This window comes from Rhineura floridana, chromosome 1 (genome assembly GCF_030035675.1).
Source record: "Rhineura floridana isolate rRhiFlo1 chromosome 1, rRhiFlo1.hap2, whole genome shotgun sequence".
Taxonomy (NCBI): domain Eukaryota; kingdom Metazoa; phylum Chordata; class Lepidosauria; order Squamata; family Rhineuridae; genus Rhineura; species Rhineura floridana.
In genome coordinates, this window is record NC_084480.1 from 207,707,498 (window position 1) to 207,851,676 (window position 144,179).

General features: G+C 42.3%; 2 protein-coding genes across 10 annotated transcripts; one reads left to right on the top strand and one right to left on the bottom strand.

Moving 5' to 3' along the window:
- The first annotated feature begins 5,451 nt into the window (after positions 1-5,451).
- Positions 5,452-20,695, top strand: LOC133377235 (testis expressed protein 56-like). Its single transcript, XM_061610846.1, has 3 exons — positions 5,452-5,677; positions 15,357-15,540; positions 20,404-20,695. Exons 1-3 carry the CDS (start codon positions 5,452-5,454, stop codon positions 20,693-20,695), a joined length of 702 nt encoding a protein of 233 aa, XP_061466830.1.
- ECI2 (enoyl-CoA delta isomerase 2) lies at positions 18,911-84,023 on the bottom strand. 9 transcript variants are annotated; one of them, XM_061591106.1, is made up of 11 exons: positions 83,917-84,001; positions 73,660-73,963; positions 57,813-57,978; positions 42,775-42,873; positions 37,288-37,470; positions 32,488-32,557; positions 31,049-31,151; positions 29,855-29,975; positions 28,737-28,826; positions 27,671-27,814; positions 18,911-20,976 (listed from the first exon to the last, which is right to left on the bottom strand). In XM_061591106.1, the coding sequence occupies exons 3-11, from the start codon at positions 57,918-57,920 to the stop codon at positions 20,821-20,823; spliced, it is 1,074 nt and encodes a 357-aa protein (XP_061447090.1). In that variant the 5' UTR covers positions 57,921-57,978; positions 73,660-73,963; positions 83,917-84,001; the 3' UTR covers positions 18,911-20,820. The 9 variants fall into 9 exon arrangements, with proteins under 9 accessions (XP_061447090.1, XP_061447122.1, XP_061447125.1 ...); XM_061591138.1 differs by lacking the exon at positions 73,660-73,963 and having other exon boundaries at positions 83,922-84,023; XM_061591141.1 differs by lacking the exon at positions 73,660-73,963 and having other exon boundaries at positions 57,813-57,949; positions 83,917-84,023.
- Between the last annotated feature and the right edge of the window lie 60,156 nt (positions 84,024-144,179).

Consider the following 144,179-nt stretch of genomic DNA (forward strand, 5'->3'; position numbering starts at 1 on the left):
CATTGATAGCCTTATCCTCCATGAATTTGTCTAATTCTTCTTTAAAGCCATCCAAGTTGGTAGCCATAACTGCTTCCTGTGGGAGCAAATTCCATAGTTTAACTATGCACTGTACTTTCTTTTGTCTGTCCTGAATTGTCCACCATTCAGCTTCATTGGATGTCTACGGGTTCTGGTGTTAAGAGAGAGGGAGAAAAAAATTTCTCTATCCACTTTCTCCATGCCATACATAATTTTATACACTTTTATCATGTCTCCTCTTATTCATCTTTTCTTTAAACTAAAAAACCCCAAATGCTGCAACCTTTCCTCATAGGGGAGTTGCTCCATCCCAACCAATAGCCAAAGGTGGGTTGGGGGTTGGCCCCCTAATTTTTTCTACCTCCTATTTTTTTTTTTACAGAAAATAATTAAATGTATTGTAGAAAAAACCCTACTTTTTTGGTGCCCTCCCCCCCCCCCAACTTTTAGTCTGGCTCCATCCCTTGGTCATTTTGGTTGCCCTTTTCTGAACAACAATCTGGCCCAGCTGCAGTTTCCAAACTGCCTTCAAGGACAGCCCTATATACAATGAATTGTCTTCTTTTTGAAGTTCCAAATTCAGTGTAGTAATTTAGAACAGATATTTTATTAAAAAGCAAACACACATACATATTGTTATGAGCATGGGGGTTGGGATAGATGATTCCTGTGGGTCCCCTTCCAACCTCTGAATTGGAATCCTATGCCTTGGGGACAGAAACTCACTCTGCTGGTCAGATGAGTCTCTCCTTTGTTAACCAAATAGATTGGCCAGGTAAGATAATGGGCCTATCAGTTGCCCAGCAACGGTGAATGGGCCAGGAAGACCCTTTTGTGATTGAAACACTTCAGAAGAGCATCCCCCCCCGCTTCCTGGAGCCCAGCAGAGGCTTGTAGTTTTGAGTTTTGTCTAGAGAATGTTTGGAGACTGAAGGCAGGCAGAGAGACTGGCTCTCCGCACCATGGCATTTGGGGTGCTTCCTGCAACCCAGATGGAAAAGCTGGATATTGGACTGCTGATACATTGAACCCCTCCATCCTTGAGCTCAGATTAGAACGTGTGTAAATAAATAAACCATATTTCATAAGGACACCACAGTCTCCGCTGACCTTCTTCCCAAAGGAAACCAAATCCTGGAGGAGCGCAGGGACCCCGGAAATCACTGCTCGGAGATTGGGGGAGGCGGACAACACTATATACAACATCAGTCAACTGAACGTAACTTTCTTTGACTGACAAAGCTGACAGACAGGCTTGCTCTTAGGCTTCTATTCATCTTAAAGATATAGTAACATATATAATCACACAGTGCATTACAGTAATCCAATCAAGAGGTTATCAGAGCATAGGTTACTGCAATAAGGCTGTCCTTGTCCAGATAGGGATGTAGCTGGGGCACCAGCAAGTTGGTGGAAGGCACTCTGAACCACTGAGGCCACCTGTATCTTAAGTGACAAAGGAGAACTCCCAAGCTATAAACCTGCTCCTTTGGAGGGAGTGTGGCTTCATCTAGAACAGGTTGAGCACCACTGATCTGGTCAGAAGAACCACACACTAACAGCATCTCAGTCTTATTCAGACTGAGCATCCGTTTATTGCCTCTCATCCAGTCCATTATCGCAACCAGACAGCAGTTATGCAGATCCAATGCCTCACAGAGTTGTGTGTCATCATCATCATCTGTTCCATTCCTGGGCAAGGTCCTTGAACAAGTGGTTGCGGGCCAGCTCCAGGCATTCTTGGATGAGACCAATTATCTGGATCCATTTCAGTCAGGTTTCAGGCCTCGTTTTGGCACAGAAACAGGCTTGGTCGCCCTGTATGATGACCTTTGTCGGGAGAGAGACAAGGGGAGTGTGACTCTGCTGATTCTCCTTGATCTCTCAGCGGCTTTCGATATCATCGACCATGGTATCCTTCTGGGGAGACTGGCTGAGTTGGGAGTGGGAGGTACTGCATTGTGGTGGTTCCTCTCCTACTTGGCAGGTCGCCTCCATAAAGTGGTGCTTGGGGAACATTGCTCGGCACCCTGGACCCTCCAGTATGGGGTTCTGCAGGGGTCAGTTCTGTCCCCCATGCTGTTCAACATCTACATGAAACCGTTGGGTGCGGTCATCCGGAGCTTTGGAGTGCGTTGCCATCAGTATGCTGATGACATGCAGCTCTATTTCTCCTTTTCATCCTCTTCAGGTGAGGCTGTCAATGTGCTGAACTGGTGCCTGGCTGCGACAATGGACTGGATGAGGGCTAATAAACTGAGGCTCAATCCAGACAAGACTGAGATGCTGCTAGTGGGTGGTTCTTCTGACTGAATGGTAGATGTCCAACCTGTCCTAGATGGGGTTGCACTCCTCCTGAAGGAGCAGGTTCATAGCTTAGGGGTTCTCCTAGAATCATCTCTGTCACTTGAGGCTCAGGTAGCCTCGGTGGCATGGAGTGCCTTGGTTGGTGGCCCAACTACGTCCCTATCTGGACAGGGATAACCTGGCTTCAGTTGTCCATGCTGTGGTAACCTCCAAATTAGATTACTGCAATGCACTCTACGTGGGACTGCCTTTGAAGACGGTTCAGAAACTGCAGCTTGTGCAAAATGCAGTGGACAGATTGGTAACAGGGACCAGATGGTCCGAACGTATAAAACTGATTCTGGCCCGCTTGCACTGGCTGCCTGTATGTTTCCGAGCTCGATTCAAGGTGCTGGTTTTGACCTATAAAGCCTTACACAGCTTGGGACCACAATACCTGATGCAACGCCTCTCCCGATACAAACCCACCGGTACACTACATTCAAGATCAAAGGCCCTCCTCCGGGTGCCCACTCCAAGGGAAGCTCGGAGGGTGGCAACAAGGGAGAGGGCCTTCTCAGTGGTGGCCCCCAAATTATGGAATGATCTCCCTGACGAGGTGCACCTGGAGCCAACACTGTTATCTTTTCGGCACCAGGTCAAGACTTTCCTCTTCTCCCAGGCATTTTAGCATGTGTTTTATATTGCTTAAATTTTTAAATTGTGTTTTAAATCGTTTTTATAAGATCTGTTTTAAATTGTATTTGTTTTAATGTTTTTAGTTACTGTAAACCTCCCAGAGAGCTTCGGCTATGGGGCGGTATACAAGTATAATAAAATAAATAAATAAATATTAATGATACCACATACCAAACCTCCAGATGACCTCACTCAGGACTTTCGCATAGATGTTAACAAGGATGGGAGATTACCTGATCTCTGTGGAACCCAATGTTGGTGCAACATCCTCCCAAGCATCACCTTCTGGAGGTGATGACCACTAAGGTAGGAGCAGAACCACTGAAAAGCAGTGCCTCCAATCCCCAACTCAACCCCAAAGCTATATAATGATTGATTGTATTGGAAGCCACTGAGAGATTAAGGAGAATCAACAGGGTTACACACCCTTGTTTCTTTCCTGGTACAAGTTATTGTACAGGGTGTCCAAGGTTGTTTCTGTGTCAGATCTACACCGAATCCCAATTGAAATAGATCCACCAAATAAATTTCATCCAGAAATGTCTAGATTTGCTCAAAGCTATTGCCTAGGAAGGAGATATCTGCTATCAGTCCAAAGTTTTTAAAATGTTTTGGGCCCAGGACTCCAGGGTAGGTTTCTTAAGTATTGGTCTTACCACCACCTCTTTTAGGTGGCCTGGGACCTCTCCATCCTGTAAAGAAGCATTAATCACTCCCTAGTTCAACCAACAGTCCCTTCTCTGCCAGCTTTAGTGAGCCAACAGGAACATGGGTCCTATACAGAGATGGTTGCAGAAACCTGACCAAACACCTTGCCCACATCCTCAAGCGGAAGCCCATCTAAAAAAACTGGGCAAGACTGTTAATCATTTGATTAACCTGCTACAAAGGCAAAATACAAGTCCTGGTGGATGGAGATGATTTTATCTACAAAATGCCTGGCAAACATGTGACAGTGTAGTTTGGATGGTTCAACCACTTTCCTAGGGCCATCATGTAATAATGCCAGAAAAACGTTCTGTTGGACGGCATATTGATGAAACAATGGAGGTGGAGAAGAAATATTTATTTGGTGCCTTTAGCACCACCACATATGCTTAAAGAACACTGATACCAGTGTTCCATTGCATTCTCTGGGATATTTCATCCACCTGTACTCGAGCTATCTCCCTGCCTACTTAATTGCTTTCAGCTCTGTGCATTCCACAGATCAACCAGGGCTTTGACAGGACAACCAGCTATGTCAACCAGGGGGAAATGCAAGGATTGCTGGAATACACCTGAATCCATTAGGAGGCAGACCATCTTAATAGGTGCCACACCCCAGGAGAGGGGGAAGGGACCAAAGTAAAAACCCATTCCTTCAGGGCACCCTCTCCCAGCCAGTCAGTCAGGCTTGGAGTCCTGAGCTGCCTCAGACAAGGTGGTCTCAGCATGAATGTTGACATCCCCCAAAACCAACAGTCTAGGGGTCCTCAGTATCACATCTGAGACCACCTCCATGAGCTCAGGTAGGGAGACTGTTGGGCAGCTGAGTGGATAGTACTCCTGTAGAATCCCTAATTTGACCTGCTGACCCAACACAAGATATAAACAGTTGGCACTTGGTCGGACAGGGAGCCTGGAGAGTGATTTCTATAGACCATGGTGAGCATCCCTCCCCAGCCCTTAGGTCTACCCTGGTGCTACACCAAGTACCAGACCGGGCAAAGCTAAGAGAAACTAAACACCCCTCCACTTGCTCCCCACCCAGGTTTTGGTTAGACATGCCAGGTTAGCTACCTCATCCATTAATAAATCATGGATGAGAATGGTCTAATTCTTTATTCACCTGGCATTCAAAAGCGGTGAAACAGTGAAGAACAAAAGTGGAATTAAATTAAATGTGGCAGTAGAGCTGGTCCGGACAATCTGATAATGTCAGGCAAATAAGATCTGATACATTCAGAAGAAAGATCACATGTAAAGTGTATGGCCAAAGCTGTCCCAACATAACCATATACTACTAGAACAGGAGTGGGAGAAAGTCTGTATGATTCATCTATGTAACTTTGCTGGTCTTGTACTGAAATAAACAAAGCATCATCATCTATGTAACTAAGCTTATTTTAATTAAAGGAAAATTAGGTGATAGTAATTGTCGGGGTACCAACATTAAGCATACTGCTACAATACAGTTTCTTCTACACAACTCCCTACCACATTCCTGCTTGTGATGTCACATTGTTCTTGTGACATCTAGATTGCATAGTGGCAACTGCAGGAAAGATGGATTTCCACCATCAAGGAAAATAGCCTTTGGCACAGAAAGAGAAACAAATATGTTTGTTGTTCTCCACTGGCGGATATCTACTTTCCTAACAAACCTTTTTGAAAAAGAAAGAAGGAATAATTTCCAGGATGATGCCCCTGAAGAGATCTTTCCTGAATTTGCCACCCCTGGTCATGAATCAGCAAATGATAAAGAAGAGAAGCCTCACTTCAGGCAACAGGTGCATGACAAGATCTAGGTTGAACTTGCCACCTCTGGTCATTTATCAGGAATTAAACAGCTGTGATAAGGAGGATGACATGTATCAGGTGTTCCAAAAGCTCTCTGCACTTCATGACAATTTGCAAGATCCCCTGAAGGAACTGCTGCTTCGGTGTGCTTGTGAAGACCAAGAAAAACGTATGTGCATACATTTAATATGTGTACATTGTTGGGACTAGGTTTGCCAACATTTTTGCTGGTCCTAATGTGTGCATGCAGGCCGCTATTAAGGCAAAAGAGCAAGGGGCAGTTTTAAAGAAGTTGGCAACATTAAAGGGGAATACAAAAATATTTACTGAAGAAAATGGGAGATTTCTGGCATGCATAAAGCTCAATATCAATAATGAATTGTAAAATGGACCACATACTGGCAATGTTTAAATAGTTCTGACACAAGAAAGGTACAGGTGTGCAAGTTAAAAGGTTATGTCTAGCCTTAGAACTAACCAATATTTATTACATAAAGATGACACCTCTAGGTTGAAGGAGATGATCACCATAGGGAAATAGTATTATACCATGTTTTCTCATACTAATATAGTAGTTATGTGGCAAGTTCAGAAAAGAAGAAAAAGAACGCCTTGAGTCACAATTTCTTAGCTGCTATAGCTTGAAAAGTAGTGTCTAATTTTTAACAATGTAGAGGATAATGAAGGCCAGAAACTGCTTTAATAGTACTTTGGAAAAGGTTAAAGAAATGTCTGAAGAGGGATAAAGAAAGGATTATATTTCAATAAAATTAATCCTCCCTAGATAAAGAAAATTTTAACACTGCCCATCTGGAAAAATTTCAATTCATTATTTTGGGAGAAAAGAGCATTTAATTTGCTTGAATCTTTTTTAAAGAGGTGTAATAGTAATATACTGACTAAAACTGTATGAAAGGGGATTGGAAACAAATTCCCACATATGCCTTCATGAATGGACATACAAATGACAAGAGGTACTCAAGTTGTGCAGTTTGATTTGAAGAATCTTGATGGTGCATTGCCATGATAATTTCTTCTCCATTATGATATATGCAAAGTTGAAATATATTTTCCTTTCCTATCCCTCCCCAATATATTATATAGCCTACCTCTAAGAGTGGTACCACATCATCAAATTATTTTGCTACCCTAAGATAATGGCCTTGTCTATTGTATTTCATGTATATTAAACTTGTGCAGGTTGAGTTACAGAAACATTACCAGAAGTAAATTGTATGGACACTATAATCTGGATGACCTCCTGATAATTGTAGACTCAAGCCAATTCTTGCTATTCCTACCAAAGGAAAGGATTTACTAATAGGTGGAGGGAGGGAACCCTTGCAGTTTAAGAACATACCTATAGCCAACATATTTCTATCAAATTTTAAAAAGCAGGGAAATTGGGCAGCTATAGTGAATGCACCAGGGAAGTAGGAGACCTGACTAGGAGGGGAGGGGGAAGGAGGGAAAAGGGGGATGGGAGGGAGAGGGGGTAGGGGAGGGAGAGGGGGTAGGGGAGGGGCAGGACCATTTGAGACAGGCCCATAGTTGCCATGGAGGCCATGAACTCTGGAGCTGGACCTGAGGCAGCCTCAGCATGGATGCTGAAGTCACCGCAAACCACCATTCTGGTCTATGTGAAACTGACAAAGTAGAGGGAGTGGAGGAGATTGGGTAGGTGGGCACTGGGCAGAGGGAAAGCCCCTTTCCTTCCCAAAAGGAAAACATTGTGGACAGTATAACTGGGGGGGGGTGTGACGCCCTTCCCTGGCTCTCCCTGTCAGGTTCCTACCTGCGCGTGGCTACTGCCTGTCACTAGGCACCACCAGGGACTCCACCAGTCCGGACTGTCTTTTTTTATTGTTTCTCTCCCCGCTCTAGCACAGATCTCAACAGATCCCCCTGCTAGGCAACCACCAGTCACGTCCTAATACTAGTATTCCCAGAGACTCTGAATACTGGTATTGTTATTATCTTCACCGCTGCCACCATTTGTTACAGTTTCCCTTCAGCCTTGGTCATTACCTTACCCTCCCTTCTGGTCTGTGAAACCTCAGCCAAGGATCAGGTCTTTGGTAAACCAAATTAAGTATTTATTAAAGATAACAAAGCTAACAAGATTAACAAGATTTCTTCTTAAGGCACATAAGCATATGGTTTTACTCAATACTAATCCGAACTCCACCCCCCTCCTTCTCCACTCTCTCCTGGCAAACCACTCTCTCAAACCCACCAAACAACCCACTCTTTCTCTTCTCCCCCCAGATTCCACTCTCACTCTTCCTTTTATACGTTCAGCCATTTTAAACACTCAGCCAATCATCTCGCATTCTACTGCCCATTCACTCCCCCTCCTCTTTCACTCCACTTACCATGTATCTTCTAAACAACAACACTTACCATATACACATTAATATAGGAACATCACATTCCCCCCCCCTTAAAACAACGGCAGAGTATTATTCCTGTTCCAGGATTTATACGTCGCGTTAACAAATAAAAGTCTCTATGGGGAAAATGTCTTTCTTTGTTCCTCCGTCTGGTCATGTCACTGCAGTCCCAGCCACTTGCCTGGAAAGTCCATCGGCCAGTACATTGTCCTTGCCTTTTATGAACTGGAAGTCCGCTTGATAGTCCTGTAGGGCCCAGGACCACCTCTGCAGCATAGTGTTATGTTTTTTCATAGTCTGCAACCATAACAAGGCCCGATGATCCGTAGTCACTGTGAATCTTCGTCCCCACACGTATGGGCGCAACTTGTTCAGTCCCCACACGACCGCTAGGCACTCCTTCTGGACCGACGAATAGTTTTTCTCCCTCGGCGTCAGCTTGCGACTCAGGTATGCCACTGGATGTCTGGTGCCTTCTCTCTCCTGCAGCAAGACGACTCCCAGCACCAGGTCCGACGCATCCGTAGCCACGATGAATGGTTGCTCATAGTCTGGTGCTATTAATATAAGTCCTTGGCACAAGGCTTGCTTCAGTAGATCAAAAGCCTTCTGACATTCATCCGTCCATACCACACGCTCAGAACACTTCTTCTTTGTTAATTCATGCAAGGGGGTTGCTATTTCCCCAAAATTTCTCACAAACTTCCTATAAAATCCAGCCACACCCAGAAATGCCCTTACTTGTTTTTTGGTTAAGGGGATCGGCCACGCTTGTATTGCCTCCACCTTGCTCCATAAGGGGGTGATTTTCCCACTCCCCACCTTATGTCCTAAATAGATTACTTCCTTTAGTCCAAACTGGCATGTCTTAGCTTTTATTGTGAGGCCTGCTTTTCTTAAGGCCTCCAATACTGTTGTCAGGTGTTGGACATGCTCAGGCACCGACTTGCTAAAAATGGCCACGTCATCGATGTAGGCCACTGCAAAATCTGACATGCCTCGCAACACCGTATTGATTAGCCTCTGAAATGAACTTGGTGAGTTCCTTAGTCCCATGGGTAAGGTCACAAACTCATATAACCCATCTGGTGTACTGAAGGCAGTTTTGGCTCTGGATTGCTCGTCTAGTTCCATTTGCCAAAATCCTTTACAGAGATCTAGTGTAGAGATAATGGTTGCTGCCCCCAATAACTCTAACATTGCGTCTGCCCTAGGCATAGGATACGCATCTGGGACAGTAATTTTATTGATTAGCCGATAATCAATGCAAAACCTTGTCGTTCCATCTTTTTTCGGAACCAGGACAATACTTGAGGCCCAGGGACTGATGGATTCCCTAATCACTCCTAATTCCAGCATATCTTCCACCTCCTTTTTGATCTCATTCAAAACTTTCCCATTCACACGGTACGGAACAGATCTGATTGGGGCATGATCTCCAGTATCAATGGAATGTATAACTATACTGGTTCGGCCAGGTTTGTTGCTAAAGAGATTCCTATAGGTTTTCAAAACTCTCAGAATCTCTTCTTTTACTTCCTCCTTCACCTCCTCTGACCATTCCACTTGATCTACCCCTCCTTTGTCTTTGCTTTCCTGTACCAAATCTGGAAGTTCAGGCCCACTTCCCTCAGGGAATAAGGTAACTTGCAACACCTGTGCATCCCTGGTATGGTAAGGCTTCAACATATTTACATGAACCACTTTGCTTTTGTTTAATTGGTCTGTGGTGATTACATACGTCACTGTGTCAAGCCTTTCTCTGATGGTATATGGTCCTTCCCAGTTAGCCTGTAATTTGTCATGTTTCCTGGGTATGAACGCCATAACCATATCTCCCACATCATACACACGTTCCCTGGCTGTTCTGTCATACCAGTAACTTTGCTTCTGCTGTGCTTGACCCAAATTCTTTTTCACCACCTCCATCATTGATGTTAATTTATTGCGGAATTCCAATACAAAATCTACTACAGATGTTTTGTACTCTCCCAGGGTTCCTTCCCATGAATTTTTTAATAGTTCCAAAGGTCCCCTCACTTTTCTAGTGAACATGAGTTCAAAGGGTGAGAAGCCTGTTGACTCCTGAGGGACTTCTCTGTATGCAAATAAGAAGCATCCCAACCGTTCATCCCAGTCTTGTGGGTGATCTTGAACATAGCTTCTGATCATGCCCTTCAAAACGCCATTGAATCTCTCTGTTAACCCATTAGTGGCGGGATGGTAAGTAGTGGTCTTTAGATGTTTTAGACCACAACATTTCCACATACATTGCATCACTTCTCCCATGAATACACTGCCTTGATCCGTCAGCACTTCATGAGGGAAACCCAGCCTCATAAAGATTTTTAATAAAGCCTCTGCCACTACAGGGGCCTCTACAGATCTTAGTGCTTCTGCGTCTGGGTACCTGGTGGCAAAATCCACCACCACCAATAGATATTTCTTGCCATGCCTTGTGGGTTTGGAAAAAGGGCCCACCAAATCTATTCCCACTCTATAAAAGGGTTGTCCAATTATAGGAAGGGGCTTTAAGGGTGCCTTAGTCTTTACTCCCCTTTTCCCCACCTTTTGGCATATTCCACAAGATAGACAATGTTGTTTTACATCTTTGGAGATGTTTGGCCAATAATAGTGTGCTGCCAATCTCCTCTTGGTCTTTTTTATTCCCAGATGTCCTGCACATGGGACATTGTGGGCTACCTCTAGCAATCTGGTTCTGTATTTGCTAGGTACTATCAATTGCTTCACTGGTTCACATTCATCCTTTCTCTCAGCAGGCATCCCCAGTCTATATAAAATCCCATTCTCACACACAACTTGATTCCTCAGTTTGTCAGTGAAAGGAATCTGTTGGGTCAGAGCTTGTTCCTTTATCTGCTTCAAACTTATATCTTTATGCAGCTCTTCCCTGAATCGCTCTGCTTCTTTCTTATCAGAGACCACTTGATACAGTTTGTCTCCTTCAGCAGGCCTGCTAGTGGCTGCTATGGTGACCTGAGGCGGGTTAACAGATTCCACCCTGTTTGTTTCAGCCCCCCTTAATACGGCTTCTTTTTGTCTGCCAATTTGCTGTCTGGTCACTACATAGATCTTTCCTTGGGCGCCCATTACATCTCTTCCCAGTATTACTGGTTCTTGTTGCTGGGCATTAATGCCTACTTTATATCGGCCCTCTCGGCCTCTCCAAGTCATTTCCACCAGGGCCACAGGCAAACTTTCTGGTTGACCCCTCACTCCTTGGATAGTCACAGTTTCCTGAGGTAATATTACCTCAGATTTTATTAAATCTGGCCTCAGTAATGTCTGAGCGGCACCAGTATCAAGCAATGCCCAATAATTTGCCCCTTGTACACTCACTTCCTCTCTCAGACTTGAATCAAGGTCTGTTACTTCTGTCCAGTTTATCTGGCAGAATTGAACCTTTTTCGCTGTTTCCAAAGCCTTGGGCTCTGTTTTCACTGCCCTTGTCTGAGCAGGATTACTAATGGGGTTGGCAACCTCACATTGAAAACGTAGGTGCCCCGGTCTACCACATTTGTAGCATAATTTCTCCTCACTTTTAGGGTACACAGATCCACTCTGGGGTGTCCTGTGCCCTTCAGATTTTACTGGAGGACTCACTCTCTGTGGTACCACATCCCTTCTGCCAGTGTTATATGGTCTGGGTTTAAAATCTCTTGATGTTTTCCCCAACCAGCCAGTTCTATTAGAGGCGAAGTGATCCGCCATCTCTGCGGCCTCCTGCACCGATGTAGGGGAACGGTCCTTGACAAGGAGCCTTATTTCTGGTGGTAACTGATGGTATAATTGATCCAGTATCATGAGGCTTTTCACCTCCTCCACAGACTGAGCTTTTGCACTTGTCAGCCATTTCCCAAATATGTCCATCAGTTTTGCCCCCAGCTCCACGAAAGACCTCCCTGTCTGTATCTGGCAGTTTCTGAAAAGCTTTCTAAAATAATCAGGCCCCAGTCTGAATCTTTTGTAGACTGCCTCTTTAAACTCAGCATAGGTGACGGGCCTGTCTGAGGGGAAATATTGGTATACCTCAGCCAATTCCCCTTTAATCAGGTTTGATAAATACTGCATGTATTTATCTTCAGGTAGCCCCCACAACTGAGCTGCTTTTTCAAAGGTGCTGAGGTAAATTTGAGGATCTTGACCAGGCTCATAGACAGCAAAGTCCTTTGGAGTAATTTTTATTTTTGCTCCATCTCTGTCCTTTCTTGTTTCATCAGAATGAAACTTCTCTCTTTCAAATTTTAACTTTTCTACTTGTAATTCGGCATCCACTCTCATTCTCTCAAATTCCAACTCCCTCTGTTTTTCCTTCTCTGCACCTTCCATCCTCAATCTCTCAGCTTCCAACTCCCTCTGCTTGTCTTTCCCATCAGCTTCCATCCTCAATCTCTCAGCTTCCAACTCCCTCTGCTTGTCTTTTTCCTCAGCCTCCCATCTTAACTTCTCTCTCAAGTACTCTATATAAGCGGGATTGCTTAAATATCCTTCTGGGGTCTCTTCCCTGACAGGTTGTTTTTGCTGGGCAGTTGCAAATCCTATAAGTGCTACCCTCAATTCATCTACCCCTTTACCCTCGTGAGGTAAATTGAATGTTATGCACTTCTCCACCAGCTCCTCTCTTTTCATTTTTATGTATTCAGCCATGGTGTTTGAGTTCACTCACTCTTTGCCACACACTCTTTGCCAGTCACTCTCACAAGAAATCTTGTTTTGTTATTTCTGTTTGCCACACCACTGTTCTGGATTCTCTAGTATTCGTATCTGGATTCTCTGTTGTTCGTATCCCACCGCTACTGCCACCACGTGTGACGCCCTTCCCTGGCTCTCCCTGTCAGGTTCCTACCTGCGCGTGGCTACTGCCTGTCACTAGGCACCACCAGGGACTCCACCAGTCCGGACTGTCTTTTTTCATTGTTTCTCTCCCCGCTCTAGCACAGATCTCAACAGATCCCCCTGCTAGGCAACCACCAGTCACGTCCTAATACTAGTATTCCCAGAGACTCTGAATACTGGTATTGTTATTCTCTTCACCGCTGCCACCATTTGTTACAGTTCCCCTTCAGCCTTGGTCATTACCTTACCCTCCCTTTTGGTCTGTGAAACCCCAGTCAAGGATCAGGCCTTTGGTAAACCAAATTAAGTATTTATTAAAGATAACAAAGCTAACAAGATTAACAAGATTTCTTCTTAAGGCACATAAGCATATGGTTTTACTCAATACTAATCCGAACTCCACCCCCCTCCTTCTCCACTCTCTCCTGGCAAACCACTCTCTCAAACCCACCAAACAACCCACTCTTTCTCTTCTCCCCCCAGATTCCACTCTCACTCTTCCTTTTATACGTTCAGCCATTTTAAACACTCAGCCAATCATCTCGCATTCTACTGCCCATTCACTCCCCCTCCTCTTTCACTCCACTTACCATGTATCTTCTAAACAACAACACTTACCTTATATACATTAATATAGGAACATCACAGGGGGGTCCCCCACCATTTTATTCAATAGCAGACACATGTAATCTCCCACCCAAATTTAAACTGAAGCTGACCCTGGCCACATCCACACCAGACATTAATTCCAGTTTAAACAGTCATGGTTTCCCTCAAAGAATCCTGGGAAGTGTAGTTTATGAAGGGTGCTGAGAGTTGTTAGGAGATGCCCTACTCACAGAGCTACAATCCCCAGCATTCTCTGGGAAGAGGGGCTGCCTGTTAAATCCCTCTGGCCACTGGAGCTCTGTCAGGGGAATAGGAGTCTCCTGATTAGCCAAGCCAAACAGCTGTTAGGTTTTTAGAACATTGACAGTGGGTCCTTACTGAGCATGCCTGTGCTTATTGACTCCAATGTTAATTTTCTTTAATTAATTAAAAATAGGCCATGACATTTTTTAAACTTTTAAACTGTGGAAGATGAAGGTCAGTATCAGGCAAGGTCAGTAATAGGACTACAGGTCCCCTGTGAACATGGCTGATTTTTAATTAATTTCAAAATATTATGAGACCACTCGACATATTATGAGACCTGTTGGAAAAACGTCCAACAGGGGTCTGGGTCTGTTGTTTTGGACTTTAAACTGACGATTCTGTCTGAGTGTTTTATGTATCACCTTGAAAATGTAAAAGGGTTGTTAAGCATTTCTGAATTCAGGACTATAAGTTTTATAGGAGTTTGTTTTGAAATGAGCGGATGAGAAGCAGCAGAATGGTATGGGGGGTATTTTCAATTTAACATGGCGGAATGCAAAAAATCCATGCTGGCTATAGTATACAGCCACTCTCTAATTCACTTAACTAATTCACATGGCTTTAAAGGTGATGACGATGCAACACCTGACACTCATGCATCTCACCCAACTTCAAGGAACAATGATAGCAGCCATCTGTTTGTTGCCCTGGGCCCTATATAATGCCCATCTTTGACAGTGGATCCTGATCCCTGTGTACCACCTGATTGCCTGGAGGGAGCAAAGATTGGTATATTTGTTACCAGTGGTACTCACATACCTGTTTTAGTGGCTGAACACATCTCACATGAGAGCTGTGTGGAATAAAAAATTGGAACTTTGATTCAGACTGTGTAAGTGCAAAAGGGGTGATGGGAAGGATGGCACTGTCAAAGTACTGGAAGGATGTGTCACAGGATGTTCCGAGAAACTGCTGCTGCTTAACCGCAAGCAGATAAAGATGTTTATGTAATGATAAGTTCTGTTTCTTAATAGGCTAGAAACAGCTGTCTTGTGTTTTTGAAAATCACTATATGTATGTGCTGAAAAGTGCTTGGAGGGAGAGAACTCTTGGACTTTTGTGGTGTCTCCATGTTTGTCTGAATTACTCTCCAAGCAGCTGCTTGCTTTGTTTTAATAAAGTGCCTCTGGCAGATCTGATTCCACAGCTGGCATACCCATGCAGCCACTATACAGGAGTTTGATCATGACAGATGCCAGCCTGACCAGTTGGAGAGCTCACTGCCAATTTAAGATGGTCCAGGGCAACTGGTCACTGGATCAGTTGATTAGAGCTCTGAGCCATCAGATTGATCCTTCTAGCCTTTGCTGATAAGAGAGAGTCTAATAATGTTCTGATGTACACAGTAAATGTGATAGCCAAGGTGCACAAAAACCACCACACAGGCAGAGCTTGGAAAAGTTACTTTTTTGAACTACAACTCTCATCAGCCCTAGGCAACATGGCCACTGGATTAGGCTGATGGGAGCTGTAGTTCAAAAAAGTAACTTTTCCAAGCTCTGCACACAGGCACACATTCCAGCAAACTGCAGTGGGAGACAGACCTATTTTTTGCCTGAGCAGAGATTCATCTAGCCTCCAATGAGGGTGAAATTTTTCACGGCTCCTTAAGAAACCTAGACCTAACACCATCACCAATATACTTAAAATGAACAATTCTTGTTTTCCCCCATTCCTCTGCAGGTTATAAGATCTCCTACTTTAACATATTTATGGCGAATAAAGACCTACCGCAAGAGGCTTCCTGTTCACCACAGCCAGACCACATGCCCCTAATAAAAAGGTTTTTTTCCAACAAGATTGCCAAGGAGCATAAAGCCTTCGGAGTGTACAGACAGGATGCCCCATTGGCAACTGTAATTGCAAGGTAAGGTATTATAAAAAGGTTGTTTTTGTAATTGTGTCTTTTCATTATTTAGGAACACTTGTATCCTGTGCTTTCTCCTTGATTTCTTGGGTACACTCAGAGGGACCCCCCCAAATAGCTAATAATATTCACTAATAGGCAAAAAACCTTTCAGTTTAAGAACGTACCTATAGCCCACAGATATTTCTACCAAACTTTAAAAAGCAAGGAAATTGGGCAGCTATAGTGAATGCACCAGGGAAGTAGGAGACCTGACCTCCTCTCTGAGATATTGTACTGCCCTACTAATTTGTCAAAATGCAAACACCATTTGGGTTGGTTTTTCACAGTCCAATCCACTTCCTGTGTAGCTTGGAAGAATTTGGTAACATGTGCCATGGGGTATTTTCAATTTAACATTGCGGAATGTGAAAAATCCACACTAGCTATAGTATACAGCCACTCTCATGGCTGTATAATACATACAGTCTCTAGCTGGAAACCTATTACAATGTTAGGAAGCTGCCTTATATGGAGCTAGACCAGTGGTCCATCTAGCTCAACACCATCTACACTGACTGGCAGTGGCTCTCCAGGGTTTCAGGCAGGAGTGTCTCCCAGCCATACCTAGAGATACTGGGGACTGAACTTGGAACCTTCTGTATGCAAAGCAGATGCTCTACTTCTGAGCTGCAGCCCTTCCTCATTCCATTACATAGAGAGATGAATTCCCTGCCACCAGATCTTGTGCAGTATTGAGAGAGAGAGAGAGAGAGAGGCACTCAAAGGAAAAGTGGCCTCTTCCAGACCACCCTCTTTCCCTTGGATTGGGTCAATAATGAAGTTATTCCAGAATTATTTTGCTATATGGCCAGTCTATTTTCATTTTGTTTCTTCTCCAGTAATCAAAAGCTATGTAGACACAGAGACTGCAAACGTATTTAAAGTTATTAATATGTGACATGCCAAGAGGTGTTTGTCTTTAGTTTTCTAGAAGAGGTAAGCAACAAGGTGATGAAAACTTGAGTGCTCAGATTTTTATGCTTGTGATATATGGACAAGGAATTTCTGAACTGAAATACTGAAAAATCTGCTGCAAGTATTTGCTGGCCCAAATGATCACTGTTGTAAATGAACACCGCTTACAATGTGGCCCCAATGCAATGGAAAGCATGCAGAGTCCTCAAAAAACAAAAAAGCTAAAGACCACTAGTCAGCTGTTTAGCAGGAAAGGGGGAGCCAAATCTAGCCCCCCTTCCGCTCTTGAACATCTTATCTAGATGCTGAACAAACATGCAGCACTTAATTGCACAGATTATTCTTCAACTAGAACTAGGGATTGTGACACTGCGGACGACAGCACCACCCCACTCCAGTGCCACCACTATATGGTAGCCTAGCAGCAACAGGTGTAGCAATAAGTGTCTCATCCTAGTTCTCTTTCCCTCTCTAATTGACATCAACCATGCGTGTGTCACCTATGGCAAAGGATGCAAGATTCCCACTGCCTTGCGGCAGTCTCCTTAGAAGTAGGGAAACAGCCAGCTGAATTCCAAGTCTCCTGCTCTCCCAGGCACGTTAACAACCAGCAGAGTAGCCCAAACAGTCTAAGCAATGTGCGGGGACATCAAGCCCTTCAGGGTGTCCAGAAACCAGTACAGCGCAGAAATCCAATGCAGCAGTTTACTCGAAAGGAGTATATAAAATAAGGGAAGGGGGAGAAACAGCAAGTATGCCGATTAAAATTGCAAGGGGGAGGGGCACACTATACCAGAATACTCCAACTGGTCAGGCAGTTAGTTAAAATGCCTTTTGCTTAAACTCTGAAAGGTATCTCTACCTGTGAATATTGGAGCCTCCAAAATATGAAAAACTAAATGAATGGCTAGGAAATAATCAGGTCACACTTTATTATGCAATGGCTCTCTGGAACAGAACACCCTGTGCAATTTGTACCTGTTAAAACACTGGAAGCTGCGGAACAAAATAGAATCCCAAATATCAGACTCTAGTGCTTTTTTCTTGTTACACAAAGAAGCTCTTGAAGTGGATATGGAACTGGGAACTACAAATGTAAATCCAAGAACTTTTCCATTAAAAATGTTTTCCCTTTCAATGTGTGGATTATGTATGTGGCCTTGATGGTTTGTTCTCCCCCTGCTATTTTTCTCTTAGATATGCAGAACCTCAGCGCCTCTTTTGATTTCTCCCATCTTTGCACATCAAGCTGGAATTTATCTTCCTTGCCCTAAGAGCTACAAATGCTTGTTTGACTGGAATATGTATGGAACACTTTATGTCTCAGTTTATTAGGCTATGAATAATATTCTTAAGGTTTAAATCCATCTCAAAATGTAGCTTGCATGCACGACAAGGAACTGCATCAAAACAGTGTTCAAAATACCTGTGTAGGTTGCCCCAATATATTCTGCTTATTGTCCTGTAGGATTTGAAAATGGAACTGTTTTAGAGAATATTAACTGAATTAAACACTCCCAATTATATGCAGAATTTATATTCTAAACCAAAATCTGATGCAGATGTTTTTTCAGAGTGGGGTTTGTCATTTTCTCTGCACGTTATTTTTCTTACATAAATCATCACATCGATTTTTGCCCTATATTTTTTGGGAGGTGGCTGGGTAACGACGATATGGGCTCCTGTATCTTTTCCCCCCAAAAAGCAGGTTGGGGGTGTGATTTTGATGGGGGGAAATGACCTAGCTCCAGGCTACAGATGCTTTAGATTTAACACACACCATTCAGAAGACATTCATGTGACTGAACATCGCCGGTGGTTTGACTTTGAAAGCATGTTCATCATGGTGTACTGTAATCCCATGGAAGTGCAGAAAATGTATTGGGTGTAAAATTAAGCCTCATGAGAATCTCAGCGTTCATTTACAAATAAGAACATTTCTAGCCTTTAGGGATGTGAAGATATCCTCCAATGTGTAGGTGGGGAACATGTGACATTCCAGATGTTGTTGGACTCTAAACTTCTATCACCCCCAGCCAGCATGGTCAATGGCCAGGAATGATAGGAGACCAACAACATTTGGAGGGCCACAGGCTCCCCATACCTACTTGCAGGCAATGCTTGGTGACTCTCAGAAGCTGAAGCAATGCTGAATAAAATTGCCCATGGTCAACAGGGCTGGGTTTCAGTACCCCAGCATAACTCTTTGCTCATCCTCATGATCAGTAGAAACAGAAGGAATTAGTAGGAGAAGCAGGGGTCCAGAAGAAATGGGCATGTTTACTACAAGTCAAAAAAGCTTAGCAAAACAGTGACCTTTAAAAAGTTAGCATGATTTTTAGGGATATCTAAATAAATCTACAGATCCCTATAAATATTTCAGATTAATCTAGACAAATTTGTAGATTCAAAGTTGCAATAGGATATATTTAGCATTTATTGAAATCATGTTATGCCCTTGAATACATAACAATGGTTGAAATTGTACACATAGGTGCAAGGCACATGAAGTCCAATTATGCTCTGATATACAGACTGTTGAACACTTGGGATAGGCTTCACTGAAGATTCAGTCATGGACAAATCTTATCTTACAGGTTCCATTCCATATCTATAAAATCCAATTTTTAAATTACCTGTCTCAGTGTTAGTATGAACATGAATCAAATAAGGACTATAAATAATTTTGTAGAATAGAGGCACTATAGAAATTATTATTCATTTTACCGATGTTAACTTTGAATAGATCATAACATGTGCATGAATTGGAAGAATAGCTTTTAGTGTGCAGTGTGGTGAAAAAAATTAGCACAAGGATAAGCAAAACTTACTCCCAGATCTGTAAACACCTACCCTACTAAATTACTGAAACATTATGGCAGAACAGAGAATAATCCAAGTGAAAGATGCAATTAAGTTTACTTATAGCTGGGGTGGAAGAACCTGTGGCCCTTCATGTTGACAACAGCTGCTATCATCCCTGACATTCACCATGCTGCCTGGGGCTGATGGGAGTTTACCAACAATTGTAGCGCCACAGGTTCCCTCCCCACTGTTGGCTTACAACAAAAACTTAGGTAGAACCACATGTGCTATAAGATCAGATTTAGCTAAATGCTAATGACCAAACTAGGTAAGACAGAGATCCATGATTTGATCTCAGGTCTCTTTAACTTTGGGCCAATAGCAGCCATGGAGGTTCCTCCAACAGAGATTGGGACCATGGTTGGTATAGCCTACATACATGTATGTTTTCCCTAGGTACAAATTACAGCGGGCGGGGGGGGGAGGGTTCAGTAGAAAAATGGTGCAGGAAATAGCCAAATGCTAACCCTTCTGCAGCACCATGACCTCCATCTGGATCTCACAAATAGATCTCCATTATCTTGTCTAGCTTGCCCTTAACATCTGCTGAACAAGTTGCAACTCATGCAACGCACATATGATTCGGGGGTGGGTGGGTTGCAGAATGAAACTCTTCAGTAAACCTTCACTGTCTCACACACATCTCCTTTCAGCTTTTATTGTTTAATTTTAAAGCCTTCCATTCATGGTTTCAGACTGTATAGATTCCCAGCTTTATGATGAGATATTTCTATTGATTCTGGAATCAAATATAAAGACCAAAGATACCACAAGTGCCTACCACAGTTTTCAAAAGGACTGTATTAACCCAAGACACTGAGCAAGTGTTGTATACCAAAATACTTTCAAATACTTTTTAAATACTTTTTTTTTAAAAAATTCAAATTTAAAAAAAAAAAGTATTTGAATTAAAAAAAAATACATAAAACTGCTATAAAGTTGTCAAGTATTTGTTGTTACCACAGGCGTTTGTAAACAAAAAATTTTAATTCAATTTTTTTACTAACCCAAATGCTATCTTCTTTTCCCCCTCCACAATAGATGGACACCCAACAGTATGTCAGGCCACTATGACAAGCAATCAGTTATTCAAGAGCTTGCAAAATTTGGTGATATTGAATCAGTGACCCCTTTTGGAAGGCAAACAGTCATCGTCATATTCAAAGAAATCTGCTCTGCATGCAAAGCAGTGAGCGCTTTCCCACCTGATTGTCCAGAGAGAGGTATGCGATGTTTTTGGCATCACAAATTCATGTCCAAGTATAAAAGATCGAAATTCCAAAAAACAAAAAGCTTTGTGACATTAGCAGCAACTGTGTCATCAGTACATTAAACGGATTACACTTGTCAGTATCAAGGCACAATCTGAATATGTATCCAAAATATTAATTTAATTAGATTTTTTTTCTTAAAGTAAAATGTTTTACAGAAATTTTATTTTGCCTGGTTGGCAAGAAATCAGAGCTTTGACTTTTTCTGAAAGAAGCTCGTAATGGCATTCATACACTCATCAGATAGCCATCTTTCTTTGAGACATTCACACTCTTGGGAATTAACTTCATGAAGCTTCTCCTTTTCAATTCCTCGTATTAACTGCTTGGAGATCACCAAAGACTGGAGAGACAGAGAGAGAGAGAGAAAATGAAGAGCCCACAGTTAGTGTGAAACATGCAATTCCAAGTAATATTTGTATAAGGTGAAAACTATAGTCTGGCATGAAGAAATGGCAGAGCAAATTCTCTTCCATTTATATAGGAGCAAAACTACTGCCACATGTGTCCTTGATAAGACATACAAGATGAAAAGCAGGTGGGGAGCAGCAGTGTAAGACACATAATGTTGGTCTCTCCATGCCTTTCTGCTTGTAAGTTTCTGCAGCATAATCCAACAGATTTCACACAGTAGAAAACACTCACCAGAGTTAAATTGCCAAATGTCATTTAGTGTCAATAATAACCTCAGTAAGAAACAAATACCCTGAATCCATAAACAGATGAAAGAACAGATGTTACTGTTAATGGGATTCAAACAGATTGGTCAATGTCTGATTGTTTGTGGATTGGATGGTTGTAGGGTAAAGTATTTAGACAGCAAACCAGGATAATGTCCCCCCAACCCAAAGTTCTAACATGGATACTTGTTAAAACTGACTTTGCTATAAATGGGACAGTTTCAGGCTGCTGTTACTATAATTTGTCTTCTAGAACTCCCAGGCAGAGACAATATACCATGACCTAAGGAAAAAAAGTTTTTTTTATTGGGAAAGAACACATGCTCAGTTTATTTTTATTTATTCTACGCACATGCTCTCTAAATGAACTAAACAACACAAGCATTTCTCACTGCTTGTATACCGTATAATTAATTTAACTACATATTTTTGTAAGCCATCACACTGTCATGCATGAGGGCGAGGCGCAGCATCAGGACTGCAGGCAAACAAGGCAAGGGAGTGAGGGACGCAAGGATGGCAGGCGGGGAGTGGGAGAAGGTGAATGGGCAGCAGCAACAATACAGGAGGCCAGCAAGCTGCCTACAGGGTGGTGGCAGCAGCCTGGGCAGGTGGGAGGCCAGCAAGCTGCATAAATGGGGCAGAGGTGAGTGCCTGGGGGGCACTATGGGAGTTGCCTGGGTGTGTATGTGTGTTTGAGAGTCCCAGGGGGTGGCGTGCAAAGCATGCACGGGCAAAGCCCCTAGTAACTTCGTATTTTGATAGGTTTTTCACTATATGAATCAGAAAATTAAATTAATAAAGCTATAAAAACTCCAATCTGTACCAGGAGAAAGCTGTTAATGACCACTAAAGTTATTTAAGTGATCAAGTCAATCAGTAGATCATAAAAAAGGCAGGTAAAAGTGACAGATGGAACCCAAGTTTAATCATTACTGTTGTATCTCCATTGTCTGGCAGAACCCCCCCCCCCAAAAAAAAAGAATCTGAAAAAGGCCCAAGAGATATGTTTGTGAAAGGACAGTACTGTTATAGCCCTAAATAGCTCGGTCCCCAAATCATCCGAAAACTCTTCCTCCCAACCTTTATGATCCGGGGAAGAGATCCTCCTTAAATTACCCTTGTTAGAAAAGAATGTTCACCCAGGGTTGCGAAGCAGAAGATTCTCTAAAATCATTCAAATGCTGGGAAGAAGGCGGCCAAACAAGAGATGGACTGATTCCATAAAGGAAGCCACAGACCTGAACAGAGTGGATTATAACAGATGCTATTGGAGGTCATTGATTCATAGGGTCGCCATAAGTCGTAATCCACTTGAAGGCACATAACAAGCTGTCTTGTACATTGCCTCAACTAAGCCCAACTGAACCCATGCCTGTGATTTTTTAAAAAAATAAATTTATTAAATGTGTACAACATAGTATGTAAGAGTTAAAAGAATCTAATAACAAATGATATCCATATAAGATGTTAGAAACATCTCGAACTTAAAATATTTTGGGTGAGATCTCCAACACAGAGCAAACAGGCATCTGCTCATGCAGCAGGGCTTCTCCTTCCTCTCCTTCCCCTACAGCCCCCATGCATCCCCAAATTCTGCTCCAGCAGGCTGGGGGACCATCCAGAGCAATTTGGGGGGGGCATTTGGGGGGCTGGAGAAGAGATACTGGAAGTCACATTGCATAAGCAGATTTCAGTGGTGCAATCAGATTACCACAATTGGATCTCAGCCTAGATAACTATGATTCATAAAGATTATGACATATAATTTAACTATTTATCACTTTTCTAAAAAAAACTTTTAATAAAAATAAAGACACAAATCTTCAATTTAAAGGCCAAAAGAGAAACAAACCAACACACACAAAGCCAAAGAGTCAAATCTTACTTTGGAATAACATAGGTTTTTTTTGCAACTTACACAGCCTGGAGGAGGTCACACTTGAATCATGTTATATGTTATTTGTAACTTATTTATTTAAAGTTTTATCCTACCTTCCAGGACATAGCAATGTTGCATCTATCACAGTCATATGTTATAGGCTGGATAGCCACCTAAATTCAATATGAAAGCTGTACAGAGACTAGACTTAAATAAACTCTTTGTGGCTCTCCAAGACCCCTTTCCAGATTAATCAGCTGTGAAGAACCTTTGGCACTCCAGATATTGCTGCACTACAACTCCCAGCACACTTGGCCACTGGCCATGCTGGCTGGGGCTGCTAGGAGTTGTAGTTCAGCAACATCTAGAGGGCCAAAGGTTCCCCAACCCTACTTTAGACCCTTTAGCTTTCCCTGTATATTATACAGCCACAAGAGTGGCTGTATACTATAGCCAGTGTGGATTTTTCACATTCCGCAATGTTAAATTGAAAATACCCCCATGCCATTCTGATGCTTCCCATAAGCTCATTTCAAAACAAAACCTTACAAAAAGTAGAGTCCTGAACTCAGAAACGCTTGCTTAACAACCCTCTCAATTTTCATGGTGATACACAAAACAGTCAGAGAATGGAGAGTTCAAAGTATAAAAGGAGAGAGAAAAACCCCAGAGCCCTTTTGGACTTTTTTCTGTCAAAGTTCTCATAATCTGTTGAAATTCATTAAAACTCAGCCATGTTCACAGAGTACCTGTAATCCTAATACTGATCTTGCCCCATACTCTGACCTTGATCTTCTGCAATTTAAAAGTTAAAGAAATGCCTGGCTGATTTTTAATTAATTTAAGAAATTTTGGCTGGAACCCTATGATAACGTTGGGCATGCTCAGTAAGAACCAACTGTCAGAGTTCTAAAAGCCAGACTCACAGCTTCTGGGCTTGTCTAATCAGGGGGCCACACCCACACCAGAATTCGATTTCGCGTGGGACAGTCATGGCTTCCCTCAGAGAATCCTGGGAAGTGTAGTTAGTAAAGGGTGCTGAGAAAAGACTCCTGTTCCACTGAGAGAACTCCACTGGCCAGACTGGTTTAACAGTCAGCTCCTCTGATTGAAGATCTGTGAGGGGAACAGGGCATCTCCTAGCAACTCTCAGCACCCTTCACTAACTACACTTCCTAGGATTCTTTGAGAGAAGCCATGACTGTCCAAAGTGAAATAAAGGCCTGGTGTGGATGTGGCCAGGGACAGCTTTGGTTTAAATTTGGGTGGGAGACTACATGTGCCTGCTGTAGAATAGAAAGGTGGAGGAAATGCTGAAAAGCAATGATACTGTTCACAATGTTTTCCTTTTGGAAAGGAAAGGGGCTTCCCTTCTGCCCAGCGCCCACCCACCCAATCCCTCCCTGCCCCTCTCCCAGGTAGTGTTGGACTACGACCTGGGAGACCAGGATTTCAATCCCCACACAGCCATGAAGCTCAGTGGGTGACTTTGGGCCAGTCACGGCCTCTCAGCCTCAGAGGAAGTCAATGGTAAAACCCCCTCTGAATACCGTTTACCATGAAAACCCTATTCAAAGGGTCACCATAAGTCCGGTCGACTTGAAGGCAGTCCATTTCCATTTTTAAACATGATTGCACAGAAATAAATCCCACTGAACTCAAAAAGTATGCAAATGATCAAACCCGCCCTCCCTTCTCCTCCCTCCTATCCCCTCCCTCTTGCCCCTTCCCTCCCCTTCGTTTGCCCCTCCGTCCCCATCCCCTTCCAATCCCCTCCTTCCCCTTTCCCCTGCTCCCCATCCCCTTCCTCTTCCCCATGGTCAGTTTTACCTATCTTAAGCATGACTGCACGGAAGTAACTACCATTGAACTCTATAAGCATGCAAATGATCAAACTTGCTCTCCCCTCCCCCTTCCTTTGCCGCCCTCCAATACACCACTCCCCCTCCCACCCCCATGGTCAGTTTTTCCTATCCTAACCATGATTGCATAGGAGTAAATCCCATTGAACTCAATAAGCATGCAAATGATCGGACGTGCTTTTCTCCTCCTTCCCCTCTCCTCTCCCTTCCTCCTCCCCTCCCCTCTTCCTTCTTATTCCTCCCCTGCCCACTCCAGCCCTCCCTCCCCCCCTCGTCAGTTTTACCTATCCTAAGCATGATTGCACGGGACTAAATTGCACTGAATTCAATAAACATGTAAATGATCAAACCTGTCCTCCTCCTCCCCTCCCCCTCCTGCCTGCTCCCATCCCAGTCCTCCCCTCTGCCTTTCCTAACCTTCCTTCTCCTCCTCCTCCCCTCCCTATCCCCTGTGGTCAGTTTCACCTATCCTAAGCATGATTGCAGGGGAGTAAATCCCACTGAACTCAATAAGCATGCAAATTATCAATCCATTCTTAGCAAACTTGCACAGGATCCCATTTCTTACCTCCCAGATTAAAAAGCAGGGAAATGCACTAATAGGCAAAAAACCTTGTGGTTTAAGAACATACCTTTAGCCCACAGATATTTCTATCAAACTTTAAAAATCAGGGAAATTGGGCAGCCATAGTGAATGCACCAGGGGAGCAGGACACCTGACCTCCTCTCTGAGATATTGTACTGCCCTACAAATTTGTCAAAATGCAAACACAATTTGGGTTGGTCTTTCACAGTCCAATCCACATGCTGTGTAGCTTGGAAGAATTTGATAACATGTGCCTCTGAGCATATGGTGAGTGGTGACAATACCTGCAATCAGCCCAAATAATGGAAAGAAGACATGCGCTGTGCTGATTTTGTTTTAGCAGGGAGGAAGCAACATTATTAAGACAGTTGATATCGTTCAGATGGTCACTTTAAATATGTCTGATGTACTTTGCAATTTTAGTGAAGTTTCCTATAGGAAATCATTTTCTTTTGTTTCTATTTCTGTGAATATGTGAAGTATAGCAACACTTTGCAACATTTACACTAAAAAACCTCCAAAAATAATTGTGGAATGATTGCACTGACTATTCTGCAGAATAGTCTCCAGTGGACCTCAGGAGTGTCTTAATTTGTACAAGATAAAACAGTGGGAGGTGAAATATATTGTAGCAAAATGCTAGGTGTGCTCTATGTTTTTAATTGACCATGTCCACCTTGCCTTAAATAAAGTGGTTTAAACATAGCAGGCTGAAAACATGCATCCTCTGTTTTCCATGCATCCTAGAGTATTGCTGAAATAGCAAGATATTGTAATCCGTCTGATTTTACATCAAACTGCAGTTTCAGATCCAACTGTTAATGCACCCAAAATAGAAGTAGAACATAACCTCCAATTTGAAACACAAAAGGCTGTCTTCACCATCATATGACATTGACCAATAAAAAGGTGTTGAAATTCATAAAAATAAATTTGACACAGATTTCTAGGATGAATAATGAGGGAAATAAAATTTTCTAGTTTAGATTCTCTGTAGAAACATTAGTAACACAGGAATGAAGCAAAGTAAGAACACCACCAACAAACATACAAAAATATAATTATCTTTGGAGATGGCAGGTGTTGCCACCACTCACTCAGAGGCACGTGTTACCAAATTCTTCCAAGCTACACAGGAAGTGGATTGGACTGTGAAAGACCAACCCAAATTGTGTTTGCATTCTGACAAATTTGTAGGGCAGTACAATATCTCAGAGAGGAGGTCAGGTCTCCTGCTCCCCTGGTGCATTCACTATAGCTGCCCAATTTCCCTGCTTTTAAAAGTTTGATAGAAATAGCTGTGGACTATAGGTACGTTCTTAAACCACAAGGTTTTTTGCCTATTAGTGAATAATCAGATAGTCTTTATCAAGGAGCAGAGGAAGGCCAACGGTTTCCCACAGCTGATGTAAATAAAGAGGTAGAGCAGACATGCCAGATAAGCCATCACTCAGCCTCAGTTTCCCTGTTTAAAATAGAAACAATACTACCCTATGAGCATGAGAATATTTGGTCACTTCCATGAGCTTAAATGTAGTTTATCTACAAGTAGGACCCTGCAACGAAGTGTTAGTGTGGAGTGCCTTGTTTCAGGATATTCCATTCAGGCCCCTCCCCCCCAAAAAACCCAGCCCCTCGGCAGTCTGGAGCCACTGATACTTTGAGTCCTTTCTTTAGGTTCCCCCCCCAAAGCTTTTTGGTTTTTACTTCTGTAAATGTTGGGGTTCACCCAAGCCTCCTGATGCCACTCTGTTGCACATGGATGGTGCCACCTTAGCTACATATGGACCAGCACTTGGAGAACTGAATTCACTAGCAGTATGGCCAAATGCCAGAAGGAAGCTACGTCTGCATCCACACAGCCAAAATCCTCAAACTACGAAATATATAGATCCACCAGTGGAAATACTTTGGCTCAAACCATTTTAGGAATGGCAGCTCTACTGCAATTGTGAAATGTGCTAGAAGGAGAACGAATGAACTGTATGTTTATAGCTGGGGGAATGAGTTTTTTAAAAAATACTAACATTTCTGGGAAGGCTTGCATAAGCTTTCAGCCGTGTCCACACTTCTTTTTGGAAAGAATGATCAGGGAAGACTTCGGTCACAAGCCCTTGTGAACAGGCTTCTGCAGCAGTCAGCTTCTTGTTGAAAAGCAGCATCTCAGTGGCCTGAAAGAAAACATTACTTGGGAAAAATACTAGTGGTAAACAGAAAAAATAAAATAAAATAGGTCTGACTGATCCCCTTGTCCTTTGCTAAATATTTTGAGAAGGGGCAATAGTTCAGTAGCAGATGACATGCTTTGCGTGGAGGATCGCAGGTTCAATCCTGGCATCTCTAGTAAAAAGGATTAGGTAGCAGGTGATGGGAAAGACCCCTGCCTGAGACCCTGGTGAGCTACTGTCAGCATAAACAATACTGGGCTAGAATGATCTCTGGTCTGACCTGACAGAAGGCTGCTTCCTAAGCTTTTCTTCATTCAGTAGGATTCTCCACTTCTGAGACGGTTGAGAGAATCAGTGCTATCTAGGGAAGCGCTCAGTTGGTGTAGAAGTTATCACAAGCCAACTATTTGGACCATGCCAACAATACATCAGCTATTTCTGACTATAGCTATAATAGTTTTTGGCATTCTATCTGTGCTATCCAGTGTAGACTGGAGTTTATTAAGGTGCAATGGCAGCTAGACCATATGTGCCAAACAAATGTGATCGCACAGTTTGACCCCTTTCTTGAGCCGTATTAGAACTGCGGTCAAGCAAGTCATGTAAGGGCCATGAGGCAGCATGCACCATCCCTGCCACCACCCCACATATCTGTCGGCTCTATTCCCAACCTTCATGTGTTCGGTGGGAAGCTGTGCAGGGGGGTTCCCAGTGTGTCTAACTGAATGTGGTTAGAAGCCCTCTTCAGACCACCAGAAGTGGTGCTGCTGGGGAGTGTGTGTGTGACCCCACAGCCCCTACAGAACTGGTTTGTCCCCACTTCTAATGTTTGAATAGGGCTCAAAGTTTTAACAAATCTATCTGAGCAAAGTCTAGAAGGCACTTCTTTCAAAACAATTATCAAAAGACAAAACATTTATCTTACCTTAGATACGCCCATAATTTTAGGAAATGTGTATGAGGAACATCCTTCTGGACTCTGACCCAGGCTGATAAAGGGTGTGTGAAATGTAGCCTATGAAAATAAAAGACTCTTCATTTAGAATGTTGTCATTTTCAAATGGCATGATACACAGTCTGGCTGTCTGTATAGATACCTCAACTGCACGAGGGCTTCTGTGGCCCTAGCTACAAAAGTCAACATTTCTGTATCGTGTATGCTACAGAAAAGGAACAACAAGGCCTGCCTTTGACTTCTCAGACACAATTGATTGGCGACCCAATTACAGCTGTCATCCAGAATGAGAACAAGGGTGCCTCTCCACATGTACTCTACACACTACAGTTCACAGTCCTGTATGAATGATAAGGGCCAGGCATAATCAGTAACAATACATCTTGTAAACCTGAATCACTCATGGTACTGATGTTTATAAATATGATAGCTTACTTGGATAAGAATTATTCTATATTCTCAAATGTGATGGAATAGAAAATGAGAGAGAATGTTATCAGTAGAGCTGCACTAATTCTACATTTCCAATTGGAACATTGTACAAACACATTTTCTACCCCCATCCCATGTAAATCCCTTTCCCATCTGAAACTGAGCCGCTGGGGGGAAAAACAGAGCAAGAAGAAACTTCACTCTCTCTGCCTAGTTCCAGCCTGCAGTCTCAACAGGGGAGGTTCCAGCTCAGGATCCTCACCCCTTCCCACAACAGCCTCAGCTGCTGGGAGAAGGAAGTGAAGTGGGCAGCTTTTACAGACCAAAAGGAGCTATGGAAAAGCAAGATGCCAGCTCAGAGCCATCTTGGCTACTGACATTCAGATGAACTCAGTGGGGAGGACAGCAAGTTCCAGCAGCCCATCAGGCAGTATTTCTAAATGGTCACCAGATAATACCAACAGGCAGGAAAGCTAAGCCAATTGTAAATTTTACTGTTTGATCCTGGCAGCTGTTTCAAGTCTCCACTTGGAAAAAAAAGGCAGTGCCCAAACCAAATTAATGAGTTTTTTACTCTGAGTAACTTTTATTTTTATGAGGCCCCAATATTGGATATTGGGTGTGTGTGTAGGGGGGGAATCGTGCAGACAACCTACCCTGTTAGTAGCATATATAATGTCAAACAGCCCAAGGACAGTTACAACAATCCCAACAGCTGGCCCATTCACCACGGCGATTAATGGCTTAGGAAAATCAATGAAATGGTTGACAAAGTCTCTGGAAATAGAAAGGAACAGAACAGAATGACTGTAGACAGTGGAACAATCTTCCACACTGTGTCAGCAGCTTTCCCATGTCACAACATACAAGCCAGCTATTATTGGAATGATGCCATATAGTATCATGCAGGATATTTTATGCTCCCTGAACAAAAAAGTGCAAAATGATTCCAAAACATCTAATGGAAATGCCAGTACTTCCTGTCCTTTTATAACCTGCATGGATGTTGTTTCCTTAATGCCCATTCTTAAAATGAACTACAACAACTATGAAAAATGCCATTTTCTTCCACTAAAGGTGTGGAATGTTTCACATGCTATTGCCCAACAATACTTCTCTTTCATCTTCAGCCATTTTGTGTCTTATTTAAAGCCTAAAGGCAGAGATGTCTTTTTCACTGATTGACTTCTATTATGCTGTGATCCCTCATAGTGAATCACACTAACAATACACCCACTTCCCAGAACCTCTCTAAAAGGTCTAAGAAACAGAGTTTAATTTCTTCCGGGATTTTCCCTTTGTTTAACATCATCATTTCATATTACAGTGGGCAAATTGCAATGTAAAATGAACTGTGGGAAGGCGGTCTACATGAAATAAATAAATATACAGAGATAATGTCCATCTCTTAAACTTGAAAGGATTTCCCAATATCATGAAGATGCTACTTGTGTTTTTCAAAACACAGATGAATGCTAAGTCTTGTCCTCCACAATCAGTGTAATATAAGCATCTGTGTGCACAAACTCACTGACTGTGGTACAGCAATCTTTTATTTTAACAAGGCTTTACACTGCCCTAAACTACAGTTTTAATGAATGCTAGATGTGATTAAAATGTTAAATACCCATACTGAAAATTCATCAATAGTTGCAGTTCCATGCATGCTTACTTAGGGGAAAAGCCAATGGACTCAGAGGGACTTATTTCTAAGTAAACATAATCAAGCTACATATTTCAGTTTCTCGTTCTTAAAAAAAATCAGATTTCATTAATGTGCTTTATTCTTCTCCCTCCACTCATTTGCATGTCTATTATACACTTCAACCTGTTGTAAAACCAAGTCTTACTTGAGCTGCTTTGCAGCATTCTCCACTATCTCCTCTAATCCACCTGCTGGGAGATTCACAAAGTTGTTCAGGTCGTTTCCACTACTGTAGTAATCCCCATTACCTATAAACAAGCACATACCAACACTTCTGAAAAGGTGAAACAAGAACAAATGGAAAATAGCCATACTGGGTGGTATTCAACTAAAAAGTTACACTAGCACAACAGTTAGCACTAGATTCCCCCCTCCCCCTGCGTGAGCACTGTACTGTCCCTAAATCTGCTCTGGAGGAATGGGGGAACCCCCCAGAACAGATTTAGGGGGCACATGGGGGGGAAGAGAGGGGAAGATCATTCCACTGCACAAGGAACATTATTTGCTCTGACAGAACAATCTGCTTAGTGCTATGTTGAATACAATCCATTATGTTTACAAAAGGACATTCTCAATTTAATTTTTTGCTTGTTATAGGCATAATACAACAAAATGGTTTTTTATGTCCCATTGATTTCAAATGGAAGACACTAAGCATATGCTGAATTATCCCAGAGAAATCAAAAGAACTTTAAAATCCCATCTTTGCCTGGATTGTACATTCTGTTGCTTGAAAATAACTTGAAGAATAGCAAGTATTTAACCAAGTACAGTAGGGCCCCACTCATACGGCAGGTTACATTCCGGACCCCTGCCGAAAAGCGAAAACCCCCCAAAAGCGAAACTCATTGAATAGAATGGCGCGTGATGCCCGAAAACCACTGTAAAAGCGGAACAAGTGCCATATGAGTGGGGCTTTAGTCTAATTGAGACTGCTGCATTAGCGAAGCGCCATAAAGCGAAGTGCCATAAAGAGGGAGCTTACTGTACTAATCTTCAAGTTGTGGTGCTTAGGTTTACTATTTCTCCTTGATTAGAGTAACTAAAAACACTGTTTTAGTGCCTAAAGAAAATAACCCACCCAATGAATGGCAATCAGCCCTCCAAATTTATAAAAATTATCAAAACCATTGCGTGATATTTAATGCAATGAAGTTAATAGACATTACTAGCTTAAGTTCATTAATTTCAATCGATCTCCTCTGAGTAGGACAGTTCAATACAACCCATTACTTCCAGCCAAATGGGATGCCAGGAGATTAATCAGAGATAAATACATAGGAAGTAGAGCCTAGAATAAAGCTGGAAAATGATCTTGAGAGTATTGTGCTGTGAGGTTTTGGAATTTTCAGTTATATCAAGGAAATAATATGGATATTACTCCCCCCCCCCCCACAAGAGCTTTGTCTTAATAATATGCAGATCAACTACATATCTAGATCATGAACTATATCCGGGGACAAAAACAGCATTTATGCATCTCACACCTCGTAGTATTCACAAGAAAACAAGTATACTGTGATTTAAAAAACATAATCCTAAAGGAAAACAGAATTGATAAAAAAAGGCAGTGAAAGGCAGTACCTGTCAGAACTGTTATTACAGAATCATCCTTTGCTGCTTCCTCAAGTGCTTCAATAATTTCACTATACATCTCCACAGAAAAATGAAAACATAAGTACAATTTGATGCTGTAGGAAGTTAGAGAAAGAATATTTGTTGCTAGTTAGCTAAGTGTATAAGTCCAGCCTTTCCCAAGCTGGTGCCCTCCAGATGATTTGGGCTCCAGCTCCCATCAGCCCCAGTCAGCATGCCCAATGGTCAGGAATGATGGGAGTTGTGGTTCAAAACATCTGGGGGAGGGGTAACATGTTGGGGAAGGCGACCTAAGACTCTTTTACAGGGATAGTCAATATGGTGCCCTCTAGATATCAGTGAATGACGGGACTTCCCGGAAGGATTGCTCCGCCTGTGGCTACCTCTGAGATGAGCTCTGTCTCAGAGGAAGCTTTTTTCAGTTTAAAATCAGTCAAAAGGGAACTTTGACTGGTATAAATGTTCTCCCAGGCAAGGGTGAACCGAAGAGATTATCCACAGAAACTTAGTTGAGCAGTCGGTGGCTGGAATTGATCAGGAATTCCCTGGGAAAAGAAGGCATACCTAGCAGCCGAGGACGGAGTTAGGACTTCCAGCAAGCTGGGCTGAAAAAAGCGAGACGTTTTTTCTTTTAAACGATCCACAACGGGGAGCTTTCTTCTGTCTAATCTTATCATTTGGCTTAAATTACTACAGTAAAAGAGATTTGTTTAAGAATCAGAAATCAAGATACCTGGGTGAGTTACACTTCTCTCTTTTATACAAGGAATTAAGGAGGAGGAAAGAAAATTTAAAAAGCTTATCTTATTTTTTATGGCAAAAAGCTGGCCTGAATTTGGAAACTATAAAGATTAAAACGGATGAGGGGCAACTTACCCGAAGAGAAAATCTGATTTAGATGATTATTTGATTGATATATGTCTGGGACTACTTTTTCTTGGACTACTTTCTTTAGACGAATCTGCTGTTCGTGTATGTTACTAATTGTTCGGCGCTGTGAACCAAATTTGTTTTGCATTCTTGGACGTGCGGGAGATAAGAACTGTGCTGGCCAGATGATGTCAACAGGCCTGGAATATTAACTCCCTTATTGCTGGAAAAAGAAGCAAATTACTCTTTGCTTGGGAATTGTGGCTATATTGGAAATTTGAAGGGTTTTTTCTTCGGCTTTAAGAATGACAATCAAAGAAGTGGCAGAGACCCTGGATGTACCCCTGGAAGGGTTTTCCCCTCTGGATATGTTTCAGAAGATAATGGATGAGATTAAGATAACGAAACAAGAACTGGGACAGAGTAGACAAGAGATGGCAACTGAATTTGGTAAAGTGAAACAGGAGCTGAAAGAAATAAAGGATTATATGAGAAAAAAAGCAGATGGACAAGCAATAGAAGATGAAAAAGAAATTAAAGGGAAGGAGCAAATTCTGGAGACTGGATCAGATATATCAAATGTGGAATTGGAAAAAGATTTGGACTTTATGGCAAAAATTAAAGGGAGGATGCAAGTCCTGGAGATTGGAACAGATATATCAAGTGTGGAACTGGAAAAATATTTGGAGTTTGTGGATCCTGGAGATAAAGATTACTGTTTGGAATTCGGCGTTGTCCCTGGAGAAATTGATGAAGATATCAGAGATAAAGCTGTTAACGTTTCGATGGAATTTCTGGACTGGAATGATTTGATGGAACTTGAAATAGAGAAAATTTATAGAATTAATTCCAGATATGTGACAATGGAAAAACTCTCAAGAGATGTGCTAGTGCATTTCGTAAAAAAGAGGAATAGAGATATGACTTTACAACAATATTCCAGCAACACATTCAGAATTGATGGCAAGGAAATATTTGTGATGAAGGAAATTCCCATCAGACTCTTACTATATGACTATGACAGCAAGATTATTATGGGTGCAAGGATGGAAGTTGGAAGATGGAATTAACACTGATAATGGAAAAATGGCTATTGAAATTACTGGACCTAGCAGACTTGATGAGATGGATTAATTGACATGTTTTTTTTGGAGAAAAATCGATGGATATATTTCTCAAGGAGTGGAAACCTCTCTTTGACTTTTTGCAGAAAGAATAAAGTGATGTTAATGAGATTTGATGATTAATTAAGATAACTACTGGAGGAAAGTGAGTTTGTAATATATTAAGAGACAGGTTTGTTATATATCATAGACCTATAACTGATCTGCGACAAATCGGAAGTCAACATTTTATTTTATTGTTTAATTTGTTTCTTTTTTGTTTTGTTTTGTGTTTGAAAATTTGAATAAAATTAATGATAAAAAAAAATAGATATCAGTGAATGACAATTTCCATCATTCTTGGCCATCAACCAGACTTGCGGTGGCTGGCGGGAGTTGTAGTCCATCAACATCTGGGGGGCACCATGTTCGCTACCCCTGCTCTACTACATCAGCAGATACTAGGCGTACTCCAGAGTCTTAAGAATACAAGAGCCCCTTTTTTCATCTTACAAAAAGAATTGCTCCAAACACACAGAGCTTTTGTAACTAGTAAGAATGGGAAGCCCCTAAACATGCAGCACACTGAATTGTGCTCTTTGTGGTTCAATCCTGCAAAGATATATATGCTTAAAGTTCTTATATGAAAGAAACAGAAACACTTGCAAAGGACAAAGACCTTTGCAAAAGGATTTACCCCAATCGTATCATTACCATGGTGAGCTGTTAGACTTGTAGAAGCTATCCAACTGCTTTCAATGCATTTCCCTTCATCTGTCAGCCAGTGATTTGTGCAGAACATTTGCATCTTGGAGAGGGGGTGTAATCTGCTGCTCTGCCAAAATGTCTTGGGTTGGCCCTGCCGAGGGGCATCCTTTAATCCACTGGATTAGGTCCACTGCTGAATTCGTGCTGAACGTCCATGTGAACATCCAGTTTAATTACATGTTGAAGGTCAAATGTTTAGACATTAAAGTAAACTGCCTATTGAAGTTTCAAGGGCTTTAAGGGGAATCCTCCAATCCCCTTCCCAGTCATATAGTTGGCAATACAGGACATAAAACAATAAGCCTCCCTTTTCCCAGATCACTGACATGTGTTACGTTCTCTGTCTTTAAAATGGTAAATGCCCTACTGTAACTCGACCGATAACTAAGCTTAAGTATATGCAACTGAGAATGATGCATACTGCTTCCCTGTTTACTCTTGCCACCACTTCCCCTTAGTTGAATTCTAGATTGTAAGCTCCTCAGAACAGGGATCTGCCCTCTTGCACTCTGAAAAGCGTCATCATCCATGATGGTGTTGGAACTGGCAACTGCCAGCAAGGGAAGACTACTCCCATTATGGGCTAAGTGAGATCCAGCTGCTCAACCCTACTCCCTTGCTTCAGAGGATTTTGGGGGGAGCTGCTGCCTGGTATGATACCTGGGAAGGACAAGGACAACAGGAGCAGCTGAGCTACCGGCATGTAACACGCATGCTGAGGGAGCTGTTCTGGCTGCCAATATGCTACTGAGCAAAGTTTAATGCTCTGTTGCTTGTATGCAAAGCCCTAAACAACTTGGGACCAGGTTACTTAAGGATTACCTTTCCTCCTATACACCTGTTTGGTTACTACAGGAGAGTAGCTGAACTCCTGAGGTCTGCTCCAGGGTAACTTGGAGCAAGGCCTTTCATGCTGCAACACCTGCCCTGTGGAATTCCCCCCTGCGGACGTTAGCCAGGGGCCGACCGTACTAGATTTCTGATGCCTAGCGAAGGCCTTTTTATTTAGACAAGAGGATTGTTCCCAGCCATGCTTATTGGTAACATACTTGAATTGTAGGAGTGAATTTGTATGCTGTTTCACTGTATTATTTATTTATTTATTTATTATTTGATTTATATTCCACCTTTCCTGCCACCAGGAGCCCAGGGTGGCAAATAGAAACGCTAAAAACACTTTAAAACATCATAAAAAGACCTTAAAATACATTTAAACAAAACGTTAAAAGCACTTTTTAAAAAAGCTTTAAAAACATCTTTTTCTTAAAAAAAAGGGTTAAAAACATATTATTAAAGAAAACATGTTAAAAGCAATATACCAATGTCTTTATACTGAAGCGGATGTTTAATGTTGTGACATCTACCCTTTGGAATGCCCTCCCCTTAAATATTAGACAGGCACTATCGCTGACATCTTTTTGGCAGCTATTGAAGACCTTTCTCTTTCAACAAGCCTTTTAAGTAGAGACCTTATTCCAGTCTGCGTCTGTGTTGGAATTACTTTTTAAATATATTTTTAAAGCTTTTTAAAAAAGATGTTTTTAAAGATGTTTTGTTTTAATATGTTTTTAAACATGTTTTATTTCAATATGTTTGAAAGTCTTTTGTTTTTAAGATGTTTTAGATTGTTTTTAGTGTTTTTGTTTGCCACCCTGGGCTCCTTCTGGGAAGAAGGGTCGGGATATAAATAAATTCTTGCATATCACTTTGAAATGTTATAAATATAAAGCATTTAGTAATTTTTCACTATATATATAAGATAGGTTTTAGCCCATAAATTATATGAGCTAAAACTGAATATTGTTTAGTGTGTACACACACATATATACATTGATTTGCTTATATAAAAACATATAAAAATGGTGGGATGGGGGGAGGGAGAAAGAGAACACAATGTTGATAGTGTAGTAGGGTGGTTAGTCCAAGGGAGAGGAATCAGTCAACTGTGTTGGTAGTTCTACAAAGTTCTGCTGGATGTTTTTTGAAATTTGCCTTTCCTCCCTCTTTTCTCCTAAGTTTCATCAGTTGGGACATCGACCAGCTTTACCTTTTGATTGACAGCATTTTTCACCTTGGGGCGGTTTAACACAATCTTTGTGATGTTGTCTTTAGTAGAAACCTCTAGCGTTTCATAGCCAGGCTTGCTGCCAGGAGGAGTCTCTTGCATCTGAGAAGATTCCGAAGACACCAAACTTGACACAAGCTCAATGTATTTCTGTCTGGCACTGTCCTGGAACAAGAAGCCCACTCCAGTTAATACCAAACAGATGACAGATTATATACAAAACACAAAATGGTGAATACAGCATAAATAGCATCATAGTACAGGATTCCAAGTTCAGAGTATATTGTAATGAGATACTTCCCTATATTTTATCAGAAGCTTTTAAGGTAACAAAAATATAAATCTGCCTGCCTGCTATGTTCTCAAGGAATATCTTTCCTCCTGAAATTCTTTGCTGGTATACGGTGAATACTGCTATTCTTGTAGCTTTTCAGAATCAGGGTACAAATCAGGGTATAATATTCTAAACACAGGCATCTATTCTAACAGTTTCTCATAGAACATTACATACTGAATGGCAGAACTTAAGAAAAATTCCAGAGCAAAAATCACAAGCAGAGGGCACGACCCAACCCAAGTTAATAAGTCCTATTGATTTCAGTGGGGAAGTTAAGCACGTGCCCTTCATCACCATAATCTTATACATTCTTGGTGGTTGTAAAGCTTCTATATAGAATTTATACGCTCTTAGTAATGGCTAAAGAATTGCTTTTCCTTTCTTATTTATTTTTTTAAAATAAAATAAATACAAAGAAAGGAAAGAGAATTCTCTAGCAATGTATAGATTGTTCACATTATTTTATTTAAATAAATAATGCTAAATATAATAAACATATCTAAGCAGTTTACATAAAGACAATAAAAAACAACATTCAATAAAATTGCCTAAAAGCTAGATAAATAACTATAAACAACTAGCTAAATAAATGTCTTTCCCAAACAACACTGAGCAGTGTACAAAGCAAAACATTAAAAATGAAAAGTCAGCCCAATTAAAACAGGAGGTTCAGTTGGGATTGGGAGAATACTTATTTAAGCAGGTGTAGCTTCAAAAGCCGGCGAAATGCCAAAATTGATGGGGCCTCACATTTTCAGCAGGGAGAATGACGTCAGCGAAACCTTGAATCAACACTGGTATCGTGTGTGTAAAGCTGAGTGTCCCACAAGAAGCGGCATTTTGCACTAGTTGCAGTTTCTGAAGCAAGCACAGCAGTAGCCCCGCATGTGGCGCATCACAATAGCCTAATCGTGAGATGACTTTTATAACATATCAGAGCAGTGTACAGAAGACCAACAATGAAATAGAAGATACACACCCAAAGTGATCAGTGGGCTATAAATTAAAAATTGCATTCTGAAAAGACTTGGGTAAATAAAGAAGTCATAAGCATGCATCTAAAACAGTGTATTGTTGGAGCATGCTTTATGAACGCCACAACACTGAAAGCCCTACCCCTGGTACATGCAAGGCAAGTAGTAACAGCTCTTGGTGCCACCAGAAATAGCCATAGCTGGAGGACCAGTCAAAGCTGGTAGAAGGCACTCCTAACCACTGAATCTTCTAGTGCCAAAGATGAACCAGTGAGTACCCTCACACTGCGAACCTGCTCCTTCAACCCCATCCAGGCAAATTGCCAATTTCCCATTCTTGGAAAACATCCACCCACAGGGCCTCTGTCTCGCCAGGATTCAGTCTTAGTTTGTTGGCCCTCATCTAGCCCACCACCGCATCCAGACACTGGCTCAGGACTTGCATATCCACTCCTGATTCAGAAATACCAGAAATAGCGTTTTAGGCTCATGAGCATTCTCAACTTATTTTAATTATTGGTTACGTTTGTAACTGACCCTGAGCCAACTCTGTTTTTGCCGTTATCCTTGCCTGCTGCTTATACGCTGCCACAGAGGGTACACAGCATTACCGATGGTTGCTGCAGCTACACTGGAGTCCAGTCTCACAGTGCAGCCAACTGTGATGCCAAATGGAGGCATCAAGGTGCCCTTATACTGCTGCCAGAATTGTTAATCCTTATGAATTGTTCTTTGTACTATTTTTGTGGTTCTTAATCTATCTTTATATATTTGAGCCTCTATGTCTTTAATAACTGTGTTTCAGGCAGAGCCCTCTTAGCTGGGAGTTTCAGCAACTGTCTCTGCAGCATATCCACATTAAAAACAAATTGGTTTAATGGCAATTTTCCCCCCTCAGGCGACTTTGGGAACTATAGCTCTGCGATGGGGGTGAAAGTAGAATATTCTTGGCATGCACACAGAAACTACAATTCCCAAGATTCTTTGGGAGAAGCTATATCAGTTTGCCTGGTAAGACAGCTATGGTTGTTTCTAGACTAGGACAGCCTGACCACTGTCATCGATGCACTGGTAATCTCCAGGATGGGTAACTGCAATGTGCTCTACATGGGGCTGCCCTTGAGGTTGGCCCAGAAGCTGCAGCTAGTGCAAAATGCAGTGGCTCAACTGCTCCCCAGGGCAGGAAATCACCACCATGTTACACTGCACCTGAAAGAATTGCACTGGCTCCCAATTAGTTACCAGGCTAAGTTCAAGATGCTGGGGTATAAAGTCCTATATAGCTTGGGACCAGAATACCTGAAATATCATCTTACCCCTTTTTCTACTCATTATTGACTCTTATTATTAAATTTATATCCCACTGTAAGAAAGCAGAATTGTTTATATATTTAAAACTGTTTTGAAACTGTGTTTAGGTAAGAAAGTGTTAACAGAATGTTAGTAGGTGCAGGTGAGGTATGACTGACAGATGGGAAGGGGTGTGTGAGTGAGAATTCCAAGAGACGTTTTGAAGAGAAAAGCCACTAGGGTTTGACAGAGTTAGATAGGATTAGGGATTAGGAAAAGATCTAGTTAGAAGGGCTGTGAATTTAGGGGAGGATTTCACTGGGATTGGCAGGGTAGGATAGGGACAATAACAACTTATTCATATATGCTATCACATTTAACATCTTGTATATAAGGACGTTTATTTGATTTAAAATCCCATGTGTCAGCTTGGTCAAGAGGTCCTATTCTGTATACCAATTTTACAGACAGATTATACCAGTAGTCACATTTTGGGGGAAAGGTGGTAGGGCTGAGGCTTGTGGTTCAGAGGTCATATCTGACCCAGGCTGAGGTGGACTTCCTGGGGATTTCCTGATCCAGGCATTTGGGAATCAGGAGGTGGTAATCCCTGAGACACAGGAATGTCACACCCACCCTTCCTCCCAAAAGGTGCTGAGGGTGGGTGATAAATTTAATAAATAATACAAATGATCACTGAGCTCTGCAGGTGAGGGCCTCCTGCAGATATCATCTTATCATGAAGCCCATTCCGAACAATATAGAAATTGGGCCTTTAGTGTTGTGGCACCCATCCTTTGGAATTCCCTTGCCTTAAATATTAGACAGGTACTGTCTCCGTTGCCTTTTCGATACCCACTGAAGATCTTCCTCTTCCAACAAGCCTTTTAAGGACAGATCTTTCCCAGTCTACATCTGTACTGGAATTGTTTTTAGAATTTTTTAGATGTTTTGTTTTATTGTTGGTATGTTTGATGTCCTTGGCTCCTTTGAGAGGAATTTATTTTAATTAATTGATTTTGCAGATATCAACAGAGATGTACATTTGTAGCACAGCTACAGGCACTGATACAGGAGAAGCTACCCCTCCTGAGCATATCCCTCCCACACTGCTATTAAACATACACTTGCATCAAGGCAAGTACTTTTTGATCATGGGATATTTTGGATTCCTAATCCAAATTGACCCATCAACTATACTGAAGATAATTATGAATGCAACAGCTACAGATATAATTAGCAGTTTGTCTGACTTCTTCCAATAACTTGTCATGATGCAAACCATTTTGCTTAAAGCTGAATAAAGGTACATTTATGATGTAACAGTCATTATATATGATGCAACTTTAAAATGAAATAGATTTAGTTCAAGAAAAGCGATATAAAGACAATAATTCACTTGGTAGTGAGGAATCCTCAGGTACTTTTGAAAGCTTTTAAAGTGCACTTTTGATCATACAGAGAGACAGAGAGAAAGAAAGAGATTACAATGGCATAACAAGATCCTTTTTTATTCTCTATTGGTAACTTTCCTATCAAAGTCCCTTTGTAAGTTAAACTCTGGCTTTACCTGGGGTGCCTTTTTATGACTTATTTTTAGAAGAACCACCAATGTGAACTGAAGGGCATTTGCATGTAAATAAATATGACAGAACATATAGGAACTCCTGCTGCTACTGATACAGTCACTTCCCAGTTCAAAATGACTTACCTCTCCATAACCCTTCATTATCAAGTGAAAAGGTACAGTATATGATTTAAAGGGGGGCATTTAAACAAACACACACACACAACTGTAGTAAACACACCTTGGAAGAAGTAATGTTTTTATATATTTGCACCTGCCAAAACCAAATTAAGTATTACCCAAGGAAAGGGGCTCATTTTTTCTTTCACATAATAGTGCCTTTGCAACCCTTATAACATTTATAATCTACATTGCACTGGTGATGATATCTCCCATAATGTTCAGCAGAATTTCTAGAGGTCAGGGGAGGAATTTCAGTGCCATGCATTGCTCTTGCTTCCTTTCCCATGACTAGCAGAATAATTCATGCAAAACAAGTACATAATTTTTACATATTGCAGAATTCAGCTCTTCTTGGAGCAGAATTTTGATTTTTTAAAAGTACAACACAGCTTTACTTATATTCAGCTAACACACAAGCCTTTGACAAAATGAATACAATCACCTCTGCAATTTCCCTCTGTGCAAAACACATACTATGCCTGGCAGGTATATTATGCGCTGGTGTTGTGTTCAATACCATCTTTGTCACTTGGCAATTCCCTGCGCCTGTCACGAGAACAGGCTAGAATGAGCGGTTCTGAACCTCCCAAAAACATCTTGGTAAAGCATCATTAACGGATTATACAGAAAGAAAGACATGGCCTGTTTGAATTATACTGACTCGCACCTTTACACACAGTGAAATTTGGAATCATCCTCAGGTTCACTTGTTTCCTCTCTTGAGGAAGTGATGCCCACACAAGAGATCCTATTGTAGTCCTTCCCCTGGTTTCCCTCTTGTTTCAACAGCTGTGGGATCTCCCAATTTGGTTGTTCCCTTCTACACGCAGTAAGGAGAAACTGGAGAGGAGTGGGATGGAAGCATAACAACTTCTGTGTAGCTGATACAATGCAGTAGCTACACAAGACATCAGTAATATATGGTATTATATAATAATATGGAATTGTGTTATGTTGAAATGATTAAGATATTTTAAAATGACATATATTGTATTTTACTGTTGTATTTTGATGCACAATGTGAACCACCTTGGAAGAACTTCCCTTTTGAAAGATGATATAGAAATTAACTTAAATCAATCCCAAATAAAATAAATTTGCACGTAACGCATACTCACTTGTGTCAAAGTGCCAAGCAATTGCCATGCATCCCATTTGGCTTTGTTGACAAAGTCAAGCATGCTTGGTTTTGGAGTGTTACAGGGCCCCTGAGTAGCCTGTGTGAGGAAGAACAAAATCATAACCCTTCAAATTAGCTGAAACTGATTAACCAATAATAATCATAAAAAAGAACAGAATCAGCCATAGCAATTCAATGGGTTGGCTCACATATCATGCTAAACCATAGGGTGGTATTCAACATTAGTCCTACTCATTGAAGTCTAGCCCTAACCCACTGAAGTCCTAACCCAATGAAGTTAATGGACATGGCCAACTAAGGTTCATTAATTTCAGTGTGTCTCCTCTGAGTGGGACATAGATGAAATAAACCCAGTGCAGTGCTAGGCTAGGCAGACTAGCCTGACTGAGCCCAACCACATGGCTGGACTCTTGTGTTTCCTGCTTCCATGCAGTCAGAATGATGACTTCAGCAGAGTTTCATTTCACTTTCAATGAATCCCAGCTTAGTACTGGCATACAAACCAAGGATCCTGCTGTAAAACAATTTCTGGTTAATTTAACAGGCTAGCTTCATACCCTATGGCTTGAAGTAGGCTTGTTAGAAAACGTAGCAGCGTTTGTTATAAGCCAGAATCCCTGGGTTGAACCCAACGCTAAGCAAGAGATTATTTAAAAATGAAACTAAACTCTCCCAAAGTCCTCCTCTCAGGCACATAAGGGGAAGAGAAGGGAGAGGATGCATGCGAGATTGACACTTCACTTGTGCGCAGTCAGGCTTAGACACATAGCACGAAAACATAGTTTAGCGTTACACGCAAATGAGGCTATTATATATTATTGTTAGATTTGTTAGTTGCTTATTACCCAAAGGTCTCCAAGCAACTTACAACATTGTTGAAACACAAATAAATATATCATAAAATAAAAATCAAAACAATACAACAATAGCAACAATAATCCCCATAACAGCAGGAAGCTTTGGCAGCACACTAATCATAGAATCATAGAATAGTACAGTTGGAAGGGGCCTACAAGGCCATCGAGTCCAACCCCCTGCTCAATGCAGGAATTCAAATCAAAGCATTCCCAACAGATGGCTGTCCAGCTGCCTCTTGAATGCCTCCAGTGTTGGAGAGCCCATTACCTCTCTAGGTAATTGGTTCCATTGTCATATGGCTCTAACAGTGAGGAAGTTTTTCCTGATGTCCAGTCGAAACCTGGCTTCCTGCAACGTGAGCCCATTATTCTGTGTCCCGCACTCTGGGACGATCGAGAAGAGATCTTGGTCCACCTGTGTGTGACAACTTTTCATGTACTTGAAGAGTGCTATCATATCTCCCCTCAGTCTTCTCTTCTCCAGGCTAAATATGCCCAGTTCTTTCAGTCTCTCCTCATAGGGCTTTGTTTTCAGTCCCCTGATCATCCTAGTTGCCCTCTTCTGAACTCGTTCCAGTTTGGCAATTTGCTTTTCAAAAGTTACATTCTCGTCTTCTCCTTGGTTGGGTGGTTGGTAGTAGACTCCAAGCACCACATTCCTTTTTTTACTTGCCCCATTAATTTTAATCCAGATACTCTCAGTGGAGCTACCAAGCTCATCTTCCTGTATTTCTGTGCAGGGATATATATTTTTAACATATAGTGTGACTCCACCTCCCTTTTTATTCATTCTGTTCTTTTTGAACAAGTTATATCCTTCAATTGCTGTATTCCAGTCATGGGAGTCATCCCACCAAGGTTCAGTTATACCTATATCAAGTCGTAATTACTCTCCTGTATTAAGAGTTCAAGTTCGTCCTGCTTGTTTCCCATGCTCTGCACATCAGTATACAGACATCAAAGACCATGTGATTTATGGCTTGGCTTCCTTACTACATTTTTCTGAGGACTGTCACTGGGCCCAATTAGAGCTGATCTCTCTGTTGCCGTTACTGTGCACAAGCCTTCATCAGTCGTTACCACCAAATTTACATCTCCCTCCCCCTTAGGATTCAGTTTAAAGCCCTCCTGATGAACTTCTCCATGTTGTGGCCAAACACATTCTTCCCAGTCCTTGTGAGATGCAACCCATCACTTGCCAGCTGTTCATCTTCCAGGAAGCATAGATCATGGTCCCAGAATCCAAATCTCTGACGTCAGCACCACCTTTGCAGCCATTCATTCACACAGAGTATTTTTCTTTCCTTTTCTACTCCTCTTCTAAGTACTGGATGGATGAAAAAATGATCTGGGCGCCAAAGTCCTTGACTTTCCTTCCCATATATAACAAACAGTATCATTGTAGGCTGCAGTCCAATACACACTTACTTGGCAGTAAGTCCCATTGAACCCAATGGAGCTTACGTCTGAGTAGACATGTATTGGATTGCAGCCTCAGGCTATCAAAAGCCTGGGGGGGGGGAGAGAGAGAAGTCTTTATCTGGAGCTGTAAAGATGTCAACGAAAGTACCAAGCTGACTTCACTGGAGAGTGTATTCCATAGACAGGAAGCCACAACTGAAAAGGACCTTTGCTATTCACTACTTGAATGGCAAGTAGCTTATCAAAATTCTTATGAAAAATCATCAATATTTTTGAGACTTCTGCACTAAACTTTCTTTTTTTTCATCATTAATTTTTATTCAAATTTTCAAAGACAAAAAACAAAACAAAACAAAAACAATTAAACAATAAAATAAAATGTCGACTTCCGATTTGTCGCAGATCAGTTATAGGTCTAGAATATATAACAATCCTATCTCTAAAATTATATTATAAAATCACTTTCCTCCAGTAGTTATCTTAATTAATCATCAAATCTCATAAACATTATTTTATTCTTTCCACAAAAAGTCAAAGAGAGGTTTCAATTCCTTGAAAGATATATCTTTCAATTTTTCTCCAAATAAACATATCGCTTAATCCATCTAATTCAAATCTGTTAGGCCCAATAATTTCAATAGCCATTCTTCCATTATCTATATTAACTCCATCTTCCATCTTCAATAATCCTGTTAAGTCCAGTAATTTCAGTAGCCATTCTTCCGTTATCAATATCCCATAATAATCTTGTTGTCATAGCCATAGTCCAAGTAAACATATCAATTAATCCATCTCGTCAAATCTGTTAAATCCAATAATTTCCATAACCATTCTTCCATTATCAATATTAATTCCATCTTCCATCTTCCATAGTCCTGTTAAATCCAGTGGTTTCAGTATCCATTCGTCCATTATCAGTATCCCATGACGATCTTGCTGTCGTAGCCATAGTCATATAACAAGAGTCTGATGGGAATTTCCCCCATCACAAATATGTCTTTGCCATCAATTCTGAATATGTTGTTGAAATATTGTTGTAAAGTCACATCTCTGCTCTGGGTGCATCTCTGCTCTGTCACATATTTGTAGTTAATTCCATAAATTTTTTCCATGTCAAGCCCCATCACATCATTCCAGTCAAGAATTCTGAATATGTTGCTGAAGTATTGCTGCAAAGTCATATCTCTGTTCTTCTTTTTTACAAAATGCACTGGCTCATCTCTTAAGAGTTTCTCCACTGTCACATATCTGTAGCCAACTCCATAGATTTTTTCTATGTCAAACTACATCACATCATTCCAATCCAGAAAATTATCCAAGACATTGATAACTTTACCACCAAAATCTTCATTAATTTCTTCAGAGACAACGTTGAATTCCAGTCAACTTTATTTCTAACATCCATAAAATCCAAATCTTTTTCAAATTTCACATTTGTTCCAATCTCCAGGGCTTGTACCTTCCCTATCCCATCAAACTCCTCTCTCACAGAATCCACTATTTCTTTAAGCTCCTGCGTCATTTTGTTAAGTTCAATTTTCATCTCCTGGCTACCCTGTCTCAGGGTTTGTTTCGTTATCTCAATCTCACCCATTATTTTCTGAAACATAATTTCTTCCATGGTCTCATTCACGTTCCTGGTTGTCATTCTTAAAACCACAGAGACAAAAAATATTTCAGCCACAATTGGGTTAATATTTCAGGCTTGCTTGTATCAGTGTAGACAATACAGCCTGCCTTATCTCTATGTGTTCAGGAATACAAAACAAACAGTTCCCAACATCAAAACAATTAGTGGCGTCGTGAACAAGCAGATTCGTCAAAATGAAATAGACCAAAAAAAAAATCCCCCCCCCCTCCTCGAAATAGAAATCCCTCTTCCGTTGATATTTTTAGAATGCACCTCCAGGACAGCTTTTTGCGATAAAAACAAAGATAAGCTTTTTCGATTTCTTTCCTCCTTAATTTCGTTAGTGAAAGAGAAAAGCCAAAACTCACCTAGAATTTCTTCACAGCTGATTCATTGACAAATCTCTTTTTTGCTGCACCAATTTAAGCCAAGTGGAAAAAGAAGATAGAAAGAAGGATGCTTATCTGCCTGTTAGAGTCCGTTTTTTCTTTAAAGAAAAGATAAACGTGTCGCTGTAATCAGCTAGAGCTTGATGAAAGTCCGTCTGGCATTGCAGTTTGAACTTTCTCTCATAAATAAATGAAATCCAGTCCTCCCCACAAAAACAGGCTTTGGGGTTGATCTCTACGTTTTTCCCTGCCCAGGAGAAAATCTTTATCAGTCAAAAAGAGCGTTCTGACTAATTTTAAAGCTGAAAAAGCTTCTTCTGAGACGAGAGCTCGCTCAGAGGCAGCACAGGCAAAGCAACCCTTCCCGGAAGTCCTGCACTAAACTTTCTGATGAACTTGATTGAAGGCAAATGCCTTGAGGTGTAACTCTACTTGCTGCATGCATACAGAACAGCATGCAGAGCCGTCTCAAGATGTAGCCCTCCCTTCTTCTTCTGGGCTAACAGGTGCACTTTCATGTGTGCAGCAGCTTTGTCAGTGCATTACTCCAAGGGGGAACACACTCCACTTTCCTGAAGTTCTGATCGCACCACCTGTACCTTCATTCGTTGTGTACAAGTTCCAATCAACAGATGGTGCTCAGGCCAGCAGGTGTAATCTCACCCCCTCAACACACACTTATCTACTTCTACCCTGTTTGACCATCTGGACGAGGCTTCAGTAGTTTGCTTGCTTTTTCTGGAAGAGCGGAAACTGAGAAGAGGGCACCTATTTCCAAGACTGGCATAGTACATTTATTTTTAATACACACGAAAATGGATCACACAGCAGAAAGAAGTTAGAAAGAGAGGTTTGCAATGGTCACAACAAGGCAGGGGCAAGGAACCATTTTTAGCTCAAGGGCCACATTCATTTCTGAGCAACCTTCTGAGGGCCACTGTGATGTTCCTATATATTAGTGTATATATGGTAAGTGCTGGTTGTTTAGAGTATGCATGGTAAGTAGTGAAAGAGGAGGGGGAGTGAATAGGCAATAGAATGCTTGATGATTGGCTGAACGTTTAAAATGGCTGACAGTATAAATGAAAGGATGACAGGTAAATCTGGGGGAATGTGAGGTGGTGAATTGTGGAATCTGGGGGGGGAGAAGAGAAAGAGTGGATTGCTTGGTGGGGTTTGAGAGAGTTGTTTGCCAGGAGAGAGTGAAGAAGGAGGGGGGTGGAGTTCAGATTAGTATTGAGTAAAACCATATGCTTATGTGCCTTAAGAAGAAATCTTGTTAATCTTGTTAGCTTTGTTATCTGTAATAAATACTTAATTTGGTTTACCAAAGGCCTGATCCTTGGCTGGGGTTTCACAGACCAGAAGGGAGGGTAAGGTAATGACCAAGGCTGAAGGGGAACTGTAACAAATGGTGGCAGCGGTGAAGAGAATAACAATACCAGTATTCAGAGTCTCTGGGAATACTAGTATTGGGACGTTACTGGTGGTTGCCTAGCAGGGGGATCTGTTGAGATCTGTGCTAGAGCGGATAGGTAAACCATAAGAGAGTGCGGTCCGGACTGGTGGAGTCCCTGGTGGTGCCTAGAGACGGGCAGTAACCACGAGCAGGTAGGAACCTGACAGGGAGAGCCAGGGAAGGACGCCTCACATGTGGTGGCAGTAGCGGTGGGATACGAACAACAGAGAATCCAGATATGAACCAAAGAGAGTCCCAAAGACACATGGTGACAAAGGAGACTACGTCACAGGTGTTGGCTGTAGCAGTGAGATACGAATACTAGACAATCCCTAATAGTTGTGTGGCAAACAGAAATAACAAAACAAGATTATTTGTGAGAGTGACTGGCAAAGAGTGTGTGGCAAAGAGTGAGTGAACTCAAACACCATGGCTGAATACATAAAAATGAAAAGAGAGGAGCTGGTGGAGAAGTGCATAACATTCAATTTACCTCACGAGGGTAAAGGGGTAGATGAATTGAGGGTAGCACTTATAGGATTTGCAACTGCCCAGCAAAAATAACCTGTCAGAGAAGAGACCCCAGAAGGATATTTAAGCAATCCTGCTTATATAGAGTACTTGAGAGAGAAGTTAAGATGGGAGGCTGATGAGAAAGAAAAGCAGCGGGTCTTTGAGGCTGAGGAAAAAGATAAACAGCGGGAGTTGGAAGCTGAGAGATTGAGGATGGAAGGTGCAGAGAAGGAAAAACAGAGGGAGTTGGAAATTGAGAGAATGAGATTGGGGTTTGAGGAGAGGGAGAAGCAATGAGCATTGGATGCTGAATTACAAGTAGAAAAGTTAAAATTTGATACAGAGAAATTTCACTCTGAGGAGGCAAGGAAAGAGAGAGATGGAGCAAAAATAAAAATTACTCCAAAGGACTTTGCTGTCTATGAGCCTGGTCAAGATCCTCAAATTTACCTCAGCACCTTTGAAAAAGCAGCTCAGTTGTGGGGGCTACCTGAAGATAAATACATGCAGTATTTATCAAACCTGATTAAAGGGGAATTGGCTGAGGTATACCAATATTTCCCCTCAGACAGGCCCGTCACCTATGCTGAATTCAAAGAAGCAGTGTTTAAAAGATTCAGACTGGGGCCTGATTATTTTAGAAAGCTTTTCAGAAACTGCCAGATACAGACAGGGAGGTCTTTTGTGGAACTGGGAGCAAAGTTGATGGATATATTTGGAAAGTGGATGAGTAGTGCCAAAGCTCAGTCAGTGGAAAAGGTGAAAAGCCTCATGATACTGGATCAATTATACCATCAGTTACCACCAGAAATAAGGTTCCTGGTCAAAGACCGTTCCCCTACATCTGTGCAGGAGGCCGCAGAGATGGCGGATCACTTCGCCTCTAATAGAACTGGCTGGTTGGGGAAAACATCAAGAGAGTTTAAACCCAGACCATATAGTGCTGGCAGAAGGGATGTGGTTCCACAGCGAGTGAGTCCTCCATTAAAATCTGAAGGGCACAGGACACCCCAGAGTGGATCTGTGTACCCTAAAAGTGAGGAGAAATTATGCTACAAATGTGGTAGACCAGGGCACCTACGTTTTCAATGTGAGGTTACCAACCCCATTAGTAATCCTGCTCAGACAAGGGGAGTGAAAACGGAGCCCAAGGCTTTAGAAACAGCGAAAAAGGTTCAGTTTTGCCAGATAAACTGGACAGAAGTAACAGACCTTGGTTCAAGTCTGAGAGAGGAAGTGAGTGTACAAGGGGGAAATTATTGGGCATTGCTTGACACTGGTGCCGCTCAGACGTTACTGAGGCCAGATTTAATAAAATCTGAAGAAATATTACCTCAGGAAACAGTGACTATCCAAGGAGTGAGAAGTCAACCAGAAAGTTTGCCTGTGGCTCTGGTGGATATGACTTGGAGAGGCCGAGAGGGCCGATATAAAGTAGGCATTAATGCCCAGCAACAAGAACCAGTAATACTGGGAAGGGATGTAATGGGCGCCCAAGGAAAGATCTATGTAGTGACCAGACAGCAAATTGGCAGAGAAAAAGAAGCCATATTAAGGGGGGCTGAAACAAACAGGGTGGAATCTGTTAACCAGCCTCAGGTCACCATAGCAACCACTAGCAGGCCTGCTGAAGAAGACAAACTGTATCAAGTGGTCTCTGGGGAAGAAGCAGATCAATTCAGGGAAGAGCTGCATAAAGATATAAGTTTGAAGCAGATAAAGGAAGAGGCTGTGACCCAGCAGATTCCTTTCGCTGACAAGCTGAGGAGTCAAGTTGTGTGTGAGAATGGGATTTTATGTGGACTGTGGATGTCTGCTGAGAGAGGGGGTGAATGTGAACCAGTGAAACAAATGATGGAAGTAGTGAAAGAGAATTTGAGTCATGCACAGGAGAAGGAAAGTTACTGGTATAACAGAACAGCCAGAGAACGTGTGTATGATGTGGGAGATATGGTTATGGCGTTCATACCCAGGAAACATGACAAATTACAGGCTAACTGGGAAGGACCATATACCATCAGAGAAAGGCTTGACACAGTGACGTATGTAATTACCACAGACCAATTAAACAAAAGCAAAGTGGTTCATGTAAATATGTTGAAGCCTTACCATACCAGGGATGCACAGGTGTTGCAAGTTACCTTATTCCCTGAGGGAAGCGGGCCTGAACTTCCAGATTTGGTACAGGAAAGCAAAGACAAAGGAGGGGTAGATCAAGTGGAATGGTCAGAGGAGGTAGAGGAGGAAGTAAAAGAAGAGATTCTGAGAGTTTTGAAAACCTATAGGAATCTCTTTAGCAACAAACCTGGCCGAACCAGTATAGTTATACATTCCATTGATACTGGAGATCATGCCCCAATCAGATCTGTTCCGTATCGTGTGAATGGGAAAGTTTTGAATGAGATCAAAAAGGAGGTGGAAGATATGCTGGAATTAGGAGTGATCAGGGAACCCATCAGTCCCTGGGCCTCAAGTATTGTCCTGGTTCCGAAAAAAGATGGAACGACAAGGTTTTGCATTGATTATCGGCTAATCAATAAAATTACTGTCCCAGATGCGTATCCTATGCCTAGGGTAGACGCAATGTTAGAGTTATTGGGGGCAGCAACCATTATCTCTACACTAGATCTCTGTAAAAGATTTTGGCAAATGGAACTAGACGAGCAATCCAGAGCCAAAACTGCCTTCAGTACACCAGATGGGTTATATGAGTTTGTGACCTTACCCATGGGACTAAGGAACTCACCAAGTTCATTTCAGAGGCTAATCAATACTGTGTTGCGAGGCATGTCAGATTTTGCAGTGGCCTATATCGATGACGTGGCCATTTTTAGCAAGTCAGTGCCTGAGCATGTCCAACACCTGACAACAGTATTGGAGGCCTTAAGAAAAGCAGGCCTCACAATAAAAGCTAAGAAATGCCAGTTTGGACTAAAGGAAGTAATCTATTTAGGACATGAGGTGGGGAGTGGGAAAATCACCCCCTTATGGAGCAAGGTGGAGGCAATACAAGCGTGGCCGATCCCCTTAACCAAAAAACAAGTAAGGGCATTTCTGGGTGTGGCTGGATTTTATAGGAAGTTTGTGAGAAATTTTGGGGAAATAGCAACCCCCTTGCATGAATTAACAAAGAAAAAGTGTTCTGAGCGTGTGGTATGGACGGATGAATGTCAGAAGGCTTTTGATCTACTGAAGCAAGCCTTGTGCCAAGGACCCATATTAATAGCACCAGACTATGAGAAACCATTCATCGTGGCTACAGATGCGTCGGACCTCGCGCTGGGAGTCGTCTTGCTGCAGGAGAGAGAAGGCACCAGACATCCAGTGGCGTACCTGAGTCGCAAGCTGACGCCGAGGGAGAAAAACTATTCGTCGGTCCAGAAGGAGTGCCTAGCGGTCGTGTGGGGACTGAACAAGTTGCGCCCATACGTGTGGGGACGAAGATTCACAGTGACTACGGATCATCCGGCCTTGTTATGGTTGCAGACTATGAAAAACCATAACACTATGCTGCAGAGGTGGTCCTGGGCCCTACAGGACTATCAAGTGGACTTTCAGTTCATCAAAGGCAAGGACAATGTACTGGCCGATGGACTTTCCAGGCAAGTGGCTGAGACTGCAGTGACGTGACCAGACAGAGGAACAAAGAAAGACATTTTCCCCATAGAGACTTTTATTTGTTAACACGATGTATAAATCCTGGAACAGGAATAATACTCTGCAGTTGTTTAAGGGGGGGGGAAATGTGATGTTCCTATATATTAGTGTATATTGTTGGCGTGTGCGTGTATAGATCATACAAGGCTGGAATCCAAGAGTTGCATAGAACAGGAATAAGCCAGGCCAGGCAAGTTTCTTGTAAGAGTCTTTACTAGGCAAAGACATTAGACACAGTTCTCTCCACAGACGACGTTTCCCCCACACTGAGCTTCTGCAAGAATCCCTCCTTATCAGGCTTGCCAGCCAGCTGCTGACCTTGACAAACCTGGCGCTCTGTTCTCACAGCTTAACCCTTCTGCTTCAGGTTTCACTCTCTCCACTAAAAACCCTGTCTGTGAGTCTCACAGAATGCTTCACTGACCAACAGCCCCCACCTGAGACTCACAGATTACAAAACTTCATTGTTCATCATTACATTTCTACAATATTAACTTTTTCATTACAATACATATCAGTACATGGTTTGTTTTCTTACAGTTTCTATTTACATTTTTCAATTCAGTTCTTGTTTCTTTATTTCTTTATTCACACAGGTTTCACAGAGTCATTTTTGTTCACTTTTATTTGATAATACATTTATATTTCATTCCTCAATACAAAACTTCCACATGAGATCCATTGTTTCTTTATCTATTGGTCCTTCTTTTTCCCATTCTACTGGATATTTATCTGTTTCATTATTCTGTTGTGTAACATTAAATGTGAATCTCTGAGGTGGTTGACCTTTCGTTTTTCTTTCTGATCTCCTAACATTATCTATTTCCATTTCTTCCTCACTTTCAATTTTACTTGGACCTGCACCTGTGTCTGCACTTGTACTTGGCACTTCTGTATCTTGCATTGCCATGTCTTCACTTCTCAGTCTTTTTACAGTACATTTGCCACCGTGTATTAGATCAGTCAATGCAGTTCTTAATGGAATTTGCTGCCCAAAAGGAACATCTGCTGCTTCCTGCTTGCTTGCACTATCTAGGATAACTGTTTGACTGTCTCTCCAAGGTTTATCTATCACCTTTATGCTTCTGCTTAACACTACTTGTTGTTTCTCAGGCAACCAAACTCTATAATATGAATTCTGAAATCCCAAAATGCATCCTGCCTGAGCTCTTGAGCCTAATTTACCATGCCTTTTCTGTTTTGCAATATGTACCCAGCATTTTGCCCCAAAACGTTCTATGTGTTTCACCCTGGGCTTTCTTCCAGTCAGTTTCTCATAGGGAGACATGCCTATTGTTCTGTGCATTAGGCGGTTCTGAATATAAACAGTGTACAGAATACATTCACCCCAATAAGTGTTATTCATATCAGCATCTGCTAGCATGGCTCTCACTGAATCCTGCAATGACCGGTTCCTCCTCTCTGCAGTTCCGTTGGAGGATGGGCTGAAGGGAGCAGTGAGACTCTGTATTATTCCCTTCTTTTCCAAATATGTTTTAAATGAATTACTGGTAAATTCCCCACCTTGATCTGATTTGATATTTTTGATAACAACCCCATATTGTGTCTCTGTCCTCTGTATAAATGCCTTTAATTTCTCTTCTGCTTCACTTTTCTTTTTCAATAAGAACACATGTGTAAATCTGGAGAAGTCATCCACAATCACTAAATAAAACCTTGCTCCACCTTTTGAGCACTGGAAAGGTCCAGCCAAATCCACATGTATGAGCTGATAGGGTTCAGTGGTCGTGCTTTCACAGCTCTTATTTACCGGAGTCACAGTCATTTTTGTTTTATAGCATACTTCACACTCATCCACATGCTCACAATGTGTTAATTTCAAATCTTGACTATGATTTGGGGTGTTTTGTACCTTTTCGAAATGTGCGTGTGCCAATTTTCTGTGCCATTCATGTAAACAATTATCATGTTTATTTTTATTAACTCCTATCCAGGCACACGTGGGTTTATCAAGATTGCACTCAACCATAAACATTTGGTTCTGTAATTTCCCTTGCATGCATATTTCACCATCCTTTCTCACAAAACATCTATCCCCTTCAAATGTAACTTTACAACCTATTTGAGCCAATTTTCTTACTGATAGAATGTTATATTTTAAACCAGAAACCAATAACACATCTGTTAATATAGTTCCCAAATTACTCAACCTGAGCGTGCCTTTTGCAATTGCATCCTGAGACGATCCGTCAGCCAGATAAATCTTCTCCTGCGCCGGCTTTGAAGTGTAAAATAAACTAGAGTCTGTGATTAGGCAATTAGACGCTCCGCTGTCGAGAAGCCACTTAGAGTTAATTAGTTTATTGTCCTCCTTAGTAATAAAGTTCACGCTTGTTCTCTGACTTCCAAAGTCCCTGTTATTTCTCTTCTTTAAACAATGTCTCTGTATATGTCCACGGGACCCACAAAAATAACATATTTTATTCTCTTGCCTGCTTCTTTGATTTTGTTGTTGTTGTACAGCCACAGTCTCTTTTAACTCTGTTTTCTTATTCTCTTGTCTTCTATTCCACTCTTGTTGAAGTTTCTGTTCTACAAAGTCCAAATTTAGATTTCCGTCTGGTAAGCTTTCCAGGCTTGAGACCGTGACATCCCATTTTTGATCAAATGAAGATATCAGTATATAGACCATCTGAATGTCACTATGATGCACTCCTCTATCTTGCAGCTCAGCATTTAATCTACGAAATTCAGCCAGATGCTCTGTCATAGTCACTTCATCTGTAAAACGCATCTGATAAAGTTTCCGTGCTAAACACAGCCTGCTCCCAGCAGTTTGCTGCACATGAGCGGCTCTTAGCTTCTCCCACATCTGATTAGCTGTCGGCTCATTACTCACCAGCAACAGTTGAGAATCAGACAGCCCCAGAGTAATAAAAGCCTTCGCTTTCCCGTCTTTCTTCAACCACGCTGCTGAAGGAGCTGCCAGAGGGGGTTTTTCTACAACATCATTCAAATCTTCTTTAATCAGAACTGCTCTCATTCTCCATTTCCAGCTGGAGTAGTTTACAGCATTCAGCCTCTCCATCGGCATCCCGGATAACAGGTTTCCAGCCATGTTGCCCACTCTTACTTGCCTCTTACTTGCACTTTGTTTCTCTCTGCACCAACGTCACGTCAACTGCTCTCGAACCCGTTACCTTGTATGATAAGCTGGGCCCATAACCCCTGTTGGCGTGTGCGTGTATAGATCATACAAGGATGGAATCCAAGAGTTGCATAGAACAGGAATAAGCCAGGCCAGGCAAGTTTCTTGTAAGAGTCTTTACTAGGCAAAGACATTAGACACAGTTCTCTCCACAGACGACGTTTCCCCCACACTGAGCTTCTGCAAGAATCCCTCCTTATCAGGCTTGCCAGCCAGCTGCTGACCTTGACAAACCTGGCGCTCTGTTCTTCCAGCTTAACCCTTCTGCTTCAGGTTTCACTCTCTCCACTAAAAACCCTGTCTGTGAGTCTCACAGAATGCTTCACTGACCAACATATATATGGTAAGTGCTGGTTGTTTAGAGTATACATGGTAAGTAGTGAAAGAGGAGGGGGAGTGAATAGGCAATAGAATGCTTGATGATTGGCTGAATGTTTAAAATGGCTGACAGTATAAATGAAAGGATGACAGGTAAATCTGGGGGAATGTGAGGTGGTGAATTGTGGAATCTGGGGGGGGAGAAGAGAAAGAGTGGATTGCTTGGTGGGGTTTGAGAGAGTTGTTTGCCAGGAGAGAGTGAAGAAGGAGGGGGGTGGAGTTCAGATTAGTATTGAGTAAAACCATATGCTTATGTGCCTTAAGAAGAAATCTTGTTAATCTTGTTAGCTTTGTTATCTGTAATAAATACTTAATTTGGTTTACCAAAGGCCTGATCCTTGGCTGGGGTTTCACAGACCAGAAGGGAGGGTAAGGTAATGACCAAGGCTGAAGGGGAACTGTAACAAATGGTGGCAGCGGTGAAGAGAATAACAATACCAGTATTCAGAGTCTCTGGGAATACTAGTATTGGGACGTTACTGGTGGTTGCCTAGCAGGGGGATCTGTTGAGATCTGTGCTAGAGCGGATAGGTAAACCATAAGAGAGTGCGGTCCGGACTGGTGGAGTCCCTGGTGATGCGTAGAGACAGGCAGTAACCATGAGCAGGTAGGAACCTGACAGGGAGAGCCAGGGAAGGACGCCTCACAGCCACATTCTAGCAGTGGGGGAGGGGCAGAGGCAAAAGTGGGAGGGGCCACAATGGTAAAATGTACAGCAGGGTAGTGTCTACACACACTCACCCACTCCTCTCTAACCTCCATCCGGACAAGCAAAAGGCTTTATCAGAGTTCAAGGGCACACTCCAGCCAGGCAAAAACACTCAAGGGGTGTGGAGCAAGGTCAATGAGGGAAGAGGTCTGGAGAGAGTTCCAAGGCCCAGAGAGAGAGGCCCGGAGGGCTGCATTTGGCCACTGCCACAGTGGGATTTCTCTGCTCTTTCAGAGCACAGCCTCGTCAAAGCCTCTGAAGAGCCACTTGATATATGAATGTGCAGGCCTTTGGAAGGCCCTAATGAAGGAGAGAGTCATGAAGGAGGAGAACATGAGAGCAAGTGCAATAAATGGTCTCCTAGCTGTTGATTATTTTACCTCATTAGACGAAGTAAACGGTGCAGCGCTAGATCCAAAAATGTCAACCAGAACAGAGATTCATTGTAGAAATTGCAGAGGAACCCCCCTCCCCTCAATATTTTAAATATATGCAATTCATACATCATACTTTTGCTTTTCAACATCTGTAGGGTTCTTCCTGTGTGAGGATGTAGGACCCAGTGAATGAGTTTTCTGGTTACATACTCTTGGAGAGCACAGAGATGCAACAGGGTTTAAGGAAAACTCAAGAGAGCAACCAGGAAAAGGTAATCTTGGTAATCTAGCAGTTTTGGAAAGAAAAGCACACTGTGTGCAGTGGGGCTGCACATTTTAAGCCACCCACTCATTCGTGTGAAAGAAATTGCATACCACTCAACCAAACTATTCTGTCAATCATTTTGCAAAATGCTGCTATATTCATTTTACAAACTGAAAATGGTCAGAGCTACCTGTTTAAATAGTGCATAAAGCTTCAGCTTGACTTCGTTGCCAGGATCCCCCTTCAAATGCTTCAGCTGATCTTTGGCCTTTTCAAAGTCTTCCTGGCTGAACTGCATGGTAGATTTTGTCGTGTGCAACTGCAGTGCTGGAAAATGAAGACCATACACTGAATTGCTGGGAAGAAAAAGGAAAATTATTCTATTGAAATCTTCAGCAGATAATAAAATCAACACTTGGCTTACTTGTAAAGTGTTCAAAAGGCCAAAAATCCAAGATTAGTTAATAAGTACAAAGACACTGGATGGAAAATTATGGCAAAAAAACTGTGGATCAATTAAACTTTGGACATGATTATTCAAGCCATTCTTCTGTGTAAACATTAAGTCATGGATTTTGTTCACAAAAAGGGAGCAAAGTGTAAATGAAAGGGACACCATATGAGTAGGAACTTCCCCCCACCCCCATCCCCACTAAGAAAAAAATGCTCGTTTTGCAGGGGGAGTAGATGGAAAGCAATGGACAAGGCAAGGCTGTTTTTTCTTCCTACATAGGTCACAGAAGGAGAACCTATGGCCCTTCCCTGATTCATTGGGCCATGCTGGTTGGGCTGATGGGAACTGCAAGTCCAACAACAATATACAGGGTCTCCATCCTTACCTCATGTGACTAGATAGCTTGGCTGGGCTGCAACTTTGGATCTGCCCCTAATCACTGCCCTCTGCCCTCAGCTCAACTACTGGACCAACTTGGGGCTCCTCCATATAGCTAAAGCAACCGACTTTGCTCAGATCCCTCCCCCGCAAAATTTTTTCAAGAACTAGCAATCTTCAAACAAGCAGAATTTATTTTAAACAGACAATTTCTCCCTCACACAGCTGAAGAAACAGCCATGAAGTTTATGTGGTTTATTCATTTAAAACAGTCACACCCCATCTTTTTTAAAAAAACCCTAAGGTAGCCAACAGTTCAAAAACAATATACAACACTAAAAAATTATTATAAAAGCCTAAAAGCAGCAGATGAAAATATAAATACCAATAAATAGAGAAAACATAAATACCAATATATTATTAATATAAAAACAGCAGTATCACCATGTAAAAGAACCCCATAGCTGCATGGCAAGGCTAACATAATCCAATAACCTGAATAAAAAAGAAACTCTTTGCCATTCAGCAGGGGGCCATTAAACAGAATTTAAAGTTTCCCAAATTGCAATGGTGCATCTGATTGTATTTTGAGTAAAACACTGACTGAAGTTGGAAAACTCTGGAACATCTCACATTGGACAGATGTGTTGGAAGTGGGGCAAGAGCAACTCCTGTTTTGTTCTTTTGTTTATGTTCCAGAAGGGAGATAGAGTTAGGGTCCTCCAGATGGATAGGCTTGATTACCTTTACCTGTGATGCTCTGACTGACTTCTTAAGGAAGCTTATCTGCCCCTCCTCCTTCCGCCCTTTCCTCTCTTCTCTTCTTCGACTGTCAGAGAGAGAGAGGAGTCACCTTTGTCTCTGATCTCTCTCTCCTGGGCCACGAGGGCAACTCCCAAGCCTGGGAGCTGCGCCTCCAACTTAGTTAGTTAGTTAGAACTAGTTATGCCTTTCTCTCTACTATGAATTTTTATAAATAAAGTAGCTTTTCTTATTTTACTAAGTCTTAAGTCTCAGTGATGTCAAAGCAGGGTAAAAACCTGCTTTCTTAGGAAAACGCACACACACTGGCACACACACATTACACACCACTGACGTTCTCTGCTAATACATAATACAAATTTACACAACAAGATGGTGTCAAAAGGTGTGGAAAATTGCCCTATTAGAAAAATTGACTATCAAATTAAGATTAGCAAAAGGAAAGAGGAACAACAAAGAGGCTTTTGAAAAGGACTGGTGGCCCTTCATACGCTTCTCTGCAAAAGACGAAAGAATGCGTCAAGTACCAACTCCCTTCAAAAGGCTTTGGCTAAGTTAACATATTCCTTGGACTCTATAACTGTGTATTTCAATGGAAAATAAAAGATGTATGGAAGGGTGGGAAGAGGGAGGATTTAGGTTGGGGGGAATGGGCTACGGGAGTATCGTTTAGATTGCTGATGAATATATGTGTTTTCAAAACTTCTAAAAAAAATAAAAACAAAAACACTGACTGAAGTGGGTGCAGGGAGAAGGGAAGACACCATTGTCTTCTAAACTTTCATTCACTTCGGCGTTCTCAAAATTATAGCAATAGCTCCAAGGAAGATGAACCTGGCAAGACACCTTTCTTGTGAATGCAGAGGATCGAGGGTTCTTACTATTTCCCCTTTTCCCTGTATCTATCTAGAACCCTTATATGTCAGATGTTAGCTCACCTAAGCCTGCATGTTTCCAACTGCAGTTGTCTGTTTAGGTGGGTTTAATGGTTTAGAGACCCACCCAAGGATTCTTGGGTCTTGGGAAGTATCAGGAAAATAAATGGGAAGTCAGATAGTGGAATGTTCTGACAACATGCTATTTGTTAGTGTCTTACACACTACTGCTATTAAATGCACTCTAGGTTGCTTTAGTAATTATATTAGAATTAGAAAATAAGAATACAAAGTCAGAATAAGATATATTGCTGTATACATTCAATATATATCAAAGTGTAGAATCTTAAATGTACAAAACCTATTAGGTTACAATCTTTCAATGGACAGAGTCTAGACTCAAAATCTTGCTACAGAGCCACAGTTACAGAGTTTAACAGTACACATTCGAATAATACTAGGGGCTCCACCCCGTTCGCCAACCCTGCCTACTGTCACCAACCACCCCTTCCCCCATGTCACAAAGTTCCCCTCCCTCCCATGGTTCGCTGAAGCTCTCCCCTGTTCCCCTCAGGTGTCGCCAGAACTCCCCTCCCCCTCCTCCCCACCACCCTAGGGGCTGGCAGAACTCACCTTTCCCTTCTCACCACCACCACTCCAGGGGTCACCAGAACTCCTCTCCCTTCTTCTCTGCCCCATCACTCAGGGGTTGTCAGAGCTCCCCTCCCCCTTCTCCCCCCCATACCACCACCATCAGGGGTTGCCAGACCTATTCTCCCCCATCTCCCCACTACCACCAGACCTCCCCTGCCCTGGCCAGCCTCCCACGCACCTGGTGAGGCTGAGCTCTGGGCCTCCCCACTGTCGCGGGCATCTATGCCTCTGCTCCAGGTCTCTGCTCTGGGCCTCACTGCTTCTGCAGGCCTGCCGCTTCAGGCCCACCATCTCTCTGGCCTTGCTCCAGCCTTGACCCCAGTCCAGGCCTTATCTACCACCGCTGCATGCCCACCCACCACTCTGGGACCCACCCCTTGCCACTGCTCCAGGCCTTGCCTGCTGCTGCTGCCATTGTTCCATGCATCACCCGCCCCCACTGCTGCTCCAGGCCTCACCGCCGCTGCAGGCTTACTGCTGCTACTCTGGGTCTCACTGCTGCTGTAGGCCCACTGCTGCCGCTTTGGGCCCCACTGCCACCAGGCCCACTCACCATCTCACCTGTAAGCATCATGCTACCTGTGAACACTTACACGGAGACATGCACCTGTGCAGAAGAGTTCACAAGTAGCATGACACTTATAAAAATATAATATAGGTAGATTTTCTCTCACCATCAGATGACATGGATGGAATACACAACACCTGCAGCTTTTCAACCAAATCTCATAGACTGGTATGCTACCCCAAGTGGCATGGCTTTTTAATTTTTCTTATCAGAAGGTGTGCATTCTAGTGAACCTGGTGTCTCAATCTGGTGTCTCAATCACTTTTCAGATAGCTAGAGGGATCCTGAATCTAGTAATCTCAATCCCTTAAAATTCACAACAGTCAACTGCCTTTTAAGGAATTCCATCCGCTCAGGCAGACATGCTGGGGTCCTTCCCAAAAATGTTATCTGTATGTACTCAGTCAAATGAATCTAAGAAAAGATTCACTACACATTACATGGGAGGGGGAGAGCCTGCTCTTTGCTCCATGAAACATAACAAAAATTACAGGCTCTTATGTGAGAAATAAAGGAATTACAAAGAATATAAAAGGCAAAATAGGACCTGGCCATAACAAAGATGTCACATCAAAAACCTCCCAAAATCACATCGCTTAGGAAATTTTCTTCATACATATAGCAGATCTACCCTTTTTATGGTGGCCATCTTCCTTGGGTTGGATTGAAAGAAACGTGAGCGAAATTACCTTTTCACAACAAAACTTTGCTCCCTCGCACTGCGGCTCCCTTGCATAGCTAAGATCAGAGGACCTTTCAAAATGGCAGAAGTGGCACTGGCATATGCAAGAGGGGGTTGGGATTCGTGGAACTGGGAGCTTGCCTGAGCAAAAGGCATGCCCACTTGTTCTAGTGACCCTCTACTTTCCAATCCATTCTCTTTTTTGAAAAAAAATGACTGTAGAAGAATAAATGTTAAAAGCTATCTGATGTTACAAGCTAACAGACAATTTTATTTTTTAATTTCAGACAATTCAAGATGGACTGTAGTCAACACTTTGTTGACTTTTGCAGTAGATTCACTTTTACACTTAACATTATTTTAAATTGTTGTTTTGATGTGTTTTACTGTGCCCATTTGAAATCAATGGATGAAAAGTAGTATAGAAAGAAAAATAACAATTTGGGGAAATTGTTGATATGATAGAGCACATCTACCTAAATATTTTGGTTTAAAATGATGATGATGGATAATAATTGCTGTAGTTATTGTTGTTATTAATAATATTTATTTATCTATTTATATTATTTATTTATTATCATTATTTTTATCCCGCCCTTTTTCCAAAACTGGAACTCACGGCGGCTTCCAGATAAAAGCACACATATAATTAAAAACATACAAAAGTCTAGATTAAAATCAAATTAAACAATTTACAGTATTAAAACTATTCATACATACAGTTAAAATAATTCAAACTCAGTTTAAAATAATACAGTTAGGCAACAGCAATGCAGCACCCTTCAAGTCCTGTCCTTAACAGCTTTCAGTTCCAAAGGCTTGTTGAAATAAAAAAGTCTTTGCTTGCTGACGGAAGGACTGCAAGGAGGGGGCCATTCTTGCTTCTCTAGGGAGTTCCAAAGCCTTGGGGCAGCCACCGAAAAGGCCCTATCTCGCGTCCCCACTAGTCGTGCTTGTGAGGACGTAGGTATTGAGAGAAGGGCCTCTCCTGAGGATCTCAGGGCCTGGGCAGGCTCATATAGGGAGATACAGTCTGACAGATAGCCTGGACCTAAGCCATATAGGGTTTTATAGGTCATCACCAGCACTTTGAATTGTGTCCGGAAACAGAGTGGCAACCAGTGGAGCTTTTGTAACAGGGGAGTCGTATGGTCCCTGTAACCAGCCCCAGTTAACATTCTGGCTGCAGCATGTTGCACCAACTGAAGTTTCCGAACAGTCTTCAGAGGCAGCCCCACGTAGAGCGTGTTACAGTAATCTAAGCGGGATGTAACTAAGGCATGTGTCACCGTGGCCAGATCATATGGCTCAAGGAACGTCATCATCATTGTTGTCATCATCATTATGCAATGTGTCATTATACAACTGACATTTAAACCCAGCTAATCAAGTTAACTATTCTACGAGAGACAATGATGCAATCCTATTGCAACACGTGAAGAGTAGCCATGAAGCATCTCTGTGAGAAGCTAGTATAGCTTTACCTACTACAATGCCAGCTCTGGATCCAGCTACTGCCCTTCTCTGTTCTTGGTATATCACAGTCAAAACATTCCGTTCAAGGCTAGGCCATCCTCTACATCATGTTGAATCATTCAGGAATCAGCCTCCCCAGACTCTCAGCCATTAGATCACCCTTCCTCAATTTGGTGTCCTCCAGCTGTTCTGGTTGGGGCTGATGGGAGTTGTAGTCCAAAACGTCTGGATGGCACCAGGTTGGGGAAGGCTGTGTTAGATTATGTACAAATGAACTCCTTTTGTTTCAGAAACTCCGTTCTTTGGAGTGGGCAGACAATGAAATGTGTACACTGAGAATGTCAGAATTATAACAGGTACATCCATTAGTACTAACTCAAATCCTGTTTTATTTTTTAATCACATTCTGAAAGCATGTTCTTGGCAAGATTTAAATCACTTCTCTTTTCGACTGCATCAGATTCTCCAGACATACCTCCCTATGTTCTTTATTTTTCTGGCTCTTAGGCTAGTTCATTATAATTCTGTGCAGTTAGCCTTACTTACCTCATTAGGCACTGCAGCAACAGCTTTAAAATCATTTGGTTTATCTCCATATAACACAACAAGCTTCTGTTCTGCAGTTAATCCCTAATTAATAAATAAAGACTTCCTTGGTTTTTAGAAGTCACTTCCATCAGGGACCTAACAAGATGATGCCCTCTCCCAGAAGAGAACATTAAAAAAAGAAACACCAGCCCCTTTCCCCCAAGGTGTACCTTCTTATCAAGAGACTATTGATCTTCCAGCCAGAATCAAAGCAATTTTCTAAAAGGCTACTAAAAGACTTAATCCAATACAAAGAGCTTTCAAAAATCTGCACAGCATGAGTGATTGCTTAGCTGGGAAACTGCTGGGAAATTGCATGAGAGAGTAATTGCCTGCATGATAGTGATTCCCAGTTTACAGAATTGATCACTGACATGGCCTAAGATCCTGCACAAGCAGGGTATCAACTTTTTTTAAAAAAATAGCTCTCCAGCACTACAAAGGTTACTAACAGTGCAATCCTATGCATGTTTATTCAGTGTTCAGTGACGCTTTGTAGTAAGCGTGCTTTGGATTGCAGCCTAAGTGTGGTTATGTCCTGCAGCAAAGCTAGCTTTTCTCTTAAGCAACTGTGCAGTCGTACAGTCCAGGTAATAGCATTTTCAGAAGGCTTTGCATGCAACAGAGCAAGGGATGGTGAGTATGAAGCTTTCCAAGCTTTCCACACTGATTCATATAATAGTATTTGTGAGGGATGGCTTGATATGCATGGTGGGGTGTGTGTGCGCGTGCAAATGTTTAGCCTGTGTAGGGGTGCTTCCATACTAGGCATTCATCCCCTTTTAACAAGGCATCCACATGACATAATCATCAAATTGTTTTGCTTCTTTTTGCCTTTTGGTTCTTTCGCATCTTTTCAGATTTCATGAAACCCACCTTTCTTTCTTATTAAAAGAATGGAAACTAGCAGATTCTGTAAAGGTGTAGGCTGTCTTAGCGCTATTTTCCATCTTTTTAAAAAGGTGTGATCTTGATGTGTGCAGTAATATTTGAGCTATGAGACTGGGGAACCCATTTTCATGCATCACCTTCACTATCAGTTATCTTATCAGCACCATTTTATGTTTATTGTTGAATCCATTATTTAATTTTGCCTCTGTGTGTGAATGTATTAAATAGTCCCACATTAGTGCTTAAATGAAAAAGTGTTTTGGTGCAAATTACAGTGTATTGCTTCGCATATCTACTGAGAAGTCAGTCCCATTGAATTCAGTTATTCCCAGGAAAGTGGATGTAGGAATGCAGCTTTAAAGAATTTATAAAAACTGATTTTAAAAATGGTGTACTCAGAATTGTCTGGGATGTACACACACAAAACCACTATCCTCCCTCCCCCTGAAGTGTGGAAAATCAAACACATAGCTTACAGTGGATGAAGAATTATTAGGTAATGCTAGAAGCCACCAGACTGGAAGACCAGGGAAGCTACACTACAAAGTCTGGAGCACTATTTTGGTAAGACACCACATGCAATGAACAAAATTGCATGCAACTGGCTGGACTACCCACAATTTCTCTCTAATCAGGTGCTGGAACTTGATCCAGTGGAGAAGTGGAGTGAAGAGGTCACCTCTGCTCATTGAGGACTATCTGAGTTTACAGGGAAAGCTAAAGGATCTAAAGACACCTTCACAGAACCTTCTCAAAGTGTGATGGGATTAGAAAGATATGATCAACTCTTACAACAGTGAAAGTGAGTTCAAATTACAACTTCCTGCCTCCCCTCACCAAAAGATAATCTAGACAGTTGATGAAAGGTATAATGCATGCACATACCCTTCTTCATCTTGCAGGAAATCCTTACAAGAGGAAAGTGGAAGTGACATCACAGAGAAGGGGATTGCTGCCTTGGAAAGGCAGGCCATATTCATCTTTGCATCCGTTTTTATCATGCATGAACAATGGAAATACCTCAAAACAACTGTTCCAGCTTTCCACTTCTATTGCGGCTGGCATTCATGAATACAACTCCACATACAAGTATAAACCAAAAAAATGAAATTGGTTTGTGTGAACATTGGTATATTTGGTTGTAAAGCATCATTTCAGCAAATCATGTTTTTCAAGTCTTATTTCAGAAAAGGAAACAATTCTCTCTTTTCAGGATACACAGCTAGATCTCATGGTTCATAATCCTATTACAGACAATCCTATCAAATGAACAGCATGCCTGCTAGACAATCTTGTCAATATATTCTGAAGCAGAAAAGCAGATTCTCTTTTATCCTTTTAATGATCTTTCCTCAGGCCCAAGTTCCACAGTGTTAAGCTTTTGTCAGGAAAGGCTTTTATATTAAAAGATAATACTTTAATAATCAATTAGTTGGTCTACAGTCATCTTGTTTTGGCTCTCTCCCTCTCTCTGCAATTAGGAAGCATAAAAGCAACTCTTTCTGGCATCCTCAGCAAGCGGCAGCAATCCTACCCTTCAAGAGAAAAAGCAAGCCACAAAACCATATTTGCCCCAAGATCCTTGGAAGTGATCTTCTTTCTCCGATCCTCTTCTAATTTCCTTCCTTGTCCACCACATCTCTCTAAACTATTTTAATTTAAGAGGATACAATGGCTACAACGTGCCTATGGAATAATTAGTAATTACTCTAAGAATGAAAAAACATAGCTAGCTGAAGCCAACTGGTAAATTAAAACAAGGAAAGGTATTTCAGATTTGATGGTTTTTTTATTTCTGAAACTGCTGAAGTTTATTTATGACGTTTATATCATACTTTTCCTCTAAGGAGTTCAAGATAGTGTACATTGTTCTCTGAAGTATCTTCACAACAACCCTGTGAGGTAGGTTAGGCTAAGGTTTGGTGACCAACCCAAGATCACTCAGTGAGCTTCATGGCCCAGTGGAGATTTGAACTCTAGTCTCCCAGGTCTTAGTCCAACACTTTAAGCACTACATCATACAGGCTCACAAATTCCATATTAGTTTGCCAACTTCTGATTTCCAAAAAAAAAGAAAAAAAGATTCTTTGAAGGTACAGGGACCCCAACTGGGACAGGCAGAGGCTGTACAAAACCTGGTAGGTTGAGGCCTGAGCCTGGACAGAACCTAAAGTTTACTAGCTTTTCAGACCCCTAATAGTGGTTACCTGATTGGACATATTTTTACTGTTCAGACCAGTATGCTAGTGGCTGCAATGTTTGCTAGGCCATTACACCTGACAAAGCGTCCAGTTATGAAGCAGCGACCACCATTAACTAAACTGGCACAGCTGGGAACTAGATAGCTATAAGTGACGGTGTATCAGTACCTTTTATGGGGAAAGGTAGTGGGCAGTAAACTGATCCACTCTTAAGATTACAAACCAGGCGTATGCTTTAACTTGGATTACTGCATTGAGCAGGGAGTTGGACTCAATGGCCTTAAAGGCCCCTTCCAACACTATTATTCTATGAAATTATGATGTATATCATCTATAAGTGGACCATGAATTTGGCCATCAGCATGAAGACTCATTGCATCTAGTCCTAAACCCATCCATGATATATCAACCACTCTTGTCCTTCTAGTTATTTATTTACCTGAAAATTTGTGTCCTGCTTTTCTTTTTAAGGTAAACTCAATACAGCTAAGAAAATATTGTGTGTGATGTATTTCATGATCTCTCTCTCTCTCTCTCTCTCTCTCTCTCTCTCTCTCTCTCTCACACACACACACACACACACACACACACACACACACAAAATGCCTCAAATTACTAAAATCAACAAAAAATAAAACAAAACATTGTTCTACACTAAATGTTTGATGATATAAAGACTTAGCAGCTGGCCTGAAGCAAAAACGTTTGTTCATTTTGCTTCACTGTTTTTAATGTGCATGGCACTGATTACCTTAGGAAGGAAGAGAGGGATAGGAATTAGAAAGAAAGAAAGAAAGAAAGAAAGAAAGAAAGAAAGAAAGAAAGAAAGAAAGAAAGAAAGAAAGAAAGAAAGAAAGCGAACTGAACTTTTCTAGGGAGGGAGTTCAACTACTGGGATGTCACAATAAAAAAGGCCCTGTCTTGCAAATACTGTTGAGCTAACCAGCAGGAACATGTACAAATGCTAGAGCATGGTACTGTTTTATGCTTTGGGGTAATGACTTTCTCTTTTCTTGATATATACAGTGGGAGTCTCCAACTCCAATTGCAATCCCACCTCCACCCCAGTAGGTGTACAAGGAACACATCCAAACATTTGTACCATAAACTCCACTATTTTTTATCTTGGAGAGGGATATGAGCAGCGTTACCCTCTAAAAATCCCTCATCATCTACTCTAATGTGCCAGGTGCTCGCCCCCTCCTAGGCCTCAACACTCAACTGCTTCTTGCAACTGTTACCACTGAAGAATGGAGGAGAAATCTGATTCAGTTCGTATTTAAAAACAAACCTACTAATTTAGTTTCCAAAACAATATGTGAACCAAAACACAACCATCCCTCGAAATTGGCACTTCCCTAGATTGTGCAATGTAGTTCTCCAGCCAAGCAATGTGTACAAAAATGCATATGTTAGGGTAACCGAAACTGACAGATTTGCTATTGCTACCACCATTCAATCCCCCTTCCTTTGTATCACAGGTGAATTTCAAAACCCTCCCACACCTGACTCCTCATCTTGCCACTCATTCCTGCCATCCAAATCTCCTCTTCCACTGATCAGTGACCACTACCACCCCTTCTTCATTCTCCTCCCTTGGCTAATTACAAAAGCTTTCCTTGTGTGGTTCTTTGTGAAAGAACAAAAGAGAAAAAATGGCCAACCCTTAAAATCTCCCAGATGTTGCTTTGATGTGAACTGATGATTTCATGGCTGAAGCAGAACAAATATTTCTTTCTGCTATTATTTTAAAAAAACGCAGGCCAATATCCACAAAAGATTCAGGAGAATCCCCAAAACTAAAGGTATAATGCAAAATGTAGTGCAATGGGTTTAGAAAAAACACCAAATGACCTGGGAGTTGGAGCAGATCGATATCTAAATAGAGGGCAGTATTATAACATGGTTACACTACATATTTATCCCTTTTAAATTGCATGTAATGAAACATCAAATGCTGGTCACAGGAAGCAGCAATACCAGCTGGTGTTTGAGGACCAGTTCCAATCAGCAGGTTCCAAGAAGAAAATAAAGTGCAAGGAATTTCAAGGAAAGAACTAAAGACAAGGCAAGCCCAATATAGCATATGTGCAAGCAGCTGCCTGCAGTGAAATAATTAAGTTACTTGCCTGGCTAGTTTTTCCAGCTACCTGGCATCACTGTAGAGCATATCTCTGGCCCTTTAACTAAGGCTTTTAGAAGGATTTGGTCACATGCTCTGTGCCTGCATACTAGACAGGTGGGGGAGGAAGGTCTCAAGAGATCTGTGACCCTGACTGGTTGTTTGACTAGACCAGGGGTTCCCAATCGTGGGCCATGGCCCACTGGCGGGCCACAGCACGTTTTCCAGGTGGGCCACAGAGACTGACCAATTCTTGTCTTTTTTTCTTGACAGGCATATGGCCACATCATTTTCGAGTTGTACCTGACAAAGTTGGCAACTTGCATGAGTCATACCGTGTTCTGCGTAGTGTTTGGTTTCTGGCAGTTGCTGACAACTTATTCACTTGTTGCCCCAACATTGCAAAGGAATGCCTTCGGAAGCTCCTGCCCTTTGCAACGACTTATCTGTTGGTGCAGCTGAAGACAAAGGCTCGGAACCGCCTTGAATGTGAGGCAGATCTTAGATGTGCGCTTTCTACAACAGAACCTAGGACTGGGAAACTGCTGCAGAAAATTCAGGAGAACATCTCTCATTAAAGTAGCTTCAGCTTAAACAGGTTTGAGGGTTTTTTTTCATTCGGCAGATGCCTGCAATGTTTTGTTTTCACATAGAAATTGTTCAAATGAGAAACATTGTTCCATTAAATACTTTTAAACTGAACTAAGCTGTGGTTATTGACATTTTTTTGGTTTCAAAAATTTGCTCATCTATGATCCCCACTAGGCCATGACATGTCAGGCCAAAAGCCAGTTGGGCCACATAGCAAAAAAAGTTGGGAAACACTGGCCTAGACAGTGGTGACCCAATCAGCAGTGTTTTACCACAGCCTCCAAGTTCTGAGCTGACAGCTTTCACAGCTGTGCCATACTCAAGTGGTAGATTCATCTGCCCAAGAAGCAAGAGGAACATGAAATCTCGATTAAAATGTCATCCTTCATATAACCACATCACAGAATCATTCTGGACTTGCTTGGCCTGTATTTTACCAGACAGGTCTCCTATTTGTTTGGTAGCCATGCCCTTCATCTTGAAAGAGGTGTGTGTGTGTGTGTGTGTGTGCTTAGCACGTGTGTGCAAAAGGAAATGATGCTTTCTAGGTGGTAAGAGAAAGGTACTTTGTGCAAGTTTATATTCACTCTTCTTTATCATTAGTTCGGATATGACCTAGTCACAAATCCTCAGCCCTACCCTCTTTATCTTTTGCACATCATTCCTTTCTCCATCCCAGTTTCCATTATACTTTCTGCTTTCCCTTTTACTTATCTCTTTAGATATTGGGAGAATTGGCACTGAATTTTATTAAATATATTAAAAAATGAATTTTATTTGATTAAAATTGCTTAATACGCTAAATGAAAGAACTACTCATATTTAGGTTTTTGCAGTGTGCCACCCACAATTCCCTTTCAGGGTGTACCCGTAGGCCCCTTCACTACAAATGTTTCTGGCTATGTGGGTCCACAAGCCTAAAACTAAATGAAGCCATAGTCAAATCATTTTGCAGGGAACCACACATCTGACCCAAACATTTCTGTGCCAGTACACATGTACTTTCAGAAATAAAGCACAGGCCACAGAGGAAGAAAGGCTCTCTCTAGCTCCTACTGGTCACACCAGGGTATCGATATTTTTATATTCTCCAAATGCTAGAATACAAAGACTGCACTGAGTAAGTTGCCAATCATTTAAAAAGGTGGATATACACATCAGAGAGTTTAAAATAACGTAACCATAACAAGACCTGTGAGGAACAGAACAGATGCTTCTAAACTGTGTTCTAGGAGATCCTGGGGTTCCACAGAGACAAAATTAGTAACAGCAGACATTCAGGTTTCCCTGAAAGACAGTTTGGCCACAACAACCTCATTGATGCATCACTGTACGCTATAATGAACTTTGGCTTACTGCGCACATCGCCCCACCCCCTTCACTCCTACTCATCTGCAGGGAGGGAACAAACCTGACTTAGCATCACATCCCAACCAGAGACCATGATTTGTTTCACTCCCAATAAACAAATCACAATCTGCATCCAAGGACTCTTCTTGGCTTACTGACCATGGTTTGCCGGGATCAAAACAAATGATGATCCCTGGTCCAGACATAAAGCAAACCCAGGTATCATACTTTGTTTTCTCTGCATGCTAGCAAGGAGGAGACAACACCCCAGAAAGGCATGTTCATACATTAACTATGGTTTACTGCAACATGCAAATTGGGCCAATGCGTTGGGTACATTCAAAAGGAGCAAAAGTAGAGTTGAACAGATCTGGCACGTAGCCTTTGTGCGTATTATTTCTAAGACATTCCCCAGAATCTCCTACAAAGACAAACATTCTGAGGTAGAAACATTCTTGTGAAAAGGGCTCCCTGAAGATAGCACGTTTGAAAACCATTTGCATAGAAACTACATGGCATAACACAGTAAATGGTGGTTGTGAACCTTATGAGGTAGTACTTTCATTCCTACAGCCCCAAATATTGAGAAAACAGATGTTTTGCGCTCTTGAAAAAGCAATTTTGATTCCCATTGAAAACGCACAGTTCAATTCCCACAACAAATCTAATCCTTAAAAAACTCTTTCAGCCCTAACAAATGAAGCAGTAAAGACCCCATTTACAGGCCAGTTCTAGTATAACACTATATAGACCATTAGTTTCTTCCTAGCAATTGTAGTCTTGGATTACCCGCTGTTACTGTCTTTACGATTAGCTCTCATAAAACGGCAGACTTCAAGCCATGAGATTGGAAGCAGACTTGCTCAATTCAATAGAACTATTCGGAAATAATTTATTTGAAGTCTACAGTGCTATGCTGATAGAATGGATCCAATGTACCTGACAGATACGCAAAAATATTTATTCACGCTAAGAAGTTTTACGAAAGAGCACGATCATTTTCCGATCCAGCCCAAAAGCAGGTTTCTCTGTGGGTAAATTATACATAGCACCTTCCATTTCCTCAGGGGACAGGGACCCCTAATTTACACTTTTTACTTTCTTCTGTCACATATATTGTGATGAAAACTGTGTGCCAAATAAGAGGTTTCTTCAAAGGCGTGGGAAGGATTTTCTAATTACAAGGTGGTTTAAGTTCCCTAATCTTACAACTAAGCAAACTTTTTTTTCAAACTTGTAAATCCAGAGGAACAGGATGCCCACACAGCAGATCAGAAGACATTCTGGTACATCTAATAAAAATCAATAGAATCTATGGTGGCCTTACTGTGGCCAATGGTCAGGGATGATGGTAGTTTGAGTTCAACAGCACCTGCATATTCCCCATCCCTTCTTTAGATGATTGTCTGAACCTGGCTTGTGTGTTCTACTACTGCTGCTAAAGCTGGAAAGTATTACACACTAATACAAAGACTCATGCCACAAATAAAAATTAATGTGGAATTAATCTTGTCCCCAACTTTCAAGAATACAGAATCCTGAATTCTGAAAAGAATTTATCTTTTGTCAATAACAAACAGTGAAAGAGTAAAAGGAAATTGATTCTTTTATCAATCTTATTACATGACTAACTAATCTGTGCAAATAATTTTGAGTATGTGGCAGCTACTCGGATTAATCAGAAGTATATTGGCATTACCAGCGTCCTCAAGGCAAGTGTTAAAACTGGCCACACACTTTATTAAATCTGAAATCTACAACACAATTTCAACCCAAACAAGAATCTTCTACAAAATTTATGAACAGCTGATAAGGGATTGTGAACAGAAAATTGTAGTGAAATATTCAGGATTGCTTCATACTTATTATGAAACATTTACATTTATATGTTATGCAGATCATATTACCTCGATGGCAAATTTATATTCTATATTGTCTGTTATCAATTGTAAACCAAATGTTGAATTATACTCTGCTGGTACAAACAATTAAAAATTCAAGATTCTCACCAAACATCCATCCTTCTCAAGATCTATAGCAACACTTGCAGTAGTTATACAGTGATATTTATATAGTATAATTGCCATTTTGACACATAATACATTAAGTCTGATCTTATATGAAAGGAAGGAGCTGGAAACTAACAAGCAAAATATCTATCTATCTGTTGTTTTTAAACCACAGCCCCCAAAGCAGCTCACAACGTTCATCAGATCTGATAGTGCTATTAAAAATGAAAAGTAAAACTATACAGGAAATGGATCAACAAGGAATGATATTGGGGGAGGGAAGAAAAAGGGAAGAGAAGAGCAGGTTGAAAAATAGAATTTGAAAATGCTAACTGACAATCAAACCAGAATAAGAAACAGAAATCAACAAACAAAAACCTTGCACCTGCAGAGAATATTTAGTTCTTATGTCAGTAGGTACGTAGAAGTTCCTTGCCTGAGCACAGGAGAGCCGAACAGTTTCTGGACAAATTCTGACCTAATTCAGGGGCAGGCTTGCAGTGACTTGCTTCTCTCTTTTTCCTGGTTTTTTACACAGAGCACTTGGGCTTGCACCACTGGGCGAAGTGAGGAAGGGGTTGAACAGGGCTGCAATCCTAAACATGCTTACAAGGGAGAAAGCCCAGCTGAATACAGCAAGGCTTACTTCAAAGTAAATATGCACAGGATTGCCCTGAGAAGGTCAGCCACTCCAATCTTCAGGGCCAAGACAGAATCCAACATCACCAGTTGATCTTGTACTACCAGCACAGAGAAGGAAGAAACAAAGATTGCTACATCAGGAAGGTATCATTTAAACATTTTTTTCTTATCGTTCAGGTACCGATACACAAACAAACCTGACAGTCTCCAGTCAAATGATCTGGAGAAAAATTCTTATCAGATTTTGAAGAAAACGTGGATAGCAAGCCAAGGTGTGTGTGTGTAATTTATTTAACAAAAATAATATACATACAGATGTGTGTGTGTAGTCATATATATAGATACAGATGCACACATACATCAATCTCTGGGGTCCATAGGCATATTTGGAATTGTCAAAAAGCATTGTGGGTACCACCACAAAACCACTAACATGAGGGGCTTGGCAAGTCACAAAACGGCAGTTGTGGAAGTATACACAGTCACAAATTGTTGAGAGCGGCCTCCACTTACTCATATCTTTTGTGTGTGTGCATGTGTTTTCTTGGGCACCAGGATGTAAACAGGAGGGGAAACATATGAAGAGAGATTCCCAGGGGGTGGGGATATATACTGTAACCCTGACAGGAGGAGGCAAAAACAAAACAAACATGGACTGCTCTCCAGAAAGAAGAAAACAAACACACACAAACCCTACGAGAGTTGCAGGGACAAGTAAACACAGACCTCCAGACCCCAGAGAATGGGGAAATGTTCCTTCCCCATCACTCTTTTTTGTACTCAGGTGCAGATCACAGGCTGGAAAACTACAGTAAGAGAGGAGGTGGGAAGAAAGGACATTCCTTTCACTTCCTCTTTCAACTCTGTAGTATTGCAGACTAGGACCGCTCCCTTCTCACTATCAAAGATGGGGGAAAGGTAACTCCTGGCAAAACGGATGCTAAGGGGGGAGCTTCACATGCAGCACTGCACCCAAGGATGCCGTATTAGGAACATCAGGAGCCCAACACATTGGGAAGCTTCTGCAGGCAACGAACAGGACAGCCTGCCTCCTGACAGAGAAGTTTCACTAAAAACACATTAGATCCGGAGGTCAAGAACATGGATAAAGGAGGAGAAGGAGGCAGCAGCAGAATGGAGATAAAGAACTGCGGAAGTGAAAGATGACGTGCGCGCATGCGCACGCGTGTGTGTGAGAGTGAGTGAGTGAGTCTGGCTACTGTGCTGCATTTGCAGTATTTTAACTTTTTTGCATCTCAGGGGGAAATGTTTGCTTGAGTAAGTGTCCCTTAGTCGGAGGCAGGGCAGGATCTGGGAGGTGGTTAAGTGAGATTATGCTGGCTGGCTGAGTGGGTGGGGGTTACACGTGGTTTGATGTGCAAAGATCTGAGTAGTGGCTTTAGCCTCCATTAGGGTTGCCAGGTTCAACCCCTCAGACTGATCCTTTATCTTTAGGAGAAGAGAAAGTCAGCCAAGTACAGGTGTTCTTGCAACCCTGCAATGGGAAAAAACACAAGGTAGAATTCTCCCTCCCCCCTGCACAACTTTTAAAGATACAAAAGACCTCTTGGTTGCCAGACCAAGGAAGATGGAAGCAATACACTGAAGAACTCTATAAAAGAGAAGCCAGGATGACAGACTCATTCAGGGAGGAACTATATGATGAAGAACCAGAAATTCTAGAATGTGAGGTGAAAGCTGCTCTTAAAATAATTAGAAGAAACAAATCACCAGGAACAGATGGCATACCAATAGAGTTGCTACATGTTACTGAGACTGAATCCAGGGCTGTGGAGTCGGTGTGTCAAACCTTCTACTCCGACTCCTCTATTTTTCTACTGTCCGACTCAGACTCCTCTATTTTTCTACTGTCCGACTCCTGACTCCTTCATAAATGGCAAATGTATATTAATGTATTAATATTAATAAATTAATATTAATATTAAAATATTAATTTTATCTTCAAGTCGGAGTCAGTACATTTCTACCAACTCTGTCTCCACCCAAAATTGCTTCTGACTCCGACTCCACAGCCCTGACTGAATCTGTCCAAATATTGACAAAAATCTGTCAAGAAATATGGAAAACTAAACAATGTCCCACAGACTGGAAGCATTCAATATACATCACAATTCCAAAGAAAGGGGATCCCAGGGAATGCAGTAATTACCGAACTACTACGCCTTAATATTCCATGCAAGTAAAGTAATGCTCAAGATTCTACAACAAAGGCTCTTACCATATATGGAGTGAGAAATGCCAAATGTCCAAGATGGATTTAGAACGGGAAGAGATCATATCGCAAGCATACATTGGGTAATGGAACGGACCAAGGAATTTCAGAAGAAAATCACCCTGTGCTTTATAGATTAAAGCAAAGCTTTTGACTGTGTAGATCAGCCTTTCCCAACCAGTGTGCCTCCAGATGTTGTTGGACCACAATTCCCATCTTTCCTGACCATTGGCAATGCTGGCTGAGGCTGATGGGAGTTGTGGTCCAACAACATCTGGAGGCACACTGGTTGGGAAAGGCTGGTGTAGATCATGAAAATTATCCCAATATCTGTTGGGAGACAAATTCTGCCAAACACAGCCCCTCCAAGAAATTTCTGACTTGTGTTGCAGATAACTTCCTCCTACAGTGGAGGAAGCAACCAGAGGATCAGCTATCCTGGACTTGATTCTAACCAACAGAGATGATTTGGTGGATGAAGTGGCAGTTACGGGAACTCTGGGGGGAAATGACCACATCATATTTGAATTCTTGATTTTAACAAAAGCAAAAGCTGAGAGTAGCCATATGTGCACCATGGATTTCAGGAAAGCTGATTTTAATAAACTCAGAACAATTGTAACTACGGTTCCATGGCAAGCTCTATCTCTCATTTAAATCCTCACCAGAGTTGGCTGTGGAAACCTTGTCCAATTGCCTGGAGTCCCTAAGTGGATGGATGGGAGAGAACAGGCTGAAGCTGAACCCCGACAAGACCGAGGTGTTACTGGTGGGGGATAAGGGAAGGTTGGGAAACTTTGACCTGGTGTTTAATGGGGTGAGATTGCCCCTAAAGGACCAGGTCCGCAGCCTGGGGGTAATTTTGGACTCTCAATTGTCCATGGAGCCCCAGGTATCTGCAGTAAGTCGGGCAGCCTGGTACCAACTTCATCTGGTACAGAGGCTGCGACCCTACCTTCCTATACATCTGCTTCCACGAGTGATACATGCCCTGGTCTCCTCTCGATTAGACTACTGTAATGCGCTCTACGTGGGGTTACCCTTGAAGACGGTCCGGAAATTGCAGCTGGTATAGAATGCGGCGGCTGGTTGCCAGTTGTATACCGGGCCCAATTCAAGGTGTTTGTATTAACCTTTAAAACCCTAAACGGTTTTGGCCCAGTTTATCTGAAGGAACGCCTCCAGTATCACCAAATATGCCGCCAAACAAGATTGGCCTCACAAGACCTTCTCTCGGTCCCACCGGTGAAAACAGCTAGGCTGGTGCGGACCAGAGAGAGGGCCTTCTCGGTCGTGGCCCCCACCCTCTGGAACTTGCTTCCTTTTGACCTTCAACATGCCTCCTCCCTGATGGCTTTTCGTCGAGCCTTAAAGACCTTGTTATTCAGGCAGGCCTATGGGATTTCTGGGGTGGGTTAGGCTATTATGTTGTATTACTAACGGGTGGTTTAGATGTATTGTTGTTTAATATGGTGACTGTTGTATGAATATGTTTTAAATTGTATTTTATATTGTGTAAGTCGCCCAGAGTGTCTGTTAAGTCAGACAGATGGGCGACTAACAAATAAAATTTTATTATTATTATAAGCCACCCTAATGAGAAAAGGAGTCGAAGATGGGTGGGAATTTCTAAAAAAGGAAATTCTAAAAGCGCAATGGCAAGCAATTCCAACAAGGAAAAAAGGGGGGAAACAGCAGAAGAAGCCAATGTGGCTTCACAAAAAGCTTAGAGATGACCTGAAAACAAAAAAGGACACATACAGGAAGTGGAAAGAAGGCCAGGCCACAAAGGAAGAGTACAGGCAGGTCTCACGGAATAGCAGGGATGGTGTCAGGAAGGCTAAAGCTGAGAATGAGCTGAGGCTAGCGAGGGATGCTAAAAGCAACAAAAAAGCTTTCTTCAGGTATGTCCATAGTAAAAGACAGAAAAGAAATGGTGGCACAGCTACTCAATGAGGATGGCAAAATGATAACAGATGACAAAGGCAGAAGTGCTTGTGATGTTCCTGTATTAATGTAAATATGGTAAGTGCTGTTTGGATAGAAGATATATGGTAAGTGGAGTGAAAGAGGAGGGGGGAGTAGATGAGCAGTAGAATGCTGGATGATTGGCTGAGCGTTTGAATGGCTGAGAGTATAAATGGAAGAATGACAGTTGAATCTGGGTGGATGTTAGTAGGGTGGTGGTGGTGGTGGAAGTCAGTTGGTGGATGTGAGAGAAAGAAGGTGTTTGGTAGTGGATGTTAGGAGAGTGTGGAGAAAGAGGAAATTGGAGTTCTAGTTAATAATAAGACAAGTATCACAGGAATAGATGAAACCATATGCTTATGTACCATTATAAAAGTAATCTTGTTATTTCTGATATTTAATAAATACTATTTTGGTTTACCGAAGGCCTGATCCTTGGCTAGGGTTTTCACAGACCAGAAGGGAGGGCAAGGTAATTACCAAGGCTGAAGGGAAACAGTAACGAATGGTGGCAGCGGTGAAGAGAAGAATAATAACATTACAAGTATCCAGCGCAACCCAGAGTTATATGAGTTATCTATATAGATACAAAGGGGTTGGGAACAGCATAAGCACGGAGTCACAAAAGTAACCAGATAGAGAGAGGCTCAGGCAAAGTCTCTGGGAACATTGGTTATAGGACGTGACTGGTGGTGCTGCCTAGCAGAGGGATCTAGTGAGATCTGTGCTAGAGCGGAGAGAGAAACCATAAAAAAGGACAGTCCGGACTGGTGGAGTCCCTGGTGGTGCCTAGTGAAAGGTAGTAGCCACAAGCAGGTAGGAACCTGACAGTGAGAGCCAGGGAAGGGCGTCACAGTGCTCAATTCCTACTTTGGCTCAGTCTTCTCCCAAAAAAGGGCCTATGACCCTCCTGAGAAACATGAAGTAGAAGGGTCAGGATTGGACCTTGAGATTGTTAGACAAATGGTCAAGGAATACCTAATCACTTTGAATGAGTTCAAATCAGCAGGGCCCGATAAACTGCATCCTAGAGTATTGAAGGAACTGGCTGAAGAACTCTCAGAACCGCTCTCTATTATCTTTGCAAAATCATGGAGGACCGGTGAAGTGCCGGATGACTGGAGGAGAGCTAATGTTGTCCCTATCTTCAAAAAGGGCAAGGAGGAAGAACCGGGGAAATACAGACCAGTCAGCCTAATATCAATCCCTGGAAAAATTCTGGAGCAGATTATAAAGCAGTCAATCTGTAAGCACCTTGAAAGCAATGCAGTGATTACTAGGAGCCAACATGGATTTATGAAGAACAAATCCTGCCAAACTAATCTCATCTCATTTTTTGATCGGGTAACCTCCCTTGTAGACTGTGGGAATGCTGTGGACATAATATATCTCGACTTCAGTGCCCCATGATATTCTGATTAGCAAGCTAAGTAAATGTGGGCTGGATGGATCCACTGTTGGCTCCAGAATCATACTCAAAGAGTGGTTATCAATGGTTCCTTCTCAAAATGGGCGGAAGTAACGAGTGGGGTACCACAGGGCTCAGTCCTGGGCCCAGTGCTCTTTAACATTTTTATTAATGACTTGGAGGAGGTACAAAGCATGCTTATCAAATTTGCAGATGATACAAAATTGGGGGGCATAGCTAATACCGTGGAAGACAGAAACAAAATTCAAAGGGTCCTTGATAGGCTGCAGCACTGGGCTGATAACAACAGAATGAAATTCAACAGGGATAAATGCAAACTTCTACACTTAGGAAAAAGAAACCAAATGCACAGTTATAAGATGGGGGATACCTGGCTCAGCAGTACCGCATGTGAGAAGGATCTTGGAATTGTCGTTGATCATAAGCTGAATATGAGCCAACAGTGTGAAAAAGGCAAATGCTATATTAGCCTGCATTAACAGAAGTATAGTTTCCAAATTGTGTGAAGTACTAGTTCCCCTCTATTCAGCACTGGTCAGGCCTCATCTTGAATACTGTGCCCAGTTCTGGTCTCTGCGCTTCAAGAAGGATGCAGACAAACTGGAACGAGTTCAGAAGAGGGCAACTAGGATGATCAGGGGACTGGAAACAAAGCCCTATGAGGGGAGACTGAAAGAACTGGGCATATTTAGCCTGAAGAAGAGAAGACTGAGGGGAGATATGATAGCACTCTTTAAGAATCATGGGCTTAAGTTTCAGGAAGCCAGTGAAAAAAGTGGATAAGAGAAATATCAACTCATTTGAAATGTGGTGTTGGAGGAGAGCTTTGCGCATCCATGGACTGCAAAAAAGACAAATAATTGGGTGTTAGAACAAATTAAAACAGAACTACCACTAGAAGCCAAAATGATGAAACTGAGGTTATCATACTTTGGACACATCATAAGAAGATCTGATTCACTAGAAAAGACAATAATGCTGGGAAAAACAGAAGGGAGTAGAAAAAGAGGAAGGCCAAACAAGAGATGGATTGATTCCATAAAGGAAGCCACAGACCTGAACTTACAAGATCTGAACAGGATGGTTCACAACAGATGCTATTGGAGGTCGCTGATTCATAGGGTCGCCATAAGTTGTAGTCAACTTGAAGGCACATAACAATAATTTCTTTCAAATCACTAATTACATCACAAATAATATCTAATAGGTCTCTCTCTCTCTCTCTCTCTCTCTCTCTCTCTCTCTCTCTCACTCACTCACTCACTCACCCCTATCACTTCAAGGTTTACATAGTTCCTCAAATACTTGCTAAGCAATCAATTTTGCACAGGAGCCAAATCTGAGACATACTGATATCTGTAGAACTTTTAATCTGCAAATATTCTAGCAATGATCAGACCTCTCAAATTTGATCACCATCCCCAAGATCTCAGCAATTTGCAGGAAACTTGGAGGAGGCCTCTCATGTCATTCAAGCAGAAGCAGCACAACTCCCCTATTGCTTCTGCCTGTTCCATAGCTTACTATAACATGACCTCCCCTAAACCAGGGAGGTGCACAGAGACATTGGAAAACAGCTGGGTTGTGGGGTCTGTTATTTACAGTGGCCAGATGCGAACCGTGTAGAAGAGGAAATTCTAGCAAGTGTAGGTTGTCATGCAAGGTACACTTGCTGAAATCCCCTCTTCTGCAGAACTGTTAAAGGCGCAGAAGCTCCATCTTGTTTTTGCATTTGGCCACCCTACTCATATTGCACTGAGCTTTGAAGTAGACAAAAGCAGCACAGGCAAACAGTGGATCGCTGTCAACTATACTACCTTTGTCCATTTAAAGACACAGCAAGACAGGTGATGTTATTTCCTTTTTAACAATGGGAATGAACACAGATGCAGAGAACATCTCAACCAGGGATTTCCAATCTCACAGGTTGTGCTCTTATACATTAGGCTATATCAGTGCTTATGCCTTTTTATGAGCTTAGTTCTTACTAAGGTGGCAAACATGTATTTGGACTGTACCACTTCAGGTGGGAGCCCACAGGATTGAATAATCCTCTCTGTGAAAAAATTCCCTTCACACAGAAAACTGGATGTCAGGCAAAAGTCCAGAGAAGTTTTTTTACAGGAGAAACATTCTGTCATCACGTCCCATATGAACCTGCTTGAGATTTGTACTCAGTTGCTGAGGCCTTCCTCAGTGGCCCTTTGCCAACCAAAGGGTTGCTAATGAAGAGCAAATATCTTTTCTGTTGTGGTGCCTAAACTATGAAAGAGCCACCTCAGAAAGGTCCATCTGCAATCGTGTGCACGTTTATTCGGAAGCAAGTCACACTGCGGTTCAGTGGGGCTTACTCTCAGAAAAGTGCAGCCTATTTTATTCCAACAGCCTTTTTTTTTTAGTTGAACTCTCTCTATATATGGGGTCTGCTGCTATTGATATGGTTTTTATGATGCTGTTTTATTCTGTCAGGGTTGCTTTTAGCTCTGTTGTGATTGATATTTTTATTGTAAACCGCCTTGCTTTTGACTTTGTCATGGAAAGGTGGGATAGAAGTGTCCAAATAAAAAAGTGCCTTCCCCCGCCCACTGCCTGAAGTGGGACACAGAGTCCAGACACAGATTTACTACCTCAGTGAGAGCTAGGCCTTAAGGCTCATAGGGAGCAAGCAACTGTTCTCCCAAAACTTCACGTCTAGCTGATATCCTCTCTGCTGTGCTTACTTCCTAGTGAAAGGACAGGGAACCTGTGGCCCTCCAGGTGTTGAACCACAACCACCATCATCCCTGATGGCTGATGTTGCTGGCTGGGGGCGATGGGTGTCGGGAGTCCAACAACATCTGGAGGACCACAGGTTCCCCATCCCTGTCCTAGAGAAAGAGATGTGGGGACTCAGGTGTGTCTGGAAACTATGTGGGAGCCTCAAGGCAAGTCAAGCATGCTTGGGAATGTGCCTTCATGTTAATTTTGATAGCATTACTTGGGGTGGAAACACTGTAGGGTTAAACTTTCGGCATTGCTGCAGCCCAGCATCTGTTTTTAGTGTCAAGGTTTAGCCCTAGAACACACGAAATAAGAACACATGATAATTTATCCCCATGCAGTGGAGAGTCCATTTCTTTTCCCTTACCACTGCCAACTGCAGAGAGCAGGCAGCTCCAGGTCTGAGGCCGCCCTGGGTTGATTGTCCTCCCTTCCTATAGTGACAGGCCTCCTTTTGGCCTACCTGGCAGCAGCACCAACAGCTGGGGTCACCATTCTAATTCCCCACAATGCCTCCAGTACAGCATCACTCCAGGGCATTTGAGAAAAGTACAATGACGATGCCTGGATCCAGACACTTTTTCCAAAGCAGGGCACAAGGCAACTCTCAGCAGTGGAGCCCACTGGGATGCTGGGACCCTTGCAACTGCCCAATTGCACCCTGTGCTGAGGCTGGGTGTCACTAAGGATTCAAACACACTCACTGTTCTGCCGGTTCCAGTGCGTCTCCACCTCTCCCTTCTGAAAACGGGGGCACGCAACTCTAGTCAAACCCTGCCCCCTTTACTGTAAAAGTTGGTGGGGATCAGCTTGAGTGTTTTTTTTTTTAATTCACTTCAAAATGATTTTGCAACTGATTGGTAGATCAACCCATTCCCCCTCCAGGTGTGGCTAATGGAAACTCTTTGTTGCAGGCGACTACTGCGCTCACAGCCCGAGTCCCCACATCAGAGCTTAAAGATAGGCCATCCACATCAAGTGTTGTCACTTATTTCCAGTCACAACTGAGGTATCTCTCCTTCTCCTCCCACTTTGGGAAGGCCCATAGCTTAGTGGTAGAACATCTGCTTTAAATGCAGAAGGTCCCAGGTTCAACCCCAGGGATCTATAGGTACGGCTGGGAGAGATCCCGGTCTGAAATCCCAGAGAGTTGCTGCCAGTCAGCGTAGACAGTACTGAACGAGATGTACGCATGACCTGACTCAGTATAAGGCAGCTTCCTATGTAAACTAAGCAGTGGAACGTAGTAATTACGATCAAGTTACACAGAATGTCAGCCAACAAATCCTGAGAGCGGCCTTATTACTCGCAAGGTAATGCCTGATCATAGTCTAGCAAGCAACACACAGCGTTTCATGCAGCGGTGGCCTTACCGCCCTCCTCACCGGCAAGGACGGATCACTTGCACACGCTCTCGCGCCCTCTCCTCTCGGCTTATAAAGGGGCTTGAACCTGGTAGTCGCCCTCTCACCTAACCCTCGCGCCCTCTCCTCTTGGCTTATAAAGGGGCTTGAACCTGGTAGTCGCCCTCTCACCTAACCCCGCAGAGCGGGCGGTGAAGACGCAGCAGGCTCCGCGTCAGAAACTGGAAGGCAGCGGCGGCTGCAGCAGAGGACATCGCTCGGGAGAAACCGGGCTAAGAGGAAACAAGCAGCTCCTACCTGACCTTGGCCAACCAGAGCGAGAAGAAACCCAATCCCCCACAGGGGGCTCACTCCGTCGCCTTCGCAGCCAGGCCTGAGGGGGAGGAGCCGCCCGGAGCCGTCGAAGGAGGAGCGAAGGGAAAGGAGAGGGCGGGCGTCAGAGAAGGAGGAGGCTGGCTGCAGCTGTGCGAATGTCTGGCAACGCCACAGTGGCGCGTCGTCAACGGAGAGCGGGGCGGAGAAACCCTGAGCGTGTGCGAACAGGAGAGGAGAACGAAAGAGGCGGGAAGAATGCGCGGGAATGCGGCAAAGCCGCGCTGCCCCAATCCACAGTTGGGCAAGACGTTTATTAGCACCAAGGGAAATGTCACGAAAGAGTGAGCAAACTTTCGAGTATGTTCCAGCCGGGCTAGTTTATTGTACTTGTTTAGGATCACACTTATATAACGCTCTTCTCCTGCCTTTTATCCTCGCAACAACCATGTGAGGTAGGGGTTAAGCTGAGAAAAGCCAAGAAAAGGACAAAAATTAGGCTGGATATTGTAGCCACAAGATCCCAGGGTGGGTTAGAACAATTTTAAAATACGGCATTAAAAACAATTAAAAGCAACCTAAAATCACAAAATAGAATGGGTCCTAAAAAATATATGTCTCGGGTGTCAAAGGCTAGGGTGAAAAGTATACATTTAGACAGAGTGCAGATTGAATCAGTCAAGGGGTGATTGTTGTGGGATGTGTACAGTAGTGCCCCACTCATACGGCGGGTTACGTTCCGGACCCCTGCTGTATAGCGAAAACTGCTGTAAAGCGGAACCCATTGAAGAGAATGGAGCGCGATGTCTGAAAACCACTGTAAAAGCAGAACAAGTGCCGTATGAGTGGGACTTTAGTCTAATTGCGTCTAACTGAGACCGCTGTATTAGCGAATCGCTGTAAAGCGGGGCCCTACTGTACTCATGGCATCCACACAGTCATTGACACCAAAATGCCAGCATGTAATCCCCCTCCCTTTTAATCCATATTTACCTGTTATGGGGAAAATTCTATTACTTTTTTTAAAAAAAATAAAAACCACACATTGTTGTCAAGACAACTCACCCCTCCTTTCTATAGTTTTCCCTTTTGAACCCACCTGAGTATCTAAATCAGAATTCTATAGTTACATTTCTTAAGCTGGCTAGAATGATTTGTTCTTTTAAGCTTTATTTTAGGATTGTATGTTCCATCTCTCTCCACTCCCCATTGTGCTAACAAGTTTTTTTGGTTTTCTTTTGAAAGAGCATTGTCTTGTTTGCAATCAAAATAGCCTCTCTGGAACAATGATAAATATTTGATGGGTCAGAGTAAACACTACAGGTGCTTTTCTGCTGAGTAGAAGTGTAATAATCAATGTTTCACCCGCAGATGGAAGAGTTCAAACATTTAGTTTACTCTCCTGTCCAAAAATATAGGAATGACCTACTTATTAACAACAGAAGGAGGGGACCCTATATCCCTAGAGGGAAAAACAGCACTTTACATAGATTAAAATCCAAGCATCATTTGTTTGAATTATCTGCATGCTGACAGAAGTATTTCATATGTACTTCTGCAAATTACATTTGCTGATACTTCACCAGACTGTTATGGAAATATGTACAGTAGGGCCCCGCTTTACAGCGCTTCGCTTTATGGCACTTCGCTAATGCAGCGGTCTCAATTATATGCAATTAGACTAAAGCCCCACTCATACGGCGCTTGTTCCGCTTTTATGGCGGTTTTTGGGCATCACATGCCATTCTATTCAATGAGTTCTGCTTTTCAGCAGTTTTCACTTTTCAGCAGGGGTCTGGAACCTAACCCACCGTATGAGTGGGGCCCTACTGTATATATATGCAGATAGTCAGCACTTAGATGGCCCAAGAGGTGGCTTAGGAACTAGAATTCTTTATTTCAGGAGATACCAATCTTATTTACTTACCCTTGCTTACGAGGTGTTGAAAAACATGCAGCCACATTTGCCCTCTTATCCTTGCTCAAAGTTAAGAAAGGGTTTAGAAGGTTTGTTTTGTTCGAGGTTTGTTGCTGGGATAGATGACCAAGTGGCTGAAACTGCCATCCTATATCCACTTATCTGGGAGTAAGCCCATGAAGTTAATGGGACTTTCCTCTGAATAGACATGTTTTTGATTTAAGGAATACAGTTTAAAAAGAAACTATAGGGCTGGGGGGAAGACAGCGACCTTGTCTCTCGCTTTTTTGATAACTGGAATCGGCTGGATCAAGTGCTGAAGATATAGGAAATGCAGATCTTTTTCTTTCTGGTGAATTCTCTTGCTATCTCCCCAAATTGCAGGGCAGTGAGGGTCAGGAATCTAAAACTTAAATCACAAAAATTCAGTACAGCGTTGTTCATGATATTAAGCTTACTGCAGAGAAGTTTACAGGACAACAGTAGCATGAATTCTGTTGTACAGAATATTTGAAAATATAAAATTAAATGTACTTTACGTAAGGTTTGAGAGTTGCATGGGTATTTCTCCCACTGTACCTAAAAGAGCACCTTCCCCAATATCAATAATCTCGGACACTACAATCAGCAGGTGAGGATTTCTTGTTGGTGCCATCAACTGGGGTCTGCCTCGTCACTGATCCATGACAAAGCCTTTTCAGTGGTAGTTCCCTGTTTGTGGAATGCCCTCCACAGTGAAATACACCTGTCTTCCTCATTGTCTTTGAAGAGGAATTTAAAAACACTTCTGTTTACCCTGGCATTTGATGGCTGAAAGACACTGTTTCTGGCACCCCCAAGATCACTGGTGGTAAGAATGTTTTTAAGGGTTTTTAGAATTTTTTTTTAAATGGTGTGTTTGCCACCAAAGGCTTGTTTGAGAGGAAGGGTGGGATATACATTGAATAAATAGTAAAATAAATATATTTTGTAATAACTTATTCTGTGGCCAGGATGCAAACAAAGCAAATATCTTCTTTATGATATTTAATTTATTGTGCTTTGGCGTGTAGCCATATGAGGATGGACAAGGAGTCGTGGACAAATTTGATTCCAAGTCACCAGAGGGCCTACCCTGTTCTGTTTTGAAAGTTTTTGCTGTAGGCATAAGGGCTAGAAACTTGCTTTCTAAATAAACAAAGACTTTTCACATCCACACTATTACATTTAAAGTACTCTTAAACCACTTGAACAGTCATGGCTTCCCTCAAAGAATCCGGGAACTGTAGATTGTTAAGGATTCTGGGAGTTGTAGCTCAGTGAGAGGTCTCCTAACAACTCATGGCAGCCTTAATAAACCACAGTTCCCAGGATTCTTTGGGGAAGCCGTGACTGTTAAAGTGGTATAAGAGCACTTTAACCATACAGTGTGCTTGCATAGCAATCCTGTGGACATATGGAAAGAAATCCACACAAACCTTGTTGAGAGCTTCTTTTAAGCTTGCTATTTCTTTTGTTCTTACATGAAATAGTTGCCTTCATATTTATTAAAACCCTTCTCAGTAGTCTAAAAGGAATAAATCAGTAGGTAGTATATTGGGTACTTTACTATCCCATTTTGAGAAGCACAGCAAGAATAGTTGAATTTTCACAATGGGAGGCCTTTGCACACATTCAAATAATATTTTCCTTATTCTTTGTGATATTACTTACCCAGTACTAGAACACAGAAAGCAATTACCAGTTGACACTGACAAGGTCATACTTACATACTTGCTAACAAGGCAATCCTATCCTTGAATTATGGTAGCTGGACAACAATAAGATTGTCATTAATTTTCCTTTGCTGGCACAATTCCAAATTACTCTTACCACAGAGCTGCATTTAGGTCAGACACCCATACAAATGTGTGCATTTACAGGCAATTGTGTTCACATGCGTATATCTAACATATCCATGAACAAACCAGTACTAGTCTTAAAGCAGCAAAGAAACAAGCTAGGTAGGATCTGATGCAGTACGGTAATCAGTTTTAATCCCAGCATGCATAAAATCAGTGTGACTAATGTATAATATATACACTGATGGACAGTATTTATAAGAAATAGCACTTGTCTGTTGCAGGGATTCAGCAGATCTTGATTGGTACTATGGGACCAGCTTATGCAAGCATTGAGACTATTTGCAGAAATACATCACCAGGTCATCATGTCATATATATTACATGCCATATGATACATCATCCTTAACCCAGTCCAGGTATAAGAGACTGAAAATACATATAAAATACAAAGACAAATGGAAATTCCACATGGGAAATGGAATTTTTTTGGGTCAAGATCATAATTTTGATTTCTTCTAGAAGAAGCTTGTTATAGCATTCATACACTCATCTGAAAATCATCTTTCCACAAGCTGGTCGCACTCTTGTGAATTGACAGCGTGCAGGATTTCTTTTTCCATGTGTCTTATTAACTGTTTGGAGAGGACTGGAGACTGGGATGGGGGAGTGGGGATAAAAATGGAAAAGTCAGTCATGCAAAGTAAAGGCAGTCTTATTAGTGTCTACATATTTTGGGGTTCTAATCACAGAAGGACACAACCCACTATAAATTCCACTGGGAAGTCTTGAACAAGCCTTGTGCAAGAAGATACAGCTGCCTAAGACAACAATTTCTAGACCAATAGTTGTCAAACCTTTTTTTTTTCCAGTGAACCCCTTGAAAATTGCTGGGGGCAGGTATCTCCATGGATAATGTAGTGTATTGGCCCTGCAGGCTTGCCATACCAGGAACTGTTGAGCCAGCCCCAGGCTGTGGCTTTTCATCTTCCTCAGGTGAGGCTGTTAACGTGCTGAACCGTTGCCTAGCCGCGATAATGGACTGGATGAGAGCTAACAAACTGAAGCTCAATCCTGACAAGACTGAGACACTGTTGGTGGGTGCCTTCTCGACCCAGGTGGTGGATGTTCAACCTGTTCTGGATGGGGTTACACTCCCCTGAAGGAACAGATTCGTAGCTTGAGGGTCCTTTTCGATCCATTCCTGTCTTTTGAGGCTCAAGTGGCCTCGGTGGCACGGAATGCGTTCTACCATCTTCGGTTGGTAGCCCAGCTGCGCCCCTATCTGGATAATGTTGACCTCGCCTCAGTCGTCCATGCTCTGGTAACCTCGAGATTGGACTACTGCAATGCACTCTACGTGGGGCTGCCTTTGAAGACAATTCGGAAACTACAGCTAGTGCAAAACGCAGCAGCCAGACTGTTGACGAGGACCAGACGGTCCGCACATATAACACCTGTTCTGGCGCGTTTGCACTGGCTACCTATTTGTTTCCAGGCCAGATTCAAAGTGCTAGTTTTGACTTATAAAGCCTTACACGGTGCGGGACCACAATACCTTGCGGAACGCCTCTCCCGCTATGAACCTACCCGCTCACTACGCTCAACATCTAAGGCCCTCCTCCGAGTCCCGTCCCATAGGGAAGCTCGGAGGGCTGTTACTAGATCCAGGGCCTTTTCAGTAGTGGCCCCCGAATTATGGAACAGTCTCCCCGATGAGGTGCGCCTGGCGCCTACTCTTCTATCTTTTCGGCGCCAGGTTAAAACCTTTTTATTCTCCCAGGCATTTTATTCTCCCAGGCATTTTAATTGCTTAATGTTAAGTTAATTTTATATCAAGTTGTTAAATGCTTAAGCTGTCTGTTTTAGGGATTTTATCTGATTTCTTTTTTACTGTATTGTATTTTATTCCTTGCTGTGAACCGCCCAGAGAGCCATAGGCTAGGGGCGGTATAGAAATGGAATGAAATAAATAAAATAAATAAATAAATTACAAGCAGCACCATACTGTGGGCCCTGTTCTCTGTTTATAATTAGTTAGAGCTCAGGTCTCGGTGGTGAGTCGGGCAGCTTGGTATCAATTACATCTGATATGGAGGCTGCGACCCTACCTTCCTGTTCATCTGCTCCCACGGGTGATACATGCCCTGGTCTCCTCTCGCTTAGACTACTGTAATGCGCTCTACGTGGGGTTACCCTTGAACACGGTCCGGAAGTCACAGCTGGTACAGAATGCAGCGGCACGCTTGATTAAGCACAGCCGTCGCCGTGACCATATCACGCTAGTGTTAATAGATCTTCACTGGTTACCAGTTGTTTACCGGGCCCAATTCAAGGTGTTGGTGCTGACCTTTAAAACCCTATACGGTTTCGGCCCAGCCTATCTGAAGGAGCGCCTACAGAATCACCAATTATGCCGCCTGACAAGATCAGCCTCACAAGACCTCTCGGTCCCACCGGTTAAAACAGCTAGGCTGGTGCAGACCAGAGAGAGGGCATTTTCGATTGTGGCCCCCACCCTCTGGAATTCCCTTCCTTTTGATCTCTGACATGCTCCCTCCCTGATAGGTTTTCGCCAAGCCTTAAAAACCTGGCTATTCAGGCGGGCCTATGGGATTGGGGAGGATTAATTTTATAAGGTTTTAAATAGAAATTGGTTTTAAATTGATTATGATTGTGTTTGCTTGTATTTTATTTTGTATTATGTACTGCTCTCTATTATTGTAAGTCGCCTAGAGTGTCCACTAACCTGGACAGATAGGCAACCAACAAATAAAATTTATTATTATTATTATTATTATTATTATTATTATTATTATTATTATTATGGGATAGCATCCTAAATGATTTCAAAGCTGTTTTTGATAAATGTCTTGGGAAATATAAGGGGCCTCCTATTTCGTTGTTCTTGGATCCTATTGTGGCCCCCATCCGTCTGAAACCCTGTCGTGCTGCATTCGCACTGCGAGCAAAGATTGATGCAGAACTTGATCGCCTCATAGAGCAAGGCATCTGGAGCCAGTGACACACCCTACATGGGAAACACCCATTGTCACCCCATTGAAGGCCAATGGCAACATCCGCATTTGTGGTGACTACAAGTGCACTATCAATAGAGCCCTGCATCAGCATCCATATCCAATCCCGGTGGTGAGTCATCTTTTGGCATCACTTTCACAAGGAAAAGTTTTTGAAAAGTTTGACCTTGCCCAGTCCTATCTTCAACTGTCTGTGGATGATGCTACTGCCGATGCTCAGACTATCACCACTCATCATGGAGCATTCAGAGTAACATGCGTCCAGTTTGGTGTTTCTGTGGCCCCTGGAATTTTTCAGAGCTTAATGGAGGACATTCTCAAAGGAGTACCAGGTGCCATGTAGTATTTTGATGATGTCTTGGTTGCTGGCAACTCCATTGCTGAACTTGCCACACAGGTGCGGGATGTACTGCACCGTTTTGCTGTTGCTGGTCTCTGGGTAAAGCATGAGAAATGTGTATTTGGTGTTTCCCAAATTGAATTCCTTGGCTACAGTATAGATGCCACTGGCATTTGGCCTACCCCGGAAAAATTTAAAGCAATTCATGAAGCTCCAGTGCCCCATAATAAACAGGAACTCCAAGCCTTCTTGGGACTCTTGAATTTCTATCACGCCTTCTTGAAACATAAGGCTACAGTGGCAGAACCATTGCATCACCTTCTTGACAAGCTTGCTGCATGGCAGTGGACAGCCCAGCATGATAAGGCTTTCCGTGATGTAAAACACCTGTTATCATCTGACAGTGTCTTGGTGCACTATGATGAACGGAAGCCCTTGATTCTCACGTGTGATGCATCTCCATATGGTATTGGAGCTGTCCTGAGCCACCAACGTGAGGTCTCTCGTGAGGTGCCTATCGCTTTCTGCTCCAGAACAATGCCTTCAACAGAATGGAATTATGCCCAAATTGATAAGGAGGCCCTGGCTATTGTGGCTAGCTTAAAAAAATTCCATGACTATGGTCTATGGTCAACCATTCACTATTGCTACTGACCACAAGCCATTATTGGAATTGTTTGCCCCTAACCAGCAGATTCCTCAAATATTATCTCCATGCATGTTGCGGTGGGCGATTTTCCTGAATGTGTACGATTACACATTACTACATCAGCCTGGCAGGAGCACTGCCCATGCTGATGCTCTGAGCCACCTTCCTCTCCCTTCTGCTGTGATTGATGAAAACCCTACGCTGGACATGGTGTTATTAGAGTTGTTACCGGAACCACCCCTCCATGCTGGGAATATTGCCACTGCGTCGTCCAAGGACCCAGTTCTTGCCTGTGTTCTCAACTGGGTGTGTAGGGGATGGCCATTAGGGAAGCTTGAGGAGAAATTCAGGCCATTTGTATCCAAACAACATAACCTATCAGTGCACAAGGGATGCCTCCTGTGGGTAAATAGAGTTGTCATTCCTACTGTGTTGAGACATTGGGTGTTGGAGGCCCTACATGTCGGACACCCTGGTATAGTGCTAATGAAGGCTTTGGGGCACAGCTATATATGGTGGCCCAAGACAGACAGCGAGATTAAAGAATGCGTCAAGAGATATGAGAAGTGTCAGGTTTCAAGACCAGCTCCACCACATGCCCCAGTGCACCCATGGAAATTGACAAAAACGCTATGGTCACGGCTTCATATCGACTTTGCAGGCCCCTTCCAGGGACAAACTTTCTTGATCGTTGTTGATTCATACTCCAAATGGTTAGAAGTGGTTCCGCTATCGTCAATGACATCTCGTATTGTTATCAAGACTTTACGGAGGCTTTTCACAACACGTGGGTTGCAAAACACCACTGTCTTAGACAATGGGACCCAGTTCACATCTGTGGAATTCTGCATATTCCTGAATAATGGACTGATTTGGCATGTGACTTCAGCCCCTTTTCATCCAGCAACCAATTGCCAGGCCGAGAGGATGGTCAGGACAAGAAAGGATGCATTGAAACGGATTGTAGAAGGTGACTGAGACCAAAGCAAGTTTTCTCCTGACACAACACATCACACCTTGTGCCACAACTGGAAGGAGCCCAGCCAAGCTATGAATGAACAGATGACTAACGACTCTGCTTGATTGGTTGCATCCTGACTTGACCAAGGACTGACCAAGGAAGTCCGTTGCAGTTCAAGAACCTGCACAGGTGTTCACCCCAGGTGACCCTGTGAATGTGAGGAACTACGATGCTGGTGAAATGTGGATTCCTGCCACTGTGACCCAAGCCACGGGGCTATTGTCCTACAGGGCTCAAACACCAGATGGCCATGTGTTACGTCGACATGTGGACCAGCTGAGAGGATGAAGCCCACCTCCATCAGTTCTCTCTGAGGATGCTGGAAATACTCAAGTGGAAAGAGAAAATGAGCCAGTGGCTACTCCTGATGCCGGACAAGAGCAGTTGCACTTGGACCCTGAAGTCAACCAGCATCAACCAGAGCTAAATGGGGAACTAGGGGATGCATGATCAACTTCAGTGCAAAATTGTCGTCGATCGACCCACACCACGGCTTGTCCCAAGTATCTTCAGGACTATGAGATCTAGGTGGGAAAGGTGTAGTGTACTGGCCCTCCAGGCTTGCCATACCAGGAACTGCTGAGCCAGCCCCAGGCTGTGGCAGTTTCAGTTCCAGGCCTGCCTTACAAGCAGCACCATGCTGTGGGCCTTCTTCTCTGTATATAATTAGTTATAGTAAAGTTCTTATTGTTTAGATCCTCTGTGTGGCCTCTTCCTTCATAATACTTTTCAGATAACTTAATCAAAATTAATTTGTTCTATAAATCAAGTCATATTTTAATTTTTTTCTTCAGAGCTCACATAACCAAAACCAATGCTGTGTTACTGTAATGCTAGAGCCAGGTTCTGTCCTTGATCAGCGTGAGTAAGCTAAGTTTTCTAGGAGCTTTAGCCCTCAATAATTAGGAAAAGGAGTACTGGCTGGGTTACCTTGTGCTATGCCTCATGGTTAATGAGAATATGAGGTTCAGCTGTGCCATCATGAGATGCACCTGACTGGGAGTGCCCACTCTGGTAGACTTTGATTGGGTGAATGCTAACAACTACCCTGTTATAATTAGGGGATGATGCGTTCAATTTTTGCTTGAAGTTTATGTCATGCTGGATACATATGCCAGATTTCTTGCTTTGTTAGGGAATGCTGATTTCTTTGATGTAATTGATTTTTTTATTACACTTAGACTGAGATAGTCCTTGCTGTTTTGATTGATTTGTACCTTATCTTGCCTATCCCTTTCCTCCTTTGTCTTTTTACCCTAATATTTTTCCTTACCATTTGTTTCAATTTCTTTTATCTATTTTGCTTAGTAATATTATGGTTGTCTTATGTGTGTTTGTTCATATTTTTTGAATAAATATTATTCTTAACTTGTATGGTAAAGCCTTCCAGAGTACTAATTCCAGTGTCTTGACCACAAAGCCTGTTACCATTTTTCTTGTTGGTTTAAAAGCTCTGTGGGCAGAGGGTGAGCTGGTAGCCTTGGCCCTAAAGAGCTTAAGGAATCCTGTAACTTTTGGGGAGTCTCCTGGCTCAGACCAGGTGGATTTAAAGGAGTGGTGGCAGCTTACTGAGATTTAAGAGGGGTTTTAACCCTTGTATGGCTTTACTGGTACTTAGCCAGTGGGTTGCTTGACCTTACGGTCAAGGCCTTGCTAACCTGTTTGATAATCCAGCCCTGGTTAAAACGGCCTTACTCTCCCTAATGAAAAATAAGTAAAGTGCAAAGTTCTTTTTCTCAATTGTTCTGCAACCTTTGCACGGGGAACCTGCATGGAACTCATGGACCACAGTGTGAGCACCACTGTTCTAGGGGTAATGGTGCAAATCTGTTGCAGCAAAAACAAGAGTCTTGTGGCACCTTAAAGGAAAGAGCACCTGGGAGATAGCATTTTAGCCCCCAGGAAATTCTGCTGTTGATCTGAAAGTCGCAGTTCTTCAACAAAGCAAGACTCTAGTGTGAAACTGCCAAACTTGAATTTATTGGCAAGTTTGATTCTATTTGTTTAGCTCTTAGTCAAGATTAAGGCTTTCTCTTCTACCCCAAGTGTTAATTAACATAGCAATACCAAGAATATTTTGTTCTCACTAACTGCTGCTCTTGTGGAACACTGTGCTTATATTACATACATTGCTTTTGTTTGCTGCCCTGGGCTCCTAAAGGGAGGAAGGGCAGGATATAAATCAAATAATAAATAAACAAATAGTACACTTTAAGCTGTGATGCAGCTGTCACAGACTGTAGCCCTAGTCAGTTGTTTCACAAATCCAGAAATAAGACATGTGAGCAGAAATGTGTGGTAGCTGTGCCCCTCCCCTGTTGCCATCCCTTTTGCCTTCCAGAAGTTGAATGACAACTCTCTGAAGCAGAGAAGCTGCTTCTACCCCTGCAGGCTCCCCATGTGATGTAGACCCCTGATGTTCCTGGGTTCTACAACACAGAGACAGCCTGTACAAGTACAGGAGACTCCCCCCTTTAGATAGTTGTCCTCCAGCTGGCAGTAGGTATAGAGCTAGCAGGATCATCCCTAGTCACTTGTTACATTTTTGGATTTGTATAATGCCTGAATAGAACTTGTAACTCTTGCACTTCATGGCCATTTGTCCAACTGGTTTCAATATTATTTTCTTTTTAAAAAACCAGTCGTGTGCCAACTGAGGATGATATCTTGTGCATCTGATCTCTAGGCCCACTAAAGCTTATGCCACAATAAATGTTAGTCTTTAAAGTGTCATAAGTGTCAGTTGTGCCCAATATGTTTTCCATATACTAAAGTAATTAATTTGTTGTCTTGCATCTCAACCCAACATAGTGAGTTCTTAAAGTGCTAATCTAAAGAAACATGGCAATGCTAAGCATTTTGGTAAAGTATGTTAGATATAGTTTGCTATTATATTATTATAGGATTGTGGGTTTGGGATAGACTTTCTATGGGTCTCCTCCCAGCCTATAATCCTGTCCCTCTGAAAGATAGTTTGTGTTGGAGAGACATGCTGAACAGCTCAGACTGGTTCCTTTCATAAGCTAATAGTTCAGGCCAGTCCAGTCTGTGAGTCAGTGGGCCTGTTAAGTGGCCAATCTACACGTCAAAGGATGCTACAGGAACTCTTCCAGGAGAGCAATGTGTCCCTTCCCCTCACCTAGGTAGGATAGGTGGTAGATTTTGAGTTTGTCTGAGGAAAATGCTGGGAACTGAAAAGACAACAGTGAGAGGCCTATTCTCTGTGCTCAGTCGCAAAGCTATGGCTTTGGGGGGCTGTCTTAGAAACCTGATGGGGAACAAGATCTGTTTGAGTGTTAATGCTGTGAACCTTTCCATTTTACACTCAGATTGTATCTATGTGTAACTAAAACCATATGTAAAAGACACCTCAGTCTTTGCTGATCTTCATTCCAAGGAAACCAAACCCTGGATAAGCATAGGAACCCCTGGAAGTATTGCACTGCTTAGAGATTAGGATGCACACAACAGTATTTTTCTGAGGGGATGGTCATGTCATATCCAATATGTCAGGAGTGGCTACCCTTTTTTGGCTGGAGGGCCAGATTGACCCTTGGCCAATACTCTGTGGGCTGGGTGCCAGCTGTGGATGCGGGCAAAAGTAGGTGTAGCCACGCCCACTCTCACATGCATGCACATATGAGTGCCAGGGGGCAGAGCAAGGTGGGGCAGCATTGTTTACAAGGCTTCCCAGTGCAGACATCACTGCCAGTAACTGAGAGGGGCAAGGTGGTGTGGGTGCAGCAGAGAAGACCCTCAGATGCTCCTGCCTCTGTGCCTGCACAGTGCTGACCTCCCCATCACTTTGCCCCTTTCCTTCTCAGTTACTGGCAGCGACCTCTGCATTGAGAAGCCAAGTAGTGGTGGCCAAACAGTTACAGGCACACTTGGAGGTAACTGATTATTTAGATCCATTCCAATCGGGCTTCAGGACTGGATATGGAACTGAAACAGCCTTGGTCGCTCTGGTGGATGATTTAAGGAGGGCGTTGGATAGGGGAGAACACTCCTTCCTCGTCCTCCTGGATCTCTCAGCGGCTTTCGATACCGTTGACCACGGTATCCTCCTGGATCGCCTGGAGGGAATGGGAATTGGGGGCACTGTTTTACAGTGGTTCCGTTCCTATCTCTCTGACAGGCACCAGAGGGTGGCATTGGGAGAGGAGGTTTCAGACCCTTGGCCTCTTAATTGTGGTGTGCCACAGGGCTCTATCCTCTCTCCCATGCTGTTCAACATCTATGTAAAGCTGCTGGGGGCCATCATCAGGAGATTTGGGTTGCAGTGTCACCAATATGCGGATGACACTCAGCTCTATCTCTCATTTAAGTTCTCACCAGAATTGGCTGTGGATACTATTTCCAAGTGCCTGGAGTCTGTAAGTGAATGGACGGGAGGAAACAGGCTGAAACTGAACCCCGACAAGACCGAGGTACTGCTTGTGGGAGACAAGAGAGGGGTAGGAGATATTGACCTGGTGCTGAACGGGGTTAGATTGCCCCTGAAGGACCAGGTTCGCAGCCTCGGGGTCATTCTTGACTCCCAGCTGTCCATGGAGGCTCAGGTGTCAGCAGTGAGCCGGGCAGCTTGGTATCAATTACATCTGATACAGAGGCTGCGACCCTACCTTCCGGTCCATCTGCTCCCATGGGTTGTGCACGCCCTGGTCTCCTCTCGCTTAGACTACTGTAATGCGCTCTACGTGGGGCTACCCTTGAAGACGGTCTGGAAAGTACAACTGGTACAGAATGCGGCGGCACGGCTGATTAAGAACAGCCGCCGCCGTGACCATATCACCCCAGTGCTAGAAGACCTACACTGGTTACCAGTTGTGTACCGAGCCCAATTCAAGGTGTTGGTGTTAACCTTTAAAGCCCTATATGGTGTCAGTCCAGTTTATCTAAAGGAGCGCCTCCAGCATCACCAAATATGCCGCCTGACGAGCTCTGCCTCACAAGACCTTCTCTCGGTCCCACCAGTTAAGACAGCTAGGCTGGTGCGGACCAGAGAGAGGGCATTTACAGTTGTGGCCCCCACCCTCTGGAATTCTCTACCATATGATCTTCGCCATGCCCCCTCCCTGGTAAGTTTTCGCCAAGGACTAAAAACGTGGTTGTTTCAGCGGGCATACAGGACTCCAAGATAGTTTTAGCTTACAGTGTATAGATGTAGGTTGGTGGATTATAACGGTATTATATGTTAAAACTGTATTATATGTTGTATTTTAATTTAATTATGTACGCCGCCTAGAATGGCCGTTCATTTGACCAGATAGGCGGCCTAAAAATAAAATTTTATTATTATTATTATTAAGTAAGCAAAGCTGCTCTGCCGAGATTGCCACTGTTACTCCTCCACCCCTCTTTGCTTACCCTTGCACTGTGTAAGTTTTTCTTTTTGTTGCTGCTGCCAAAATCAGTTGGACCTTGGAGGGAGGGCAGTAACATTTGTTTGGGAGGCAAGATAAGGTCCCTGGGTTGGGATTTAACCACCTGCGCTCTATGTGAATGCTTGCTATAAAATTCAAATCGGGGTTTTTGGAAAATGTTTTAGGAATTATCCCACCAAGTTGGTCTCTGATTTTAAGAAAAGCATTGTGAATAACCATGCTTTTAATTAGGTTTAAGCTTATTTCTTTGTTATATAAAGAGTGTGCGTGTTATAGAACCATTAACCTGGCACAGAACTCTGACTTCACCAGCAGAGAAGAGATCTGTGCATTAACTGTCAGGTAAGTGAGCAACAAGCAGACTTAATTCAGGCATGCTATGTGGGGCTGCTTTCAAAGACGGTTTTGGAGGCCACAGAACATTGTGGCTTGTTTTTCCAGGATGTCATTTGCTGGAGCACAACTCAGAATTTTCTGAGCAAAATTCATACCGTTGGACACTAGGGATAGGTGAGAAATTTAATTCAGTTCGCATTTCATGCTGAATATATGAAATCTGCACTTTCTGAAAAAATATGAGAACCAAATCATAGCCATTCTTCAACATTTGCACTTAAAACGAGTTTTGCCATGCAGTTCTTCAACCAACAAATGTTTGCAAACATGCATATGTAAGTGGAAAGTGTGCATAAAAATGAATTTGAGTGAAAATAACATTTAAAAAAGGCATTATATGATAAGAAACAGCTTGCAAAAATGTGTAGTGAAAACTGCACACAAACGTATTTATTACGAGAAATCTGCACTGAAATGCTGCAGAATTTTCATGAGGATTTTTTTTTAAATCAGAAATTGCTGCAGAAATGTGGAGAACTGAATTTAACTGAATTTAAGATTTAAAATTGACAGATCTTCCCATCCCTATTGGACATCAAACAGCTGTGTTCCATTGCAGTCCTATCTTCCAAGACCAACGAAGAGTGTCTTGTTAACAAACTGGACTGTATAGCACATTCAGATATCAAGAATAGGTATTCTGGCCACCAAGATGAAATATTAAAATGCCCACACACACATACACTCTACAACAACAGATCCAGGAGATCCTAGGTCTTGTGGCTTTAAATATTACTTCGGTGGTGACTGAATGAGCTTTTTAAAAGATTGCTCCCATTTCCATAGCTACTTCAGCATCTCCTGGTTGCCCTTTTTGCCTGGCTCCGTTCAGTGAGTACTGACTCCTGGTTCTGTTTCTACTTACAGCATTTTCATCTGTAAGACTGAAAAGAGACTTCAAAATGTAGACTTTTGAAGACTAAAATATTTACTTGCATTACAAATGCTTATCCTCCAGTTTCTATTTGTCAAAAATGCCTAACTACATGTTACATTAAATGTATAACGTGCATCATTGGTGGATTTTTACAAATTAATATTGAGCATGGGATAGATTTCATCATTGCATGAAAATAACCACCCCCTCCCCAGCTACAGACCCCACAATTCCACACACACACACAGTGGCAATTGCCCTTAGGGGGAAAGCTCCCAATGACATCAGTGGGACCTTTGTATGTAATTCAGATTTGTATGTTGTTTGCACTAATATATGCATTTTTATACACACTTTCCCCTAACACACACATTTTTAGAAAACATTATTTGGCTGGAGAATTTCATCACAATTCAGAGAGATACGAATTTTGAAAGAACTTTATTTTGGTCTGCATATTGTTTAAGAAAGTGTGAATGTTAAGTAGGTTCGCATTAGAAAGCAAATTGCACCAAATTTCTCTCCCATCTCTGTGCATAGGAACATAGGAAGTTGCCTTATATTGAGTCAGACCACTGGCCGTTCTAGCTCAGTATTGTCTGCACCAACTGGTAGTGGCTCTCCAAGGTTTTGGAAAAGGGACTTTTCCAGCTGCACCTGGAATTGTTGGGGATTGAACCCGGGATCTTCTACATTCAAACCATGTGATCTGCCATTGAGCTATGGTCTTTCTCTGTCATGACCAGGAGAAGCAGGTATAGTAAGACCATGCTGCAAAAGAAAGCTCTTTTCCAGCAGCTGCTACTGCAGCAAAGATACTGCATCAACCTAGGGTTGCCTAGAGACTGTGTTATTTTGGTCAGAGATGACTGGGATGCAGCCTGATTTTTACAGGACACCAAGAGAGAAAATATTGTAATTTGAGATTACACATGAAAATCAATGTGTGGATGGCTGTTTTTGGCCCTCTGTCTCAGTGAAAGTATGTAACTTTTTTTTCATCTTTCTAGCAAAATTTGTTGACATTTTAACTAGTACTGCTTTCAGTATCTTAATATGCTTAAGGAGGTAATCCTAAAACACACATATTAGGAAATGAATACAGTGGGATTTACATCTGAATAAACATGCGTAGGATTGCACTGTACTCATAGTTATGCATGATAGTGCATGCACAGCTTTCTGCAGTAGTTGCCACAAACATTTCTAGGAAGATTAGCATATGCTTTCAGCCTTGTCCAAACTTCTTCCTGAAAAGTACTGTCAGCAAAAATTTCAGTCACGAGTCCCTGGGCACATGCTTCTTCAGCAGTGATGTTCTTGTTGAAAAGGAGCATCTCATTTGCCTAAGTGAAAGAAAAAAATAATGAAGATTCAATAGCTAAAAAGTGGTACTTGCTTCATTTACCCATCTTATAGGGATGTATAATTTTGCCAATATACAGAAGTTACAATGTGCATGTAGCTACTTTGATACCGTGTAATTAGCAAGAGATGCAAAGGCATCCTGATGTACAATAACAATATAAATAATGCAAAATATTAGAGTTCTGATGTTCTGAACAGGGTGGTTCATGACAGATGCTCTTGGAGGTCGCTGATTCATAGGGTCTCCATAATTCGTAATCGACTTGAAGGCACATAACAACAACAAACGATGTTCCAGTGAATTGGGGGTGTCTTGCAGAATTGGTATTGGAATATTAATCTAGTTACCCTATCCCTGAAAAATAAAAATAAAATGATCTTTGCTATACAACGGAGATTGTGGTTTCCTCCAAGTTCTTGACTGCTAGAGAGAGAATGCTAAAAGAAGCCACTCTGGCTCAGTACAATTCAGATGCTGCAAAGCTCCTTAATATCTGTGGGAAGACCTATCACATCCTCCCTTTCAGTTAGAGGTTGGCTAGTGATATTGAGGAAAAACTAATACAATTTTGTTTTAAGAGGGAGGTCTGTATGAAATAGAAGCAGTGTCATTAAAAGGCATTCTCAGCATAGCTACAGTTGTTCAGGGGAATGAATTGGTCTTACTTCCAAGAAGCTGGAGTTGGCTAAGGTGAAAATCTCATAGAGATCTAAGTCTTGCTTCATAGTATCTCTAAATCTAGTTAAAAAACATGCTGCTACCAGACATTAGGCGTGTAAAATTCTGTCAACATAGCTCACTCTGTGTTAGCCAAAGTGCCTTTCAAATAGCCATTATGTGAGTTGTCTGTCCACCATTACCTACAGTCTTGCCCAATACAAGTTCATCTGAGGCTTGGGAATTACTACATTTATATCCCACCTTTCCTTCAAGGAGCTCAAGGTGGTGTACATGGTTCTTCTCCTCCCAATTTTTCCTCACCTCAACTGTGAAGTAGATTAGGCTGAGAGAAGTGATTGGCCCAAGATCACTCAGTGAGCTTCATGGCTGAGTTGGGGTTTGAACCCTGAAATCCCAGGTCCTACTAGTCCAATACTCTAACCACTACACCACACTAGTTCTCAATGCCTGTTTCCCCCTGCCTTTTGATTCACCCCAATGCCGAGGATACCATTCTCCCTCCCTCCGAAGAGCTTCTAAGCAAACTTAAAGATGGATCAGTAAAATCTCTCCCCCCATCTCTTTTACTTCTCAGCTCTTCTAGCCTTCACATCCTTCTCTTCCAACACTGTATAGGTACCTTCAGCTTACTATCACATCTTTACCTCTCTCTCCTGTCTAGGACAGCCTTCAGTAATTTACATGTAATTCACTTTTTATTTTGCTCTATCAACCCTCCCTCCTTTTTCTGGAAAAGCTTTCATCTTGTTTCCGTCTCCCCTTGCCAGGCACCGTACAAGGATGCTCCTGTGCTCTGTTTTATTTTGAAAACATGCTAGTTCCCAGGCCAGTACTTATCCAGCAAGTATAGTGCTAGGGTCACAGAGGGAAGAGGCTCTCCTAGCACCAGGTCTAAATAAATTCTTCAAGTCATTTGTGTTCCTATAGGGCTTTCTCCTTGAACACTGAAGAAGTTTCAGATATGCATAGAGATGTTCATAAATGTATGGAAACAAAACGTTGTTAGGGATTTGCAACCAAATTTTTGGAAGGTTGTTTGGAATCCAGTCCTTATCTCTCCAGCTCGTGGCCACATTTTTCTAGTTCCCTTTGCCCATTCCCCCATTCCTTTCCAATGTAACCACCTATCTGTGAAATCAATTCCTGCTTATATTACCCATCCACCAGCGTCTTTCAGGCACATTTCTCACTGTATATTATTGCCCTCATTCTGTTGGATGACTGGCTTCCATGTTTCCCTCTTCACTCTATTTATCCCTTCTTCTTTTTCCTCAGTTCCTATTCTCTGTCTCTACTCCTTTCCCACAGGGACTTCTTCTTTCTAAGCCACTCTACAGGTTTGGAGTTTTTCCAACCTCATTTTCTTTTGGTTCTAAAGGCGGACCATTGTTGAATGGGGCATACTAATGAGTTTAACACCTTTTACTCTATGGAGGAACTTGGTTCATCCCTGCTTCTTGCAGTTATGGAAGAGGCCTGCCAAAAGCATTTTAAGAAATTAATAGAAATCTGCCCCCCCCAAATAAGACATGCTGTACAACCTTAAGGTAGTAGTTACAAGAGGTCCTAACAAAGGATGGTGTCTAAAGAGATTGCGAAGTATTTTACTTCTGTTACTGGGTGCTTCCACACTAGGCATTTAAGTGTGGAAATGCCGTGCCTTGTTCACTCATATTACCCTGAGCTCCTTGGAGGAAAGGTGGGATATAATAAATAATAAAATAAATTGTATTTTCTCTGTGGTTCTTCTGCCTTTTCTCAGACCACAGAAAGTCTTTTTTTCCCCAGAACGGAATAGCACCATTTGCACAAGTATAGATACCTTTAGCATTATTCTTGTTTCTTTTTAAAAGATGGGATTGTAACATAAGCAATGATGTTTGGAGAAAGTGAACCTATCACCACACAACACATATTCATTATAGCATTTGTGGTGGGTGCCATTTTTGTTTTTTCCAATCAATCTTTTAGTTTGTGGGGTTTTGTCCTATTTTAATTTATTATGTTTTGTAAACTAACTTCTCTCATTTACTCAAATGATTTGCATTTTGAATACTTGTTGTAAGCTGCTTTGGCACAGCTTGCTATGGAAAGGCGGCATTTAAATAAACCCAATCAACCAATCATCAAAAATGATTTTTGACTATATAAAAGAGAGGTATCGCAGCATAATACCATAATAATGCAACAGTATAGTGCTGTGGCACTTTAGCATTATAGCAATAGGGTGTGTTATTGCTATACTTCTTTCATTAAAAAAACCAGAAAAGTGTTTAACACTCATTAAAAGATAAATAAATAAAAAGCGGTCATAAAATGTATGCTGAGCTACAACTGTCCGCATCCACAGTAGCTGTGCCATGCTGACCAGTAGGGATGTGCTAGAATTCCACCCAATTTGGATTTGGTACAGAATTTGCCATTAATTTGCTTATTCTGTATTGTTGCGGATCAGATTTATATGTAGTGATTTTCCACAACTATTTCTGAAAACAGATTTTGTTTTTTAAAAAACTCATGAAAGTATAGATATTAAGAATGATACTTTTATTGATATTTCCTTTCAAATTATTGATATTTTCCTTTAAAATTATCAGTATTACTATAAATATATTTTGTGAGGGAAAAACAGATTGGTAAAAGTAGAGGCTAGTGGACAAAGAAGAAACTCAAATTGATACTAGCTTGTTAGGTCGATGGAATGCTTTCGAAGTGGCACCAGCCAACAATCCCATCCTTACTCACCAGTGTGGGCAGAAAATAGTGGAATATACACATATAAAAAGTGCATTATTTCCAATTGTATGATAAGTAGATTACAATTCTGCTTGTGGCTTACAACAAAAAAGAAATGGTTGGCTAGCACTAGGAGCCTGGAAGCAACCCAAATATAGAAACCTTGATTGTATCTTGCTGCAGTATTTTCCATACTATTTTGTATCATATTCTTTGAAACATTATTTTCTTACTCTAATTTGTATTATTCTTGCTGAGGAAAAACAATGCTGTAATCTGATGGTTTCAGAAAGCTATGTAAAGTGTTGCCATAGAAACCAGTTGTCCATATTTCTCATCCTAAAAAAATCTGATGACCTGAGAAGAGTTGAGGCAAAAAAAGACTTTGGATGCTAATACAAAGATCTGAATTCTTAAATAAAATATCCACAGCTGAGGTTACACATTCCAGTGGATATACAAAAATCAGAATCCCTTTTTGCCCTGTACAACATTGGATATTAAGACCCACATGCTGACCACCTTGGTAACCCTGATGGTGCTGAAAGATAGTGGGATGAGGACTTTGCCAGAGTTGGTTTCATTTTCCATGGTCCCTGGCTTATCATTACAAAAGAACCAGGGATAATAGCACAAAACAAACTTGGGCTAGTTAAACATACTGGTTTCATAATTGGCAGTATGAAGTTGGCTTGTTTTGAGTTTGACCAGAGTTTGTTTTAAAACACAGTCACTGGTCTGAACCACTCAAGTCAAGTTTCAGGGAAAGCATGGAATAAGCTGCCAAAATCCTCCTAACCATGCAACCTCAGCACCTTCTGTTTATGTATGTAGCATTAAACCATGATTTAGCCTTAATGTGTGAATGTGGCCAGTATCCAAAATTTAAAATAATGTAATTATTTTGCATGGGTACATTAATTTGTTGGCCATGATTAGAGCTATAGTCCAAAACATCTGGAGGGCTCCGAATTAGCAAAGGCTGCTCCGTGGAGCACATCTTTCTTGCCATTCTAAGAAATGTAATAATGATATTTTTCTTTAATTTATTTTGTACCCACAATAGGCAACACATTTATTCCGTATTTTAAATTCTATAGAATCATTGAAGCCCTCCACCATTTTGTTGGCTTGCCACATTTTATTCCTTAAACTGCATGGATACAAAGTACCCTACATGCCTCCTGGTGATCAGCTGGTTATAGAAAGCCAAGGAGAATAAAGGCTGACTTTACAAGAATAAGAAAACTGAGGCATGGCCCTTACTCACAGATGAATTTTCATATGGACTTTTTGAAAATCAAAGTGAAGTTACAGCTGGAGAAATGAAAAACTGAAAAAACCCAAAACTGACAGATATCTCTCTCCCTAACTTCAGTCACCCTTCAACTCATAAAGATGACAGAGATGGCAACAGAACTGTTCATCTCTATTGCTCAATGTGATGTTCCTGTATTAATGTATATATGGTAAGTACTGTTTGTATAGAAGATATATGGTAAGTGGAGTGAAAGAGGAGGGGAGTAAATGAGCAGTAGAATGCTGGATGATTGGCTGAGTGTTTGAATGGCTGAGAGTATAAATGGAAGGATGACAGTTGAATCTGTGTGGACGTTGGTGGGTTGTTTGAGAGGTGTTTGGTGGGGTTTTTGAGAGGAGATTGTGTGGAGAGTTGGTGGATGTGAGGAAAGTGTGGAGTTTGGATTAATACTAAGACAAGTATCACAGGAATAGATGAAACCATATGCTTATGTGCCTTTATAAAGTAATCTTGTTATTTCTAATATTTAATAAACACTATTTTGGTTTACCGGAGGCCTGATCCTTGGCTGGGGAATATACAGACCAGATGTCAGCTCTACACTGCATCAGCAGTGTCAGGGGGGGCTGGAAATTCCTGGGTCTTTGGCAGGGAAGGAAAGTCCTTAGCCAGCAGTCGGGTTGTAAATCTGCCAGGCCTATCCGAAGCTTACTTGCCGAGTCAGAAGTCCAGAAGCGAGGTCAGTGGAGGTCCGGGATCAATTGCCAAGGGGTCAGTCAAAGAGATGCTGCAGGGAAACTAGGTCTACACAAAGCCACGCCTGACGTTGCAGTCAGCAACAAGCTGCAGCCAATGTGTGCCTTATAAAGAGCAGGATGGACAGCAGGTGTGAGCCCTCAGCGTTTGGGCCTTAAGGAGACAGGCCTGCCTCTCTTCTGCCTGACCTTCTGCTGTCTATGTTCTGCAGGTGAGGGGGGAGTATCCTGTTCACTGTCTGTGTCTGGCTGTAGGGCCTCTGCTGTCCCTGGGGTGCTCTGCAGCTGAGGGGCAGAAGGAGCTGGATTCTCAGGAGGCTCCTCCGTGTCTCCTGCTGCTCCTGGGTCTGCTGCTGTTACTCCCGAGTCGTCCTCATCTGAGGAGTCCTCTGACGGGGCCATGACACCAGAGGGGAGGGCAAGGTACTTACCAAGGCTGAAGAGAAACTGTAACAATTGGTGGCAGCGGTGAAGGGAAGAATATAACACCAGAAGTATCCAGAGCAACCCAGAATTATATGCATTCTATATAGATCAAAGGGATTGGGACAGCTTAAGCACGCAGTCACAGAGGTAACCTGATTGAGAGAGACTCAGGCAGAGTCTCTGGGAATACTGGTTATAGGACGTGACTGGTGGTGCTGCCTAGCAGGGGGCTCTGGTGAGGTCTGTGCTAAAGCGGAGAGAGAAACCATAAAAAAGGACAGTCCGGACTGGTGGAGTCCCTGGTGGTGCCTAGTGACAGGCAGTAACCACGAGCAGGTAGGAACCTGACAGGGAGAGCCAGGGAAGGGCATCACACGTGGTGGCAGTAGCGGTGGGATACGAACAAAGGAGAATACGTCAAAGGTGTTGGCTGTAGTGGTGGGATACGGACAAAAGAGAGCCCCTAACAGTGGTGTGGCAAACAGAAATAACAAATAAAGATTACTTGTGAGAGTGACTGGCGAAGAGTGACTGGCAAAGAGTGAGTGAACTCAAACACCATGGCTGAATATATAAAGATGAAAAGAGAGGAGCTGGTGGAGAAGTGCATAACATTCAATTTACCTCACGAGGGTAAAGGGGTAGATGAATTGAGGGTAGCACTAATAGGATTTACAACTGTCCAGCAAAAACAACCTGTCAGGGAAGAGACCCCAGAAGGATACTTAAGCAATCCCGCTTATATAGAGTATTTGAGAGAGAAGTTGAGGATGGAAGGTGCAGAGAAGAAAAAGCAGTGGGAGTTGGAAACTGAGAGATTGAGGAGGGAGGCTGAGGAAAAAGACAAGCAGAGGGTCTTTGAAACGGAAGAGAAGGAAAAACAGCGGGAGTTGGAAACTGAGAGATTGAGGAGGGAGGCTGAGGAAAAAGACAAGCAGAGGGTCTTTGAAACGGAAGAGAAGGAAAAACAGGGAGTTGGAATTTGAGAGAATGACAGTGGATGCTGAATTACAGGTGGAAAAGTTAAAATTTGAAAGGGAGAAGTTTCATTCGGATGAAACAAGAAAGGACAGAAATGAAACAAAAATAAAAGTTACACCGAAAGATTTTGCAGTGTTTGAGCCTGGACAAGATCCACAGATTTACCTCAGCACTTTTGAAAAGGCAGCTCAATTGTGGGGGCTACCAGAGGATAAATATATGCAATATTTATCAAACCTGATCAAAGGGGAATTGGCTGAGGTATACCAATATTTCCCCTCAGACAAGCCCGTCACATATGCCGAGTTTAAAGAGGCAGTATACAAAAGATTCAGACTGGGACCTGACCATTTTAGAAAGTTATTCCAAAACTGTCAGATCCAAGCAGGGATCTTGTTGAACTGGGAGCAAAGTTGATGGATATATTTGGAAAGTGGATGAATAGTGCCAAAGCTCAGTCAGTGGAAGAGGTGAAAAGCCTCATGATACTGGATCAACTATTCCATCAGTTACCACCAGAAATAAGGCTCCTTGTCAAAGACCGTTCCCCTACATCGGTGCAGGAGGCCGCCGAGATGGCGGATCACTTTGCCTCCAACAGAACTGGCTGGTTGGGGAAAACATCAAGAGAGTTTAAACCCAGACCATATAATGGCGGCAAAAAGGATGTGGTGCCACAGCGAGTGAGTCCTCCAGTAAAATCTGAAGGGCACAGGACACCCCAGAGTGGATCTGTGTACCCTAAAAGTGAGGAGAAATTATGCTACAAATGTGGTAGACCGGGGCACCTACGTTTTCAATGTGAGGTTGCCAACCCCATTAGTAATCCTGCTCAGGCAAGGGCAGTAAAAACAGAACCAAAAGATCTAACAACAAAAAAGGTTCAGTTCTGTCAGATAAACTGGACAGAAGTAAAAGACTTGGATTCGAGTCTAAGAGAAGAAGTGTGTGTTCAAGGGGCAAATTATTGGGCATTGCTTGATACTGGTGCCGCTCAGACGTTACCGAGGCCAGATTTAATAAAATCTGAGGAAATATTACCTCAGGAAACGGTGACTATCCAAGGAGTGAGGGGTCAACCAGAAAGCTTACCCATGGCCCTAGTGAAAATGGAGTGGAGAGGCCAAGAGGGAAAATATAAAGTAGGTATTAATGCTCAACAACAAGAACCAGTGATACTGGGAAGAGATGTAATGGGAGCACAAGGGAAAATATATGTGGTGACCAGACAGCAACGTGGCAAAGAAGCAGAAGCCATGTTAACACAGGCTGAAGAAAACAGGGTGGAATCTGTTTTCGAGTCTACGGTCACCATAGCAACCCCTGGAAGGCCTGCTGAAAGAAACAACTTGTATCAAATGGTCTCTAGTCAAGAAGAGACAGAGCAGTTCAGGGAAGAACTGAATAAGGATACAAGTTTGAAACAAATAAAGGACCAAGCCCTGACACAAAAGATTTCCTTTACTGACAAGCTGAGGAATCGAATTGTGTGTGAGAATGGGATTTTATATAGACTGTGGATGCCTGCTGAGAGAAAGGATGAATGTGAACCAGTGAAGCAATTGATAGTACCTAGCAAATACAGAACCAGATTGCTAGAGGTAGCCCACGATGTCCCATGTGCAGGACATCTGGGAATAAAAAAGACCAAGAGGAGATTGGCTGCATACTATTATTGGCCAAATATCTCCAAAGATGTAAAACAACATTGTCTATCTTGTGGTATATGTCAAAAGGTGGGAAAAAGTGGAGTAAAGAGTAAGGCACCCTTAAAGCCCCTTCCTATAATTGGACAACCCTTTTATAGAGTGGGAGTAGATTTGGTGGGCCCTTTTTCCAAACCCACAAGGCATGGCAAGAAATATCTATTGGTGGTGGTGGATTTTGCCACCAGGTACCCAGACGCGGAAGCATTAAGATCCGTAGAAGCCCCTGTAGTGGCAGAGGCTTTGTTAAAAATCTTTATGAGGCTGGGTTTCCCTCATGAAGTGCTGACGGATCAAGGCAGTGTATTCATGGGAGAAGTGATGCAATGTATGTGGAAGTGTTGTGGTCTAAAACATCTAAAGACCACCACTTACCATCCAGCCACTAATGGATTGACTGAGAGATTTAATGGGGTTCTGAAGGGCATGATAAGAAGTTATGTTCAAGATCACCCACAAGACTGGGATGAACGTTTGGGGTTCTTCTTATTCACGTACAGAGAAGTCCCTCAGGAGTCAACAGGCTTCTCACCCTTTGAACTGATGTTCACTAGAAAAGTGAGGGGACCTTTGGAACTGTTAAAAATTCATGGGAAGGAATCCTGGGAGAGTACAAAACATCTTTAGTTGATTTTGTATTAGACTTCCGCAGCAAATTAACATCGATGATGGAAGCTGTACAAAAGAATTTGAGTCAAGCTCAGGAGAAGCAAAGTTACTGGTATGACAGAACAGCCAGGGAACGTGTGTATGATGTGGGAGATATGGTTATGGCATTCATACCCAGGAAACATGATAAATTACAGGCTAACTGGGAAGGACCATATACCATAAGAGAAAAGCTTGACACAGTGACGTATGTAATTACCACAGACCAATTAAACAAAAACAAAGTGGTTCATGTAAATATGTTGAAGCCTTACCATACCAGAGAAGCAAAGGTGTTGCAAGTTACCTTATTCCCTGAGGGAAGTGGGCCTGAACTTCCGGATTTGGTACAGGAAAGCAAAGACAAAGGAGGGGTAGATCAATTGGAATGGTCAGAGGAGGTGAAGGAGGAAGTAAAAGAAGAGATTCTAAGAGTTTTGAAAAACTATGGGGATCTCTTTAGCAATAAACCTGGCCGAACCAGTATAGCCAAACATTCCATTGATACTGAAGATCATGCCCCAATCAGATCTGTGCCGTACCGTGTGAATGGGAAAGTTGTGAGTGAAGTAATCTATTTAGGACATAAGGTGGGGAGTGGGAAAATCACCCCCTTATGGAGCAAGGTGGAGGCAATACAATCGTGGCCTATCCCCTTAACTAAAAAACAAGTTGGGGCATTTCTAGGTGTGGCTGGTTTTTATAGAAAGTTTGTGAAAGATTTTGGGGAAATAGCAACCCCCTTGCATGAGTTGACAAAGAAAAAGTGTTCTGAGCGTGTGGTATGGATGGATGAATGTCAGAAGGCTTTTGATCTGCTGTCGCAAGCCTTGTGCCAAGGACCTATATTAATAGCACCAGACTATGAGCAACCATTCATCGTGGCTACAGATGCGTCGGACCTCGTGCTGGGAGTCGTCTTGCTGCAGGAGAGAGAAGGCAGCAGACACCCAGTGGCGTATCTGAGTCGCAAGCTGACGTCGAGGGAGAAAAACTAGTCGTCGGTCCAAAAGGAGTGCCTAGCGGTCATGTGGGGACTGAACAAGTTGTGCCCATACGTGTGGGGATGAAGATTTACAGTGACGACGGATCATTGGGCCTTGTTATGGTTACAGACTATGAAAAACCATAACACTATGCTGCAGAGGTGGTCCTGGGCTCTACAAGACTATCAAGTGGACTTCAAGTTCATCAAAGGCAAGGACAATGTATTAGCCGATGGACTTTCAAGGCAGGTGGCCGGGACTGCAGTGACTTGACCCAAACGGAGGAACAAAAAACACATTTTCCCCATAGAGACTTGTTATATTGGTAATGCGACGTATAAATCCTAGAGCAGGAATAATACTCTGCCGTTATTTTTAAGGGGGGGGGGAATGTGATGTTCCTGTATTAATGTATATATGGTAAGTACTGTTTGTATAGAAGATATGTGGTAAGTGGAGTGAAAGAGGAGGGGGGAGTAAATGAGCAGTAGAATGCTGGATGATTGGCTGAGTGTTTGAATGGCTGAGAGTATAAATGGAAGGATGACAGTTGAATCTGTGTGGACGTTGGTGGGTTGTTTGAGAGGTGTTTGGTGGGGTTTTTGAGAGGAGATTGTGTGGAGAGTTGGTGGATGTGAGGAAAGTGTGGAGTTTGGATTAATACTAAGACAAGTATCACAGGAATAGATGAAACCATATGCTTATGTGCCTTTATAAAGTAATCTTGTTATTTCTAATATTTAATAAACACTATTTTGGTTTACCGGAGGCCTGATCCTTGGCTGGGGAATATACAGACCAGAGGGGAGGGCAAGGTACTTACCAAGGCTGAAGAGAAACTGTAACAATTGGTGGCAGCGGTGAAGGGAAGAATATAACACCAGAAGTATCCAGAGCAACCCAGAATTATATGCATTCTATATAGATCAAAGGGATTGGGACAGCTTAAGCACGCAGTCACAGAGGTAACCTGATTGAGAGAGACTCAGGCAGAGTCTCTGGGAATACTGGTTATAGGACGTGACTGGTGGTGCTGCCTAGCAGGGGGATCTGGTGAGGTCTATGCTAGAGCGGAGAGAGAAACCATAAAAAAGGACGGTCCGGACTGGTGGAGTCCCTGGTGGTGCCTAGTGACAGGCAGTAGCCACGAGCAGGTAGGAACCTGACAGGGAGAGCCAGGGAAGGGCGTCACACACACCCCGGGTGTTATTTAACAGGCAATCTGAATGCTTGAAGAAGGCAAATATGTCTTTGATTACAAGAAGCTGGATATGTATCTTTCCATCATACCCCCTTTGTGAGCTTTTTCAGGCTGTAATAGGAAGGTATCTTACAGTATACTGAGTCAGACCACTGGTCCATCTAGCTCAGATTGTTTACACTGACTGGCAGCAGCTCTCCAGGATTTCCCAGCCCTACCTGGAGATGCCAGGGATTGAACCTAGGACCTTCTGGATGCAAAGCAGATGCTCTACCACTGAGCTGCAACCCTTCCCCACAATCTCTGTTCAGATTCAAAAGGCCATTCTTATGCTCTTACATTCTCATGGTGCTTACAGCATGGTCACAGAGTTAGGACCATGCATCACTTTTTATTATTCTTGTCAGTGCATGCAAATAAAAAGGAACTCATGAGTATCTGAATCATGAACCTGATCTTTCCAAATCACAAGCTGTGGGGATTGTTATATGAACCTCAGAAAATTCAATCTGGCAGGCTTGAAAAAGAATAATCAAGATGATGAAAGGGAAACATACTGTTAGGGACAGAGTTCAAATATTTTGCATTGCCAGGCTGAGAGGAGGCTTTCAATTACTTTTCACACATATAATTAGATGTCTTTAATATAGAATTCCCTAGTCCACGCTGCTATTGCAAAATGTGCAAGAAATGTAGAAAATAACCTTAAAAGCTGCCCTACAAAAATAGAGCAGTTCTTAGTACAATTTACAGACATAAATATTTAAATTACAGCAAAGTGAGATGGCTTAAATCTAGATTTCTGTCATTAGAGATAGACTAGGAAGAATAATGCTAACACTTTATAGTTATCATTGTGATAGCAGGATTCAGACGGGGCCTATGCATGTGTCTACCCAGAAGTCCCATTGATTTCAGTGAGACTTACTCCCAGGTATGGGTTTGGGAAAATTTTGATTCCATTGCATTTAAAGCTGAGTATGAAAATTGCACTTTCTGAAACAATGAGAACCAAAACATAGCCACCTTTCAAAATTCACCCTTATCTGAATTTTGCAAAGCAGTTCTCCAACCAACCAATGTTTACCAAAATACATATATTAGCGGGAAAGAGGTGTAAAAATGAAAATATTTGAAAAAATATTTTAAAAATGCATTACATTAGAAGAAATTGCTTGCAAAACTGTGTACGGTAGTCAAAACTGCATACAAACATGTTTATCTGGAGAAAATCATATGAAAATGCTGAAGAATTTTCATGAGGGTTTTTAAAATAAAAAAATCTCAAATTAGTGCAGAAACCTGGAGAACTGGATTTAAGATTGGAAAAATGAGAACTGAGAGAACTAAAACTGACATCCTTCCATCCCTGCTCTCAGGTAAGTGTGCATAGGACTGCAATCCTATGCATACTTAGCTAGGTGTAAGGCTTGTTGACTACAGCAGCACTTACCTCCAAGGAAATATGCATAGAATTGTGCTGTAAGGCCAAAACTATATCCCAGGGGTGGGGAAATATATACATCAAACCTAGACTACAAATCCCCATCATCTCCGACCATTCGCCTTGTTGGCTAGGGCTGAGGGAGTCCAAACATTTCTGGAAGGTCACCCTTCCTATACATTAATGATGACAGATGTTTGTCTTTAAAAGCAGCCCTACCCCAATCACATATCAAATGAGGTGAGGGGTCCATTTTAAAGAGGTGCATGGGTCATGGGTAAACCCCTTTCCATCTGCCATGCGTTTATCTCCATTTGGACTCATTCCCAGTATTGAGGGAAAAGCAACATTAGGGGATAGACTGTGGGGAAGTTTCCTGTGCATGTCCTTGCCACGTATCCCTTTTGTTCTTTAAAGCAGCCCCAGCTACCCAGGTTTATACGCAATTTAGACAGACCACATTTTAAACCTTTGGGCTATTACGTGCTCTGCAAAAGTCCCAGGTTCAATCTCTGTCATCTCTAATTAAAAGGTTCATGTATCAAGTGATGCCAATGTCCTTTCTCTCTCTGACTCCATTCTACCTCTCTCCTCACCACAGCTTACACAATTTTAGAGCTGGTTCATTCATGCATTTCATCACTTGAGGACTACAGCATATAGCAGGCCTGGGAGCCAATCTCTTATCTGGCCCTCAGAACTCTTTCCTCTGCACCTCTCACCAGCCCTGCTGCATGCACTCCTAGAGTGTTTTTTCCCCTGGCTGGAATGTGTCCTTGAACTGTGATGCCGCTGGCTTGCCTAAATGGAGGATGGAGAGATACGTGCACACAGCAGTGTAGTGACAAATTCAGGTTAAGTGCAGGACCCTTTCATGATAGTCACACCACACCCTCTCAGTCATGCTGCTTTCCCACATCTCCCTTGCTCTCTTAGTTGTCTCAGAGTCCACACTCCACTACAACAAATGTCCCTGGGAGCCAATCAGCATGAAAGGGGAGGCTACTGAGAAGTCTTCTCACTGGCTGACACACCTCCCTTCACTTTCATTGGCTCCAATCAGCATGAAAGGACAATAACCCTTCTCAGTGGCTACCATGCTCCCCTTTCATAATGACAGGCTCATAAATAAGGGCCTGGCTGGGACCCTGCTTCCAAAAAAGTAACCCCCACCCCATGACCCCAGACAAGTACACGCATCTGTGTACATGTAGTTCTCTCTGCTTTTGTGTGGCTTAGCGTACAAAGACAAGAGTCATATTCATTGTTTTGCCTCCTGCCCCACTTAGCACCGGCATGTGGCCCCCAGAAGGTTGCCTGTGAAGTAATAGGGCCCTTTGACTGATTTTCATTTGTGAATAAGTGATCACGTCTAGTCCAGTATCCTGTTCTCACAGTAGCGAAGCAGATACCTATGGGAAACCCACAAGCTGGGCATGAGTGCAAGAGCATTCTCCCCTCCTGCAGTTTCCAGCAATTGGTATTTGGAAGCATACTGCCTCCAACAGCAGAGGCAGAACATAGCAATCAAGGGCAGTAGCCATTGATAAATTTATCAATGAGTTTGAATTTGTCTAATCCTCTTTCAAAACCATCCGGGTTGGTGGCCCTCACCGCCTCTTGCGTGAGTGAATTCCACACCTTAACTACGTGCTGTATGAAGAAGTACTTTCTTTTGTCTCTCCTGACTTCCAATATTGAGCTTCATTGATATTGAGTTCAAGTGTTATGAGAGAGGGAGAAAAACGTTTCTCTATCCACTTTCCCCATACCATACACTTTTGTTATGTCACCTCTTACTTGCCTTTTCTCTAAATTAAAAAGCTCCAAATGTTTTAACCTTCCCTTATAGTGAAGTTGCTCCATCCCCTTGATCATTTTGGTTGCCCTCATCTGATGTATCCAGCTTCAAACATAAAACAAAATATTTTGACTACATTTTGTTAATAAATTTGTTATAAAATCTCCACACTGTATACCTGCTCTCTGTTACAGGCGAGTTTGAAGCCACAAAACCTATTCCTGATTAGCTACAAGAACCAAATGTAGCTAATCTTGTTGGTGAAATGTGGAGAGAAGGAAGAAATGTAACTAGTCAGTACTGTAATTTATTTTCTGTAGTAATGGTTTAACCTACTTACCTTGCAGGGCTCATTATCTTAGGAAAGGTATATGTCGAGCTACGTTCTGGAGTCCACCCAAGTTGGCTGAAAGGGGTCTGAAACACTGCCTGCATTGAAATTTAATTTTTTAAAAAAATAGGGCTCAAAAACAGGGAGTGTTGGAGAAAGTTTCAAATAGGTAAGAAGATCTTTAGGTTTCAGTCCTATGTATACTTACTCTATCTTCTCTTCTTAATTGTATTAGAATAGTTACTGTGCTTTTATTGTATCGTATCCCCACCCTGAGGTCATATGATGAAGAATGGGCTAAAAGTACTTTAGTTAATTAATAAAATAGTAAGTCCCATTGAACCTGGTTAGGTTTATTCCTGACTAAACATGCATAGGATGCTAGGTCTGATTCTGCAAACACTTAAATAGATTCCCTCCTGCTGACTTGGGAACTATGTGAAGGAACAGTCAGTTGGTTCTAAGAGTTATGAAGACCTTAACCTAAATAATCTTATTTACTCCTGATAAAACCATATCCCATCTTTATTGACTCAGATTGTATAGGTGGGAGAGGCCATAGCTCAGTGGCGGAGCACATGCTTTTCATGCCTAAGCTCTCAGTCTCTGATATCTCCATTTAAAAATTGTCTCAGGTAGCATGGTTGGGAAAGACCTTTGCTTGAGTTCCTAGGGAGCGGCTGTTAGACAAGACTATATTGGGCTGGATACCTCAGAATGAGGCAGTTTCATAGGTTCACAATTATGAATCCTAAACAACCACAGCTATACAGGACATCCGGAGCAGTCTGCATCTTGTCCAAGCCTATTTTTTCACTCTCCAAATATTAGCTTTAAAATTCATGTATGATGAGGCTGTGGCTCTTGTCCATGTGCTTTGCATGTAGAAGGCCTGAAGTCCAGGCCTTGGGATTTCCAAGTCAGGCTGAGAAAGACTCTAATCCTGTCTGAAATTCTGGAGAGCGGCTGCCAGTCATTGTAGACAATACTGAACTAGATGGACCAAGGGACTGTACAGTAAATATCAGCTTCCTATGTTCATATGTATGTTCTTGATATAGACAGTATGTTTCAATATACATATAGATAGATAAATTTGATCAGTTATGGGGCAACTGTTGTTGATGCTAGGACTATTGTTCTAATAATGCACGGTTCCCTGTGGACTCCCAAGTATTTCCAAGCTGCTGGATTGCTGGCTATAATATCATGTTAAAAATGAACACAACTGCCAGAAGCAGTGGGATCTTGTCACCAACCTCCCATCATATCCATTTTTTAAAAGGTATCCTTCAGTTACTAACATGACCAGAAAAGAGCAAGCAAGTAGGTCACTTGGCCAAGGCACAGGACTATTTTAGCATGCAGAATGGAACAGCTGCAGCAGGTGAGTTTAAAGTGCTTTATCACTCTGAGTCCTATAATCTCCAGTGATGCTGTTTCTACAGGGGTCTAAGCCACATTCAGAATATTGCTTGGCTGAAGCAGTTCCTTCAGGCAGTTTCAGATCATTACTGCTGCTTCCCTGAGCCAACCTGAAAAGACTTTTTCCTTCCCCCCATTGCCAGTTCATTGTTTCTCACATAAAGCTTCTCAGATAAGCCACCTTATCAAAGTTGTTCTATTAACTCCTTGGCAACGATCTGGAGATACAGCAGGGATGGCACAGTGGTTTGAGTGTCAGATTAGGACCAGGAAAGCACAGGTTTGGATTCCCCGCTTTGCATCTAGGTGACCTTGGACCAGTCATCATGTCTCATCTTAACCATCCTTACACAGCTGCTGTAAGGATAAAATGGAGGAAGGAGGGAACACCATGTATGCTGCCTTGAGCTCCTCAAAGGAAAGGCAGGATATTTATTGTAAATAAATAAGTACTACTATAGTTCACATGTGATTATGGTGTGTATGGTGTGACAGAAGTATGTAGTGATGCATATTCTAAAAACACATTGAGAGACAGATGGGAACATGCAACTTAGGGAATTAACAATTCCGTGTTGAATGGCCCATGTGTTGAATGTTCCATGGTCCATGTAGGTCAGCTTCCTCTTTTCAGCAGTGGCTTCTGGAAGTTCACATTGAGGCAGGCAATGAAGATAATTGATATTCAGGGACGGCAAGACAGGTCTCTCAATGGGCCCTAGCCATTACAGCTAAATGGAACTTCTGGGTTCAGAGGTATGCCAGTTGTGTGAATCTGCCAGTTGCAGCAAGAGAGGCCTGGTGCTTTCATGCTGTGGGCTTCCCAGAAACATCTGCCTGGCTGGAAACAGAATACTGGACTAGATGGAACTTTGGAGAGATAAAACACGGCTCTTCTTATGCTGGTGGTATCCTGGCCAGATGCAAAAACATACAGGGCTCCTCGACCCTTAGTGGTGTAGAAGAGGGATTTTCAGCAAATGATACAATCTCATTAATGGCATGTTAGATGCTCCAGCCTATGTTCCTAAGTGCTATACTGTAGCTGATCATAAATGTTCTCTTTAGCTATTACGGCCTAGCTAAAAAGTGGGCAATCAGCAGCACTGTGGCCCACCAAGCCCCAGGGAGCCCCCATCCACTTTTCCTGCTGCCCAGCCGCTTAGCCATCAGCTGGGAAAAATTGCTGTTCCCACACTGCTAATAGCAGCCTGGGAAAAGCAATCTTGTGTACACTGAGAACACCCTAGAAACCTAATGGGGAACCAGTATCTGTGGGAGTGTTAATGCTGAGGGTTGTGAGCCCTTCCATCCCATGCTCAACTTGTACATATGTGTAAATGAAACCATATATCATAAAGACACCACAGTCTTTATTCTAAGGAAACCAGACCCAAGGTATGTGCTGGCACTCTTGAAACCTTCACTGCTGAGATATTGCATGTGACATATTCAAGGATTCCAAATATAACAGCCAGCTAGTTCTTCAGCATGTAAACAAGATGCTGAAATGCTCACCAATGCCATCTCTGTGTAAATTCAAGTGCACATTTTCCTCCTCGCGAGAGTGGTGACATTTGCGCTAAACAGGATGCCACTGGAGTCATGTTACACAAAAGAGTTCAGCATACATACACTGATGAACATAGCCCCCATGCTTTCAGTGTGGTACAAAAGTCTAAAAGGCTGAAAGTGTGGCCACTAGGAAATCTCTTCTGCATTCCTGCTAACTCCCTCTATGCTGCTCCTGTCCTGATAAAGCTGTAAGGCTGATGTACTGCAAGCAGAATACACACGCAGCAAACTTTATCCAATTCACTTGATCTGGAAGCAAAACAAAATCAATTAGATTTACTGAGTGCATGAAGTAGCAGTAGGTGAGAAAAGGGTTTCCCTTCCAGTTGGGCCTTTTCCAAGGGTGATTCTAGACCATCACTATTTTGGGGTAGGATTCAATCACATAAAATTTTTCTAAGTTCTTTGAAGTTTTTGAGCATTTGTACCCAGGAAGGAGTAAAACATCTCATCGTTTTGAAAAAGAATAATCTATGTAGATTCCTGAAAAGAAACACTAGATTTACTGACTGAACTTAAAGTGTAATCACTGAGCCTTGTACCAAACAGGTACAGGTCCTTCAAGGGCTATGACTGACTGTGCTTTTCAAAAACAATGGAGCAGTACGAAATGGTGATTTCTTGTATTCTATAAATTCTAGCAAATGCATTTTAATATCATTCCTCCCCATTCCCTTGTGATACTGCTTTATTCATTCATAATTTATAATAGGGAGGATATGGACATCTCAATGAGGCTAGCTGTCATAAATCAAAACTTGCTTTTTACATTTTCAGTTATGCCATAGACTGTTATAATTATTTGTACATGGCACAGTTCTGAGAAAAACAGCTCTCTTGTCACAGTCCTTCATTGCAAAGAAAAATAAAATGCAAGATACTCATACTCCACAAATATCTCTATAAATTGATTTTACACTGAAGGTTTTGCACATAGTTTAAAGCTGAACTGCATCAGCATATAATTTTGTCCATGTGCATTTATCTCAGACAGTAATTTAATTAGCCAAAATATCAAAAACAATTCCACACCAGCAGTTCTGATCCAGTTCTCATGTAATGGCAGAGTCATTTGAAGAAGGGATGGACAAGGCTGAGCCCCCAAACCTGAAGCCTCAGGACTGAGCTGGGCTCATGGATTTAGGATAAAGACAAGGTGGCCTATGAGTATGTGCATCTCTCACAATTACATACAACCTTTCCTATCACCACAAACGCAAAATACTTGGCTGCATTTCCCAGATCAAAGCATGCAATTTCCGAGCAAGTTTGATTCCATGTTATGCTGAAAACTCACGTCGTCTGACACGTACACAATATCAAACAGCCCAAGAAGAGTGACAAAAACACTGATGACAGGACCATTTACTGCCGCTACTAGTGGCTTAGGAAAGTCAATGAAATGACTGCCAAAATTCCTAAAAGCAAAGAAAGAACATCCATTTTGTTTCAGCAAAATGCTAAAGCAGGAGTTGCCAGTGTGGCACCTGTGGGCACCAGTGTGCCCACCAGTACCTCCGATGGCACCCAGTAAATATCCCCTCAGAAATCCACAATGCACAAGAGACTGTTTACTCTTCCTGTTCAGTTCCTGTTTGCACTGGCTCAGCATCTCCTATTGAACATTCCCCTTAAACATGCCCACATTTCATTGGATGCCAGGACTGGACACCCACCTAAACAGGAATGCTCATTAAATAGCAAACATTGTCTTATCTCCCTGCAAACAAATCAGGATGAATGTTCAATAAACAGGGTAGTGTGGAAGCATCCCTAGAATTTTTACAGAACTGTTACCGTGAATCAACAATGGCAAATGAACAAAGCAAGAATTCTAGAGCATTTCAGTATCAAGAGACCTGGGATCACAGGGTAAGTTGCTTTTGAACCATAAGGGAGTTTCAAAAATAGCGTATGATGCAACATAGAGTACAACTCAAGGCACTCTCTATTTTGTAGCCACAGGTCAGGGCACTGTTGACATCAAAGTGATTTACTTGTACAAATCAAGCATTTAACAATGAGATCACATTTAAAAGGTCCTTCTTACTTAAGCCGCATTCCACCATTTTTCAGAATCTCTTGCAAATTTTCAGCAAAATTGTTAAGATTATTCCCACTACAGTAGTAATCACTACATCCTAGGAAACAAAGCCCCACAAAAATCCAAAAACAACTTTTAAAACATATACAGCAGGCTAATTTACCAGGATGATAAATATAACAGAAATAACTTCACTGAGGCTGCAATTCAAACCCTATTTACCTGGAGCCTTTTTGTTATATATTGGAAAGATAGGCTACAAGTTGCAGTACAACTTCATCTACTATCATGAGTGATACAGAGAAAATATTAATAGATTTACATCTTGTTCAGCAGTGGAGAAGAATAACTAAACTGGTTGCCTGAGCAAATTAGCATGTAACAAATTATATTTGCACTTTGGTCTCGAATGGCAATAGTTTATTATTTATTATTTAATTTCTATCACATTTTTAATGATTGTTATGATTTTGCACTCTTGTATTAACTGAATTCTTCATTTCAAATGAATATATTTTGGAACCAAAAGAAAAAAATGTTCAAGTGTAACTTTTACATCAATGCACATCTGTTACTCTATGCGTTGAATTTACTTAGCAACACATTCCATGCTATTCAGTGAGGGTTCCTCCCAAGAAGAGATAGATAAATTTGATTCAGCTTGCATCTAAATGTGAACCTCCCTAATTTGCACTTTCTGAAACAACATGAGAAGTGAAACAAAGCCTTCCTTTGAAATTTGCAGTTTTCTGAATTTTGCAGTGCAGTTCTCCAGCCAAGTAATGGGTACAAAATGCATATATTGTATTAGTGTGTGCATAAAAATTAATATATTCATGAAAATAACATACAAAAATGCATTATGTTAAGGAAAAGTGCATACAAACATGTACATTAGAAGAAATTCACAGTAAAATGTTGATGGATTTTTATGAGGGCTTTTTCATTATTAATTCCAGCCTGATGTGGAAATGTGGAGAACTGAATTGAGGACAGGAAAAAATGAGAAACAGAGAAAATAAATCGACACATTCGCCTACCCCTACTCCCAGGTAAGTATGCAAAGGATTGCAGCCACAATGATGAAAAGCTAACAAAATGCAATCTCGTTTTATTGATAACATGTCTCATTTATTTCTATTCTTTTTATTATTTACTATTATTATAGATAATTTCTTATCTAAATAATACTACCAATGCTAAAATCCAGCAGCCAATATGTAAAACTTAACCATCTTCACAGCTTCCACAGGGCCTATGTAAAGGCTTTCTGAATCTCCCTCTTGCTTCCTTGGATATGTAAACTCAGTTTAAGGTGCTGGTTTTGGCCTTCTAAGCCCTAAACAGTTTGGCAACTGTTTATCTGAAGGACTGCCTGTGCCCATATGAATCTGTCTGGGCTTTAAGATTTGCATCAGAGGTCCTGTTCCCTGGCCCGTCAGGGACACCTTTTAGAATGATGGGTACCAGGGACAGAGTTTTTCTGTTGTGGCCCCACACCTTTGCAACTCTATTCGTAGACAAATATGCATGGCTCTATCACTGCTGGCCTTAAAAAGAACCTGAAAGATATCCACATTTGGTTAAGTTTAATGTCTTGTGCTTTAAAATTTAATTGCTGCTGCTTATAAATTAGTGGAGTTGATGGGATATTTTGCAACGATAAGCTTTATGTGGGGCTGCTCCTGATGTTGAACCAGAAGCTGCAGCTGGTGCAAAATGCAGCGGCTCAGCTGCTCACTTGGGGACAATATCACCATATTATGCCAATGCTGAAAGATTTGCACTGGCTGCCAATTAGCTACTGGACTAAGTTCAAGGTGCTAGTGCTGGTATACAAAGCCCTATACAGCTTGGGACCAGCCCAGGATACCTAAACGATTGTCTCATTCCCTACATATCTAATTGATCACTGCATTCTGCAGGGGAGGGTGTCCTGCAGATATAATCTTACCAGGAAATCCATTGCACATGATGTCAGAACCAGGCCTTTAGTGTGGCAGCACCTATTCTGTGGAACATCCTATCATTACATACCAGACAGACACCTTCTTTATTGTCTTTTCAAGGCCTTTTGAAGACTTTCCTCTTTCAATAAGTGAATATTTTCATTCTAGTCAGTATCCGAATTTATTTGAAATTGTTTTATATATGCTTGTTTTAATTGTTTATATATATGCAATTGTTTTGTAAAGGGTTTTTATTGCATTGTAAAATCACTTCAAGATGCTTCATTGGAGGTGATAAATAACAGAAATAAATTATACTGGGTGGCATTCAACACTAGTCCTACCCAGAGTAGACCCATTGAAGTTAATGGATCTGGTTAACTTATGTTCATTAATTTCAGTGGGTCTACTCTGAATGGGATTTAGTTGAACATATAATCACCATCTCTTGTAATCTGCCTTGTGAAGGAAGTATACCTTGGAAGTTGGGTTGGGTGATCTTTTAAATAAATAAATGTCAATTAATAACCAAAGACTAAAAGTCTTGCTGTGTCTCAGAAGCTTTTAGCATGCAATACTTACAAGCATTTCTCCACCATCACAAAAATAAAAAGGTGGGGGAAAGCCTGAAAAAGAATGATTCTGTTTACAATGTTTTCCTTTTGGAAAGGAAAGGGGCTTCCCTTCTGCCCAGTGCCCACCCACCCAATCTCCTCCCTTCCCACTCCCTGTCCCTTCCCTGGGTCAGTGTTGGACTACGACCTGGGAGACCAGGGTTCGAATCCCCACACAGCCATGAAGCTGACTGGGTGATCTTGGGCCAGTCACTGCCTCTTAACCTCAGAGGAAGGCAATGATGAAATCACCTCTGAATACCGTTTACCATGAAAACCCTATTCAAAGGGTCGCAATAGGTGGGGATTGACTTGAAGGCAGTCCATTTTCATTTTCAAACATGATTGCATAGAAATAAATCCCACTGAACTCAAAAAAATATGCAAATGATCAAACTCACCCTCCCTTCTCTTTCCTCCTATCCCCTCCTCTTGCCCCTCCCCTCCCCCTTCCTTTGCCCCTCACTCCCCATCCCCTTCCAATCCCCTCTTTCCCCTTCCCCCTCCTCCCCTTCCTCCTCCCCATGGTCAGTTTTACCTATCTTAAACATGATTGCACGGAAGTAAATACCATTGAACTCTATAAGCATGCAAACAATCAAACCTGCTCTCCCCTCCACCTTACTTTGCCCCCCTCCAATACGCTCCTTCCCACTCCCCCTCCTCCTCTCCCATGAGTGTTTCCTATCCTAACCAAGATTGCATAGGAGTAAATCCCATTGAAAATAAGCATGCAAATGATCAGACCTGCTTTTCACCTCTTCTCTCCCTTCCTCCTCCCCTGCCCACTCCAGCCCTCCCTCCCTCCCTCCCTCCTTCCCTCCCCCGGTCAGTTTTACCTATCCTAAGCATGATTGCATGCGAGTAAATCGCACTGAATTTAATAAACATGCAAATGATCAAACCTGTCCTCCTCCTCCCCTCTCCATCCTGCCTCCTCCCCTCCCAGTCCTCCCCTCTGCATTTCCTCCCCTCCCTCCTCCTCCTGCTCCCCTCCCCATCCTCTGGTCAGTTTCACCTATCCTAAGCATGATTGCAGGGGAGTAAATCCCATTGAACTCAATAAGCATGCAAATGATCCATCCATTCTCAGCAAACTTGGACAGGATCCCATTTCTTACCTCCTGGATTAAAAAGCAGGGAAATTGGGCAGCTATAGTGAATGCACCAGGGGAGCAGGAGACCTGAACTCCTCTTTGAGATATTGTACTGCCCTACAAATTGGTCAAAATGCAAACACTATTTGGGTTGGTCTTTCACAGTCCAATGCACTTCCTGTGTAGCTTGGAAGAATTTGGTAACATGTGCCTCTGAGCATATGGTGAGTGGTGGCAACACCTGCAATCAGCCCAAATAATAGAAAGAAGACATGTGCTGTGCTGATCTTGTTTTAGCAGGGAGGAAGCAACATTATTAAGACAGTTGATATAGTTCAGATGGTCACTTTGAATATGTCTGATTTCCTTTGCAATTTTAGTGACATTTCCTATAGGAAATCATTTTCTTTTGTTTCTATTTCTGTGAATATGTGAAGCACAGCAACCCTTTGCAAAATTTATACTAAAAAAACTCCAAACATAATTGTGGAATAATGGCACTGACTTCTGCAGAATAGTCTCCAGTGGACCTCAGGAGTGTCTCAATTTGCACAAGATAAAACAGCGGGAGGTGAAATATATTCTAGCAAAATGCTAGGTGTGCTGTATGTTTTTAATTGACTGTGCCCACCTTGCCTTAAATGAAGTGGTTTAAACATAGCAGGCTGAAAACATGCATCCTCTTTTTCCCAACAGCTAGAGTCATTGCTGAAGGAGCAACATATTGGAATCAGTCTGATTTTACCTCAAACTACAGTTTCAGATTCCACTGTTAATGCACCCAAAACAGAAATAGAACATTACCTCCAATTTGAAACACAAAAGGCTGTCTTCACCATCATATGACATTGACCAAAAAAAGGCGTTGAAATTCATAAAAATAAATTTGACACAGATTTCTGGGATGAATAATGAGGGAAATAAAATTTTATAGTGTAGATTCTCTGTAGAAACATTAGTAACACAGGAAAGAAGCAAAGAAAGAAGAACACCAGCAAACATACAAAAATATAATTCTCTATCTTTGGAGATGGCAAGTGTTGCCACCACTCACCATATGCTCAGAGGCACATGTTACCAAATTCTTCCAAGCTACACAGGAAGTGGATTGGACTGTGAAAGACCAACCCAAATGGTGTTTGCATTCTGACCAATTTGTAGGGCAGTCCAATATCTCAGAGAGGTCAGGTCTCCTGCTCCCTTGGTGCATTCACTATAGCTGCCCAATTTCCCTGCTTTTTAAAGTTTGATAGAATAGCTGTGGGCTATAGGTACGTTCTTAAACCGCAAGGTTTTTTGCCTATTAGTGAATATCAACTACAGTTGCTTGGAGCATGCCATTCAAAAAAAATTCTCTGATTGGAAATTAAGATAGAAATCTTACCTAAAAGAGGGTGTTCCCAGGTTCAGCTGAAGTGACAAGGTCATTCTTTCTCACCGGCTTAGGGAGCATGGATGCAAAATGGAAACGGACTGCCTTCAAGTCGATCCGGACTTATGACAACCCTATGAATAGGGTTTTCATGGTAAGCAGTATTCAGAGGGGGTTTACCATTGCCTCCCTGTGAGGCTGAGAGGCAGTGACTGGCCCAAGGTCACCCAGTAACTAAGCAGGCGCCAGGTAGAAGGTCTAATCCTGGTAAAAAACCCAAAGTTGGGGCCCTTCCCAGCGACCCAGCCAGCCAGCACGCCAGCCAGCCAACTCACGCCGTACCTGCTCCAAGTTCCTCCCTCCCTTTCTCTGTCCAATTGCGCCACTTCTGAGAAAGCCTGGGCTCTCATTGGGTCTCAGGGGCAGCCAATGAGAATGCGGGGGGGTGTTGGGAAGGCGAATGAAGTCCTTCCCCATCCCCGGCTTGGTGGATTGTTGTGCTGCCAGGGTGGGTGGCACAATGCATGTGCGTGCAAAGGAGAGAGAGAGAGAGGCAAAGGAAGGAGGCGTTGAAGCAGGTAGAAGCAAGGGGGGAATTAGCGTATGCGTGTCTGGAAGCTAGGACACGCATGCACAGCTGGGTGGGCATCCACAAAAGCTGGAGATTCACGGACATGCAGGTGAGTCTGACTGGAGGTCAGAACAGCAACAGCGATCCCTGAGTCTCCTGTGGAATCCCTGAGAACTGGCAACCCTACTGGAAAGGGAACCATTTGTTTGGAGAGCTGCTCACACAAAAGGTTCCTTGTTCAAGCCAGCACACAAAGATCAGAGGGTAGCATGGGGATGCACTCCACATTCCAACATTAGTTTGTTTGTTTTTTTAAAAAAAATCATCATGAAAATTCATCAGCATTTTACTCCAATTTTCTCCCAATATACATTATTTTCATGAAAATATATTGCTAAAATAAGAAACAACCTTTAACAAATATGCACTGTATTATGAAAGAAAGAGCCACTAAAAGGATTAATGTACCAGGAAATTAAGTGGCCTTCCTAAGTTGTGAGTTTAGTTTCTCTTTCTCCTTTCCTCCCAAAACAGGAGTCTCCGGCTGAAATTGGGAGACTTGGAAACCCTATCCTAGCTATGTAGGATATTGTCCATCACCCACAATATCATACAAGACATGTCAGATCAGTCTATCAGCCACAATATGCATGTGTTGTGTATTATACATGAACACAGGCAATATGTACATACATGTGATTTTGGCTTATGCAAAAACTCTTAAATAAGCGTCATTGGTTGGCTTGCTCTCTGTTAACATTGCTCTGGCAGATAGGTACACTCCTTATCGCAACTGGCTTCATGTTCCAAAGTGTAACATGCCATGCCAGCAAGACCATTGAGCTCCATGGTGGGAGACTTTAGGCTTATGGGAACAACTTGCTTTTTACTAGAGCAGGGAAGATTTTTTATCAAGGGCCCCTAGGAAAAATATCACTTGGGTCCACACACAAGTATTTATTAATTGTATCATAGGTTCTTAATCATAACTGTACGATATGGTATGGTATTTTGGGGTGGGACTCTTTTATTTGTTGATTGTATTGTATTTTAGATGTACCTCGACCTGGGAACATATGGTGAAGGGCAGATAACACATCTGATAAATAGCAATGGGTTGAATCCAATGAAACCACTGCATGATGTCTGCTTGCACAACAACTTCCATCCTTCTCCTTCCCCTGTGCACCCCGTGCAACCCTCCTAAATCATCTCTAGAGGGTCTGGGTGGGGAAACTTAGAGCAGATTTGGGTAGGATGCCGGGGGCACATAGGAGGAGGATACGTTATGCTCATTCAATGATTTTGTTGTATACAACCCAATAATAACGCAAGGCCATTGATTTTAATGGGTCTTCTCTGACCAATGTTGGATATAGCCCATTATAAACACTAGAAATATATATACATATATCCACTGACTAACATATTGTTCTTCAACCTTGGGTCCCCAGATGTTGTTGGACTACAATTACCATCATCCCCATACAGCATGGTCAATGGTCAGGGATGATGGGAGTTGTAGTCCATCAACATCTGGGGACCCAAGGTTGAAGAAGAGTGGAACAGGAACAATGCTATAGGTAAGCAAGGAACAGAGACAAGTGAAAACACACACCTGCTCCTACTTTAAAACAGCAACGACTTGCTTCCATATAGCTGAATGATTGGCATCACCTACTCTATTAAATCTTTTTAAAGTAGGATTTCGTTCCAGGTTAAACTGGCTGGGATAGGGCTACTGTTAAGCAGCCCAGTAGACAGAAGTGTTGCTACTTAAGAACATAAGAACATAAGAAGAGCCTGCTGGATCAGGCCAGTGGCCCATCTAGTCCAGCATCCTGTTCTCACAGTGGCCAACCAGGTGCCTGGGGGAAGCCCGCAAGCAGGACCCGAGTGCAAGAACACTCTCCCCTCCTGAGGCTTCCAGCAACTGGTTTTCAGAAGCATGCTGCCTCTGACTAGGGTGGCACAGCACAGCCATCATGGCTAGTAGCCATTGATAGCCCTGTCCTCCATGAATTTGTCTAATCTTCTTTTAAAGCCATCCAAGCTGGTGGCCATTACTGCATCTTGTGGGAGCAAATTCCATAGTTTAACTATGTGCTGAGTAAAGAAGTACTTCCTTTTGTCTGTCCTGAATCTTCCAACATTCAGCTTCTTTGAATGTCCACGAGTTCTAGTATTATGAGAGAGGGAGAAGAACTTTTCTCTATCCACTTTCTCAATGCCATGCATAATTTTATACACTTCTATCATGTCTCCTCTGACCCGCCTTTTCTCTAAACTAAAAAGCCCCAAATGCTGCAACCTTTCCTCGTAAGGGAGTTGCTCCATCCCCTTGATCATTCTGGTTGCCCTCTTCTGAACCTTTTCCAACTCTAGAATATCCTTTTTGAGATGAGGCGACCAGAACTGTACACAGTATTCCAAATGCGGCCGCACCATAGATTTATACAACGGCATTATGATATCGACTGTTTTATTTTCAATACCTTTCCTAATTATCGCTAGCATGGAATTTGCCTTTTTCACAGCTGCCGCACACTGGGTCGACATTTTCATCGTGCTGTCCACTACAACCCCGAGGTCTCTCTCCTGGTCGGTCACCGCCAGTTCAGACCCCATGAGCGTATATGTGAAATTCAGATTTTTTGCTCCAATATGCATAATTTTACACTTGTTTATATTGAATTGCATTTGCCATTTTTCTGCCCATTCACTCAGTTTGGAGAGGTCTTTTTGGAGCTCTTCGCAATCCCTTTTTGTTTTAACAACCCTGAACAATTTAGTGTCGTCAGCAAACTTGGCCACTTCACTGCTCACTCCGAATTCTAGGTCATTAATGAACAAGTTGAAAAGTACAGGTCCCAATACCGATCCTTGAGGGACTCCACTTTCTACAGCCCTCCATTGGGAGAACTGTCCGTTTATTCCTACTCTCTGCTTTCTGCTTCTTAACCAATTCCTTATCCACAAGAGGACCTCTCCTCTTATTCCATGACTGCTAAGCTTCCTCAGAAGCCTTTGGTGAGGTACCTTGTCAAACGCTTTTTGAAAGTCTAAGTACACTATGTCCACTGGATCACTTCTATCTATATGCTTGTTGACACTCTCAAAGAATTCTAATAGGTTACTGAGACAGGACTTTCCCTTGCAGAAGCCATGCTGGCTCTGCTTCAGCAAGGCTTGTTCTTCTATGTGCTTAGTTAATCTAGCTTTAATAATACTTTCTACCAGTTTTCCAGGGACAGAAGTTAAGCTAACTGGCCTGTAATTTCCGGGATCCCCTCTGGATCCCTTTTTGAAGATTGGTGTTACATTTGCCACTTTCCAGTCCTCAGGCACGGAGGAGGACCCAAGGGACAAGTTACATATTTTAGTTAGCAGATCAGCAATTTCACCTTTGAGTTCTTTGAGAACTCTCGGGTGGATGCCATCCGGGCCCGGTGATTTGTCAGTTTTTATATTGTCCATTAAGCTTAGAACTTCCTCTCTCGTTACCACTATTTGTCTCAGTTCCTCAGAATCCCTTCCTGCAAATGTTAGTTCAGGTTCAGGGATCTGCCCTATATCTTCCACTGTGAAGACAGATGCAAAGAATTCATTTAGCTTCTCTGCAATCTCCTTATCGTTCTTTAGTACACCTTTGACTCCCTTATCATCCAAGGGTCCAATTGTCTCCCTAGATGGTCTCCTGCTTTGAATGTATTTATAGAATTTTTTGTTGTTGGTTTTTATGTTCTTAGCAATGTGCTCCTCAAATTCTTTTTTAGCATCCCTTATTGTCTTCTTGCATTTCTTTTGCCAGAGTTTGTGTTCTTTTTTATTTTCTTCATTCGGACAAGACTTCCATTTTCTGAAGGAAGACTTTTTGCCTCTAAGAGCTTCCTTGACTTTGCTCGTTAACCATGCTGGCATCTTCTTGGCCCTGGCGGTACCTTTTCTGATCTGCGGTATGCACTCCAGTTGAGCTTCTAATATAGTGTTTTTAAACAACTTCCAAGCATTTTCGAGTGATGTGACCCTCTGGACTTTGTTTTTCAGCTTTCTTTTTACCAATCCCCTCATTTTTGTGAAGTTTCCTCTTTTGAAGTCAAATGTGACCATGTTGGATTTTCTTGGCAATTGGCCAGTTACATGTATGTTTAATTTAATAGCACTGTGGTCACTGCTCCCAATCGGTTCAACAACACTTACATCTCGCACCAGGTCCCGGTCCCCACTGAGGATTAAGTCCAGGGTTGCCGTGCCTCTGGTCGGTTCCATGACCAACTGATCTAGGGAATAGTCATTTAGAATATCTAGAAACTTTGCTTCTTTGTCATGACTGGAACGCATATGCAGCCAGTCTATGTCCGGGTAGTTGAAGTCACCCATTACTACCACCTTTCCTAGTTTGGATGCTTCCTCAATTTCATATCTCATCTCAAGGTCTCCCTGAGCATTTTGATCAGGGGGACGATAGATCGTTCCCAGTATTAAGTCCCTCCTGGGGCACGGTATCACCACCAGCAACGATTCTGTGGAGGAGTCTGCCTCTTTTGGGGTTTCCAGCTTGCTGGATTCAATGCCTTCTTTCACGTATAGAGCGACTCCGCCACCAATACGTCCTTCCCTGTCCTTCCGATATAGTTTATATCCAGGGATAACCGTATCCCACTGGTTTTCTCCATTCCACCAGGTCTCCGTTATGCTCACTATATCAATGCTCTCCTCTAAGACCAAGCACTCCAGTTCTCCCATCTTGGTTCGGAGGCTCCTAGCATTAGCGTACAGGCACTTGTAAGCAGTGTCTCTCTTCAAGTGTCTTTGGCACTTGTGGTTAGGCCTGTGGTAATTTTGCTCTTCTGAATTTATATCCTGTGCCCCTGCTCTCACAATGCCTACTTCTAGGCCTACCCCTTTTAAAATTTCATCATTTCTTTGGTTTTTATCCCAGGGGGGAGATTTATTCCGAACCGGACCTTTCTCAGCTCCTGTCGGGTTTCCCCCCTCGGTCAGTTTAAAAGCTGCTCTGCTACCTTTTTAATTTTAAGTGCCAGCAGTCTGGTTCCATTCTGGTTCAAGTGGAGACCATCCCTTTTGTACAGGCCCGGCTTGTCCCAAAATGTTCCCCAGTGCCTAACAAATCCAAACCCTTCCACCCGACACCATTGTCTCATCCACGCATTGAGACTGCGAAGCTGGGCCTGTCTGGCTGGTCTGGCTGGTCCTGCGCGTGGAACCGGTAGCATTTCAGAGAAAGCCACCATGGAGGTCCTGGCTTTCAGCATCCTACCTAGCAACCTAAAGTTTGCTTCCAGGACCTCACAGCTGCATTTCCCCATGTCGTTGGTGCCAACGTGCACCACGACCACTGACTCCTTCCCAGCACTGTCTACCAAACTATCTAAACGACGGGCGATATCCGCAACCTTCGCACCAGGCAGGCAAAACACCTTGCGGTCTACACGCCCATCACACACCCCACTGTCTATGTTCCTAATGATCGAATCACCCACTACAAGGATCCCTCCAGCCCCTGGAGATATATCCTCGGCACGAGAGGATAGCTGCTCATCCCCCAAGGAATGGGTCCCTTCTAAGGGATCGTTTCCCTCTTCCTCAGCTGGATGCTCTCCTTCCCCGAGACCATCATTCTCCATGATAGCAGGAGAGCTATCATTGTTGGAGTGGGACACAGCTATAACATCCCTGAAGGCCTCCTCCACACACCTCTCTGCCTCTCTCAGCTTTTCCAGGTCCACCACCTTGGCCTCAAGGAAATGAAGTCGTTCCTGGAGAGCCAGGAGCTCATTGCACCGAGAGCACACCCACGACTTCTGTCCAACAGGCAGATAGTCGTACATGCTGCAGGCAGTGCAAAACACTGGAAAGCCCCCACACCCCTGCTGGCTTCTTACCTGCATAGTTTTATTTAAGGTTTATTACGTCAATGGGTTGGAGACTGAGGTTTAGTTGAGGTCAGGGAACAGACGGGCAGAGTAGGGGGCCCTGGCCTCCTCACCCTGCTGCCGAACTCAAAGAACATAGGCCCCTGACAGAAATTCGCATAAAATTTGAATGTGCTAATTAGATGGTTTTGGGAAATTAAGATGCAGGCTGGCTGAGGTCTCATCAGCACTGCTGTTTTCAGTGTGCCCAGCTGCCCTATCAGCAAAGTTTTTTAAAAATAGTATTTTTTTTAAAAGGGAAGGTGATCCTGGATTAGCTGCAAAAAAGATCCAGAGCTCAAGCCTCTTAGGTTACCCCCTTACAATGCCCCCTGCCACTAGAGGCCCATCAACCAGAGCCAGTTGGAAACAGCGGCCCAGGGAGTGGACATAGAATTACCTAACAGGGTACCTCTGATCTGAGCACATTGTTCAACTACTGCAAATTTCCCACCTACACATTTAAAGCACATGAATTCCCCCAAAGAATCCTGGGAACTCTAGGTTGTGAAGGGAATTGTAGCTCTGTGAGGGGTAGACCACAGTTACTAGGGTTCTTTTGGGGGAAATCATGTACTTTAAAGTTAAATGTGTTATGTGTACACAGCCCTAGTAGATCTCGATTTATCTTCTGCCCACCTTTATTTTAGTCCCTGATAAATTTCTTGAGTGTTAATCAGTGTTAATCAGTGTTAATCAGTGTCCTGGTTTTTAGGTGGGGGATGTTATCACTCCTGTTGAATCTAATCTTTTTAGCCAAATGTGAAATGGTGGACTTTCTCTAAATAGACCACAGTCTTTAAATCCAACTGATTTTAATGTGGGATTTTATTCTGACAAGGGACTGAGATTTAATAAATCATTCAGCGCCTTGCACCCACCCGTTCTTCAAACACAATGCAGACAGATTTTCTACTGTGTAGGAACAACGGCCTGTCACAGATCATAGAGATGTGTAGAAACTGTTTTGACAGCTGTAGAATTAATTTCCATTTAAACTCTAATGTGTGTGGGAGGTTTGTGTGTGTGTGGGAGGTATATAGATAAAAATTAGGTATTCAGTGGAAGGCCATTTCTGATTAATGTATTTCTGCATTGGAAAAAATATATATCATGAGTGGATCTGAACCTAATGCAGACAAGATCCACCTGGAATAATCTTTTAATATATAGATTATGGGAGATTTAATTTCAGGTGTACCTAATGGACATGCATCTCTGCTAGTAAACATTCTCCTTGAATGTCCACCAATGGTTCATTACTAATCAGCTATTTCTGATTTTCCAAAGAGCAGATTTGTTTCCCACATCTATCAAATAGTGTAATTTACAGAGCAATCCTAGGCATGTCTACTCAAAAGTAAGATCACTAAGTTCAACAGGTTTTACTCAGGTAAGTGCACATAGCATGTCAGCTTTAATGTTCTTTCTGTATATTTTTCAAATTTGTCCATAGGTTCAATTTTTTTTTATTTCCCCCCTTTTATCTTATCAATGGGGCAACCAGGAGGTGATACATGTCACAGAATGACTCATCTGAAGCAACTGGAGTACCCTCTGTTGCACAGGGTCATGCACATTCTGATAACTATCCCACTGGATCATGTTTCAGAGGTTCAGCAGTTGACATCAGCCACCTGTAAGCTATGTCTATTACATAAGAACATAAGAAGAGCCATGGTGGATCAGTCCAAAGGCCCATCTATTCCAGCATCCTATTCTCACAGTAGCCAACCAGATGCCCATGGGCAGCCTGAAAGCAGAACCTGAGCTTAATAGGACTCTCTCCACTTGCAATTCTTAGCAACTAGTATTCCAAGTCATATTGCCTCTAACATCGAACAGGAATGTACTGTCCCCCAGCTACCTTTGCAAGGATGCCCTCTGCCTGATGAAGTGGAACAGATGAATGTTGGAAAATTCAGGACAGACAAAAGAAAGTACTTCTTCACATAGCTCATAGTTAAATTTTGGAATTTGCTCCCACAAGAGGCAGTGATGTTCACCAACTTGGATGGCTTTATAAGAGGATTAGACAAATTCATGGATGATAAGGCCATCAATGACTACTAGCCATGACGGCCATGTTCTACCTCCACTCTTGGAGATCTGTTAAACTCAGTGGTCTGAGTAGACATGCCTAGGATTGCTGTGTAAATTACACTGTTTTATAAATATTGGAAGTAAATCTGCTATTTGGGAAATTAGAAATAGATGATTAGGGGAGTCCCAAACTTCTATTCCTCTTAAAGTCACTAATGTGAATATTTAAGCATCAGGGTAGCTTGGACTTTGCAGTATTTGGGAGGGAAATTTCCATTTTCCATTTTTTACACTTTGATATGGAGAAGCGCTTTTTGTTAATAAAACAAAGAATGCTAGTAAACTCTGTTCAGGAGAACAGGCAACTCATAAAAGAAACATAAAAATTCACCTGATCTTTCTACTAAGCTGACCTGGTTCAAGATTTAAGAGTTAGTAAACTAGGATGCAGTTACACATACTTTAATCAGTAATATGATGGACAATTCATTAAGAAAATAGCCATAGTCTGACAATTTTCTCATTAGGGTTCTTTCATAAGGATTGTAGGAAAGAATGAGTTCAACTTCTGTGGTGCTGGCCCAATCAACCTTTAGATGGCTGAACTAATTTTTAGTTGAGGACCAGCCAATGTTAACAACTCAGGTGGGCACTGACAGCATTTCCTTCTGCATTCTGCATGGGACAAACAGACCAGTCTCTACACAAGGGACACAAATCTGACCTCAGAAATCTCCAAAAACCAGTGGAGAAACACTTGACTCTCCCAGGACACTTTGTAACTGCCCTTAGAGTGGCTGCTGAACTACAATTCATCAAGAAGTTCTATGTTATCACTTGTGGATTGAATGGGGCAAGGAATATTTATCACATGGCATGTGTTAATTGGCTTACCAATACTAGGATGCCTGCTTCTCAACACAAGTGTTTTGTGAATTACCAGTTAAATATGTAATTATCGCTGTCTCTGTATTTCATATCTCTCTAACTTCACAATGTTCCCCCTCAACCATGTATGTATATACCTGCAGTTTAGGATAAGACTTCATGCTTTAAGGTGCTACAAGAGTCATTGTTGTTTTGGGGGCTAGAGTTCCTCCGCTGTGATAATAGTGAGGTTGGGGGGATAGGTGCCTCCAACTCAGATTTCTTCTAAGATTAAAGAGTCTAGACTCTTTTAAAGAGTTTTATCACTTCATAGTTATGAGTGGGGCAATCCAATATTTGAGCATGGGACTTTCATTTGCATTTGACAGGCAGCTGAATCAAGTGATTTCCAGACCAAAGGAAGGGTGGTTAATTATTTTGAAATCCACATTTCCCAGGATGGTAACTGCACACATTTTTAAAACAAATGAACTGCATACATGACTCTCCCAGTTTGCTTTTATGGATGCAGACTCAATTTATAGATGATTTATTAGATCAAAAATGGATCAAGAAAGGCCTTTTCTATCACAGTATAAAAACAATACGATCCATCTTCTAATTGATTATCATAAGTAGCTTTCAAAAGGGTACTGCTATCATTCATTGCCTCAAATTGTATTTTTTATATATATAATTCATTCATTGTATGTAATGAGATATTTTGATATATGTACTTTTATTTCAAAAATGATAACTTGGTTTTAAAAATGTTTAGAACTATATTTCTGTTCAAGGGTTTATGTGGCTTCCATTTCTCATTAACAGACATATGACCTTTCATGATGATTATGATTTGGCCCAGCTTGGAAGTGTGAAATTAACGTGGATTAAATTCTAACAATTCTGGAAGTAAGATCCACTGGTGTAACTTTTGAGTAGACATGCATACCTTTGCACTGTTACTCACCTGTAAGTGTGTAATACAACATTTTCCAATGTATAATGATTTAAAAAGGAGACCTGATTGCTGCTCCAATTAATAATTGTTCTTTAGTGATTTGTTACATGTTTTAAGGATAGTGTTATTCTATGGATCTTGTGTATTTTTAAAATCTATTTGCCTGTTGTAAACCATCCTGTGGTTTGTGCAAAGGCCAATATGTAAATTATCTTTAAAAAATAGGGCTAAACAATTATTTACAGTATTGATGACAAGGTAGGTGTGTGCTTCTGGGTTCCTGAACACAGCACATTATCATTGATTTTTAAGCTGTCCATGTGGCTGTTTGGTTACCTTGACAGTGTGGTGCTGTCCCCAAAAGGAATAATTCAAAGTCAGCAGCTGATCTGCAGATCCATTGAAGGCTGCCAGCAGGATATGGGAAGCTGTGCAAGATTCAGGATTACTGCTTGGCTATGTGTGTGAATTTCTTTTTCTTTTTTCTTTCACACATTTGGTCCTCAGCAGCCACCTCTTGTAATTTTGTTTTTCATTTCTCAGCATGATGGCTGGTGAGCTGAGCAAGCTGAACAAATGAACTCATATACTATGTTTGAAAGTACATTCCGGTCATCTCTTCCGGCCTCTAAGAACGATACCCATCTCCTCTCCCATTTACAGATACATGGCAGAAAAGGAATGTACATCCTTGTTGTGTCAACTGCCAATCCAACTCAAAGGAAATGAGATGGAGATGCAGATAAGCTTGAGTGCCCTTCTGTTTGTCAGGTGTGGAAGGCAACAGAGGGCCCCTGCAGACATCTTTTTTTTTAGTGTGTTCATGATTATTGTGCTTATGATGGTGTCAGGGCAGTTATACGCAATCCTGCTTTCAATACAGTATTGGCACAATACTGCTTTTGTTTCCAATCGATACATGCCCCATAGCTTTCTGTTGAAATCCTATTTATATTTTCATACTACAAATGTTACACTTTATGTATTGTCCTGCTTTTATTGTCCTATAGTGCAAGAATGTCTTTGCAGGCAGCAATAACATGCCGACTTTTGGGAAGAATCACAGAACTGCTAATAAAGCAGAATGATATGTGGACAATTCAGTATAAATCCACCACCAATGCACTATTATTGTGTCACTGACATGCTGCAGAGTGCACCTGCAAAAAAACCCTCCACCAGCACCGTTTTATCAAACCCAACTCAAGCACTCTAATACATATACGGTGGTACTATAGTGTACTCACAAATATGATAATCCAGCATATATACAGTTGTTGCAATAAGGCGTACAAAATGTGGCCTGAAAAAATACAAGTCATGTAGTTATGACAACAAAGCATAAAATAGTCCTGATCAATAGGGTACCAATAAGCAAGTGTTTCAATACAATATGTTTTTCAAATCCATGTGTTTTTAGTTTGTAATTCCAGGAGGAAGACTTTTTCTGTTGGATTCCAGTTTAAGCTGTTGCTGTCAGGCTGAAATCCTCCCACATGTCTGGTGATTAAATGTAATTCCTCCTGTTGCAACCTCAACGTAGTGCACCCTATAAAAACATTATTTCTACTTAATATCAAACGATAATAACCATAATCATAATCAATTAAAAATCAATTAGCACTTACCATCTGAATGCCAAACAGATTTTCATAACAACCAGCCCATCTGAACAATTTTTGTTCACATCACCAGCTTTTCACAATATTAACCCAAGGAAAAAATGATTGCAACTTCAAGCTAAACTGAATTAAGTCACCCACTTCCTTTCTGTAACGTATTTTAACATTTCTATGCATGTGTGCATGAAAACAGATGTTACATAAAATAAACCTAATTACAAATATACAGACAAAACAGATTTTTCATTCGGCCCATTAGGTATAAGTGCCTGCAAAGTAAACATCCAAAAGGTTTCTTTTTTAGAAAGCAGAACCTGAGGACTTGTCCATTATGAATAGATACATAAACCTGTTCAGTTGCTATAAATCTTATAAACTTCTGGTTTATGATTAAATTCCAAAAAATGCAGTGTTAATGGAGCCTCAAGTGGCTTTGTTCAAATCTTGCTCTTGGGTTCACCAGTGCTTTGCTCATTTGTCTTACATACGCATAGCAACAAGGGCACAAAATTTAAATAACATTAATTGATGGATATATAGGAATAAAGACCTTTCCTTCTCTGGAATTAGTAGTTTTCTTAATTGTAAAGATTGTGCACAGGAACACTCTCCACACTTAAAATATCTGCTTATAGTAGAAAGTTGTGCACTATGTCCAAATGAACTATTTTATTATTTATATTAAACGATATGTGATACCATGTAATGTAACATAACGCTTGAGGGCTTTCCATAAGCATCTAGTTGGCCACTGTGAGAACTGAGTGCTGGACTGGATGGGCCTTTGGCCTGACCCAGCAGGGCTTTTCTTATGTTCTGGTGTTCTTATATTCCGTGTTTAGGGTTTCAGTCCCAATTCATTTTTCTGATTATTATATTCCTCTTGTACATAGGGTTTGTGCCTTAGCTGCAAACATCAGACATGACCAGGGCAAAGCCTCTGTGGTCATTTTAAAAAATTGTGTCAACAAACCTGGGATGGTCTGATATTCTTTGTTCCAGAGGTATCCAGTGGCTCTGTTGACCTTTCAAATCTATGATTAGGCACCTTTATTACATTCCTAAGTTTCTCAGGAGGAGAGATAACATTCCGTCACAGCATAAAGGCATCCTTTAACAATATGGCATCCTCCTGGGCAATAGGTAGTGGCAAATTCAGAAGTGCAGGGTCCTTTCATGATAGTTACAGCCACGCCCCTCCCATCCCCCCTTTTTTTGCTGCTGGGTTGAGAATTAGAGCCTTGTTAATTCTTTTCCCACAACAAGAAGATGTCCCTTGGAGCCAATCAGCATAAAAGGGAAGAGTGTTAGCTACTAAGAAGAGTCTTCTCAGTGGCTGACTCACTTCATTTCACTATGATTGGCTACAATCAGCAGGAAAGGATAACGAAGCATGTTAGAAAACTCTTCTCAGTGGTTAACACACTCCCCTTCCATTGTCCTGCCCAACGTTGAGACGCAGACTTGACAGTGGTGTTTTCTCTTTTTATTAAAGTAATAGACAGTTGCAATGCAGAGTGTCTCATGAAACTAACTAGTCTTTTTAGAAACTTAGTTTCTCTCTAGCACTAGCTAATCATGACTTTGCAACTACAGACGTTGACTCAGCAACTAGGTTCCCCCCCCCCAAGACTGCTTAAGTAGGTTGGGAGCGCACATGCAAACAGAGGCTCCTCCTTAGTTGAGTCTTAGTTGATATTGAATTTCCCACTAAGAGTGTCTCTGAGAGCAAGGCAAAGGTGGAGCTTCGACCAGTCTTTCATCTTCCCTCTCTGACGGAGGGAGGCTGCTAACTGTCAGTTCAGGCAGGGAAAGTGGAGGTGTTGCCGGCTGGGAAGCATCTGACAGGTCTTGCTGAGCTCCCGCACAAAGGTCTGGAGTTGCAGGGGCTGTGGAGTCCAAGACAAGGGTCGGGGCACCCTCTAAGTCCATTCCACTGCGAGCCCCCTTCCAAGTGATTCATCCCAGTCTCATCCTCTTTCTCGCTCCCGCCCGTCCACTCTGGCCCGTGGGGGTCATGACATTCATGATGACTGGCTCATAGCAGGGCTGGCGCAAGACATGCCAGGGCCCTTGGGCACCAGCGTGCCCCGGGCCCCGGTGTGCATGCTCACACACACTCATGTGTGCATGCATGCGTGTGCACACCTGTCTCTGGCAGGGAGGGAGCTTCTTCCGCCTCTCTTGTCTTTTGTGGCTGCACAGGCTGCTACATGCGCACATCACTGCCATCAACCAAGATGGTGGCAGGTGCTTCAGCCCCTTAGGAAAACCTCAGCCGCCATCTTGGATAATGTCAGTCCTGCACATGCAGCTGCAAAAGACAGGAGAGACGGGTAGGTGGAGCCAGTGAATGGGTGGGTGGCAGCAATTCTGCCGCGGATCATGGAAAAGGAGCTCTACTCCTCCCCCATCCTATCAAGAGGCCCCTCAGAGGCCTCTGTGGCTCCGGAGGCCCTTGGCCAGGGCCCGACCTGGCCACCCTTTGGGACCGGCCCTGTCTCATAGGATGTTGGAAACATCCCTGCTGGGACCCTGCTTCCAAAAAAGTAAGGGGTCTAAGACCCCCACACCCGAGTCCCTGGATGACTATACACCTGCTCCCAGGTCCTGTACAGAAAAAGGGAATTCCTCTCAAGTTTTTCCTGTTCTTTCATATGCATTTTGGATGGTGAAAATGGTTAACTAAATCAGTTTTGATTTTTGATATGGGAGTCTATGCCAAGGACAGGACTGTATACTGACTCTGCCTACACATGACATTTTATTCTAAAATCAGTGGAGACTGAGTTCTTGCTTTTTCTACCTAGTCCACACTCAATCTAGACTTTTGAATTTTTTTTGCCCCTGAAAAGCACTTCTTGACAAACTGGTTTCATTCCAAAAACAGAAGCTCATTGCAGTTTGATTCTGCACCATTTGACAAGCTTGGAAGATTACTTTTAAAAAGTAATAAATTATAGTTACAATTACATGGCCCGAAAAGTAGTAATTACTACCACAATTACAATTGCTCCAAAAGTAACTGATTACTTTACTTTTTCTCAAAAGCAATCACTACAATTACATATCAGTTACTTTAAAAAAAATGCCTACAAGGTGCTGGCCTTGGCTGCTGCACATCTAAGTAGCCTAAAACAACATTAAAAATAAACACACACATCCAGAGGTAGTAGAATAATTCTTTTTATCCATAAGATCGCAATGGTGGTCCCTCAGCTGGTAAGGGAGGGAGGGAGGCAGAGGCCACTACTCAGAACTTTGCACATCAAACCAAGTGCAACCCCCCCCCTCAGCCAGCAAGCATAATCTCTCTCACTTAACCACCTCCCGGACCCTGCCCTGCCACCAACTAAGGGACACACACCCAAGCAAACATTTTCCCCTGAGATGCAAACAAGTTAAAATACTGCAAATGCAGCACAGTAGCAGAGAGGGTGGTGTAGGCCACTTTGTGTGCCAAGTGCAAACACAGTATTCTCTCTCTCTCTCTCTCTCTCTCTCTCTCACACACACACACACACACACACACACACACACACACACACACACACACACGTCATCTTTCACAGTTCTTTATCTGCATTCTGCTGCTGCCTCCTTCTTCTCCTTTATCCATGTTCTTGCCCTCTGGCTCCATTTCCCCTCCACTCCATTCTTCACCACCACCACCATTAAACAATTGTTTTCTCCACTCCACCCCGTCTCACTCTCCACCTCTGCCTTCGTTGCCTCCTACCCACCCACAGAGCACGAGGGAATAGCGACCCTAGTTCTATTACAATCAAAATGTAAAGGAATTACCACTCATTCCTCAAAAAAGTAATGAATTAGAAGTAATTGTAATGAATTACTTACAACCTCTGGTCCTGGCAGTAGGGGGGTGTATCCACACTTGCCCAATGATGTTGTGAATAAATGTATGCTAAGATCACAAGGGAAGGGTTTTCAAACACATATCAAGTGACCGTACCTACCCATCTGAATGGCAGAATCTACAATCAATCTAGATTGAAAGCAGCATGTTGAGGATCAGCATGAACAATGCTGTTTTGAGATAAACTACATTTTTGTGCTACAAATTGGTAAGTGTGTACTAGGGTTATCAGACCTCCATTTTTCAGCTGGAGACACTGGTTTTTGGGGGTCCCCTTCAGGAGCCAGTGTGGTATAGTGGTTAAGGTGTTGGACTATGACCTGGGAGACCAGGGTTCGAATCCCCACACAGCCATGAAGCTCACTGGGTGACCTTGGGCCAGTCACTGCCTCTCAGCCTCAGAGGAAGGCAATGGTAAACTACCTCTGAAAACCACTTACCATGAAAACCCTATTCATAGGGTTGCCATAAGTTGGAATTGACTTGAAGGCAGTCCATTTCCATTTTCCAGATCTCCGGGTGACTCACCTGAATCATCGGACTTTCAGCTTTCATTTTTTAAAAATAATTAAGATTCTAGGTGGTCTGGTTCCAGACATATACCCCAAAACATCAGCCGCCCCCCACAACTTCTTAGTTGCTCAAAGTTCTGCTCTAATCCCTGCCCTTTCAGGTATTTAGCCAATAAGAAATCAGAGTTGTGATTGACAAGGAATTATAGAGCCAAAAATGTAGAGTCAAATTGAACTGTCTGCCTTCAGGTCGATTCCGACTTATGGCAACCCTATGAACAGGGTTTTCATGGTAAGAGGTATTCAGAGGGGGTTTACCATTGCCTCCCTCTGAGGCTGAGAGGTAGTGACTGGCCCAAGGCTCAGAAACATGCTTTTCCCTACTTTTCTGAACATCTCACAGATTGAATAAGTAAGCTTTCACTCTTTCTCTCTCTTGTGTGTAGGAGACAGGCAGGTTTAAATTTTGAAGAGGACAGTGTTTTGCAAACTTCCCAAACTGAAGCTTTAATCCAGTACTTGCTTTTCCAGAGTAAACATACCCAGAGTAAACCCCATTGAATTCAACAGGACTTCCTTTTGAGTAGACATGGTTAGAATTGTGCTGTAAATTGATGGGACTTTTGAGTGAACATAGGAAAGAATTGTGTTTATGTTGTATATCTTTCTCTCTCCCTCCAATCCTATTTTTAAAGCAATTAGGCAGGGCTTACTTAGGTATCACTGTTTTTATTATGTAGGGAATTAATACTGATTTTTTTTAATGTTCTGCAATGGTCAACTGGTTTTGACAATAAACTATTATATGGGGGTGTATTTTTACATCTCCAGTGTGTGTGGGGGGGGGGGAATCTTTCCAACAACCTGTGAGGTAGGGCTGCAGTCTGGAAACCAAGGCAGCTCACAATAAGAAATAAATCCTTTTAAAATCCAGTAACCATAAAAACAAGTATGAACAGTTGCAAAATAGCTTAAAGTGGCATGATTCTGAATTTTGGATTGTGTGAATGAAGTTGCTATCACTTGAGGTTGCAGTTCTGTCCCTGTTTGAGTGAGCCCCACTGAATACATTGGGAGCTGCATCTGAATAAAAAAAGTAGGACTGCACTATAAATATCTTTACAGGTTGTGTAAATAATAAATATATTTGATAGTCATGCTTATACAAATATTCTGCATTTTTCATATTTTTGGTTAATCCTGACTGGTTGTGAGATGCTTAGTTTTCTGCCTTACTTGTAGGAATCTTGTGGTTGGTATGGTACTGCATTTAAGAAATCATCACTGTCTTTTGTTCTTCTTTTTCTATTTGCATTTCATTTACCTTTATCCTCACTCCCTTTCATCCATAGAAGCAACAACAGTGGTTCCATGTGCTCTGCTCAACCTTCTTAAACCCACTGATGATGCACTTTGTTGTTTGTTTCTTGTCCAATAGTGGTAAAAGAGAATTCACATACTGGGCAGCGTGGCTGCAATTGTTGTTCCCAAGCTGCTGCCTATGAAGGTAGACCGAATCATGTGTGCTTTCTCTCTTTCAATTATATTCACTGGAATTGGGTTGGCTGATAAAGTGAGTTTATAGCAGCCCACAGGGGAGACAGAAAAGGGTAGAGAATATTCTTACTCATTACTCAGACAAGCAAGCGGGGGGTGAGTGAGCAGGGGGGGAGGGTGAGCAAGCAAGCAGGCGGGGGAGGGTGAGTGGGTGGGGGGAGGGCAAGCGAGGGAGCGGGAGGGGGCAGAGGGTGAACATGGGAGAGAGAGAGTGAGCAGGCTGGTGAGTGGGCTGGCAGCTCCCTTCCTGTGATCTGCAGCAGGAAGGAAACCGCTACTCTACCACCATAACGAGGGGCCCATCAGGGGCCCCTGTGGGTCACAGGGCCCTCAGCCAGGGCCCTACCTGGCCATCCTTTGGAGCCAGCCCTGATCCCCTTGCAACCCTCTGATTTGGGATCTGCAAAGGAAGAAACCTGCTCCACTGGTTATCCAACCAGTTTTCGTTGCATAA

Excerpts from the sequence above, each read along its gene's own strand:
- ECI2 (XM_061591079.1), bottom strand. The coding sequence starts at position 83,873 with ATGTCCTCTGCTGCAGCCGCCGCTGCCTTCCAGTTTCTGACGCGGAGC. Across the intron at positions 37,471-42,774 it reads TGCTTGGCACTTTGACACAA|GACAGTGCCAGACAGAAATA; the intron begins GTGAGTATGCGT and ends TTCTTGTTCCAG. Across the intron at positions 32,558-37,287 it reads AAAATGCTGTCAATCAAAAG|ATGTATAGTGAAATTATTGA; the intron begins GTAAAGCTGGTC and ends TTTTCTGTGGAG.
- LOC133377235 (XM_061610846.1), top strand. The coding sequence starts at position 5,452 with ATGAATCAGCAAATGATAAAGAAGAGAAGCCTCACTTCAGGCAACAGG. Across the intron at positions 5,678-15,356 it reads TTGTGAAGACCAAGAAAAAC|GTTATAAGATCTCCTACTTT; the intron begins GTATGTGCATAC and ends ATTCCTCTGCAG. Across the intron at positions 15,541-20,403 it reads TTGGCAACTGTAATTGCAAG|ATGGACACCCAACAGTATGT; the intron begins GTAAGGTATTAT and ends CCTCCACAATAG.